This window comes from Eleutherodactylus coqui, chromosome 3 (assembly GCF_035609145.1).
Source record: "Eleutherodactylus coqui strain aEleCoq1 chromosome 3, aEleCoq1.hap1, whole genome shotgun sequence".
Lineage (NCBI taxonomy): Eukaryota > Metazoa > Chordata > Amphibia > Anura > Eleutherodactylidae > Eleutherodactylus > Eleutherodactylus coqui.
In genome coordinates, this window is record NC_089839.1 from 77,451,111 (window position 1) to 77,595,289 (window position 144,179).

General features: G+C 42.0%; 1 protein-coding gene across 1 annotated transcript; it reads right to left on the minus strand.

The window, feature by feature from the left end:
• Nucleotides 1–27,539: 27,539 nt before the first annotated feature.
• On the minus strand, nt 27,540–113,734 carry LOC136619766 (bifunctional protein GlmU-like). Its single transcript, XM_066594533.1, has 4 exons — nt 113,729–113,734; nt 111,301–111,360; nt 32,270–32,452; nt 27,540–28,402 (listed from the first exon to the last, which is right to left on the minus strand). Exons 1-4 carry the CDS (start codon nt 113,729–113,731, stop codon nt 28,142–28,144), a joined length of 507 nt encoding a protein of 168 aa, XP_066450630.1. The 5' UTR covers nt 113,732–113,734; the 3' UTR covers nt 27,540–28,141.
• Nucleotides 113,735–144,179: the final 30,445 nt, after the last annotated feature.

Here is a 144,179-nt window from a genome sequence, read left to right on the forward strand (position 1 = left end):
TTGTCAATCAAGAAAGCAAATCAAATCCACAGCAACTTCCGCATGATCAATGTTGTGTAGGAGCAGAGACTGCAGAAAATAAAATGACATGCCCGCACTTGCCAGATTTCTGCGCTTTTTCTCTTCCCCTGACATCTTAATACTTAATCCTCATGTGTGGTCAAATCAGTTTACTATAGACAACCAATCAAGTAATTATTCCTAAATTATATTTGCCCATCTCACATTGATTGGTTATTCTTTTCTTATTGGCTAAGCTCATTAATTCTAAGCAGCTTGCTTATTATGCCTTTCACATCATGCTCTAATTCAGACCCTATCTACTCACAACAGCCTGCTGATGTTTCAAGATGCCATGCCGAAAAGGGGGTTCCAGTGATCTATTGCATTGTCTTCTGCCACAATTACAATTCACAGTACTGATTAACTTTGATGTGAAAACTAATGAGATAAGGCATGTTATCAAGGCAGACCTGATCGTCATCCCATTTATATAACGTTTGCCATCAACGGATGACAAAAAAAAAAACTAATGAAGACGTATCTGACAGCAAGATGAGCTAGTGTAAAATTCGGTGCCTTGTCTGTGAGTGTTTCCCATCCAGCCCATTACTTTGTGTGAAAGATGGCAAAATTAGCTTAATAATGAAAACACTTCACCTAAATGAACAAATGTTTACATTAAAATAACTTCATGATAAATGGATCTTTAAAGATTTGATGCCTCATTGAGTCTAAACAGGACACTCCTGTCTGAAAACTCCCTCTTCTTCCTTTCGTCCTTAAAGTCACCTAGAGGGTGTCATCGTTTTATAGGTTGCCATACAGAGATTCTACAAGGACATTGGTTCTCTTCTGCACTTTTTAATTTCCATATTTTCAGTTTTAGTCTTGATAGGCAAATACATTTCAAGATTGCCTTCACGTGTTCCGTATCCACTGTGGGCTTCCTGTAGCGGAAAACCCACAGCAAATATGCAGGAAAACTGCAGTGACCAAATCTGCACTTAAATGGTGTGGAATTGGTTGCTTTTTTTTGTAGCAACTCTGCTGTGGATTTTAACATTTGTATTGAAAGGGTTGAAATCCACAGTAGAAATCCACAGCTGAAATCCACAACAGAAATCCACAGCAGAAATCCACAACAGAAATCCACAGCTGAAATCCACAGCAGAAATCCATAGCAGAAATCCACAACAGAAATCCACAGCAGAAATCCACAACAGAAATCCACAGCTGAAATCCACAGCAGAAATCCATAGCAGAAATCCACAACAGAAATCCACAGCTGAAATCCACAGCAGAAACCCATAGCAGAAATCCACAACAGAAATCCACAGCTGAAATCCACAGCAGAAATCCATAGCAGAAATCCACAACAGAAATCCACAGCTGAAATTCCCAGCAGAAATCCATAGAAGAAATCAATAGCAGAAATCCACAGCAGAAATCCACAATGGAAATCCACAGCTGAAATCCACAGCAGAAATCCATAGCAGAAATCCACAGCAGAAATCTACAGAAGAAATCCGTAGCAGAAATAGGCATGCTATGGATTTAGAATCCTCAGTGTTTTTGAAAAACTCTGCAGATTTCGTTAGAAAACCTTTCCACTGCATGTTTAGGAGAATTTTTAAAAATCTCCTCTACATGGTTTGTATTGTAAATGCTGCAAAATTTCCATAGAAAACTCCACCATGCAAATTCCACAGCATTTCCACTGTGTGTGAAGACAGGCTAAGAACACAAATGCGTGCTGCTAATATGATACCAGTAGGAAGTTATTTCACATATTCAATTCATACTTGACATCCATGTATTAAGGGAGGCATTTTTTTTTTTTTGCAGCAAGCGAGTTTTATGGAGGTTCCATGACTATATAACTAAATTATCAAGGCTACAATCACATTGTTTTTGAGTATCTGGGTACTACATTCAGGCAGTAAACGTCAGTATACTTTTGCCTCAATTATATTGATAGGCATAGACGAGAGATTAAAATACAACTATATGTAAATAAATAACATGCTGCATGGTACACATTTAATTTCAATGGACGTCCATGGCAGATGTAGGCAGCTATATAGGCTATGTCTGAGGCCTATGGTGGACAGCATCATTTCAGTCATTCCTCAAAAACATAATGTATAAATACTAGACTTGGCATGCAACACTTTAGCAATATAGTTGCAGTCCAGTCTCTAAGTACTGACCATAGACGCTGAGTATATATCCCACTAAAGTCTCATTTATATGAGACGACAGTCAGGCAATCAACAGGCGTGGGGGAGAGCGAGGAGTGAAATCTCCACCAGCCGCCCCGGCTCCCTGCTGGCCGCTCTGTCAGAGCGCCAGCAATACTCGCTCCTGTGTAACAGCACAGGAGCGAGTACACACAGGGACGAGTGTCAGCCATCATTTGCCCGACATTCATCCTGTGTAAATGGGGCTTAAGGCTTCATTTACAGAAGCATGAAATTCACTTCAAAGTTACCCGCACAAAAAAAATTGTGGCTATCCTACTCGGAATTCCATCAGCCGGTAAAAATCCTTCTAATGGCTTCTAATTTGTAAACTACAGACACCTGTCTTCTTTTCCGAGTGTTGGACGCAGCTAAACTCCCCACCCCCCACCCCCCCATCCCTTGTTATCCTGCTCCCATAGGAGTCTATGGAAACTCTTGTGCATCATGCACCAAAGATAGGTCAGGTCCTATCTTTTCACGCAGCAGGAAATTTCAGTTGTGGGGTTTCAGTCACACATGTCCTTTTATTTTAGTTGCAATTTTTTTGTGCGCTTAAAATTCTTTTGTCCATTGGTTCTATTATCTATTATCAGGCAGCATGTACAGCACAGGCAGGGGAACACTCTCTAAGGCCTTTGACAGCTTTATGGCTCCCCAGCAAGACTGTGTCACCGCTCCCCAGTCAAGGCTGAGTCGGCGGGAGCACTGTAAAAGGATGGTGAGGGAGTACGTAGCCGATCGCACGACCATCCTCCGTGACGCCTCTGCCCCCTACAACTACTGGGTGTCGAAGCTGGACATGTGGCCTGAACTCGCGCTGTATGCCCTGGAGGTGCTTGCTTGTCCTGCGGCTAGCGTCTTGTCAGAGAGGGTGTTTAGTGCGGCTGGGGGAATCATCACGGATAAGCGTACCCGCCTGTCAACCGACAGTGCCGACAGGCTTACACTCATCAAGATGAACAAAGCCTGGATTTCCCCAGACTTCTCTTCTCCACCAGCGGACAGCAGCGTTACCTAAACAATACGTAGGCTGCACCCGCGGATGGAAGCATTGTTCTCTATCACCATCAAAAACGTGGACCTTTTAGCTTCATCAATCTGTGTATAATATTCCTCCTCCTCCTCCTGCTCCTCCTCCTGAAACCTGACGTAATCACGCCGAACGGGCAATTTTTCTTAGGGCCACAAGGCTCAGTCATATGATTTTTGTAAACAATTTTTATACGTTTCAATGCTCATTAAAGCGTTGAAACTTTCACCTGAACCAATTTTTATTTTAACTTGGCTGCCTCCAGGCCTAGTTACAAATTAAGCCACATTAACCAAAGCGATTAATGGGTTTCACCTGCCCTCTTGGTTGGGCATGGGCAATTTTTCTGACGTACATTAGTACTGTTGGTACACCAATTTTTTGGGGCCCTCGCCTACAGTGTAATCCAATTAATTTTTTGCCCACCTGCATTAAAGCTGACGTTACATCAGCTGTGTTGGGCACTGCAATGGGATATATTTATGTACCGCCGGTGGGTTCCAGGGAGCCACCCATGCTGTGGGTCCACAGGGAGTTGTAACTGCATGTGTCTACTTCTAAAGAACCCCAGTCTGACTGGGGCATGCAGTGTGGGCCGAAGCCCACCTGCATTTAATCAGACGTTACCTCAGCTGTGATGGGCACTGCAATGGGATACATTTATGTACAGCGGGTGGGTTCCAGGGAGCCACCCATGCTGTGGGTGCACACGGAATTCCCATTGCGGAGTTGTACCTGCCTGTGACTATTTATAAAAAACCGCGGTCTGACTGGGGCATGCAGACACCTTGACAGAATGAATAGTGTGTGGCACATAGGTTCCCCATTGCTATGCCCACGTGTGCAGCTCCTGATGGTGGTGGCACAGGATTATATTTCTCATTGCTTCTGTACAGCATTGTGGGCTATCGCCCCGCCCCTTTTAAAGAGGGTCGCTGCCTAGCCATGCCAACCCTCTGCAGTGTGTGCCTGCGGTTCCTCCTCATGGCAGACGCACTTATAAATAGACATGAGGGTGGTGTGGCATGAGTGCAGCTGAAGGCTGCGCAGGGACACTTTGGTGTGCGCTGTGGACACTGGGTCGTGCGGGGGGGTTGGGCAGCATGTAACCCAGGAGAAGTGGCAGCGGAGTGTCATGCAGGCAGTGATTGTGCTTTGTTGGAGGTAGTGTGGTGCTTAGCTAAGGTATGCATTGCTAATGAGGGCTTTTCAGAAGTAAAAGTTGTTGGGGGGGGGGCCCACTCTTGCCGCTATTGTGGTTTAATAGTGGGACCTGGGAACTTGAGATGCAGCCCAACATGTAGCCCCTCGCCTGCCCTATCCGTTGCTGTGTCGTTCCCATCACTTTCTTGAATTGCCCAGATTTTCACAAATGAAAACCTTAGTTAGCATCGGCGATATACAAAAATGCTCGAGTCGCCCATTGACTTCAATGGGGTTCGTTACTCGAAACGAACCCTCGAGCATCGCGATAATTTCGTCCCGAGTAACGAGCACTCGAGCATTTTGGTGCTCGCTCATCTCTATTAAACTTACATAATTAAATGGGTTGTCCATGACTAGATAAGGTCTGCCATTTTCCATATATGGCACCAAATCTGTCCATCGGCTGTGTCTGGTGATCCAGCTGAACCCAATCTTAAAACACTTTTGTCATTACCCTTTGTATATATCTGGCAGACTTAATTTTTTGGGGACATGGAAAACCACTACATTGTCATTCCTAGGATTGAACCTTACTTTATGGGTCATACAGGTATTCTCATGTCTCAGCTTCAGTGACCACATTTTTGAAGAAGTCCTGTTCCTCAACTTCAAAAGCATCCAGAAGCTCTTGATGGACCTCAATTCACTTCCTTCGATTACCAACTATCAATTGCTTAGGAACCCACTTTGAACAAACATTGTCATACCCTAAGTAATTAATCAACACTCGTGCAGAACCAAATGACACATCCAATGCATGAGCAACATCCTGATCTGTGCAACATCTGTTGCCTTGAATTAACTCATCAGCATGTTGATGATTGGTGACTGATGTTTTAGGCTGGTCTTAGACTCGTTTTTTTAGTCACTAGATAGGTTAGGAAGAGAGCTGGACTAACCTGCGTCCATTCAGCTCTTCCAGTGACTGATGTTGATCAACGACCGCTCCTCTGTTTATCTGCAATTTTGGTTTCTTCTGCTTGAAACTTAATTACCCACATCGCACATTCCTAATGTCTATTACAGCATCCCCATATAAATGTGTGTATAAATATGCATGCCTCTTTGGGTCTATTTCATTTTAGCCTGAAGCAGAACCCTGAGAGGTTCGAAAGCTCGCAATAACATCATGTATTTTTGTTAGCCATTAAAAGCTATCATATCTACAAGATTACTGAGTTTCTCTTGCTGGGAACAATCACATTCATCATCCCTTATAAACATTCTTCAGCCGATTATGTATTTCCTTAGGTGCACACCCCCTTTTTAAGGACTGCTCTATATTATAGCCTCAGATCCACGGTTGTAATTACTCTGTCTGAAAAAGAAAAGTATACATTAGTAGAGTATGGACACCTATAGAACATTGTTCATAGCCATTCACAGTCACTTGAATAGATAAAATGTTAGATATGGAAGCATTACTTTTTGATTCACCCTCGTACAATACCAGACACAACCCATGGACAGACATGGCTCTGTTTTTGGAAAAACAGCAGACCCTTTTTTCTAATTTTGGACAAACCCCTTAATGCATAGTGTTACTGTATCTGAGCATTAGCCGGTATAAGAGGATAAATTAAAGACCTTTTCTAAGACGTCAGTAGGTTACATGCAGTGACATACCCTATTTGGAGTGTTACCCATACTGCAGAAGAGACAGCACATAAAATATATGGAAGCATGTATAATCATAAATATATCATTTATCCTATGCATTATACTGTTTTATATTTCTATTAAGTGAGATGTATTCTGCGTAGTTTTGAATGTACAATATTAATAAGAAAATGAGCAACCCAAGTACTGACAGGATCATGTTTAATACATCCCAGAGGAGCATCCTTTGCCATCATCAGTCAGGAGTGAACACACAGTGAAATAACTTACAGATATTACATAACCTCATTGTCCAGGAATATCTCCCTGCACCAGCAGACAATGAATTGCACAATTTATTAGCTATGTCTCCCTAGTATGTGTTCATATTTGTATGCTGGAAAAAGAATTATACCTTGTACAAAAGGCCAGTTGAAGGTCCCTAGTCGCGTCTGGATAAATATTACGAGGAGGAAAATAGCTGAAACACCCAGTCTACAGGCAAAATCTAAGTACTGGACCGTTACAATATTGGGGAGATTACAAAAACTCCATCATAATAATGATCCAACAAACGCTTTCACACAGCATGCAGATAAAGGCGCCTTCACATGGAATAATTATTGGAAGGGTATTAACATAGGGTAAGGGTAGTTTCATAGACAAGTTTTATGCAGTTTTTTTAAGCTAAAGCCAGAAGTATATTCAAAAGACATCAGAAAAACAATGGAAGGACACCTACGTCCCCTTTCTGCTAAATCCACTTCTGGCTCTGGCTTAAAAAACTGGCACAAAAACGGCAGCTTGAAAGAAAAAAAAAAGGCCATGAGACTATTCTAAGGTTAGTTTCACACGAACGAGGGCAATATCAGGCTGTGAATCACGGCCCGATATTGCATTTTGCCCCATGTGAAGGCCCCATGGATGCCAGGCGTTTTCTTGTGAAAACAGGAGGGAGAGACGGAATTCTTCTGCAGGGGAACCTCTCTCTCACTGCAGTGGGGAGAGAAAGGTGACAGAAAGCCCTGGGGCAACCCCCTTCTCTGCGGGGCTTCCTTTCATCTCAGCCAGGCTTGAGGGATATCCCTGCTGTGGCAAGACTGAGGTTCGCCTGAAGGGGGGAATAAGGAAATCCCTGTAGCAGGGAGAGAGAGGGGTGGGGCTACAGGGCTTCCCCAAGAGCAGAGACAAAGGGAGTAGGGCTAGAGGGAACAATCTACTAGCCCCACCTCCTCTTCTTGCTCTAGGGAATCCCTGGGAGAAGCTCTGCCCTCTCTCTAGCCACACCCTCTCTCTAGCCACTCCCCCAATATCTCCTTGCTATGGGAGAATCCCGAAGAGCCAGGGTTCGCCTGCAGGGGAAAATATAGTAATTCCCAGCTGCTGGGGATTTCTTTATTCTCCCCTGCAGGCGAACCCGAACATTGCCCAGCCTGGCTGAAATGAAGAGAAGCATGGCAGAGAAGGGGGTTCCTCCAGGGCTTTTCGTCATCTCTCTCTCCCCTCTCAGAGCAGCAGCACCCATTTCCTGTGTTTTGCGCTGCTATGTATTTTTAGTCGCACAAATTCTCTCATGTGAATGAACGAATTTTACGCCAATGAACCTCGTGGATGATCGGCCATTCATGCTATTTTTTCATAGTTAGCAGCTATCTTCAGCATGCTTTTCACACTCTTGTGAAACAGCCCTTAGATTGTTCAAGTTAGAAATAATTACGTAATCTGCAGAGTCATTATCCACTAAATTCGCTATGGCTTAATCTTATTCTCTCCCTCTATTTCTCTCTAGATGGGTCATAAAAGTAGAAAAAGACAATTAAACAATGAATTCCAGTAAAGTTTTACCTGCACTGTCCTTCATAACATTCTACTGAGGACATTGCATTGCCACATACACAGAGCCATAATGAAGATTTATAAGCATTCCTTGTGTTGCCACATAGTTTCTCCATGAAGCACTATAGTCACCTCCAAGAAGCAACATTTTCAATTTTAAGTGGTACCATATACGTCAGGTTATGGGTGCCTTGTTACTACAACACAGATTGTTAGTACAGCCTCATAGATTAGTAATTAAAGGGGTTGTCTGGTTACCAGACAACATTCCCTATACAGCTCTAACAGCGTTTAAAAAAACCCAAAAGAATCAGTACTTACCTGTCCTCAGCCTCCCCCTTCCTGTTTTGTCCTCACCTCATCCTCCATTGTTTGTTGTGGAGGATGACTTTTCTAGATGTCACCTGACCATTTGCTGCAGCCAATCAGAGGCTGTCTTGTCATTGTTTTGAACTCCTGGCATCAGTGATGCCAGGAGTTCAGAACGATGACACTGCAGCCTCTGACTGGCTGCAGCAAGCAGTCAGGTGACATCTAGTGACGTCAATCTTCACAACAAACATCGGGAGATCAATGGGGCCACAGAACTGGATCGCGGGGCAGAGGATGGGTAAGTATAGCTTCTTTTATTATTTTAGCACAATTGGACTGGGAAACTAGAAAACCCCTTTAAACTGCTTCTCAAGGTTGACTGTGCTTCCATCTGGTTACCAGAAAGGTTACCAGTAATGATGGATGGAAATTAAAATATTGTCCATAACGTAAACAAAAACAAAATGTAAATTAATGACTTTATTATTGCTGCAAAGTTAGAAGCGATTAAGTTGAATATTCTTTCAAGACAATTGAGGTCATTTAGGGACATTCAGAAGTAGGAACAAAAAGTAGTTACCTTCAAGCCACATTAGCAATTTACTTCTCATATTCTGAATCAACCTACAATTCATTTTAACACGGTAAGTGCTCATTAAAATCAGTTATTTGCAGGCACTTGGGTGTGGAATATATTATTTAGTCAGTAAATTGAGCACAAATAACTTTTTAAGAACAAAATAACCTTCTTCTGATTGCATATATAGCTTAAACTGTTTCTTCATTTTTTGAGTTGTTATAGTAAAAAAAAAAGGTGTTGTTTTTGTGGAATTAAAAATAAATATCCAAATGATTAAATTTCTATTACTCCATTTATTTCTGTGAAATGGCAGTACAAAACCATTTAAATTGGTCAAAAATGTAATTTCTTGTAGATTTTTCATTTCTTAGGTTTTTTTTAAATATCACCAGCAAATATGAATCCTTTAGTTGTCCTCTTCTGTCATATTGATAAAAATTCTATTAATCCATTTCTAGCTGAAACCTGGTGGGTTGCTCCTGTCCTCAGCTTCACGCTTCTAAATGGCAAATATGTGCACTTAAAGGGGTTGTCGTAGATCCGGTGTAAAATACATTCACCGTGCAGTAACATGAAATAAACTTATACTCACCTTTCCCTACTCCTGTTGTGTCCTGCAGTGCTGCTTCAGGCCTTCCCTCTGACGTCATGTTTGCAGGCTGCTCCAGCCTGTGTTTGGGATGTCACAGGCGCTGCAGCCAATAACAGAGCTTAGCCAGCGATCACAGAGCTCTGTCATTGGCTGCAGGGCCTGTGACATACCATAAACTGGGTGGGACTGTAACCAGTAAAAAAAACACCGGAGCAGAGGGGAGGGCAGTGCCAAGGGACACAGTGGGGATGGAGAGAGGTGAGTATAAGCTTATGTTATGTTACTGCATGATGAAAGTATTTTATACAGTATCTATAACTAAGACAAACAACCCCTTTAAGCAGTGATGCAAGTGTAAGGAATGTGCGACTGCAAGAGTTTACCTTAAGGACTCATATTGGGGTCAGGAAGAAATTATAAACCCTTAGGCACATTGCCTCCTGCTTTTTTGGGGGTGGGTGGGGATGGGGTGGTTGTTTATTTTGCCTTCCCCTGAATAAATAGGGAAAAAAGTTCAGAACTTCATGGACATATATCTTTTTTCAACTATACTAACTATAGAAAGTAAGTGGAATACACATCATGTGCCTAATGTTGCATTATGATTGAAGAAGGTTTTAGGTTTCAGGCTGAAATGAAAGAATGAAAATACAGGATATCCAAAAAATGTATACACACTTCAATAGTTATCTATGGCTTTATTTAACCCTTTGCAATCCAATTTTGGATTCAGGGTTTCCTAGGGGGCTATCTCTTTCTGCCAATATACAATGGTGCCATCTGCTGGCTAGAGCCAGTACTGTGGTATGTGACATGCTAGAGAGGCCCCCAACAACAGAGCAGCCAGTAATATGCAGTAAGTATACCCTGCCGGGCGTCTTCCGATATCAGAGCTGTACAGCCTTCAATCAGAATGTCTTCAGACGTCAGACAGTGGATTTGAAAGGGTTAAAATCTGAGTAGCAACAGTATGTAGTATTATGTTGTTACTAAATGTGTTGGTAACGGGATGATTGCTAAAGCCACCATGTGACCATCAAGAGAGTCGGGAAGAAACCGAAATGTTGTGCGGAACAATCCCCGTGGAAATGGAATGTTGTTTCTGCAGTAGTTCACCAAAATCAGACGTTTTTGGATGTTGCTAGTGACCACTTTGAGCCTCAAATGTGATTGCCAAAGTCAAAGATGACAATGTTATCCTTTGATGTCTATATAAATGCAGTAATAAAGCTTTTATGAAGATATTTTTCATGTTGAAGTGTGTATACATTATTTTGGGGGACACCCTTTAGAATAACAGCCTCAGGGTGGTTTCACACACAGCAATTTCAAAAAATTGCAGAGCTACAGAGGGCATTACTCATTGTGTAGGCATAGTGGACATTATATATTGGGAGGACATGGGGAGCATTATTAATTGTGGGGGCACAGGGGGCATTATTTATTGTGGAGCACACAGGGGTATTATTCATTGTGTGGGCATAGGAGGCTTTGTTCACTGCAGATTCACAAAGGAGGTATCTATTGGGGGGAGTAAGGGGAAGTTATTCATTTTTGGGACACAGAAGGGCATTATTGAGGAGCATAGGGGCATTGTTCATTGTGGGCACACAGAGGGGCATTATTTATTGAGGGGGCAAAAGGAGGCATTATTATGGGAGTATAACAGGGTTATTGTTATTTTGTGGTTGGCATAATGGGAAAATTATTACTGCTTGGGGCACTAATACTTTGTGGGGCACAAAGGGGAAAGCATTAGTATTGTATATTTTCAGATATCCATTGATCAGTAACTGATGGTGCAGCCTAGCTATCACTTACCTTTGTATTAAACCTATCTAAAGAAAATTTTTCACCACCGTTATGCCTTCCTCTTTGAGGGCAGAATACAGTAGTGAAAGGTAGGCTGATTACAGTAGTATGTCTGTTTTATGTAAGCTTAATAGAGAGGACTACTGGATACAGTTCTTGATATTCATGAGATGCAGGCCAGCCCTGCCCACCTATGGGACTAAAGGCCTATTTAGACATAACGATTATCACTCAAAAATCACTCAAAGCCGTCTTTTGAGCTATAATTGTTGTGTGTAAATTCACTGACATCGTGCAGTTTTCATTAAACCATAGCTCATCATTGTCTTTTAGCGTGCTGAAAGACAACGATGAGTCTTATCAGGGATTCACAGCGGGATACAGCTGAAACTATTGTTTCAGCTGTATCCCACTAGCTGATGACAGGTGGGGTATGAATAATGCTGCTGTCCAGCTGCGTTCTCCATACCCCGCATGGAGCGCTCGGCTGTATAACATCTGGATGCAGAAGACAAGTCCGGCCATCCCATTTGTCTACTGCATCCTCCGCTCAGAGCGCTCGGCTGTATAACAGCCGGGCACTCCGAGCAGGGAACAGCTGGATGAAGAGGACAAGTGGGGACACCCTGCTTGTCTTCTGCATCCTCCGCTCAGAGCGCTCGTCTGTATGACCGCCGGGTGCTCCCAGTGGGGAACAGCTGGATGCAGAGAACAACCGCCTCCCCCCCCCCCCCACTTGTCCTCTGCATCTTCTGCTGGGAACGCTCTGCTGTATGACAGCCGGGCGCTCCCAGCGGGGAACAGCTGGATGCAGGCAACAAGCGGCCCCCTTGTTCTATACAACCTCCGGAGCGCAAGGTGATCGCTTAACGTTTGAGCGATTATCTTGCGATATAAATGACACAACGATTATCGCTCAAAAGTCGTTGTGTCTAAACGGGCCTTAACACTACCTACTCTGTCTTTCAACCACTGATTGATAGCTGTCCCTTTATGCAGAGTCATAGCTGTCAATCAGCATCCGGAGGGTGGGGCAGGAAGGCAGGCTCTTCCCACAGATGGCCGCTCATTAATATCGAGGACTATTGTATTCTTCTCTGTTCTGTGTGTACTGCTACTGAGGAAATTGTAAACTTATGACAAACTACTCCACAGATACATAAAACAGACATATCTCTGTAATCAGCCTGCCTGTCACTACCCTATTCTGACCCTTTAATAGTTTTATATTGCCACAATTCTCCACAAGATCCACTTTTACTAGGCTTTTTTTCTTTCATTACACCATTCTCAATATTCTTGAGTAAGAAAACTACACAAGGCTGGCAAAATTTTGAAATACTGTCCCCAGCAAGTCTAGCACCGATGATCATGCCTCATTCAAAGATACTTAGATCACTCAGTTGCCCAATTTTCCCATTCTAATGTGGACTCATACTGAAACTGATCCACGGTAATGAGCATTGCTGGTGGAGGTGGAGCAGGTAGGAGATCATTCCGGCCGACCCGCCTATATTCATAATTAACAGGCAATCATTCATAAGTGACTGACAGTCTGTTTACATTGACCAATTATCGTTCAGTTTTCTGAATGCAGAAACTGAGTGACAAACAAGAAGCGAATGAGTTCTCATTGGTCGTTCAGTCAGATGCATTTAAACTGAATGATAAACTCCGATTCTTGCTGGATTGCGGGAATCTGAACGATAATGAATCAGTATCAAAGCACCTTAAAGTAATGCCCTAACATATGGTACATGTATATATCCTTACCTTCACCAGACATGGTAAAGACAGTCAAATGATACAAAAATTACCCTTTACTCACAAAAAATTGCAATACCTCTTTTCATGAATCTTGTTTTAGCCCTTCTTTTAAAATAAATATTTGTAATGAATTCCAAATAGTTTCCTTAATTATAATGGGTATTTTTGATACTTTATCAATTGGCAAAGTGCAGCGAAAGAAGAAATTAATTTTTAAAACATAAAAGTAATCAATGGATATAAAAAGTCAATCCAAACAGCATAGTAAACTTAACAACAAGCAATAAATGCACAAACTAAGTGTAAAGAGTAAACACATACTCCTACTGCCTCATGTTTCATATACAATAATTACATTAACTTTTGATTTAGAGTTTAAAGTAAATAATATTTAGACATCTAAAACATACTCCAGACAAATGAGAAGGCTCTAGATGCGTTTGTATAAAGATGCTCAAGAGCTCTACAAACATGAAAGCGCCACCTCAATTAGGCCCATCTTCATCTGGGAAAAGAAGCAGCGAGTGAGGGCTGAATATATTAGATAATGCATACTCACAGAGGAGCATTCTTTCACTGAAAGAGAAAATTCTAGATAAGAAACCCAAAGCTGGCCTCAGAGTTTCTCACTGCTAATTTTATTTGAAAATGTTTAACTAACTGAGAGTAGATATCCATATTTAACAAAGACATAATTAATGCAAGCCGTTCCTGCTATGGTTTTTTTTTTCCCTCCTCACTTGGAAGACATTAAAACAAGCCACTGAAGTACAGGAAAATGTATTTTTTTTAGAGGAACACATTTAGGGACAAAGGGTTGACCTCTAACATTTCATTAAATAAGCCATCCGAATGAAAAAAAAGAAAATGGACTGATGGCGGTAAAAGTCGCTCCATTTAATCAGCGCGTTTCAGAATGCAAATTCTAATCTACAGATATGGAAGCTGATATATGTATATGTATAGGCTTTGTTCTCTTGGAGGACGCCGTACAGTTGAAATGTAAATTTTAAGAGAAGAAATTGCTTCGCAAATACCATATATAAATGGAGGAAGGCAGGAAATTTCCATTTTCTTGAAGTAGAAATAAACAGTTTTTTTCCATCGTTATGGTTACTTATTAATTCTGGGCTCTTTTAAAAATTAATTAAGGTAAAAAGCGGGAAAAAAACACTTTGCAATATTTTTTACGTATGTTGGTTAGGCAACATAAAAGTGGACTTATGAAGTGTTGGAATATGAACTGCAGAGTTCTGTGTAAATGAGAGAAAACAGTAGTGTTCTGTGTGATAATGATGTAAATGTTGTATGGGGATGATGAAGGTAATGTGTATTTAAAGGAACTGATTGAAGGGAAACTCTGCAAAAATTAATGGAGTTTCCCGTAGTATTTATTCATTAGGATGTCCTTCTGACTTTTTATTAATATCATTCTGTGCGGTCTCGTTTGCTAAGAGTTTGGAGAGAAAGTGTGATGTGACGGAGCTCCATACTTCTGTGAAGATCGGCCCATGTCAGTAGAAAATCTCATTATGGTGGCACACAATGTAATAAGTGCTGCAGCATCAGAGAGAAGGCTGCAGTCCTCCAAACGCTGGTGCAAGGTTTTATAGGAATTTTTACAGAGTTTTATTGATTTATCAACATATTACAACAGTTGCTAGAAGTGGTCTATGTTCATTTCTTTGCACCTATGGGTATGCCACAATATGTTGGCTGATACTGCCTGCAGCTCTTCAACAGTGATGCTGTGGATAGTGTTCATGATGTTTCCCTTGAGTTCATCCAGGCTATACAGATTATTGGCATACACTTTCTGCTTTAAATTTCCCACAGATAGAAATCGCATGTGATCAAGTACAGGGAACGTGATGGCCATAACCTTGTGCCAGTGAGTCATGGCAGTGTAGCATGTTCCTCCATCTTGTTGGAAAAAGTGATACATTCTTTCTTCTGGTGTTAGTTTGTCTTAAAACTGTTCAAACATGTCCAGATAAACTGCAATATTCACAGTTAATTTAAAGAAAATTGGGCCAAGTATTTGTGTCTCTGCACACCGAATGCCGATTTTGTACCTCAGTATTAATCGTCGAAAGTCTCTAGCATTTCCTTAATTGATCTGCTTCATACATAGCATTCCATAATAACTATATGTTGTTGCACCATGGGGCAGATTTATAAAAGAAGATCTGTCTTTGTTGCCCTTAGCTACGAATCACAGCTCAGCTTTAATTTCTTATACTGCTGAGGTAAAATGAAAGGGCTACAGCCTCTTCCAAAGAGTGTGGTGTCAGGATCAGGGACGGGCTACTTTTCCATGGCCCACACTGTAGTACAACTATTGACTAGTTGTAGGAATGCTGAATTGCAGACAATAATAGGACAAAGTTTATATCCAAATGGCAGAGCCTCTCCACCACAGATTTAAGATCCATTTGTCTGTCTACCTATATCAATATAACTGGTCATATTAATCCACACATTGTAAAAAAATATCAAGCATCTAGAAGGAGTTGTTTTTGGAATTAAATGAAATTTTATATGTGTGATGGCTGACCTTTTGGAAATTTCTCCCATCTATACACAGGACCTTTGGAACTCAGCCAGAGTAACCATTGAGTTCTGGGTCACCTCTCTTACCAAGGCCCTTCTACCCCAATTAGTTTGGTGATTTTGCCAGCTTTAGGAAGAGTTCTTTTTGATCCAAACTCCTCCATTCAAGAATTAAGGAGGCCCCTATGCTCTTGGGAGCTTTTAGTGCAGCCAATTTTTTGTAGCCTTTTCCAGATCTGTGCCTACACATAATTCAGTCTCTGAACTCTACAGACAATTCTTTGCTACTCATGGCTCTGATATGCATTGTGAGCTGTGAGAACTTATATAAACAGCTGTGTGTTTCTTAATATAATGTACAATCAGCTGAATTTATTACAGGTGACTCCAATCAAGGTATAGCAACATCTCAAAGATGATCAAGATAACTGGGAGGCCCCAGGGCTAAATTTCAAGTGTCAAGGATGTCTAACATTCTGTTTTGATTTTGTCATCATGGGCTATTGACTGCAGAATTATGGGGAAAACATTTTTTTTTATTCATGCAAAGCCATAACATAACAAAATGTTTAAAAAATGTGAAGACTTTCCGAATGCATTATACTACCTCCCTATCTATTTGGGTGAGTCAAAAATTATCCGCATTCGAGTTGTATTAAAACTTCTGTTGGCTGCACTGTCTTATCAATGCTTTCTATGGCAGTTCGCTATCTCTCCAGTCACTGCATGGATGTGTGAAGGCTATGAGCATAAAACTTATATATATATACAGTTAGGGCCAGAAATATTTGGACAGTGACACAAGTTTTGTTATTTTAGCTGTTTACAAAAACATGTTCAGAAATACAATTATATATATAATATGGGCTGAAAGTGCACACTCCCAGCTGCAATATAAGAGTTTCCACATGCAAATCGGAGAAAGGGTTTAGGAATCATAGCTCTGTAATGCATAGCCTCCTCTTTTTCAAGGGACCAAAAGTAATTGGACAATGGACTCTAAGGGCTGCAATTAACTCAGAAGGTGTCTCCCTCGTTAACCTGTAATCAATTAAGTAGTTAAAAGGTCTGGGGTTGATTCCAGGTGTGTGGTTTTGGATTTGGAAGCTGTTGCTGTGACCAGACAACATGCGGTCAAAGGAACTCTCAATTGAGGTGAAGCAGAACATCCTGAGGCTGAAAAAAAAGAAAAAATCCATCAGAGAGATAGCAGACATGCTTGGAGTAGCAAAATCAACAGTCGGGTACATTCTGAGAAAAAAGGAATTCACTGGTGAGCTTGGGAACTCAAAAAGGCCTGGGCGTCCACGGAAGACAACGGTGGTGGATGATCGCCGCATACTTTCTTTGGTGAAGAAGAACCCGTTCACAACATCAACTGAAGTCCAGAACACTCTCAGGGAAGTAGGTGTATCTGTCTCTAAGTCAACAGTAAAGAGAAGACTCCATGAAAGTAAATACAAAGGGTTCACATCTGGATGCAAACCATTCATCAATTCCAAAAATAGACAGGCCAGAGTTAAATTTGCCGAAAAACACCTCAAGAAGCCAGCCCAGTTCTGGAAAAGTATTCTATGGACAGATGAGACAAAGATCAACCTGTACCAGAATGATGGGAAGAAAAAAGTTTGGAGAAGAAAGGGAACGGCACATGATCCAAGGCACACCACATCCTCTGTAAAACATGGTGGAGGCAATGTGATGGCATGGGCATGCATGGCTTTCAATGGCACTGGGTCACTTGTGTTTATTGATGACATAACAGCAGACAAGAGTAGCCGGATGAATTCTGAAGTGTATCGGGATATACTTTCAGCCCAGATTCAGCCAAATGCTGCAAAGTTGATCGGACGGCGCTTCACAGTACAGATGGACAATGACCCCAAGCATACAGCCAAAGCTACCCAGGAGTTCATGAGTGCAAAAAAGTGGAACATTCTGCAATGGCCAAGTCAATCACCAGATCTTAACCCAATTGAGCATGCATTTCACTTGCTCAAATCCAGACTTCAGACGGAAAGACCCACAAACAAGCAAGACCTGAAGGCTGCGGCTGTAAAGGCCTGGCAAAGCATTAAGAAGGAGGAAACCCAGCGTTTGGTGATGTCCATGGGTTCCAGACTTAAGGCAGTGATTGCCTCCAAAGGATTCGCAACAAAATATTGAAAAAAAAATATTTTGTTTGGGTTATGTTTATGTGTCCAATTACTTTTGAGCTCCTTAAATGTGGAGTGTTTGTAAAGAAATGTGTACAATTCCTACATTTTCTATCAGATATTTTTGTTCAACCCTTTAAATTAAACGTTACAATCTGCACTTGAATTCTGTTGTAGAGGCTTCATTTCAAATCCAATGCGGTGGCATGCAGAGCCCAACTCGCGAAAATTGTGTTAATGTCCAAATATTTCTGGCCCTAACTGTATATATATATATATATATATATATATATATATATATATATATGTATTTCATCCTGTCTCCTATGAACATCTTTAATATACGCTTCCGGAGGCTATTGGCCTAAATTATATACATATATATTTTATTCTGTTTCCTATGAACATCTTTGATACACGCTTGTACACTCATGTGTTGTTTGCATGGCAAGATTGCATTGTTACAGGAATTAGAAATAGAGAATAGTACTTAGCAAACGTATATATAACTTACATACTTATTTATCTTCTGTTACACTGATCAAAGGTCAGTGTGCAATAGTGTCCAGTAAAGACAAAGCCTTAATGGTTAACTGCTATCTATGTAAAAGCATATGACTGACTAAAATGTACACATATTGACAATAGACCATTCTGCTTTAAAATACTATATAAAGAAAGATGTTTTGTAATAAAGGTAGATTGCTTTAAGACATGGTCATGATGTCTGTGTCCATTGCTTTCTCACGGCGGCTGCCATAACCACCTCTGATTTGGAGCCTCACAGCATATTGACGGAACATCGAATTTCCCTAACAGATGTGAACTGATTTTTTTTGATAGTTTTGACGTGTTAAAGCATCCTCCCTATTATCCTGATCTTGCCCCATCAGACTATCACCTGTTTGGTCCCCTGAAAGAAGCCCTAAGAGAACGAAGATCAGTGTCGGATGAAGAGGTGAAGGCAATAGCGATCATAGGCACTGGCAATACAGGATGTCCTGTTGCCATGGTTACCCGTCGGGCTCTCCGCGATTATATCACGAGAAACCGATGACGTCACAGAGGGAGTGCACTCCCTCTGTGTACCCTCCTCATGCCACGATCAACATAGATCATGGCAGGAAATGGGTTAACAGCGGGGGTTGCTGCTCTGATGCACCCCCGCTGTTGCAGGGGGGGCCCGGCTATCAGTAACAGCCAGCTCCTACTCCTGGATAGCGCAAGATCTCTTATGATCTTGTGCTATCCCCAGGGAGTAACTGTATGCCCTGTTGCGCTAAGTACCTCCCTGCCAGGACGTGCAGTTACTCCCTGTGGCAGGAAGGGGTTAAGTACTAAGCCCTCTTCTTAGGCCGGATTCACACAAGCACTTATCTATTTGCATACGCACTTGCGTTGCATTTTTGTGCATCTGGCGTTGCATATTTCTGCATGCAACTGTGTTTTTACCGTACGTTTTGCGCAAGCAAATCATTCACATTTGAGTGCAATAAATATACAACAATCCTCTCATCCATTGAAATGGCCAACTAGTTTGATGACTGCAAAATGTCTTTTCCTGTGCAAATGCGCGGGAGAATAGAATATGCTTTGTATTTTTTTGTGCAAGGGAATAGCACACACAAAACATGTGCTATTGTATTGTATTTGTATGCGCAAATACTGGCCGTAATACTGGCCTTACTGTGTATTCAGAATTTCTCTTTAAAGGGGTTGTGCAAAGATATAAAGTTAATCTTTATCCACAGGGCTGGTGATAACTGTATGATTGGTGAAAGTTTGACCGCTGGGATCCCTTTGATACCAAGAATAGGGATTCCAAAGGTGCAGGGAACTGAAACATAGGGAACAGCAGCACCCATGCTTCAAGCTTCGTAACCCCCATACTCTGGATCACTGGGGTCTTCAGTGATTCGAACTCCACCGATCATAAAGTTTACCCCCAGCCAGTGAATAGGGGATAACTTTAAATCTTGGCACGACCCCTTTAAGTATACAAGATTCTGTGAACGTCTTAGAACTTTCCCATGTATCTATCATTCATTTTCATATGTTTCAATTATATTTCATTGCGTCATCTGATAAAAACCATCTGGATTTGCATAGATAAATATTCTAGTTTCTGATTCTAAGGTAACAAATTAACAGTGAAATATTCTACATAACAACAACATTTTATCCGGGTTGTAACAATGTTAATTTGTTCAGTTCTCTATCCTTATTTTTAAATACAGATAAAGCACAGCATACAAGTGGCTATTTATAATGTCTATTAACGGGCTCTAAATTATGTTGCAAAATTAAAAACTGCATGTTACATGGACATGCATACTAAACAATTCTCTTGGCTGGTGTGGGATAATAAATCCGAAATTAATTCATCATGTTAAGTGGACACTTAAGCAAACACTAAAAAGAATTGTATTATTTTAGAGATGGAGAGGAGCTGTAATGTAAAAAGATGGAAGGGCATTCTTTTAGGATTTTGCATTTGTGATTTGTATTTCTAGATCAGTAAATAAACAACGGATGATATACTAATGAGTTCTAGATAAATGATACAAAGTAATCTGATGGCCAGTCCTGATGCCCTTGGTTGCAGATTAGCAATGACATCCCGTACATCGTAACCCCCACTGTGTTACCACAGGTTGATGGCACTGTCCTAGGAAAACAATGCAGCCTGTTTGTTTAGTAATAACCAACAAGGTTTACAGCATTTTCATTCTACCCGAGTGCCCTGAAAGCATTATAAACAATCAAGCTTCGCAGATGTCAGAAGGACAAAATAGATGACTACCGGACGTGTGTAAAATAACAGAAAGCATTCATGCAAACGTGAAGGGGCCATTGTTTTTGCCCTGTACAGCACTGTTTCTTAAAAGCTTTCAGGGTACAACAAGTCATTCTGCCCAAGAGCTAAGAAAAGACACACACAACAGTTTCTTATTTTCTTGTGTAGTAGAGAAACAATTTAGTTTATTATGGCCATGTTACTATGTATGGAAAGAAGAAAGTGAAAGCACAGCTCTACCAGTTAACATCATTTAACTGTTGAAATGTCAAGAAAAAGTTGAGTAACTTTGTAAATACTTTATTTATTTCATATTGTGTTCTTCATTTATATACGAAGCTGTTTTACGGATTGGGTCCAAATTTTTCTAAATTGCTTGAACCGGAGGGTGGTTTGATATGTGACCCAAGTACACTATCCTACTAAAACTAATTGGATATTTGAGCAAGAATGAAACATAGTATTTATTTACATGTGTTAATGCTTAGGCCCTAATGACATCAGATACTCTCTGTGGCATACGTTTTACTAATGTCTAATACACTTTAGCTGTTATTTCTCTCCATGCATTCTGCAAACATCTGGCAAGCTCTCACAAAGAAAATGTATCGGCCAGTCTACAATGGTTCAAGGAGCGTTGTCATTGGACAGTTGAGTAATACATAGTAACATAGTTCGTAAGGCTGAATGAAGACAATGTCCATCTAGTCCAGCCTGTTTAGCCTCCTGTTTTGTTGATCCAGAGAAAGGCAAAAAACCCCAAGAGCAGAAGCCAATTAGCTCTTTTGGGGAAAAAATTCCTTCCCAACGCCCTAATGGCAATCAGACTTTTCCCTGGATCAACCCCTAATAGTTCCTACCTGCCTGTGTACCCGGATTAACAAATAACCTTAGATTTATAGCCTATAATATCCTTCCTCTCCAGAAAGACATCAAGTCCCCTTTTAAACTCCTCTATGGATTTTGCCATCACCACGTCCTCTGGCAGAGAGTTCCACAGTCTAACTGCTCTAACAGTAAAGAACCCTTTTCTATGTTGGTGATGAAACCTGCATTCTTCTAATCGTAGCGGATGCCCTCTTGTTACCGTCATAGTCCTGGGTATAAACAGATCCTGGGAGAGATCCTTGTATTGTCCCCTCATGTACTTATACATGGTTATTTGGTCGCCCCTTAACCTTCTTTTTTCTAAAGTAAATAGTCCCAATTTTGGAAGAATGGAAGAATGTTCTACGGAGTGATGAATCACGCTACTCCATCTTCACATCAGATAGATGTACCTGGGTGTGGAGGATGATTGGGGAACTCCTTTTGCTTGAGGGTATTGTGCCAAAGGTTAAGTACAGCAGAGGTTCTGTTATGGTCTGGGGATGTTTCACTTGGCATGGTCTTGGTCAGTTGGTTGTATTGACAAGAAGCATGACCACAAAGGTGTACCATGACATTATAGACAATAATGTGCTGCTGACAATGTGACAATACTCTGGGAATGGTCAATGATACTTCCAACAAGACAACACACCTTGTCACAAATCCAGTGCTGTTCTGCATTGGTTTGAGGATATGGATGTTCCACGATTGGACCGGCTGCACAGAATTCCAACCGGAACCCTACTGAACATCTTTAGGATGAACTGGAACATCGGGTCAGGAAATGTGAATCTATCTTCCTTGGTAGAACTAACCATATGTTTGCAAGATGAATAGAGGGAAATACCAGCTGAAGTGTATCAGACGTTAGTAGAAAGTATGCCACAGACAGTATCTGATGTCATTAGGGCCAAAGAAGCCCCACTAATTATTAACCACTCTATGAGGTCTATTTACATCGATGCTGATATTTCTGGCTTCCTTTTTTTGTCTCTTGTTGAGGCAGTTTCTCTACTTCTTTGTTATCACAATGAAAAAAAAAGTGCAATTAAGGTATCAAAAGGAAACAAATGCTTCACACCATAATGCTAACATAGAATTCCACTACCAGTAAGACAAGTTATTGCTTAGTAACTTTAATTCTTTAACAAGTGATTAATCAGAGATAAATGCCTACTGTATTCTTCAAAGCAAACATTATGAATGGATGAGATATACGTAAAATGTAGTGTTGAGTGAACTGTAGCAATTGAACTCCGTTTTGGGGTGAACTTTCCTAAAAGATTTTTCAAAAGTTCGCTTAACACTACTGTCAATGAACTCTGCTTATTTCTATGGGACTTACAGAGGGAAAGAGTCCCATAGTAAATGCCATTCTGAATTTTTGTATTAGTTTTGCATTCTGGGACCTATCTTTATTACCTTTTTTCTCCAAAATATAATGCCACTACAAGACTTATATGATACTTATTATACCTCTGCCTCCAATCATTAAAATGTTGATCTAAGTCTTCATATATGCTCATATATACGTAATCTTGTTATATTTCTCAATAGAGGTATTGGATTTTTAATGTATATATGTTTTCATATTAAAGGGGTTTCCCGGAAGTGAAAGCTTAAGTGGTCCCATGCCATTCATTGTACACATGACCACTCAGCCAATCGCAAACCTCAGGGGTCATGTGCTGTTTATAACAATATCAGTGAAGTCTGTGATTGGCTGAGTGGTTGCGCAATGAACGGCATGTGACCACTGAAGCTTCTTCCGAGATCACAGTGGCAGGGACTGCGGCTGCTGCACTGAACCAGAGGGGGGCCATATAAGAAGCAAGTATGTCTCATCCTTCTATTTTCAACCATTCCCTGCCCATAGATTTGGTTTCACTCTCGGAAAACCCCTTTAGGGTATAATTGATGCAGTACAACGTGCATTTCCTGCTTTCCTCTATGGAAACCTCTCTTTTTTTTTAGACTGAAAATATGGGGATGTAAATGTGCCCTAAGTCATTTCACTTTATAAGCCATCCTTTGTTAACATGTCTGGAGGTTAACTTCATTGCATCTAAATATATATCTAGCATAACATTCTCCCAATAGCTCTATGGATATTTTCTAATCTAATGCTGATTAATGGACTCGAGGTATCCAAGTCAAAGCACAATAATACAATACGGTATTATACTAGTGCCAGTGCTGACATTCTCGCCATGTCATGGTGCAGTAAATACATACAACACTCCTCAATAGGAAAAGCAAGGAAGAAACAAGAACAGCATTTAATTCATTCAACCACAGGGAGTTACTGTCCCCGAGACTTTACCATCCTCATTTTATGGCTTCCGAACCAATTGGCTTTTGTGCCACTTTCGTTACCTTCTATGGATTAACATAAGACTGCATTGCTGTGTAAAGAGGAATGAACTCTGTGAACTTGCGCCTTTTTTTTTTTTCAGATATATTAACTATGATCGTTTGTCACTAAAATGAGTTTCTTGACATTCAGTTCCATAGCAGCCGGAGTGGAATGCATTCTCCACAACTGTGCACTACAGTAGAAAAAAAGGCTACTTTATGATGTAGTGTCACTTTTATTTTAATGGGTAAAACACTGTAAATTGTGCTGAAATCTGGATTGTCCAGCGGCTTTTGGAATGCATTTTTATCAGATCTCTACATTTCGATGCAGAAATTCATTCAAAAAATAAAATGACTTTTCAAATTTCCAGTGTCAATAAATTCTGCATATTAAGTCCGTATCCTGTCACATATATGATACAGGGCTGAAGTGTTCCACGAAAGGACACTGGTTTAGTTAAGTAATTTAGAGGAAATGCGTAATGCAATTGAAAAATATCCTCTTAAGCCAGGTTCTCATATATATGGTCATCCGGCATTTTTTCCCCTATGGCAATGTAGAAAAATTCCAGAAGGAAACTAATTCCACAACCAATTCCATAGATTTCTATGGGACAGTTTTGATGCCGAATGCCTCCCTGTGCCAGACACAAAAATATTTCCTACAGCACTTTTTTTTGAGCTATGGATACCAGAACGGTGCAAAAAGTGTACCAAAATAGTATCAGTTGTGTCCGAATCCAATGTAAAATCAAAAGCCAGACACAACTTATATATGGAATCAATGGCATGACTAAAGGCTTTGAGGCTCGGATGCAAAAGTTCAACATTAGGGGCCCCCCTACAACTTTCCTCTGCATTATTGGGTCTCTTTAGGAGCCCATTGATGCAACACTTGCAGCTAGAATCTTAAAATATTAGACAGAGGAAGCCCTAATATAAAATCTATACCATGGCCCCCCAACCATGCATATGCCATGGTGTTTTCTTATATCATAGAGGGGCCTTTGGGACCCCTAAGGTTCCAGGGCCCAGCAGAGACTGTTACCTCTGCAGCCCCTATAGCTACACCCTTGTATGGAACCCTATCCTTCCATTAACAAAAGCTTGTATATTCCTCTATTTTAACTATGCTTACAGCAGATAGATCTGAAAATAATGTTACTTATTAAGGCAACAGATTTCTGTTTGCTCTGTACCCTATTAGAACATATTAAGGACACCATCGAGAGAGTTCACTACATTGGACCAACTTACATTAACCAGAAAGCAGAGCCACTCTGGCAGACCTGGTATGTCCATGCATCTCATGGATGGCTTTTCACGTAAATGGCCTGCATGTACAGTAATACTCCATTTCCCTTGGGGTGACCAGTTTCTGAAGCCTGACATGTACTGATCAGTTAATTTTCACGCTGCCTTCAATATAAAAATGTTAGCACTCAACACTATGCTAATACTATATGCTATACTTATAATAATGATAGTAATACCTCAAAGAAAGAGAGATTAATCTGTGGGATGCTCCATCATAACAGCTTGTAATGTCAAAATCAAAAATGGAATTTATGCCCATGATACTAGCCGATGCCGGTTAGAAAGGAGTTTTCTACCCCTAAAATTGCTTTATTTATGCACAAAATTTTGCAAGAAAAAGTAAAGTATTTACCTTTCAAATATTGTGTCTCCCCTGTCTGCTGATCTTTAGGTTTCATTTAATTTTTGTGTTTGCGGACCCTGGCATCTGTCCCATGGGTGACAGGGAATATACAGGAGTGTGTTATGTGCACTTCAGAGAGGAAGTAGGAAGTGGTGGGATGTGAACTCCTGTCCAGTTGTAGATTATGCATAGGCTATACAAAAGTTTGGAGAAGTTGAAAGAAGTTATCGATCCTGCCCCAACTGGGGTCTGCCTGCACAGCTTTGCTGTAAGAACACACAGAAGACCAACACCATAAGTATACCGTTGAACCAGTGCCGTGTCACCTACCCACTTAACGAAGAAAGACGGCTGTGTGAGTAAAAGGTTCTGTTCGCATCTGCATCTTGGAGTCACTGGTCAGTATGTGGTCGCAGTCTGTTTGCCCAATCACAACACTGTTGGTGATGCCCTAATTGGTTGGTGACCACCCTACGCTATTGGGTTCTCCCAAGATGAGCCACCGTGCAGAGACCTACCCTTGCAATAGTCTCCTAGCTGCCCGCCCATTTCTGTATCCCTCTTTATAACTGTGCCAATCAATTACTGCGGTGATGATATTATTAAGGCTCTGTTCAGATCCTTCAGTGCAAATTCAGCATAAAAACCTGGAAAAAATGGCATTAAATAAATGCCAAATCCAGGTGAACCCCATTTAGTCAATGGTATCTGTTGAACATCGTTTGTGCCTATCATCTGCCAGATCCAGTCCCTACAGTGATGGAGGTGAGCAATAGAAGCACACATCTCTCTGCAAAGTTCATTAGCCAGCCGCTGAAAGACAACCGATTACCTGTGTACACCAGACGATAATTAATCAATTAGCGACTATTTTTAGGTGAACAGAAACAAAAAGACTAGTGACCAGTGAACGAATGATTTCTTCTCACCCTGTTGGTGTCCGTGTTTACAATATCGCTTGCAATATTTGATCAATTGAGCAATTTTTCGAATAATAGATGCTCACACTCAAAGCCCCCATAGAAGTCAATGGGGATGCGCAAATGCGTGCAAAATACGTTAGAAGATGCATGAAGCACTGTGTAATTACGCAGAAAAGAGAACACCTCTAAGACTCATTAGGGCCGGCTCACACAAGCGTATGCGTATAATATAGCATTTCACCACTGTGAGCCGGCGATGAGCAGATATATCGCTGCGCAGGGCAGCAATTTTGCACTGCGTATGACAGCTTATCTCTTGCATGCCGTCATGCATAGTCTGACATTTCTTTTTTTTTCAATTTTGCACTCTGTCTAGCCACATTGCATATAAACATCGCACATGTGCAATATAATTGCATATGTACAGCGTCTATTACGTGCCCATAAAACGCTGTAAAATAGAACATGCTGCATTCTTTTTTATGTGCGTATCATACGTACTAAAAAACAGCTAGTTTAAGTGGGTCAATGAAAATCAATGTACTTTCATTGACTCCGTTCACCACGTGAATTACGCTCATGTCAACCTGCCCTTAGACTAATTAGCCATTTCAATCAGTGTGTTTTTTGTTTGCTACGCGTAAATGAGCATGCACAAAAAGTACAGTAAAATATGCTGATGCGCATGCAAAAAAAGCATGGTTCATTCCGTAAATACGCAGCGTTCAGGCGTGACCAAAAATGCTTATGCTCATGTGAAAGGGTCCTAAAGGTGAGACTTCACTGCAGTGAGCAGCAACTGGCTGCTGTGGTCTCATGTGGCATGAACCTTCCCAGACAATATGCCATCATGCAGAGATGACCTCAGGGTGGACAAGTGCTCAGGGTGATCAGTGAGTGGAACAGGTTACCACGGGAGGTGGTGAGTTCGCCTTCAATGGAAGTGTGCAAACAAAGGCTGGACAAATATCTGTCTGGGATGATTTAGTGATCCTGCACTGAGCAGGGGGTTGGACCCGATGACCCAGGAGGTCCCTTCCAACTCTACCATTCTATGATTTTATAAACTCCACATTGGAATAGCATAAGTCTATTGTTTGCATATGAAACATTTATAAGGGGTATTAAAACAGAAGTTATAGAGACCAACTGATGTACTGAATCTATACGTTTGCCGTTTTGAGGTGAGAAAATGCGTAACCCCATGATGAACAATAAAAAAACATGGATATTACATCTATAAAAAGTGTTTAGAATTGTTTTATTATTTTGTAAGAAAATGAAATGTCCTCCATGTCCACTATAACATCAATATAGCATCACTCGGAAATAATTAACGTACAGAGTATATGTGAGAATAGTATACACAGTAGCTGGGACCTAACTGCTACTCTACATCCATGTCACGGAAAACACATCAGCGGCCTCTGTGCTTGCTTGAGCTGTCCCTCCCAATTAGTGTTACAGGAACCGTCTATAGATGAGCAAACAGTACATTCATTAGCCCTTGGAAGCTATTGTCACTGTCCTATACCCTCTCCGGACCAATCAGTCTCGTAAAATCCCCGTAGAACATATTAGCCAAAGCTGACGAGAGAGAAGAAAAATCCCCGAACATTAAATGCAACTCATGCTGATAAACAGCAGAAATTAATGACTAGACATTTAAAGAATTTACTGAGATGATGCTGCCGTGTGTATTTCATACATGACTGATTATGTTGTGCGTGATCAAATGGCTGCAATCAATACAATAATGCAAAGAGCAACGTAAAAGACATGCTCCGCGGCAAATTTATCTCATTCTCTTCTTTGCAACAAAAAAATGGCACATAATTTAGAAGCTAGGCAGAGGTAGTATTCTCCGAACGAGGCCTAATGACGAGTTCTGGGAAGCCTGTGCGTTCATCCATCTCCCGAGTGAATTGAAGGTCATGGAGCTCTCCAATCACTATTTCAGCAGTAGTGAAGACTTCCAGATTCCCCATAGCATGTCCACCGATGGTCTTCCCGTCCTTGTCCGACAGGGAGATGTGGAGATGCGCGACTTCATTTAATGTACCTACCAAAGAAACTATTTCCAATCTCTCTTTTAAATGTATTATCTGAAAGACAAAAGTAATGGATGCAGTTATATATGTGATATGTACGATGCCAGGGGGAAAAATGGTGGTCTGGATTTATGGAAATGTCAAAAGCGTCAATTATTCAGGAATGGCAATCTAGTCAATTTGCAATCTAGTCAAATCCGCTACCTGCGGATTTTGATGCAGAATTGAAAATTACTTAAGACCTGCCTGCAATTCGGCATCAAAATCCACAGTAATGGCTCCGGCAAACAAGAAGGAAGTTTAAAGATTCGTGAGAGCGTGACATAGGTGCACTCTGAATGGAGCGCTATCACATCCTCTCACGAGCTGATCCAGACTCCTTGCCGGGCCTGTTCACATCGCCGTGGGACACACCAGCTCATGTTTGAACAGGCGGGGCAGCCTAATTAATAGGCTGGCCAGCCTACATAGTCCCAGGTGTAATCGATCTTCCTCAAGAAATTGCACTGTTCAGTGCGTGATTTTGTGCAGACAGGGAGCCTTGGGTGCACAAAAATGAGCAAGTGGGTATTTTGTCGCCCAATGGAAATGCGGGCGCAAAAACACTCCATGGGAGGGAACCCATTGAAATCAATAGGTTCTTTTTGTTTGCACAAGCGAAAATCACCCAAGTGAAGTAGCCCTTAAATCTGTGGATTCTGCAGCTGCAGATTCGGCTGCATCCTGCGTCGTAATTCCATCTCACGTGAAAACTCCGTAAGGGAATTCTGCCATAGCACACAAAATTGGTAATGGCTTAATTCTGCCGGCAATTCTGCATCAAAATCCGCATTTAGATATGTGGATTTTGGTGCAGATTCCTGCAGTCGCAAATCCTGCTGCATGCTGCAAACAATTACGTTCCGTGTGAAAAGTCCCTAAATGTTCAAACAGTGTGGGGGGTTTAGGCCAGAGAAACATGACTTTTTGGAAAACTGCATTTAATGCTGCTGACTGTACCTCAGACACAGGGGCCTATAGTATGTAATAGTCCCACTTTACACAGCAGGATACATTGTAGGATAAAGGAATTTGATATATATGACTTTAAAAGCTAATACGACAGGGTAGTATTCTTACAATCGAACAAAAGAAGGCCCCACAATTACATATTATATTTCCCTGTTAAAGAACAGAAAAAGACAAAAATAATAAAAGAATTGTAAGAAAATGCTCCTACATCTAGATATTGCTGTTACACTATTGTTATGGTGCCACCATGTGTTCAGCACTGGTGACAGTTTGCTTCTAGAGCATTGACTCCTATTGGCTGGGTTGCACAGTAGCAGGGATCACTCTGGTGTCTGTGCAAAAGGATCCGGACCTGCGGATGAGCTGCTGGGTGTAGTATATATGCGCACTTGCACTGAGCACGGTACCTGGGCCTTAGGAGAATGACATAAAAAATAGCTTCAAGCAGTATAACAAATAAGTAATGGAAATATCTACACAGAGGAGCATCTGCAAAGAGACTGCAACTGAAAAAGTATCCATGATCAAACAGAAAAGTCATATGTAAAGGGAGCTATCCCAGAAAAAAAGGTCCCAAGAGCTATAAACTACAGTACTATTTTTAACTATTGTGTACTGCTACCACCCAAAAGCATACCTTCTTCAAGTTTTTATTCCTTCTTCTCTCTCCCCATAAGCGCCACAGCTAATCTGTGCTATTGCGGGTGCACTAGTGGGCTGCTGGTCAATGTCATATGACCAATTTCTCTGTCTTTGCCTACACCTCCCAAAACCCATCTGACAGCTGTATATGTATGTATATATATATATATATATATATATATATATATATATATACATATATATATATATATATACACAGCTGTCAGAGGGGTTTTGGGACCCTTCTCCCCATTTAAGGAAAAAAAATGACTTCTTGACTCTGGCAGTCTGAATAATTCCTGGATCACCGACCCTTCTGAAGTAATCAGTGCCATCACCCCATCTGCAGTCAGAGAGTTCCAAAGTCTCACTGCTCTTACAGTAAAAAAAACACCTTTTATGTCGGTGTAGTAGCCTTCTCTCCTCCTTCAGTTGTAGAGGGCGCCCCCTTGTTACAGTCACAGGCCTGGGTATAAATAGATGATGGGAGACATCTCTGTATTGTCCCCTGATATATTTATACATAGTTATGATGTCATAAGTCACCCCTCGGCCATCTTTTTTATAAAGTGAATAACCCCAGTTTTGATAACTTCTCTAGGTATTGTAGTCTGCCCATTAATTTTATTACTTTAGTTGCGCACCTTTGTACCCGCTCAAGCTCTGATATATCCTTCTTGATTACCAATGCCCAAAACTGTCCACAATGTTCCATGTGTGGTCTGACCAGTGACTTGAAAAGAGGAAGAACAATGTTTTCTCCATGTGCCCCTTGACCTCTTTTGATGCACCTGATGATCCTATTTGCCTTGGCAGCAGCTGCCTGACATTGGTTGCTCCAGTTAAGTTTACAGTTAACTAAAACTCCCAAGTACTTTACCATGTCAGTTTTGCCCAGTGGTTTCCCATTCAGTGTATAATAGTGATATATATTTCCTCTGCCCATGTGCATAACCTTACATTTACCGGTGTTAAACCTCCTTTGCAACTTTTCTGCCCAAGTCCCCAACTGAACCAGATCCATTTTCAGCTATGTACTGTCCTCTCTTCTGTTAATTTGCATAATATTGTATAATCTCCAAATATTAATATTTTACAGTTACCAGATATTAAGATATCTAAGCACCAATCCAGTGGGACAGACCCTGTCACTATTAAGTCCTTAAATCTAAGAAACAACAGTCTGTCTATCACATTACTTAATTCCCTCAGAATCTGGGGGGGGGGGGGTATTATCAGAACCCAGCAATTTGTCTATTTTAATCTTTTTAAGACAGGTCTGTACTTCTTCCTTGTTTAAACTGGTCACATTTAGTGGGGAGTTTACTTTATTACTCTGCATCTCATCTGACAATTTCTACTCCTCTGAGTATTTAATAGATTTGCTTTCTTCTCATCACCTTCTACAATTTTTCCTCAACTATTTCTTAAAGGGCCAACACTTTCAGTATTATTTTTTTACTATTGGAGGTGTTTGGAATATATATACTACAATTAAGGTTCATTGACCAGCTGGGGAAAGCATCTTTCTGCCAACCCATCAAACCCCACACTGCAGAAAGATGTTTACATGTCAGTACCTAGTGCCAAATAATAGGGCGCATATGCTGGCACACCGATCATATGTGAGATGACAGTACAGACCTGCTTCCTTATCATGGCTGCTACAATAAGATTCACCTTCTTTTCTATTATCAATAATTGGCAGTTGTGGTACTTAAAACGGTGCTCAGGAATGAATAGAAACAAATTATGCCATAACTATAAATCTATAGGTCGCTCATCTTCTCTGTATGACACCCCCACACAAAACATGGCCCTTCTTCCAAGGAAATAATAGAGAAATTAGAGACATGAAGGTAGCTCTCTTATCTTCCAGTGCTGTGCTATTGTTATTCTATACAGCAGTCGGAGCTTAGAAGGCAAATGTATGCCTGGTAATTGTTACTGTGCTAGGAGAGGTAACTCCTCTGTGACATAAGAAATACCCTACATATTTTACCATTTTAGCATTGCCAATGTGTTTAATTAAAGATTATATCAAATTAAAGATGACAGGATACCTTCAGGGGAAAATGCATCTCAGCCTCTGCATTTCTTGAGAAAGCTAGAACGAACAGATTTTAGCAACAGCTTGTAGTTTGGCACCTAAGTCTTATAATTACATAATTAGGAACAGTACACTTCTCTTGAAACACTCCACGGCCATCTTGCTATATCTATGCATGACTTAAACTGAGCCCGTACATCATTGGACCTGTCAGATACCTCATTGGTATTCTGCGCATCTGAATTAGCCAGTCTAAGTGTTGCTTTGGTGACGCTGCCCACACAAGTAATAACAAACGGCGCTCTTAGATTCTTCTCCTGCACAAATTTAAACAATGATGTGACTATTTCTTCTCCTGGTCCCAACCGCAGGGCATAAACTGAAAGAGAGCTTGGTCCTTCCTGCGAGAGAGAGGGGGAAAAAAACAGATAATTGTTTGTGTTTCACAGAAGATGGGTATGACACGGGCATATCACAGCAGCTAATTAGATTTCTTCCAACAGCACAATGTGATTCTGGCACAATGATGCAGATTTTCTCACACATTTTGCTTTTCCCTACATTAAAAATATTATATAAGGAATCATATAACAGAATATTTTACATGTTACTAAACCTTTGTTCGGTCCACATAAGTATATTAGAAGATAACTTAAAGGGGTGGTACCAGAATTAACTTTAATTATCTATCAGTAGGATAAGTGGAAGTATGATCAGTGGTAGGACCGCCACCTATCCCAAGAATGGGCATCCTGTTTCCCCCATCCTCCTCATTTTGGGCTCATTACACTGCCACTAGTGAAGAGGAGATAGGTTGGAGTGAAGGTCATGAATGTGATGTGCCACTTCATTCATTTTTAATGGGACCACCAGAGATTGCCAGTGCTCTGCAATTTCCTTCAGCCCTATTAAAATGAATGGAGTGGCAGCCGTACTTGTGGAGACATTGCTCCTTCCAATGTGACGTCACGGCAGTTGGTAGAAGCATCAACTCAGTGACGAGAAGAGGGAGCCATAAGTCCCCCGTTGCTGAGGATCTCAGTGATGAGACCTCCACCAATCAGAATTTCTCACCTATCCACAGTGGGCCAGCATATCTTAAAAGTTGGACAAACGTGAAATTTACGAATTTAATGGTGAAAATTGGTAGTTTTACAAATTCGGGGATGCTGAATAAAAATCCGATTAGTTTGTTATAATCTTACAGATCTAGTTATGTTATAATCTTATGGAAATATACTACGAAAAATTACACAATGCTTAATGTTCAGTACTGACAAATAAGTATTTGGTGCATTGTTTGGTACATTTGAACATTCGTCATTATCGGAGAAAGTATATTATAACTCGGTATTATGCAAGCATCAGCAGAAATAAGTTACAGTATCATTTTCTATACATATGAAGGGTTATTATAATAAAAGATATAAAGCTGGACTAGGCCAGACTAATTCTGTAGGTCCAGTGCAAAAACAAGTATCCATATTTAGAGAGCTCTTATTTTTAGGGCCACTTACCCCTCTTTTTAAAAACTGATCATTTGAATAGCAAACTAATAAGCAGAATTCTGAAATCCATCCCTTAATTAACTATTTTTAGTAATCACTTCTTATATAAAACATAAATAACCGTATTATGCAGAGATCGTGCAAAACGAAGAATAAAAACAGCGAATTCACAATCCAAAATATAATAACAAGATGCGACTTCAAACGATTCCATCAGACGAGTGACGATCGGGAAAAAAAACCTGACTCTACCCATCGGAACCGACTATTCCCTCATCTTTATTAACACGCAGTTATGAGCGCCATTTATGAAACTTGATTTTTTTTTTTGACTTTTGACCACTGTTATAGGAATTCTGGCACACAGTGCTATCCTATGGATAGGTGATAAAAGTTAATTCTGGTACAACCCTTATAACCCTTATAACCCTTGTGTGATACCAGTTTTAAAGTGCGGGACTGTAATGAACAAGGCTGGGGTCAAATAGACCCTATTGTACCACACGGGGGTTAAATGGGATAACGCCTGCCCATATGCCCTATTAAAGCATATTGTGTTGAATGAGGGTGTCTGCTTCTTGGGACACTCCTTCATGAGCCAGAATGGAGAGACACTAACAAGCAGTTGCTCTCGCTGTAGCCAACCATTTATTCATTATATGGGCCACCATTTATTATAAGGACCACTATGTAATATTACCATTTAAGTGTAGTGACTAGAGACGAGCAAACATACTCGGTAAGGCCGATTTCGCAATCGAGCACCGCGATTTTCGAGTACGTCTCTACTCGGGTGAAAAGTAGTCGGGGGCGCTGTGGGTGAGCGGGGGGTTGCAGAGGGGAGTGGGGGGAGAGGGAGAGAGAGAGAGATCCTCCCTGTTCCGCACTGCTACCCCCCGCTCCACCACGCCACGCCCCGCCCCACAGCGCCCCCGAGTACTTTTCACCCGAGTAGTGAAGTACTCGAAAATCGCGGTGCTCGATTGCGAAATCGGCCTTACCGAGTATGTTCGCTCATCTCTAGTAGTGACCATTATAGGGTGAATGAATAATAAAGCCTGCCTATTGTCACTGCGGCTCTCTTATCAAAGAGGTTATTTTTAATAAGACAGCCCCTTTAAAGGAGTGATTTGAACAAGCTAATCCCTGCCCATATGATCCACAAATAGTAATCAGAGCTGAGGGATGCTAAGAAAGACCAACTCCTGGCACGTATAACAACTCCAATTCTAAAAACGTTGTGCAAAATGTAAATTAATAGAGATAAAAAAGAAGGTAATGATTTGGAAACTATATTTTATTCACAACAGAACATAGAACACATATCAGGAGGTGAAAGTGAGACATTTTTCCATTTCATTTTAAAGAACTAACTAATTTAGAAATTGATGGCAGCAACACATCTCACAAAATATTCAGACAGGGTTAACAATAGCCTGGAAACGTAAGTGGGACTATTGAAAAACATTTGGAGGGTCAATTTTCTACTAAGTCACATAGATGTGTATAAAAAGAGTATGTTAGAGAGGCAGGGTTTCTCAGAATATCCCACCATCCACAGTACATAATATCATAAAAGATTCAGAGAATCTGGAGAAATTAATGTACACAAGGGACAAGGTCGTCAGTCAATATTGGATGCTCGACATCTACAGGTCCTCAGGTGTTACCATATTAAAAACAGGCATGATTCTGTAATGTAAGGTTCGGCTGCCGGCGCGGGTGACAGGTGAGTTGCGGCAGTGAGCAGGGGGAGCAGAGGGGGAGAGAGGGAGAGATAGATCTCCCTTTCGTTCCTCCCTGCTCTCCCCCACGGCTCCTCGCCCGCCACCGGCAGCTGAACTTTTCTCTCGAGCGGGCAGGTACTCTCTAAGGGCAATGCTCGCTCGCTCGGTTTCTCAGAATATCCCACCATCCACAGTACATAATATCATAAAAGATTCAGAGAATCTGGAGAAATTAATGTACACAAGGGACAAGGTCGTCAGTCAATATTGGATGCTCGAGATCTACAGGTCCTCAGGTGTTACCATATTAAAATCAGGCATGATTCTGTAATGCAAGGTTCGGCTGCTGGCGCGGGTGACAGGTGAGTTGCGACAGTGAGCAGGGGGAGCAGAGGGGGAGAGAGGGAGAGATAGATCTCCCTTTCGTTCCTCCCTGCTCTCCCCCACGGCTCCCCGCCCGCCGCCGGCAGCTGAACTTTTCTCTCGAGCGGGCAGGTACTCTCTAAGGGCAATGCTCGCTCGAGCAATTACCCTTAGCGAGTATGCTTGCTCATCACTAGTCCAGACCTTTCACTAGTAGAAAATATTTGGCACATTATGAAATCAAAATCCAGCAAAGATAACCGAGGACTGTTGAGTGGCGAGAATCCTACATCAGACAGGAATGGGACAACATTCCTCTCCCAAAACTCCAGCAATTGGACTCCTGGGAAAAGGAGAGAGGTAACTACTGCATATTTTGTTATTTTATCACATTCACAGTCATGTAACATTTTTTTTTACTTGGACAACTCCTTTAAGTCAGAATGAGAATTAACCCTTTTCAATCCCCTGTCTGACGTCTGAAGACATTATGATTTAAGGCTGTATAGCTCCGATGTTGGAAGACGCCCGTCAGGGTTCTCTTACTGCATATTGCCAGCCTCTCTGCTGTCGGAGCCTATCCAACATGTCACCTCATTCAGTACTGGCTTTAGCCAGCATATAGCACTGTTGTATAATGGCAGAAAAAGAGTAAGCCTCCTAGGAAAACCAGGATACAAATTAGATTGGAAAGGGTTAAGTTTCCAGAAGATATTACTGTCAGCATAGGAAACATACTTTTAACAAAAGAACACAACTGATGGGCATGTTGCATAAAAAATACACTTTTTATCTACACTGCAATAACAGAAAGATTTACTAATACTGTCTAAGGCCTTAGTCACACGGGCGTTTTTTCGCGCGATTTGCGGATCGCATGACGGATGCGCATCCGCAAATCGTGTGACCGTGGCCAAAAAAATCGCCCGAAAAATCTGCTCCTAGCCGCGTTTCATTAGAAACGGGCTGGAGCTGTCCAGCGCATTGAATTCAATGGAGCCGGCAATACAGCCAGCTCCATTGAAAGCAATGGGCTGCCGGCGAGCGCAGGATGAATTGTCGGGAAGGGCTTAAATATATAAGCCCTTCCCTGCAATTCATCCAGAAAAGTGTATTGCCGGCTCCATTGAATTCAATGGGCAAACATCGTTCTTCTCTGCCACAGCTGTTACAGCTGTGGCAGAGAAGAATGATTTGTCTTCTATATGTTCTCAATGGGGTCGGCGCTGCTGCCGCCGGCCCCATTGAGCGCATATAGAGAAGAGAACAGGAATCGCAGATCGCAGATAGGTGCGATCTGCGATTTCTGTTCTATAATTTATTGGACGAGCGCATAAAAAGCGCTCATGTGTCCGATACCATTGCAAAGCAATGGTTTTAAAAAATCGCCGGACGCATGCGCATGCGCAAATCGCGCGAAAAAACGCCCGTCTGACTAAGGCCTAATAGTTAGCCAGTGCAAACATAGACTAGACAGTCTTGAAATGTGCCAGATTTATCACAGTAGCTTTGCTGTATGATACATTTGTTCAATCTTTAGTGTCTAGTCTAGCTATGTAGCAGCTATTAGTTAGCTTTATTTACACCAAAAATTGTGCCAAAATGTGGCGCAAATTTTAGTGCACAATGGTGCATTTAAGCCACACCTTCTTTTATGTAAAACTACCAGTTTCTTAGGTGTGATGTAAAATATATCCAAAAGTGCCTAAAGCACTTTGTAAATGTAGTACAAAGCATGTTTGACAGATTTCCGGGGCAATTTGAGCAAGAAAACTGTTGATTATTTTGGTAGTAAGTCTGCCCCAGTATACTTTGTTAAGAAAATACTTTTGTTTTAATTATTCAATCAAATATTCTTTACGTATATTGAACACTTTAAAAAACATTATGCACATAAAAAGTTGTAATTCGTATGCGCCTTTATACATTAAGTTATTACTAATATCCAAGTTTAACATCTGGAAACAAGCTGACCTTAGAAACAGCAGTATACTAATCCAACTGTAGAACAGTAAAATCCATTCCACCAGATAAAAAAACAAGCAAAATTATAAAAAAAAATAAAAAAAAGATTTCTGAGGCTGAGCAGGCTGCATCTGCCAGATAACTCTAATATCTTATAAGAAATAGCAACCAGGGAAACGAGCTGTTTAGGATGTAATTAGATATGCGATAAGAATCAAAATAAATCTATATGAACAGTTTGAAAAACGCTATGCAGATAAGATAAGCTTTCAGCATTAAGTTTTACAACTGTAGTGTTAGCGCTGGGCTATACTACCGACTCTGCCGATGAGTTGCCCCCCAGGGAGATGGGGAATAAGTGTTGACTCATCTTTTCCCTACTGAGACTTTAAATTCTACCAACTTAATTTCTCTGGATGTTGCTACTTTTTGTCGCCTGAAGAATCCCATTTTTCTCTTCAGTTGCTAACCGTGGTCCTGAAAATTAAAATTTGATAGGAAAAAATGATTCCTCAAGGAAATATTAATAGCGTTTGAGGGAGATTATCGTAATAACCTATTAAATGCGGGATTTCATGATGAGGTCACCTCCTCATAAATCTATTAAAACGTCCACACTGCGTTATACAAGTAATGTTATATTTTAATGGTGTTTAGACATCAGAGTTGCAAAACCTCTAGTATTGTAGAAATGGGACAAGTTCCCTTCAGATTAAAGAGAATCTGTCCACATCTTTTTGCAGCTCTCTATGAGGATAGCATAAGGTAGTGATAGTCACCCCCATTGCAGTGATATGTCTTTTATATGTAGCTGTGCTGAAAGATTGGAGAGACTTGCATTTTTTTTGTTTCATTGTTGTTTTCTTGATGGTAAAGAGCAAAATACACTTTTTCTTTCAAAACTGTTAGAAACAAAACAATAAAGGAGATCTATTTCTCCGAAAAACATTTTTAGTATACAACTATAGCACAACTTAGAACAATTCAGATAAATTTACATGTAGGGCTCAGTCAGACAAGCGTGTTTGCTATGGTTGGTATGGAAGTGCTCTAAAAAGGAACGGACAGCAAGTGCTGACTCCCCTGTTCGCTCCGTGGTGCGCGCTGTCCAGGGTGCTTACCATAGGCTCCTATGGCAGCCGTGGAAGCATGCAGCCCACACCACGGACATGTGAACAGTCTGTTCCGTGGAGCTAGGAGCAGTCCATTCACGCACAGAATTCCTCGCATGTCTCAGCGTGGTTTACACGTTGCTTAACAGCGTGTAAACCATGCTCGTCTGACCGAGCCCTTAGTCTGTAAATTCTGTTTATCTTGCAAATAAAAACTTCGTTTTTTTGGCATTGGATCTACAGTTTCCTGTTGATTTGGTTGCTACTACCTTTTTAGTGTTTTTAAGGGGTTGGGGAAGGGTATTATTGGAGGATAGAGGGTATTGGGGAAGAGGGGAAGGAGAGTAGGGGGGGAGGGTTTACCACACTTCTAATCTTGCCTCACTTCACCTTCACTTTCTGTATGATTTTTCAGAACTATTTTCTTTTCCTGTCTCTGGTCGGTAGTCTTATTGCTCAATATTTGTATTTTATTTTCTTCTAATTATCCATGTATTTAAGCCACCCGTCCTATGTTTCCTGAAAAGCAGGTAGCCTGTTATCTCTCACTACTAAGGCTTTCTCAGAAACGCAGTGTTCACTAATTAATTCAATGACCTGATGCATGGAAGGTACCTTGTGTGCTCTCCAGCTTCTGGCGATCATTAATTTCACCGTGAGTAGGATATGAGCCATGATAATCCTAGTTTTAATTACATAGAAGGACTGGTCCTCAATATTTATGGGCTGCAGCTAGCTACGCCCATTCCATCCTTTGGCCACAGCTATCTCCCTATGTTTGGTAATGGGAAGACAGCTATCAATCAGTGGGTGGGGCTAGTTGCAGCTCATGAATATCAAGGACTACTTCTTGTAGTCCTCTATGTGTGGCTACTACTAATAAAATGCACATTTCTCCAAAACTACAGCACAACTACATACAACAGACATATCACTGTAATCAGGGTGACTGTCACTATTTTATGCTGCTCTCAGAAAGGGCTTCAAAAAATGGTGACAGATTCCCTTTAACCCTTTAAGGACCAAGCGTCGTAAATTAACAGCGCTTGGTCCTGGGATTTAATCCCGGCTGATTGCAGAAGTATGGCGTAGGCTTAAAGTGCCTGCTCCTGTAGTCAAAGAGGTCAGGTCCTCAGCTGTCAGACAAAGCCAGGGACCTGGGGTAGGAGCAGTTTTTAACAGCTTCTGCCTTCTCCTTTTCAGGCTACGTAGCGCTCAATAAGTGCTATATACTAAAACAAGAAAAACTATTCGACCTGACAAGCACATGACCCCTGGCACAGCAGAGCTGCAGGTTCCTAGCAGTCCCTGATCAGCTCTGTTAGTGATTACTGTCACTACAGAGGGAGGTTTTTTCCCTGCAACTGGGGTTCTTGTGGATACCCCAGTGGGAATAAGTAAGGAAAAGGAGAACGTGAATGACCCCCAGAGGTCTTATAGGTCACATTATGAGTGATTTGGATGTTAAAAAAATAGTTTAAAGAATAAATGTAAAAAAAATTAAAGAATAAAATAAAAATATATAAAGTAAAAAAGAAAATGAGCAACCGCCGACGCCAATCAAAACCATGGCCATATGCACTCTGTAATGCAAATTATATATCAAAACATCTGAAACAAAATGGGAAACCCATTCCCATACTTTATTTTAGCGTGAATATACAAATTTTAAAAAAGCTGTGAATTAAAAAAATATATATTTTTTAGCTTTTTATCCTAATAAAACAGGGGGGGAAAAACATTAAAAATAGCCGTATATATGAGGTAGCTGAAGAAAAAAATATGCAGTATAACCCCCACACAGTTAAAATCCCTAAAAGGTGTCTGGTCTTCAAGAGGTTAATCTATCTTTAGCTGTAGCATATTACTTATATTTTTCTTTTTACTAATTAAAACCAAATAGTGAAACAATTTTCTAATCTGTTTTTCTTTCTCAATTATAGATTTTTTAAATTCTATTGTACATACCTATGGCGACGGCCATCCTGGATGAAGTGTTTTTAACAGCATTTAGAGAAGCTTTAAAGCAGAACTCATAGCTCATTCACACAATGAACCGAAAGTGGCCCATTGACCTCTATTGGTGAATGTTCTAGGCATGCTCTGTTAGCTGTACAGAGGTAATTATGCAGGGAGGGGGAGGAGGTTATCTGTGACCATCACCTATTGCGAATAGTGGATCTTGTGTTATCCATATATAGGTGTCTTTTTTCATTGTAATCCTACCTGTGGTGATAATGAGTTGATTGCTGAAAGTTTTTCTCCAGAGAACAGGAAGTGTGAGCCTATTATTAGGATTATGAATAGAGATGAGCGAGCACCAAAATGCTTGGGTGCTCGTTACTCGGGACGAAATTATCGCGATGCTCGAGGGTTCGTTTCGAGTAATGAACCCCATTGAAGTCAATGGGCGACTCGAGCATTTTTGTATATCGCCAATGCTCGCTAAGGTTTCCATTTGTGAAAATCTGGGCAATTCAAGAAAGTGATGCGAACAACACAGCAACGGATAGGGCAAGCGAGGGGCTACATGTTGGGCTGCATCTCAAGTTCCCAGGTCCCACTATTAAGCCACAATAGCGGCAAGAGTGCCCCCCCCTCCCAACAACTTTTACTTCTGAAAAGCCCTCATTAGCATGGCATACCTTAGCTAAGCACCACACTACCTCCAACAAAGCACAATCACTGCCTGCATGACACTCCGCTGTCACTTCTCCTGGGTTACATGCTGCCAACCCCCCCCCCCCCGCACAACGCAGTGTCCACAGCGCACACCAAAGTGTCCCTGCGCAGCCTTCAGCTGCTCTCATGCCACACCACCCTCATGTCTATTTATAAGTGCGTCTGCCATGAGGAGGAACCGCAGGCACACACTGCAGAGGGTTGGCATGGCTAGGCAGCGACCCTCTTTAAAAGGGGCGGGGCGAAAGCCCACAATGCTGTACAGAAGCAATGAGAAATATAATCCTGTGCCACCGCCATCAGGAGCTGCACACGTGGGCATAGCAATGGGGAACCTATGTGCCACGCACTATTCATTCTGTCAAGGTGTCTGCATGCCCCAGTCAGACTGCGGTTTTTTATAAATAGTCACAGGCAGGTACAACTCCGCAATGGGAATTCCGTGTGCACCCACAGCATGGGTGGCTCCCTGGAACCCACCGCCGGTACATAAATATATCCCATTGCATTGCCCATCACAGCTGAGGTAATGTCATGTTAAATGCAGGTGGGCTTCGGCCCACACTGCATGCCCCAGTCAGACTGGGGTTCTTTAGAAGTGGACACATGCAGTTACAACTCCGTGTGGACCGACAGCATGGGTGGGTGCCAGGAAGCCACCGGCGGTACATAAATATATCCCATTGCAGTGCCCATCACAGCTGAGGTAACGTCCGATTAAATGCAGGTGGGCTTCGGCCCACACTGCATGCCCCAGTCAGATTGGGGTTCTTTAGAAGTAGACACATGCAGTTACAACTCCCTGTGGACCCACAGCATGGGTGGCTCCCTGGAACCCACCGGCGGTACATAAATATATCCCATTGCAGTGCCCAGCACAGCTGATGTAACGTCAGCTTTAATGCAGGTGGGCAAAAAATTAATTGAATTACACTGTAGGCGAGGGCCCCAAAAAATTGGTGTACCAACAGTACTAATGTACGTCAGAAAAATTGCCCATGCCCAACCAAGAGGGCAGGTGAAACCCATTAATCGCTTTGGTTAATGTGGCTTAATTTGTAACTAGGCCTGGAGGCAGCCCAGTTAAAATAAAAATTGGTTCAGGTGAAAGTTTCAACGCTTTAATGAGCATTGAAACGTATAAAAATTGCTTACAAAAATTATATGACTGAGCCTTGTGGGTCTAAGAAAAATTGCCCGTTCGGCGTGATTACGTCAGGTTTCAGGAGGAGGAGCAGGAGGAGGAGGATGAATATTATACACAGATTGATGAAGCTAAAAGGTCCACGTTTTTGGTAGTGATAGAGAACAATGCTTCCATCCGTGGGTGCAGCCTACGTATTGTTTAGGTATCGCTGCTGTCCGCTGGTGGAGAAGAGAAGTCTGGGGAAATCCAGGCTTTGTTCATCTTGATGAGTGTAAGCCTGTCGGCACTGTCGGTTGACAGGCGGGTACGCTTATCTGTGATGATTCCCCCAGCCGCACTAAACACCCTCTCTGACAAGACGCTAGCCGCAGGACAATCAAGCACCTCCAGGGCATACAGCGCGAGTTCAGGCCACGTGTCCAGCTTCGACACCCAGTAGTTGTAGGGGCAGAGGCGTCACGGAGGACGGTCGTGCGATCGGCTACGTACTCCCTCACCATCCTTTTACAGTGCTCCCGCCGACTCAGCCTTGACTGGGGAGTGGTGACACAGTCTTGCTGGGGAGCCAGAAAGCTGGCAAAGGCCTTAGAGAGTGTTCCCCTGCCTGTGCTGTACATGCTGCCTGATCTCTGCGCCTCCCCTGCTACCTGGCCCTCGGAACTGCGCCTTCTGCCACTAGCGCTGTCGGATGGGAATTTTACCATCAGTTTGTCCGCCAGGGTCCTGTGGTATAGCATCACTCTCGAACCCCTTTCCTCTTCGGGTATGAGAGTGGAAAGGTTCTCCTTATACCGTAGGTCGAGCAGTGTGTACACCCAGTAATCCGTAGTGGCCAGAATGCGTGTAACACGAGGGTCACGAGAAAGGCATCCTAACATGAAGTCAGCCATGTGTGCCAGGGTACCTGTACACAACACATGGCTGTCCGCACTAGGAAGATCACTTTCAGGATCCTCCTCCTCCTCCTCCTCAGGCCATACACGCTGAAAGGATGACAGGCAAGCAGCATGGGTACCCTCAGCATTGGGCCAAGCTGTCTCTTCCCCCTCCTCCTCATCCTCCTCATGCTCCTCCTCCTCAACGCGCTGAGATATAGACAGGAGGGTGCTCTGACTATCCAGCGACATACTGTCTTCCCCCGCCTCTGTTTCCGAGCGCAAAGCGTCTGCCTTTATGCTTTGCAGGGAACTTCTCAAGAGGCATAGCAGAGGAATGGTGACGCTAATGATTGCAGCATCGCCGCTCACCATCTGGGTAGACTCCTCAAAGTTTCCAAGGACCTGGCAGATGTCTGCCAACCAGGCCCACTCTTCTGTAAAGAATTGAGGAGGCTGACTCCCACTGCGCCGCCCATGTTGGAGTTGGTATTCCACCATAGCTCTACGCTGCTCATAGAGCCTGGCCAACATGTGGAGCGTAGAGTTCCACCGTGTGAGCACGTCACACAGCGGTCGGTGCACTGGCAGATGAAACCGATGTTGCAGGGTGCGCAGGGTGGCAGCATCCATGTGGGACTTGCGGAAATGTGCGCAGAGCCGGCGCACCTTTCCGAGCAGGTCTGACAAGCGTGGGTAGCTTTTCAGAAAGCGCTGAACCACCAAATTAAAGACGTGGGCCAGGCATGGCACGTGCGTGAGGCTGCCGAGCTGCAGAGCCGCAACCAGGTTACGGCCGTTGTCACACACGACCATGCCCCGTTGGAGGCTAAGTGGCGCAAGCCAGCGGTCGGTCTGCTCTGTCAGACCCTGCAGCAGTTCGTGGGCCGTGTGCCTCTTCTCTCCTAAGCTGAGTAGTTTCAGCACGGCCTGCTGATGCTTGCCCACCGCTGTGCTGCCACGCCGCGCGACACTGACTGCTGGCGACGTGCTGCTGCTGACACATCTTGATTGCGAGACAGAGGTTGCGTAGGAGGAGGAGGGTGGTTTAGTGGAGGAAGCATACACCTCCGCAGATACCACCACCGAGCTGGGGCCCGCAATTCTGGGGGTGGGTAGGACGTGAGCGGTCCCAGGCTCTGACTCTGTCCCAGCCTCCACTAAATTCACCCAATGTGCCATCAGGGAGATATAGTGGCCCTGCCCGCCTGTGCTTGTCCACGTGTCCGTTGTTAAGTGGACCTTGGCAGTAACCGCGTTGGTGAGGGCGTGTACAATGTTGCGGGAGACGTGGTCATGCAGGGCTGGGACGGCACATCGGGAAAAGTAGTGGCGACTGGGAACTGAGTAGCGCGGGGCCGCCGCCACCATCATACCTTTGAAAGCCTCCGTTGCCACAACTCTATACGGCAGCATCTCCAGGCTGATAAATTTGGCTATGTGCACGTTTAAGCTTGAACGTGCGGGTGCGTGGCGGCGTACTTGCACTTGCGCTCCAACACTTGCGCTAGCGACGGCTGGACGGTGCGCTGAGAGACATTGGTGGATGGGGCCGAGCACAGCGGAGGTGAGGGTGTGGGTGCAGGCCAGGAGACAGTAGTGCCTGTGTCCTGAGAGAAGGGTTGGATCTCAGTGGCAGGTTGGGGCACAGGGGGAGAGGCAGTGGTGCAAACCGGAGGCGGTGAACGGCCTTCGTCCCACCTTGTGGGGTGCTTGGCCATCATATGTCTGGCCATCATATGCTGGTGGTGGTGAGTCTGGTGGTGGTGGCTCCCTGGCTGATCTTGGCGCGACAAAGGTTGCACACCACTGTTCGTCGGTCGTCTGCACTCTGTGAAAAACTGCCAGACCTTTGAGCACCTCAGCCTCTGCAGGGTGGCATGGCGCGAGGGGGCGCTTTGGGAAACAGTTGGTGGATTATTCGGTCTGGCCCTGCCTCTAACCCTGGCCACCGCACTGCCTCTCCCAACCTGCCCTGCTGTTGCACTTGTCTCCCCCTCTGAAGACCTGTCCTCAGTAGGCGTAGCAAACCAGGTGGGGTCAGTCACCTCATCGTCCTGCTGCTCTTCCTCCGAATGCTCTGTGCGCTCCTCCCTCGGACTTACTCCAATTACTACTACCTCACTGATAGACAACTGTGTCTCATCGTCATCGTCCTCCTCACCCACTGAAAGGTCTTGAGACAGTTGCCGGAAGTCCCCAGCCTCATCCCCCGGACCCCGGGAACTTTCCAAAGGCTGGGCATCGGTCACGACAAACTCCTCCGGTGGGAGAGGAACCATTGCTGGCCATTCTGGGCAGGGGCCCGGGAACAGTTCCTGGGAGTCTGCCTGCTCCTCAGAATGTGTCATTGTAATGGAGTGAGGAGGCTGGGAGGAAGGAGGAGCAGCAGCCAGAGGATTCAGAGTTGCAGCAGTGGACGGCACAGAACTCTGGGTGGTCGATAGATTGCTGGATGCACTTTCTGCCATCCACAACAGGACCTGCTCACACTGCTCATTTTCTAATAAAGGTCTACCGCGTGGACCCATTAATTGTGAGATGAATGTGGGGACGCCAGAAACGTGCCTCTCTCCTAATCCCGCAGCAGTCGGCTGCGATACACCTGGATCAGGAGCTCGGCCTGTGCCCACACCCTGACTTGGGCCTCCGCGTCCTCGCCCGCGTCCACGTCCTCTAGGCCTACCCCTACCCCTCAGCATGCTGTATTACCAGTAGTGCAGAAACAGAACGCTGTAATTAAATGTGCCGCTTATTGACCTGTGGTTGGAGGCTGACTTCCCTTAAGGAACGCACAGCAGAGCCAGGAAACAATTTTGCGCACGCCTGTAGTGAGACGTAGGTGCGTATGACTGAGCTAGTGGAATTCACAGTGCAGAAGCAGTCAAGTGGCCAAAGGCCAGTAGTAGGCCTTAAGTATTTTGCTTCTATTTTTTTTAAATGCTGAGCTGATACAGCAGACAGATACTGTAGGCAGCGTATAATATTATGTATACTCTTTCCCTCTGGCGGGATGACGGCGATCATGTAAAAGAGACAGCAGATCCAGGAAACAATTTTGCGCAAGCCTGCTGTAACGCTTAACTGCGTATTAATTAGGACTACAACCCCCAGCAGATAGATACTGTAGGCAGCGTATAATATTATGTATACTGTTACCCTCTGGCGGGATGACGGCGCTGATGTAACAGAGACAGCAGATCCAGGAAACAATTTTGCGCAAGCCTGCTGTAACGCTTAGCTGCGTATTAATTAGGACTACTACCCCCAGCAGATAGATACTGTAGGCAGCGTATAATATTATGTATACTCTTTCCCTCTGGCGGGATGACGGCGATCATGTAACAGAGACAGCAGATCCAGGAAACAATTTTTTCGCAAGCCTGCTGTAACGCTTAGCTGCATATTAATTACGACTACTACCCCCAGCAGATAGATACTGTAGGCAGCGTATAATATTATGTATACTCTTTCCCTCTGGCGGGATGACGGTACTGGCCTCACCAGTACTGGCCCTATACTCTGTACAATGACTGCAGACTGCGGACGCAATGCTCTGCACGGCCGATATCCAAAAAAAAAAAAATTGTGCAACACTGCTAAAAGCAGCCTCAACAGTACTGCACATGGTCAGATGTGGCCCTAAGAAGGACCGTTGGGGTTCTTGAAGCCTAAAATAACTCCTAACGCTCTCCCTATAGCAGCTCCGGCACCAGCAGCACTTTCCCTGATCTCTGTCAGAATGCATCTGTGGCGAGCCGCGGGAGGGGCCGATTTATATACTCGGGTGACACCTGATCTCGCCAGCCACTTACTGCAGGGGGGTGGTATAGGGCTTGAACGTCACAGGGGAAGTTGTAATGCCTTCCATGTCTTTCTATTGGCCAGAAAAGCGCGCTAACGTCTCAGAGATGAAAGTGAAAGTAACTCGAACATCGCGTGGTGCTCGCCTCTAGTAACGAGCATCTCAAACACGCTAATGCTTGAACGAGTATCAAGCTCGGACGAGTACGTTCGCTCTAGTTATGAATAGAGATGAGCGAACGTACTCGGTAAGGCCGATTTCGCAATCGAGCACCGCGATTTTCGAGTATTTTACTACTCGGGTGAAAAGTACTCGGGGGCGCTGTGGGGCGGGGCGTGGTGTGGCTGAGTGGGGGGTAGCAGCGCGGAACAGGTGGGAGCTCTCTCTCTCTCCCTCTCCCCCTCACTCCCCTCTGCAACCCCCCCCCCCCCCCCCGCTCACCCACAGCGCCCCCGAGTACTTTTCACCCGAGTAGTGAAGTACTCGAAAATCGCGGTGCTCGATTGCGAAATCGGCCTTACCGAGTACGTTCGCTCACCTTTAGTTATGAACCTTTTACAAACAATGATTACCACTCAAAATTCTCTCAAAAGCCATCTTTTGAGCGATAATCGTTGTGTGTAAATGAGCACCCATCGTGCCCTTACCATGCACTTTTCGTCCATCGCTGACTTCAGGTCCACATGAAATCCTTGTCCCCCAGAATTATAAAATAAGAGGAACCGCATGCTGTGTTCTTGACGGGCAGCACTGATAACAGCTGATGACATTCTTTAACAGCTGATAACAGCCACTGTCCCTCTGGAGAACAATAGCAATGTATTTAGAGAAAAGACCACCTGCTGTTCTCTAAATACATGCAAAATGATCGTTCAAAACTGTACATTTCTGACAAATTTTAAGTGATTATCTGTGTGTGTGTAAATGCACCTTAAGTGTTCAGTGTGAAAACTAAAGGATTTTAGGATTTTAGAAAATGTAACATGAAAAATTTTAAAACACACCAAAAACTATTTAAAAATATGTTTAACGTAAAAACTTGATTGATGCAATAGGTCATTTTCTTAGGACGCATTCCTTTTTAAGGCTGAACTAGGGAGCACCATTACATCCACTACATGTTCTTCCAAAAGTATATAGGATAAAGCGGCATATTTTTTTTTTAGTATGCTTTTCTCTCCAAAAGGCAATGTAATGAGTGCACATCTGGCTTGGATTTTAAAAGGCACCATCCATGCACCGTAATCTAAATGCAGCTTGTTCTGGTGACAGGCTTAAACCGGTGCTGGGAAATGGAGCTTGGGCTACATTTACACAATGTCTATGCGTTAGATTAGCTACATGGCCTTCAATGTTACATACGTCTGTCATCGTGTCTTATTAGCAGAACCCTAAACTATTGGGTATAATTGTGTTGCGAAGTATAGTCAACCACACTAATAAATTGGACTGAAATAGTGGTATAGTGCATAGGCAAGGGCATCCCAGCCAAATGTTTACCAAAACGTGATTCTTCTGGCATGTCATCAGGAGCTTTTCTAGCATAGAAACCAAATGTTGACCCCAAATTCATTGTGAACCAAGCCTTATGCCCAACTACATATGGCCTGTCACAACAATGCAAAAGGTACTAACATACTATAACAGGAAGGCAACTGGTAGCCCTATGAAAACTGTATGGATAAAGTAAACCTAAAGATACCTTTACACAGGACAATTGTCGGGTGCATAAGACCCGGACAGCCTTCCTAGTGACTATCGCTCTTGTGCTTTCATGCAGGAGCAATAGTCTGTCATAGAAGAGAGGTGGAGCGAGCTGGAGATCTCTTCCGGCTGTCCACCTTCATTCATAATAAACAGTGAGTCGATCAAAGACTGAACAACTGCTGTTTACACTGACCGAGAAGTTGCTCACTAGTCCTTCTGTTTTAGTGAGCTGAAGGTACTCTTATATACTAGCCACCCAAATAATCGTTCAAATGAGTGATTATGGGCAACTGTCGGCCTGTGTCCTCAGAAGTAATGAGTCATTTTGTTTAAGCTCACTGAAATAGAACAACCACTGAACAACTTCTTACTCAGTGTAAACAGAAGTCATTCAATCATGCGCCCAACAGTGTAAAGGGACCTTGAAACGCAACGGCTCATGAATTAGGAGCAACTTCTTGCTCAGAGCCTTTTCAGGGGCCGTGTGTGGATGGGCCAACAATCACCCATAATCGCTTACTTGCACGATTATTTTGTTAATTATGAAGTTCATGTAAAGGTATAGGTCACAGATTGTCTTTTTCCCCATATATATATATATATATATATATATATATATATATATATATATATATATATATATATATATACAGTACTGTGTAAATGTTTTCAGCAGGTGGAAAAATACTGCAAAGTAGGAATGCCTTTCAAAAACAGAAGACATCTGAGTGACTCCAAATGTATTTTACAGTCAGTCGGACAACGACCCCAAATATCCAGCCAATGTCATTAAGAACCACCTTCAATGTTAAAAAAGACAAGTGGTCCTGGAAGTGATGATATGGCCTCCACAGAGCCCTGATTTCAACATCATCCAGTCTGTCTGAGATAACTTGAAAAGACAGAAGGATTCAATCAAGTCTATATCCACAGTAGATATATGCTTAGTTGTCCAAGATGTTTGGAACCTCCCTGCCGAATTCCTTCAAAAACTGTGTGCAAGTGTACCTAGAAGAATGGATGCTCTTTTGAAGACAAAGGTTGGTCACACCAAAGATTGATTTCATCTAGATTCACATTTACTTTGCATTTTGTTAATTGACAAAAAAATATATATATTAACACTTCTGGTTTTGAAAGCATTCTTAGGCCGGCCGGTGACCCTGCGTACTGAGCCATCAAACATGTGCCGTACATATTTCCCCACGCCATCACTAGGCGATGACGTGGAATCTGCAGCCTGTCCGTGATTTTAATTGCAGACAAACCACAGGTCGAACGGCTTCTATTGATTTCAATGGAAGCTGTCTGTGCAGAAACCGCACTAAAATAGAGCATGCTGCAATTTTTTCCCCCGTGACTGGAAAATCGCAATTGATTTCAGCTCGTGTGCAGCAAAAAGCGCTTTTCCATAGCATGCTATGGGCGGTATGTGCTGCGGAATCCGTAATGCGAATATGCCCGTATGCAGCCGGCCTTATTTTTTGCAGCATTTTTTCAACACCTGCCTAAAACCTTTGCACAGTACTGTATACATACATACATACATATAATTACACACATTCTTCATCAACGCTGTACATTCATTATTGATGGACTATTAATCCATTAATGTCGGCTTGTCACTGACTTCTAAATGTAACACATTTAATAAATATCCCCATGCATAGTGATTTCATTTCCATGCACCTGCCTCACAGACAGTGTCAAGTTGCTTGTCTAAATCCTCAGGCGCTAGGAAGGAAATAAAATCGGTTCTATGTAACACTGTCCTTTACACCGGGCTTGTTAATGCATTACTCTGTAATTCAACAAATGCTTAATATGGAGGAGAACATTTACCAAGGGATAGATATGAATATTTGAGAGACAGCTATACAGATCACTCATTTTGGCATTCACGTAAAATAAATCTCAGTATAACCTCACTGCTGGGATGCCGGATAGGAATATGTACATATAAAGTAGAATTTTCCATATAAATAATGCAGATTAAATAATAGAACTATGATTCCAATCACTGGATGAATAATAGATGGTTAATGCAGTCACACAAAATGGGCAGTAAAGTGAGATTGCACTGAAAGCTACTAATATCCCTTCTTGACAATTATGGTATATCTTTAAAACATGTACACAGCAAATCATAAAAATCGTCACCAACACATTAAGCAGCCAGCGTCTGAACAATCGGGGTAGAAATAAATATGCACTGGATTTTTGACCCCCCTGAACTCATCTGTGGGTTGAAATAACAGGGTTAAATAAAGAACATGTCTAGTTGAAGTCCCAAAAATTATCTTCCGTCAACCATGTATGAGTAATTCCTTCCTGCCATTCATTTTCTTCATTGTCTGCTGTCTGGCTGATTATCAGTTCTGCTCCATTAGTGATGGCCAATACACCTTTTTACTCATTAAAGAGCTTTAAACCTGCACGTACCTCTTTTTAAGGCGGTGGCTTGGCTGACTACAGACAGCCAGGCTCCTGCTCTAACCGCCAAGAGTGGAGAAATCTAATATCCTGGCAGTGTAATTAGCTACATGCCATAATCAATAGCAACTGCAGCATGTAGGCAGATGACACATGGAAGATAGAGATGAGCGAGCATACTCGCTAAGGCTAACTACTCGAGCAAGTAGTGCCTTAGTCGAGTATCTGCCCGCTCGTGTCTAAAGATTTGGCTGCCGGCGCGGTGAGAGGTGAGTTGCGGCGGTGAGCGGGGGGAGAGAGGGATCTCCCCTCCGTTCCTCCCCGCTCTCCCCCGCCGCTCCACGCCCGCCGCCGGCAGCCGAATCTTTAGAGACGAGCGGGCAGGTACTCAAATAAGGCACTACTCGCTCGAGTAGTTAGCCTTAGCGAGTATGCTCGCTCATCTCTAATGGAGGAGGTTCCTCCTGTCACTCATTGTCACCCCCTGTGCGATTGTAAGGTACCAGTGGATTACCATGGCAACTGGAAGCCTGACATAGGCCTCCATATTTGCCATGTAACTCAGCCTAATAGACCCCCACCTCCAGCAGAGTCTAATAGGCTGCTGTGATAGGCTTAGTAGAATGCACTACATAGGTAATGCAGTGTACTATCCAAGCGATCGAATGACCTCATCTTTTTTCGTCCCCTTGAGGGACTGAAGATAGATCATCAGTCATCAATAGTGTAGTCTTGAATCAGTAAAAATCAGAAGAATACGTGACTTTCCATTCCTCACATGGACAGTTTTTGTTTGATTACTATTAAACACTTGATATGGTGTGACAATTACAACAACCTACTGAGTAAAATATATATATTTTAGAACTGACACAATAGGTAGAAGTGATTGCTGCTTTACTGCAGACACACAAATTATTGGTACAAAGTCTTATTGTCAATTTGATCAGCCAGTATAAATATACAGTTGAAGTGTCATTGCCTTGTATCTAGTCGAAATAATCACTGTCAATCGAACTCTGGTGGGAGCGTCCAATCTCTGATTACAATTGATTTATAATTGTATACTGTATGAAAATATCTCCATTCATCTAAAATATGGTGTTCATGTTACCTTGTATTACATCAATTCTACATTAACACTGACTGACTAAAGTGGGAATGATCGAACAAAGCTCATGTTTTACTTGCTACAGGCATTTAACCATAGGCGACGTGGCTTTTTCATGGAGATAGCAGCTCTTACAGGATACAGTACCCATAGGCTTCTATAGGCCTTTGTTTCCGTACAGAGATACAAAGAGTTATGTCTATCAGATTTGTGCCACGTTCCATCAGACAGTGTATTGCAGAGCTATTCTAGGGCAGAATATATCAATAATATGGTGCCATATGGACGGTCCATAAGGCAGCACATGAAGTGGCTCTTTACAGCCTCTGTGTATGCAAGATGGTGAAACAACCTTCATACTTGACAGTTTTTTTGTGCTTTTCGTTAATATATATATGCCTGTTTGAACTATTCTTTGTTCCATTAAAAGGCTTTATTAATAATGGTGACCATAATGTTGTGAGGTTATGTTATTATATTGTGCTGAGGACCATTGTTTTATATCTGACCTGGACATATTTGCGGCGTTCATAAAGGACAAGTATATACACACTAGTATAAATGCAGATGACACAAAAGTGTATAAGGAAACCGGGAATATGGAAGAACTGACCCTAACCCTCTGATACGGAAAGATCCTACCTACAAGCAGAGCGCTGATGAGGATGACCCCATGTCAGGAACCTGGGGGAAACCCAACCTTCCCTAGATGGTGACAGGGAACAGTGGCAAGGAAAGAAGACACACAATAAATAATGAGCCACCAAAGTACAGAGAACAAGATGTCAAACATCTCAGACAAATAAATGAATAACCAGCAGACTTATCTTAACTGAGATGAAAGTCAAGATAAAGAGCCATTGACAGGACCAGAAACACCTTCAGACAAAAGTATAACTGGCTTCCTCTGTGAGGAGGAGCTACAATAGAAATGCACAAACAAAAGGCTGATTGGCTGGCCAGGATGACCATTTCCCGGCCAACCAATCAATCTATACAGCAACAAAAAAGTGTCCTATTCAGCATCCAGTGCCCAAATTACACTGAGCATGCCAGGAACACGTGGACTGGGGCTGATGCTATGACGTCACCACCGGGAAGTCATGAAACATTCTGTTCAGGTCCTCAAGACAATGAAATACATAACATGCTGTTATTGTCAGGCTGCCTAGTGGTTCTCCTCTTTGGCATGTGGAGTTGGGCTCCAGCTCTGACTGGAATGCTGCCAAGGAAATACAGCTCCAGGCAACATGTCTGGTAGGAGGTGACTTGATGGATTAAGTCAATTTGAAGGAGCTTGGTAAAACATGTGGGAGAATACAGAGGCATGTGAACATCACACCCTGATGTTCTTATGTGGGCGGAGCAATAAGGAGATAATTGACAGTATGCTTGGCACCAAACATTGTTGGGTATTACCTGCGAGTATGATTAGAAGGGTTAACTGGTTCTAAGCATATGCTCTAGCCTGTTTGATAACTCTTTAGAGAGATAGTGCCCTTGTGTGATACAACAAAGGAGAAGCTGTAGGCCGGCTGTCCACGGGCGATGCAGTATCCCGCGGTGAAGCTACGCAGCGGGAGCCGCCACCTGGGAGCAGGAGCCGCCAGCGAATCTCCGCCTGTCATCCCTATCTAATAAATAGGCTAACCACGGAGAATTGCCTACTGCGAGCGGAGAATCGCAATGATTCTCCACTCATGGACAGATGCTGGTGTTTTCCATAGCAATGCTATAGGATGCGTCAGCCGGCGTGAATAAACTGCCATGGACAGGGGGGCATAGAGACTGAGAGAATCTAGAATGCAGGAGGCAAGTGTGACCCAGATTGGCTCCAGTGTGGAGCTCTATAGCCCAGAAAGAGATAACTGAGGAGTTAATATGTGCAATGCTATGGTCAGTGCTGACTAACATAGCATCTAAGCTGGTGGCTGGGAGGGTCTTGTCTGATGCTGCATTGACCCCCCTAATAGTAGTGGCCAATGGTTGTCTGGGCAGCCCAGAACTAATGAGAATTCTTTTAAGCCCTGCCTGTAGTTATTCATTCTTTTATATATACGACTGCAAAAAAATCTGAAAACCTTTTGTTTAACAAAAGACTAAACATAAGCCTGAACAACTAAATATTAAAACTTCTTCAGTATTGTGTGTGTTCACCATTGATATTTATTACAGCTTTTATTCTTTTCTGGAGACTTGCCTTCATTTTCCAAAAAAATCTGCAGAGATGTTTTTCCTTACTTCTTGTAAGCATTTCCAACTTTGAGTCTTAAGGTACCCATGACTTGAATGTTGAGTCTTGAAGATACACATGAGTTGAATGTTGGCTGACCCATTGATTTTGGTGGGACTGACCATCTAATGTTACAGTGGTGTCCTGACTCTCATCAGATGTCAGGGAAAGAAGGAACGGGTCTGTTGCTTTTCAACATAGCTGATCCTTTTGTTTTTAGAGAAGATAAGCCACCACTAGAGTTGTCTGGGTGCGGTTATTCCTCTCTCCCTATTGAGAATACATGTGTATATAAGGGTGGTGGGAGGAATAGCCATTGGACAAACAACTGTTTGGCCAATGGTTATGTACGGCACCTAATCAGATTTAGAAGTTGGCTGCATTTTCTGCTTCTCACGATACAAGTAATCCCCAGAACATTAAAAAGTTTTCAGGTCTGTACTCTGAGGTGGCTGGTCTATTGTTTTGAGATCAGAAACAGTTTGATAAGGATGTCTTGGTCTTCATAACATTGTGCTTGGGGTTATTATTAGAGATGAGCGAACGTACTCGGTAAGGCCGATTTCGCAATCGAGTACCACGATTTTCGAGTACTTCACTACTCGGGTGAAAAGTACTCGGGTGCACTGTGGGTGAGCGGGGGGTTGCAGAGGGGAGTGGGGGGGAGAGGGAGAGAGAGAGAGCTCCCACCTGTTCCGCGCTGCTACCCCCAGCTCCACTACGCCCCGCCCCGCCCCCCAGCAACCCCCGAATCTTTTCACCCGAGTAATAAAGTACTCGAAAATCGCGGTGCTCGATTGCGAAATCGGCCTTACCGAGTACGTTCGCTCATCTCTAGTTATTATCAAACTAAGGAGGCACTACGCTTTTTAATGAACTACTTGATGTATTAAAAAATGTTTGTACATCTCTACATCCACAAAGCTTCAATCAAACATAAATTGCAAACTCCAGAGGGTGCTATATCCTAAAACTTACAATAATCTTGCACCATTTTTGAGTGATGGCTGTAGTCAGGGTTTGAAGAGTCTAAAGACCCTTTTACATGAAACGATTATTGCTCACAATTTGTTAAAACAATGGCTTTTGAGTGATAATCGTTGTAAAATAAAATAAATCTTGGTATTTGTATAGCGCCAACGTATTATGTAGCGCTTTCAGGTAATTTTTATTTATTACCCCCCACCCAGCTGGGTACTCATTTTACTGACCTAGGAAGGATGGAAGGCTGAGTCAACCTTGAGCCGGCTACCTGAACCATTCGGTTCGTTTGAACTTGCAACCTTCAGGTTGTGAGCGAGAGCTTACACTCTGCACCACACGAGGCTCAATGTGTGTAAATGCTACCATTGTGCACTTTTCGTTTGATTGATGATTTTTAGTTCAGCATAAAAACCATTGTTAAGACGCTGGGAGCAGGTTTGAGTCTAAACTTAAGGCCATTGATGTGTGATTGTTAGAACAAAGGGGCATCTCATTGGAGTTCAGTGACCCCTTCACTGCAGTACCTGACACAGTAACAATGTAACAATATGATAGTTCATCTACAGAGGTTCCTGGCATCCAGTTATTGCTTTACTCCCCCATTGTGCTGCTATGGCTACAGGTGGTCGGCATGCATTGGACCCCAGCCTCTTAAAAGGTCAAGCCGTGCTAAATGCCCCTGATCTCAGTAAATGCCAATGTTCCCCAGGTCCTTTTCATTCCAATCATTTTTGGTGTCATGTCCACTTGTACGCACAGATTCCACTGCCTAATCCTGCAGTGGTATCCGTGCGTGCCCGCAGCCATGACATGAGAAAGGCAGCTTCTTACCTCTCCGGATCCTGCGCCAGTCCCCTCCGTGCCAGCCAGATATTCTTCCTTCAGCACGGCGGATGTTTCCGGGCACGCCGGCAACACATCCGGCTCATGCGCAGTGACATTTTTTCTATTTTGAATCTCCTGCTTTCCCGCGGATCCGCGGCACCTCCACAGTGGCAGCTGTGGATGTGTCGTGGCGGGGATGGCTTCCATTGACTTCAATGAAAGCAGTCGCTGCGGGACCCGCAGGAAAATGGAGCATGCTGTGATCTCTTCTCGTGCGTGCGATCCGCACACCAGGTGGGAAAAAAATCACATTCGCATGCTTTTACTTGCCATGCAGATGCTAATGCATTCCTATGGGTGGCAAGAGGTGCAGATCTCCCACACAGGAGATAATTTTATAATTAAAATCCGCACGTGGACATTGGGCATGAGTGGGTCCGTTTCCTTATTGTGCCAAGATTTAGTTGGCTTGTTGATTTTTTTTTAACTATAGTGAGGCCTTGGTCCCATGACTCCAAGCCTTATTCCGAGTGGCTTTGAAAAGTGTGTTTTTTCTGAAACAGTGCAGCTTTTCAGAATATAACATATATCTCCAATGTGTGTACCCATTCCGAGTTTTTGCTGCCTGTGGTTTGGGCGGCATAAACCGGGTGACAGGTAGTCTTAAAGTTTTACTTTTATACTTCTGTTATCCCTGCTATAAGTGTTAAATTGTTGATCTATATTTTTTTAATTATTTTTCGTGGCATAAAGACTTTCTTTGCTATAAAGTTCATTTACATTTAAATGAAAATGTCTACATTGGTATTCCACCTAGAATGCAGAACCTGATGGACTGTTGGCATTTGTCATTTGTTACAAATGGTAAAAGGCTATAAACTGCATCTAAAGCATCCCCTCATTTACAATCTATTTAGCCATTCCACGTACAAGTGCCATTTGTTTCAAAATATTTAAACAAATAGATTGTTGCTGTCCCCTCCATCTCCTGTCCTGTCTCTCACAGCTTCACGTCTCACCCATGCAGTTAGCAATCCATAACTAAATTAGATACACTGAATATGTTTTTAATGGGATTTGTTCTAATTGGAAGCTCAAAGTCTATAGCCTTTTGTGACATTTAGTAGCATACATGGAGCCTCATGAGGGAGCCTTAATTGTTCTTCCGACAACGTGCACAAGCAGAATGAACAGACTTTTATTCATATGACTTTTGAAGAGAGTAGTCAACTAAATGAGGATATTGTATTAGTATTTATAGTGCAATTCCATACTAAACACCTTAGTGCATTAGTTCTGGTACTCTTTTCTAAGTATGTCTATATTCATAAAACAAAAAGATATTTGACTATTAAGAGACAATCAGTTGTGTCCCCTGCGTTGTTTGTTAGCACCAGAGAAGGGGTATTCATTGCATATTAATTTCTCTTGTAGGACATTGGGTAACCTAAGCTGGAGCAGGAGTTGCCTCTGAGGTACATACACTCTGATTATTGACATTTCAAGGTCTTTATAAAGGATTCATCATAATAATTAGACTCTTGGGCATTAACTTAGAGTAGCTACTTATAGCTGACACTAGAGAGACAGTTTTCTTCGTTCTGGGGAGTGCGGCTTTGCATTATAATGATTAATATCTATTTACTTTATTACAAACATCCAATAACATTTTACATCTAGAGATGAGCGAGCACCCAAATGCTCGAGTCCGTGTTATTCGAGTCGAGCTTTTTGTAAAATGTGAGAGCTCTACTCGAGTAATGAACCCCACTGACTACAATGGGAGATTCGAGCATTTTTGTATGTGGGACGCCGGGTGCTGAGCTTTTTTTTTTTTCCTAGGTTCATCTCGACTCTCTCTCTTTCTCTCTCTCTCTCTCTCTCGCTGGCAAACCAGCCAAAAAATTTGCCCTTGACGCGCGCTGCGTCGCGGCGGGGAGGGGCCAAAACAAGCACGTCACAGTGGGGAGGAGCCAAAAACTGGGGCGGGGTCAAACACGGCTTGATGCTCTTTCGAGTGAGAAGCACCATTGAGTACGCTAATACTCAAACGAGCATCAAGCTTGACAGAGTATGTTTGCTCAACTCTATTTACATCTTTCTTCAGGCATTCGGAGGGACAATTAGCCTTTAAAGTTGGGGCGCTGTTTAAAATGTAAATAGATGTATAGAAAAAAAAGAATGCAATGATTTGGAAATCTCATCGAACCATATTTGATTCACAGTAGAACATAGAACACATATGAGAAGGTGAAAGGCAGACATTTTTCCATTTCATGTTAAAAACTTAACTAATTTAGAAATTGATGGCAGCAACACATCTCACAAAAGTTGACACAGGTGTAACAAAATGCTGAAAAAGTAAGTGGAACTAGTGAAAAATAGCTGCAGGGTCAATTTTCTATTACGTTACATGACTTTTTAACAAAAGAGCATGTTAGAGAGGCAGTCTCTAAGAAGCAAAGGTGGTATACCAATCTGTGAAAAACTATGTCAAAAAGTTGTAAAACATTTTCAGAAAAATGTTCCTCAACATAAAATTACAGAGCTTTGAATATCCCAGTATCTATAGTACATAATATCATCAAAAAATTCAAAGAATCTGGAGAAATTCATGTGCACAAAGGACAAGGCCGACTGTCCATATTGGGTGTTTGAGATCTATAGGAACATAGGTCTTAAATCACTGCACAGTTTCAGGAATACTTCCAGAAATCACTGTCTGTGAACACAGTTCACAGTGAAATCCACAAATGTAAGTTAAAGCTGCATCATGCAAAGAAGAAGCCATATATCAGCACAATCCAGAATCACCAGTGTCTTTTCTGGACCAAGGCTGATTTAAAATGGACTTAGCAGAATGAAAAACTGTTCTGTAGCCAGATGAATCAAACTTTGAATTTTTTAGAAACCACAGATGCCATGCTCTGCAGACTCAAGAGGTCCTCAATAGGAGCGGGACTATCCAACTTGTTATTAGCGCACAGTTAAAAATAACAGTAATTTGTGATGCTGTGGGGCTGCATTAGTGCCTATGGCATGGGCAGCTTACACATCTTGAAAGGCACTATCAATGCTGAGCAGTATATAGAGGTTTTTGGAACAGCATATGCTCCCATCTAAACAACGCTTCTATCAGGGGAGGCCCTGCATATTTCAGCAAGACAATGCTAAACCATATAGTGCATCCATCACAACAGCAGGACTTCCTAAACCAGCCACCTGCAGTCCAGACCTTTCACTAATAGAAAACATTTGGTGCATTATGAAACGCAAAATCCAGCAAAGACAACCCAGGATTGTTGAGCAACTGGAATCCCACATCAGACAATAATGGGATAACATTCCTCTCCCAAAATTCCAGCAATTGGTCTCCTCACTTACTAAACATTTATAGACTGTTGTAAAAAGAAGAGGGGATGTTACACAATGGTAGACATGGCCCTGCCCCAATATTTTTTGAGATGTGTTGCTGCCATCAATTTCTAAAGGAGTTATTTTTTTATGAAATGGAAAAATATCTATTTCACCTTCTGATATGTCTTCTATGTTCTATTGTAAATAAAATATGCTTTCATAAGATTTCTTTACATTTATTCACATGTTACACAGAGCCCCAACCTTTTTTAGAATTGGGATTGTACAACAATCCTGTCCCTATGCCCTATAAGGTTGCATATACATCATAGATGAGGTCCTCAGCTCGGGATCCCTCTCTATGAGCCAGAAAGGAAAGTCATTCTCACTGTGTCAAACACAACACATTCATGCATTACATTTCAAATTAATAACCATTATTTCATGTTACATTTCCCTTCCAGAAGTACCAAATGAGGAGAAATACACTATCCCACTAAAAGTAATTGGACATTTGAGCAAGAATTAAAAGTAGCATTTATTTTCATATGTTAATACTCAGTGGGGCTCCTTTGGCCTTAATCACATCAGATACATGGCATACTTTCTACTAACTTCTGATACACTTCAGCTAGTATTTTCCTCTAATAATCCTGCAAATATCTGTCATGTTCTCTCAAAAAAGATGAATGCTGTTCATACTTCCTGATTGAACATTCCAGTTTGTCCCAAAGATATTCAGTATGGTACAGGTCAGGACTCAGTGCAGCCAGTCCAATCATGGAACATCCAAATCCTCGAACCAACATAAAACAGCATTAGATTTGTGTGAAGGCACTCTCTCTTGTCAGAAGTATTGCTGACCATTCCCAGAGTATTGTCACATTGTCGGCAGCGCATTATTGTCTAGAATGTCAAGGTACACCTTCATGTTCATGGTTCTTGTCCCTGCAACCAAAACTGTGTCATGTAAAACATCCCCAGACCATAACGGAACTTAACTGTTGGCACAACACTCTCAGACTAAAGGTGTTCCCCAGGTGTCCTCTACAACCGGGTACAGCCATCTGAACTGAAGATGGAGTAGCACGATTCATCACTCCATAGAATGTTCTTCCATGGCTCAACTGTCCAATGAAAACACTCCTTACACCATTATAGAGAGGCCAATACATCTTCTTTGAGAGAACTCGCCAAACATTTGCAGGATAAATGGAGAGTATGTGATGTCATTAGGGCCAAAGGAGGCCCCACTAAGTATTAACCCATGGAAATAAATACTACTTTTGATTCTTGCTCAGGTGTCCAATTACCTCTAGTAGGTTAGTGTATATTGCCAAATATGGCTTCCACAAGTAATGACAGCTGATGGCTGAGGTTTTGAGAAGTTGGACCAGCCGGCCACATTGAAAAAGTAGAAATTGCAGTCTTCAACAAACCAAATGAAAGGGTTACGAAAATGTAGTCATTTGAACCAGCAATTTATATTATTAAACTGTTCTCAACTAGGTCTTGTAGAGGAACCAGATAGCATCACACAGACAGTGAACACAGTTGAACAATTGGATTTGGATATTAAAAGTTCAACAATGAAAGTATCTAACAAAAAACTTTTGTACTTTGTTAAGAGTGATGCAATCATCCCATAGAAACATATTGGAAAAGTTCTTTAGTGTGTGCCTTGTCACTCAAACTGTCCCTTTGATGTGTTACATTGTTTGGAAAATTAGATATCACTTTTTCTTCTACTTAACCAGTATATTTCACTCAAATCTCTCTACCTATTATCCTCAAACACACACTGTTAAAGAAAGATATAGATATGACAGAGGGAAGTCTAATATCATCAAGTACTCAATGGCAGCAGACTTCAACCTATTTTCTTTTCAGTGTTCAGGCATCAAACTTGTGACAAGCAATTAATCTCAGAGCAACCCTGCGACCCGCTCTGTACATCAAGGCTGTATCACATCCAAGACTTTAGACCAACGGACAATGTATGGCTCTTAGCACATAGTAGGCTGTCTTTTACAATTTGTAATACACATTCTATTTTTCGTGCTTCACCTTCTAGGGAACATTGGTAATAACAAGGTAAAGTTTAATTAATTATATTAGTAGCTGCTATAGTATTAATGGTATTTTATATGAACATGGGCAGTACATGTGGTTAGCCGCGTAGCCTTGAACCACTGGGGTCCTACAGTAGGTTGCAGTCTGGCTCGGGGCATCATCTGTATGGAGCTTGTATTTTCTCTCATACTTTATATGCTTATTTGTTAATTTGCTTTCTATGACATTGACATTAGTAAGTATTTAGCTGATAAAAAGTATAGAATGTTGAGCCCTACTGGAGACAGAAAATCTCAGTAAAACGATGCAGAACATGTTGCTTCTACAGCAAATGGAAATAAATCTATACCTTACAGAAAAAAGTAAATTATTAGAGATGAGCGAGCATGCTCGTCCGAGCTTGATAGTACTTGTTACTTGAGCCGAGCACCACGCGGTGCTTGAGAAAATTTGGACCCTCTCCTCCCCACCTGTTTTCAATGGAGCAGCGGCTGCTGCTGCCGGTGGCTCCATTGAAAACAATGGTCTGCCGGCACCCCTAATTGTTTTTCATGGAAGGGCTTTATATATAAGCCCTTCCCTGAAAAACAATAATTTTAGTGTAAAAAAATAAATAAAAAATGTACCCTCCGCCGCTGCCGTGTCCCCCGCGGGGATGAAGAGCACATCTGCTGCATGCGGTAGATTTTCCTTCATCCCTGCTAGTAAAAATTCCATGCTGCTACATCTGCCACATCTGAAAAACCATGAAAAATGGTGTAAAAAAAAAAAAACGATACTCACCTCCCTTCAGCTGCCGGGGCTCAGCCGCGTCTTGTCCGCGCTGTCCCTGGCTCTGTAGTCCTGCTGAAAGAGCTGATTGTGATTATTGTTTTTCAGGGAAGGGCTTATATGTAAAGGGGTGCCGACAGACCATTGTTTTCAATTGAGCCGCCGGCAGCAGCCGCGGCTGCAATGAAAACAATGCAGAGCATGGGGCACCTTGAAAAATGCTCAAGTCTCCCATTGACTTCAATGGGGTTCATTACTCGAGCCGAGATCTCGAGCATTAGAAAAAGCTCGGCTCAAGTAACGAGCACCTGAGCATTTTGGTGTTCGCTCATCTCTATAAATTATCACTTTCATCAATAAGTGGGAGCTACCTTTTTCGTTTCACCCATTGCTTACAAGTGCATGAAATAAAGCAACTAGCCATGCTATCTCCATGGACAAGAATTGGCAAGTACGATAGGTTGCATGGAAGAACTATTCAGCTTTCAAAAGGCAACTCTAGTGAACAAGTGAAACTAAAACTGGATAACTGAAGACATAGGGTATGGCAAAACACAAAAGGTACATTGTGGATTTTCCAAGATTTATTACAAAGTGAGATCTGCAGCATACACTGATATTCTGTAGGTTTAAAATCTGTACCATTTGTCAATTTCCACATAGATTTCATGCAGACTTTGTTCCACATGACTAGAATGTTTAAATCTCATCTACTTTCACTTTTCTACATGGAAACTTCACATGGAAAATCTGTATTGGACCTGCCTCTTGTGGACAAACCCTTAAGGCACACGTGTCAATGGCTCATGGCCAGAATCCAACCTGCCATCTCATTTTATGTGGCCTGCCAACTGTGCAACATTCCACTTACCTAGCCTGTAGGTCTGTTCCAGCAGTGCATTCTGACCGCTGACTTCTTCCCCCCGGCATCTGTGTGCGCCATCCTGTTTGCTGAACAGATGCTGAGGGAAGTAGAATTCAGTGGACAGACTGCACAGGACCTACAGGGTGGGTGAGTGGAATGCTTGTTGGAATGCTGCCCAGCAACAAGCTAATAGGTCACTATTACTACTGTGTCTGCTATGGCGGTCACTAATTACCACTGGGGCCAATATGGAGGGCACTATTACTACTGGAGCCACTATGGAGGGCACTATTACTACTGGGGCTACCAATATAGTGTACACTTACTACTGGGGTCATTATGGGGATCACTATTACTACTGGGGCCACTAAGGGAGGCACTATTACTACTGAGGCCAGCAATATAGTGGACACTAACTACTGGGGTCATTATGGGGATTGCTATTACTACTGGGGCTACTATGTGGGGCCCCATTACTACTGGGATAACTATGGGGGGGTCACTATTATTACTTGGGCTACTATGGGGGTCACTATTATTGCTAAGGTCACTATTACTGGGGTCACTAGAGGGAACACTATTACTAGTGTGGCCAACTATACAAGGGACACTTACTTCTAGGGCCACTATGGGGAGGGTCACTATTACTACTGGAGCCACTATGGGTGTTACTAATAGGGCTCATTCACACCAGCATTGTGGTTGTGCAAATACACAGCATATTTTCCCTAACCGAATATCACTTACGCTCATGTTTTTCAGCCACTCTGGCGTATTTTTGTGTGCACAAAATACACTGCGTATTTTCACAAACAAAAAAAGACTGCAGACGCGCCAATTGAAATGGTGCAGAAATATGCTGGTTTGTGCCAGGCCATTCTCTTTAATGGCCTATTGCGGTGTGTAATTCACACCATGTCTTTTTTCACATGACTGCACATCACGTGAACAAATTAATAGGATCTATTTACTGTGTATAATGTGTGCAAAAACTGCATGCGTAATATGCTGTGCAAATATGCTCGTGTAAACAAGCCCTTACTATACAGTCTTACAATTCCAATCAGCCCTTTGAAAGCAGCTATAAGGCTGATGTGGCCCTTGATCAAAATGAATTTGACACCACTGCCCTAAGATCTCAGTGGCTATAATATTTCAAGCCAGTAATGGTTGTGGAATATTTTTGGGACTGCCATCCTGGCACTCATTAATTCCTTTGCCAAATTAGGATCTGTTCACATGGCGTTTTCTTCTCCACTGTGTACCATCACAGATTTCCCCTCTTGATGCTCTTTTTGACCATGTTATGGGCCACATTATTCTTTCCAGCTCAAAATATCAGAAAGGAAGAAACAAAACAGAAAACTGCTGAAATCGAGACCTACTAGTCTCCATTACAGCAGTTTCCATCAATGGAAGCTTAGAGTTCTGTTCAGGTTTCTGTCTGGATGCCATTTCTGGTAACCCAGAAGGAACCCCGGAAAGTAACTCAGCAGTGGAGAAGATAAGGATGCTTAATAGAGATGAGCGAGCACCCAAATGCTCGGGTCTGCGTTATTCGAGTTAAGCTTTTCGTAAAATTCGAGAGCCCTACTCGAATAACGAACCTCATTTCGGGTCTCAAGCTTATTTTTTTTCTTGGTTCGTGTGTTCTCTCTCTCTCTCTCTCTCTCTCCATTGCAGCGGGAGGGACCAAAACAGGCACATCACAGTGGGGAGGAGCCAAAAACTGGGGCAGGGTCGAACACAGCTTGATGCTCGTTCGAGTAACGAGCACCATCGAGTACGCTAATACTCGAACGAGCATCAAGCTCAGCAGAGTACGTTCGCTCAACTCTAATGCTTAATATGTTCATTTCTTGTATCTCTACTTAGGAGGAATCTAGTGGTTAAAATACAACTTATAACACAAGAACCTTGATGTGTTGGAAAAGTTATTGGTCTCCTTTGTTTAATTGACCTATACAGGTCTCCATTCTACAGTCAATTAAATGGAGTCGAAGCAGCCAAGTATACAACAGCAGAGAGTTGACATATCAACATGGTACATCATCTTTACTTCAGTTTTCAGAAATCAATACAATCTGGTAACAATCTGCTGCAAAATAGGTCTAATACATGTACCCTTCCTTAACTCCCCTTAATTTCAACACCAGTTTTATCCTATGTATATAAAATTACTTTGAATTACTAATTTCACCACAAACGATTGAGTAAAAGCCAAAATTATATTGAAATTGAAAACTCAGAGAGGCCGAAATAGACGAAAACCACTTTGCAACATTATACATAATAAGCCTTTGTAGCTTTTCACAAACCTATGCCTCTAAATCGTATTCTTCACATTTCATAGCTCCTCTCCAACTTTTCACTGAGAATGATGAGAAGTCTGCGCCCAATGTATAAGACACAGTAGGATCCATTCACTAACAATACATTTTGCTCCGACATTTATACTATACTACTCCATCCAATCATCCACCTGCTTCAGTTCATGCCTTTAGAAGTTCATACATGGTGCAACATTCAAGAGTTCAGAAGACTAAAATGTCACCCCTAGTTGGTTTGTGCGTGTGCATGTCTGTGATCTTCTGCGCAGAAATAGCTTGAGATGGAGCCTGCAATGATCTGTATGATCTCTAAGATTCTAGACAATTAAATCATCCAAAAAGTCAAACTGTTTCCTCAAATTTAGATCTACTTATAAATCATGAATATGCTACTAAGAATCCCGAACATCTTAATAAAAGACGGCATGTTCTGAAGCGCGGTTCGATGCATATTGGTAAAATTTTGAATTATTTAGGTAAAATCTTTAAATTCTAAAGGACAATATTTCTGTTTTCTTTGGTTTCCTCTAAGTTTCTACCAAATTCCAAAAAACACACTGTTAAAGGGGTTATATGAGACTTTTTCTATTTTTCAAAAACATGTTCTCCATGCACAACACAACAGGCAGCAGCAGCCTGTCTATGGGACATTACAGGCTGCTGCAGCCAATGACAGGGTGAGCTATTGAGCAGCCTGTAAATAAACACTGGGCATGGAGGACTGATCAGTGGAATGGGAGATGCAGGGAGCCAGGAGAGATGTATATATATCTGTTATGTAATGATATGTTGTTAAACAGGGAATGTGTTTTTTAAAAACTTGGACAACCCCTTTAATCACTTTGCCATAAAACTGCCAATGTGTGTCTGAAACAGAGAAGTTAGTTTGTTAGCACTATAAGGGGTTGATGTGAATGGTGACTACCTCTATACAGCATTGTGAGACATGTTGTTGCTATATAGACAATGGGAAAGAATTAGTAATGAGTTGCCATATATGCAATTTCCGAGTATGCAGTAAATAGCTCGATTGAACTTTTTCTGAACTTCTGCTTTAATTTTTCTGCATTGCAGAATAAATTTCCTAGAATGCAGGGATGGTATAGAAGCTTTCTTGTCTCAGAATGTGCCCTCCTGCTCTTAGCAGCACTTTCTTTAAACAGAGAACACATGTAGATTTCTTTAAAACAAAGCACAACTCAGTCCGTAAATCACGTTGGCAGCCAGACACATCTAACAAAAAGCACACACAAGACCGGGGCACTTGTGCTGCTCTTGTTTACTTGTTTGTTTGTGTTGGCTGGTCTATGGCGGCTACTTGGCCGGGTCACTACCATGAACTTGAAACTTTTTTTCTTTTTCACCCTAGTCATCATTGCACCAACGTAAAACATCTACTCTTATTTCACCACTGAAGTGAAAGTTCATCTAAATTCTAGAAGAAAGTGTTCATATTTCTGCCTGTATGTCAAGGATTACTACTATTGAACGTGTTTTCTATTATCAGCTTGTCACTTTCTTTGCTTCATAATCTCTTTCATTCTTGTGCTCAATGGCTTCCCATTGTGTTTTTTTCCCACTGCAAGTGTAGTCTTTTTCCCCCTTGCCATTTTTGTTTTAAGACGTGCAAAGTTAAAAGGCCCAGCTCAGTCTGACCACCTGGACACAGCAATGGGGCTTTATCCCAGAACTGGCTCCCTGCCAGCGGCCAGCTGTGCCATTGTTTGCATCCATCTTAGTTAATTCCATGCACTGGGATTGTACTGGTTCTGTTTACAACAACCTCCTGCCCCTCCTGTGTCCAATTCCAATTGTCCTCAACTCTCCTTGTTTAATACTGTTTTGCAAATTATTAAGCACTGGAAGTCCATTAATCACAGTTCATGTCCTGTGTAAGCCCACACAAGGTAGGGAAAGAAGGGGGAAGGGGAGGCACGTTCATATCCCTGAAAGAGCTTGGACGGTGGTCCATTCAGATCCCTAACGAGATCATTACAGCTAACTAAATACAAACCTGACCTTGTGACCCTCTGGGAAATTATGTGGGCCCACTGCAAGACATTAATATGTATCCCATCTCTTCTAGTCCCTTGATAGGATGAACACTAACCCTGCGATCAAAAGAAATCTAATCACTACTCTGATTGTAGTAAACCAAGCCTGACACAGAATTCCCTGGGATCTCAATAGCTACATCAGTGCCACCCCCACAGCATGCAACATTTGCCGGGCTCTACAGCAGCCAGTGAACTGCAAAGAGCTCCAGCCTTTCAGTTTACTTGACACAGTGTGTCTACTTTCAGAGACCACCTGGTAGGCTCATTTTAACACAGTATCAACTCAACTCTCCCACAGCCAAAAAGATGAAAATCGATCAATAAATACATAAATAATTTACTTAACATTGAACCCTTCAAAATGTAGCAATTGGGAAAATAGGACTTAAACAAAGATTCGGATATAAAATTAAGTATGAAGATTAAAAAAAACTGCAAAATTATGAAGAGTAAAAAAGTCTAAAAGTTCTGGAACTGATGCAGTATATAATATCATGTCAGTCGGTTTTCACAGCTGGACAAAAACTATTACCTTTATTGTTGTACAAATGCTCATAACCATTCTATCAAATGAGTCAAATATAATTGAAGGTTACTTTCATTAAGCTACAAACTTCTATTACTTTTAACCCCTTAAAGACCAGAGTGTTTTGGTCCTAAAGAACTTTTTTATATGTTTTTATACATGTGGTGGTTTTATGGCTCTATTTTATTTTCTTGGGCTGCCAAAAGTATTTTTGCAGTGTTTTTCTTTTCTCGTGACATTTAGGTTTACTTTTTAAGACCCTATTTCACAGAATTTTTTTCAGCTTTTATTGCTTTATTACGAATAAATGTTAAAAAAATGTAGAGCTCTTCAGTTTTAAAACTGTTACATGAAGTACAGTAATGGGTCGGTGTTTTTTATACTTGTATATTTTATTATGCATTTTTTCAAAACTTATTTTTGTAACTTTTGTTTAACATCCTGCTCCTCTGTGACATCATATTAGACGTTCACAATGTCCTATTTTTTATTCATGTCATAGTTTTCCACTGTAGCAGGGGTATCCATAGGAGCGGATTTCATAGGAGCCCCAGTTATAGGGGAAAACATCCTCTCATAGTGACATTAGTCACGGTGAGAGCTGGTCTGGTGACTGCTAAGAGCCTGCAGCTCTGACATGCCAAGGGTTATGGGTGATCACTAGAGATGAGCGAGCGTACTCGCTAAGGCAAACTACTCGAGCGAGTAGTGCCTTATGCGAGTACCTGCCCACTCATCTCAAAATATTCGGGTGCCAGCGGGGAGCGGCGGGGGAGAGCGGGGAGGAACGCTCTTTCTCACTCTCTCCACCCAGCTCCTCCCTGCTCACTCCCGCAACCCACCGCTCTTCCCCACCGGCACCCGAATCTTTTGAGACGAGCGGGCAGGTACTCGCATAAGGCACTACTCGCTCAAGTAGTTTGCCTTAGGGAGTACGCTCGCTCATCTCTAGTAATCACGTGATCACTGGGTTCTGTACAGGAAACATTACTGCTGCTACCTGTATTTTCTACATAGCACTCATTGAGCGTAATGTAGCCTGTAAAAGAGAAGGCTGGAGTGGTTCAAAACCTCTTCTGCCTTCTCCTTCAGGTTTTTGACAGTCGAGAACACAATCTGTTCCTGCGAGATTGCAGGTGCAGGAGCTTTAATCTCGTGCTGTATTTTTACTATGGCGTAGGATTAAAGCCCGGAACCAAGTGTATATCTATGGCATTTAGTCCTTAATTTATTGTTTTTAATAATACTTATTTTCATACTTTTTACTAAATTAGTAGAGATAGTTTTTTTCATTTAGCAGCTATTAAAAAGTAAATAGAATTTTAAATAATCTTACATTGATTTTTAATAGAGATGAGCGAACGTACTCGTTTCGAGTAATTACTTGATCGAGTACCGCCATTTTCGAGTACTTCAGTACTCGAGTAAAAAGTACTCCGGGTCGCCGGGGGGCAGGGGGCGCCGTGGGTGAGTGGGGGGTAGCAGCGGGGAACAGGGGGGAGCCCTCTCTCTCTCCCTCTCCCCCCCACTCCCCACTGCAACCCTCCACTCACCCACGGCGCCCCCCGAATTTTTTTGCCCGAGTACGGAAGTACTCGAAAATCGCGGTATTCGGGCGAAAAAGGGGCGTGGCCGAGCACGTTCGCTCATCTCTAATTTTTAATATTTTTCCATAAAACAAAAAAAAAAAAAAGGAAATAGAACAGACAAAAAGATATGTGTTAAAAGTTACGGATTTAATATTAAAAAAATGGATGCATCAAACAAAAGTCATCATGATATTTTGTTTTAGTAAATTCAGGATTTCTAACACAATAAATATTGTGCATTACATTTTCATCCAACTAATAAAATAGTATTAAAATATTTGACATAAAATATCTCTGCGATTATATTAATTTTGGCAGCTATATTTCTGACAGATGTAGACAATTCACCAATCTCCACAGAAGTACAATGTAGTTAAAGAACATTTTGTAAAGCAAATTAGAGGGATAAATTTTAATGCCGAACATGAATAGAGATTTAGAAGAGACAGATTTGCATATGCAATTGCCTATATTTTAGTCTAATAGGATTGTTCATATGCAGATCTGAGGCATCATGAGTGAACATTTGTATGGAATAAGCTGACCAATTGGTTGAAGGGTTTGGGACCCAGGCAGATTCACTGATCTCTTATCTAACATTAATAAGAAGTTAAGGAGCTACAATAGAGAAAGGCAACATTAAATAATAATTATTTTTTGCAATCATTGTGTGCTAGTCATTTGTGTGTAATGTATAATCTTATAATAGTAATTCCTTCATAGTCACAGCGCCCCATATCTTAGATGATCAGTCAGTTGAGAGTTACTGTAATATATGCTAAGTAGACAAGAACTTACTTTATTAAAAAGAATTAGAATTAAAGAATTGTGGTTTTTGCATGTAAAATATGAAATTTTTTTTTTTAAGAAGTCAATGAGCACAATTTACAGAATGGAGAAGAAAAACAGAAAAAAATATATTTTCTGCTCCCTCCATAAAATTTAAAATTGTAAAAATATAACAAAGCAAATGTTAGAAAACAAAATATAAAGAACATTATAATTAATTGTAAATGTCACTAAAAAACTGCAAACACTTTCTTATATGAAGCTAAAGCATTAAAAAAATTAGGGTGGCTACTTTATTAGAGACATTGGCCCTTTTACCATTGCAGCTTCCCTGTATGGAAATTAGACTAGTGACCCAAAAGTGCAGCATAAAATCAAGTAAGCAAGTTTTCAATGGATGACTTTGAGTGTGAATTCAAATTGTTGCTGTTGTTAGCCATTTAGTTGTTCACAACGCTCGGCGACCCTAAAGGCGAGCTCCCTCCATGTTTTTTAATTTGGCACTGCTTCTTTCAGGTGAATGATATCCATGCCGGTATCAGCTCTGACAGTATCAGCCATTGTGTCCTTGGGCAACCAGGTCTTCTTTTGCCACTGATCTGTCCAAGCATTATAGATTTTTCTAGCGACCCTGCTCGCATTATATGGCCAAAATATGTGAGCCTGAGCCAGGCCATCTTCCCCTCCAGTGATACATCGGGTCTTATATGATGTGGGACTTCTCTCTTTGTTACTCTCGCCGTCCAGGGTATATGCAGCAACTTTCGCCAGTTCTACAGCTCAATTGCATCGATCCTTCTTCTATCAGCTTTCACATCCATACATGGCTATGGTGAAAATAATGATTTGCCCAAGCCTGCGTTTAGTTGCAATATTGATATCCCTACGTGTCCAGATTTTGTCCTTGTTTACCATCGCGCTTCGCCCCAATGCTATCCTAAGTTTTATCTCTGGCATAGATTTTCCATCGTGGTCAGTTTTTGAACTAAGGAAGATGAAGTCTCGCACAAATTCTACGGCTTCGTTGTCGATTTTAATCTGAATTTGGACATTTTTTGCAGTTGTCGTAATTTTCGTTTTCTTTAAATTCAGGTATAGGCCCATTTTTTCACTTTGAGTTTTATTCTTACATATCAGCTGCTTCTGACCTGCTTCTGTTTCTGCAATCTGCGTAACATAGATTGTTGATGTTTCTGCCGCCTGTTCTAACCACATAACTTCCAAATCATCTAGGTCCTTTTTCCGCATATTCACTTCCGCATATAGGTTAAACAAGAAGGGTGAGGGGATGCAGCCCTGTCGGACACCTTTGCTGATCCCAAAGCAATCTGTGTCCCCATACTGTGTTCTCATAGTGGATTTTTGATTGGTATGAAGTGACTTTATCAGCTTGACAAGTTGTGCCGATACGCCCAGCTCTTGTAGGGCGTGCCACAGCTTGTCATGGTCAATGCAATCCAAGGCCTTGATGTAGTCGATGAAGCACATGTAGATATTCTTTTGGTATTCTCAAGTTTTTTCCATGGTCAATTGCAGGTTTGCAATATGTCCTTGGGCACTCATTGTACATTGATGCATATGGGAAGCAAAAGCAAGCCCAACTTGGTCTGATCTGACAAAAGATCTACTGTAGCACAAATTGTTGAAAGAGTAAATACTGGCTATAATAGATAGATGTCAGAATACACAGAGCTTCATATCTTGCTACACATGGATTTTTGTCTGCTTAGGCTGCGTTCACACGAGCGTGTTTTTGTGCGTACTTAGGTGCTTACATACGTCCGCACCTAGGTACAAGCAAAAAGACGCATGAGCGAAGCTGTGTGCTTGTTGTCAATGGAGCAACGGCTGCTGCCCGCGGCTCCATTGAGAACAATGCTCTGCCGTCCCCTGCATTCTTTTTCAGGGAAGGGCTTTAAATATAAGTCCTTCCCTGAAAAAGAAACATTTTAGTGCAAAAAAAAACAACTTACCTCTCCGCCTCTGACGTGACCCTCGAAAGCATGAAGAACATATCTGCCGCATGCGGCAGATGTTTCCTTCACACCCACTAGTTAAAAGAATTCCCTGACAGCTGCGGTAGAGAATCCTGCTGCCGGCATCCCTGTCAATGGCTTTTCAGGGAAGGGCTTCATAAAATCCCCGCCTGCTGGTAGCTCTGATTGTGATTGGCTGAGCAGTTCAGCCAATCACAATCAGAGCTACCAGCAGGCGGGGATTTTAAATTTGCGACTGCTGATAGCTCAGCAGTGCTACAGAGCCGGGGACAGCGGCAGAAGTCACCGCTGAGCTGCGGCAGCTGTCAATGGCTTTTCAGGGAAGCCCTTCCCTAAAAAGCCCTTTAAAATAGTGTACAAAAAAAAATTATACTCACCTGCCGGGGCTCAGCCACAGCTTCTGCAGCTTTCCCCGACTCTGTTGTACTGAACTATCAGCAGCCGGGGATTTAAAATCCCCGCCTGCTGGTAGCTCTAATTGTGATTGGATGAGTGCTTCAGCCAATCACAATCAGGGCTACCACCAGGCGGGGATTTTAAATCCCCGGCTGCTGATAGTTCAGTACTACAGAGTCGGGGACAGCTGCAGAATCTGCGAGTATAATTTTTTTTCCTCATATTTTAAAGGGCTTTTCAGGAAAGGGCTTATAAAGCCCTTTCCTGAAAAGCCATTGTCAGCTGCTGGGGCTCAGCAGCGACTTCTGCCGCTGTCCCAGGCTCCGTAGCACTGCTGAGCTATCAGCAGCTGGGCATTTAAAATCCCGGCCTGCTGGTAGCTCTGATTGTGATTGGCTGAAGCGCTTAGCCAATCACAATTGGAGCTACCAGGAGGCGGGGATTTTAAAATCCCTGGCTGCTGATAGTTCAGTACTACAGAGCCAGGGACAGCTGCAGAAGCCACGACTGAGCCCCGACAGGTGAGTATAATTTTTTTTTCCCCACTATTTTAAAAGGCTTTTCAGGGAAGGGCTTATGAAGCCCGTCCCTGAAAAGTCATTAACAGCTGCCGGGGCTCAGCGGAGACTTCTGCCGCTGTCCCCGGCTCTATAGTCCTCAGCTAGCAGCATGCGGCAGCTGTCAATGGCTTTTCAGGGAAGGCTTCATAAGCCCTTCCCTGAAAAGCCTTTCAAAATAGTGTGAAAAACAAAAAAAAAACTCACCTGGCTCTGTAGCTCTCAGCTATCAGCAACCGGGGATTTAAAATCCCCGCCTGCTGGTAGCTCTGATTGTGATTGGCTGAGCACTTCAGCTAATCAGAATCAGAGCTACCAGCAGGCGGGGATTTTAAATCCCTGGCTGCTGATAGCTCAGAACTACAGAGCCGGGGACAGCGCCAGAAGTCGTGGCTGAGCCCTGGCAGCAGAAGGGAGGTGAGTATTGTTTTTTTTAATACACTTTTTTAAATGGCTTTTCAGGGAAGGGCTTATGAAGGAAGGGCTCATGTGTGACAGCTGCAGTTTAGAATTGAAGAATTCCTCTGCTGCATCTGCCACAGATGTGGCAGATGTAGCAGCATGGAATTCTTTTAACTAGCGGGGGTGAAGGAAACATCTGCGGCAGATGTGTTCTTCATGCCCGTGGGGGTCACGGCAGCGGCGGAGAGGTAAGTTGTTTTTTTTTTGCACTGAAATGTTTCTTTTTCAGGGAAGGGCTTTTTCAGGGAAGGGCTTATCTGATTGTGATTGGCTGAAGTGCTCAGCCAATCACAATCAGAGCTACCAGCAGGCGGGGATTTTAAATCCCCGGCTGCTGATAGCTCAGAACTACAGAGCCGGGGACAGCGCCAGAAGTCGTGGCTGAGCCCTGGCAGCAGAAGGGAGGTGAGTATTGTTTTTTTTAATTTTTTTAATACACTTTTTTAAATGGCTTTTCAGGGAAGGGCTTATGAAGGAAGGGCTCATGTGTGACAGCTGCAGTTTAGAATTGAAGAATTCCTCTGCTGCATCTGCCACAGATGTGGCAGATGTAGCAGCATGGAATTCTTTTAACTAGCGGGGGTGAAGGAAACATCTGCGGCAGATGTGTTCTTCATGCCCGTGGGGGTCACGGCAGCGGCGGAGAGGTAAGTTGTTTTTTTTTTGCACTGAAATGTTTCTTTTTCAGGGAAGGGCTTTTTCAGGGAAGGGCTTATCTGATTGTGATTGGCTGAAGTGCTCAGCCAATCAGAATCAGAGCTACCAGCAGGCGGGGATTTTAAATCCCCGGCTGCTGATAGCTCAGAACTACAGAGCCGGGGACAGCGCCAGAAGTCGTGGCTGAGCCCTGGCAGCAGAAGGGAGGTGAGTATTGATTTTTTTAATACACTTTTTTAAATGGCTTTTCAGGGAAGGGCTTATGAAGGAAGGGCTCATGTGTGACAGCTGCAGTTTAGAATTGAAGAATTCCTCTGCTGCATCTGCCACAGATGTGGCAGATGTAGCAGCATGGAATTCTTTTAACTAGCGGGGGTGAAGGAAACATCTGCGGCAGATGTGTTCTTCATGCCCATGGGGGTCACGGCAGCGGCGGAGAGGTAAGTTGGTTTTTTTTTGCACTGAAATGTTTCTTTTTCAGGGAAGGGCTTATATGTAAAGCCCTTCCCTGAAAAAGAATGCAGAGGGGCGGAAAAGCCACAGCTCCATTGAAAACAATGCATGCATTCCCAATGGTGCACGCATGTCCTATCTTTGCAGGCACGCACCTGCAAAGTACGGACATGTGAACACACCATAGGGAATGCATTGTTGTAAATACAAGCGTGTTTTTAAACACACTCGTTTGAACGCACCCTTATTCATCAATTTCAGGGACTTTATTCCAGCACTTTGGGCCCACCTTATATTGTATTCCTTTTTCTTTTCTTTCACTTTACTTTCACCCTTTTCCTTCACTTTTCACAGCGTAATGGACACTTGCCCTTGATTCCTGCCCACCACTGAATGTGCTTAAAATGGGCATGGGAGCATTAGAACTGGACTATGCTGCAGGCGGCTCCATTGAAGGCAATGGTCTGCCGGCACCCCGTAATTGTTTTTCAGAGGGGAGCTTTAAATATAAGCTCTTCCCTGAAAAACAAACATTCTAGTGGAAAAAAAATAAAAAAATTAAAATATACTTACCTGTCCACCGCTGCCGTGTCCCCTGCATTTATTTTATTTTGATATTTTGTACATATCAAAATAAAATAAATTGAAATGATTTATAATCAAGTAAAGCTACTAGACTTCCAAAACTTGTATATATATTCAAAGTCCCCACACTGCAGCCCATTACACAGCATAAACACCAAAGAATAAGGTCAAGCTTGATAAAGACCTGTTCAGGTCGAAACGTCGCCAGCTGTTTTATCATGGAGGAATAAAGATATGCTTTTTTTATAAATGTCATCTGATGCTGCCGTGACCTTATTCTTTGGTGGATATCTTTGTTTGTCTTGATCCGGACCTGGTCTGACTGTGCATCTCCCTCCCTGCCTACTGAAGGCTAGAATACCAGTGAAAGATTCCTGGATCCACTTATGCTGCTGATTACCTACTTATACCCTTACACAGCATAAGAGAGCATTTAGGATTTGCTTGATAAAGGAGTGTTCCCAGATTCGAAACGCATTTCATGCCATACTCTTGGACTCCTCTCCCTCCTTTGCTGCATCTGCTTCATTTGAAAAGTTAAAATTTTTTTCGCATTACTAAGACAAAGACTATTCTTTTGCCTGAGTACGGCCTTTTAGGGGGGGTCTCCATGAGACAGACCTCCCACAGCTGTAAATACACCTTTCTAAAATTGTCTGCACTTTACCCTATGAGCAACAGATCATCTTTGCATAAGATTTCTTACTTCTTCCTGGAGTGCCTATTTTTTTGCCATCTGCTATACACTGATCTGTCCCGTGCTCTCTCCCTCTTCATTCGTGGTGGATTTGCCTTAACATACACTGAATTTTGTGTAGATAAAACTTCACACATATATATATATATATATATATACATATTTATATATATATGTATATATATATATATACACATATATATATATATGCACTTTCCCGTGTAAACAGTCAGAGCACTGCCCCTAAAACTTTTTTTAATTTACCACTATCATAGGATAGATGATAACTTGCTGATTGGTGGGGTTCTCACCGCTGAGACCCCCACCAATTTCAAGAATGGAGGTCCTATTACTCTTTCTACCTGTCACTGTGGGATCACTTCTCACCTTGCAGGGATGTCATAATGAAGGGAATTATGAATGACAGAGAGCTGCCCTTGATTGGTCCCTGCACTGAGCCAATCAGAGGCAGCACTCACTCACCCATTCATGAATTCATGAATGGTTGAGTGAGAGCTGCCTCTGATTGGTGAGGGCTGTGACCAATCAGAGGCAGCTCATTCAGCAGGCGGGGATTTTAAATCCCCGACTGCTGAATACTACTCACAGCAGTTCAGGAGAACTGCAGGTCGGCCGCGGCTGAACTCCGTCTGCCGGGACAAGGTGAGTATATATTTTTTTTAACTTTTTACACAGTTTTGGCTGATTTTCAGGGAAGGACTTATATTTTTAAGCCCTTCCCGAAAATTCATCCTGAGATCGCCCGCAGCCCATTGCTTTCAATGGAGCCGGCTGTATTGCCGGCTCCATTGAATTCAATGCGCTGGACAGCGCTGCACTGCTCTGGCCCATTTCTAATGAAACGCGGCTAGGAGCAGATTTTTCGGGCGATTTTTTGGCCCTGGTCACGCGATTTGCGGATGCGCATCCGTCATGCGATCCGCAAATCGTGGGAAAAAACGTCCGTGTGACCGAGGCCTAATAGAGCAAACCAAAGAGGGCTCCTAGTCTTGGTGTTCAAAAATAACAGGAAGAAAAGAAAAAAGGGGAAAAAGGACTGAGAATAGAGAGAACCCCACCCCACCACCAAAACCCTAACTCCCCTCCCCTTCCCAAACTATCCTATGTAACCAAATGGGAATGGGATATAGGTAATAACCTAGATGAAGACGAGTGGCCTCAAATCTAGAGGTATACCAATTGTGGTATCCGTAACACACTAATGTTGGAAACAACCCTCCAATAATCTCGCAGGACACTGCAGTCCCAGAACATGTGCATAATGGTCCCATCAACAATTGAGCATTGTGGGCAAGCCACTGAGGGGAGCAGACCCATAACATGTAGTCTGGAGGGGGTGTTGTATACACAGTGCAGGTTCTTCACCTAGATAAGCTTGTCCCTAGCACTAATCAAAGGAGGATCAGAGTCTGCCAGTATGTCTTCATTTTCTCCCTGTTAACTGATCAGGAATATCAATATAGGTCAGAAGCGGCGCTCCAATGGTGCGTAGGAAAGAATAGACAAGAAACTAGTATACAGGGGGACTCACCGCAACTGAACCGGTCCCAAGGTTTTGGGAACCGGTCAGTTTTATAGATCCATGTGAGCCTCTTGTACCAATAAAATAGATGCAGGTCCGTGGTCCTAGGACATCCCAGAGGGAGAGCGACAGAAAGTAACTCCAAACAAATGCATTTGAGGATTAAAGAATATGTGATCAAAATAAGGAAAAAACGTTCGCGCTCCGTTAAACTGTATCGGTGCACATCAGGATCTTACCTGTTAGGGGGTGCCCGATCTCCTGGCACCCCTCACATCCAGAGAAGCAGAAAAGAAGCATGAAAATTAATATGTTTAAAACGAATTGACAAAATTGTCAATTCGTTTTAAACATATTAAATTTCATCTACAAGAACACGTTCTTCTCAGCTGGGCTTTTCTGCTTCTCTGGATGTGAGGGGTGCCAGGAGATCGGGCACCCCCTAACAGGTAAGATCCTGATGTACACCGATACAGTTTAACGGAGCGCGAAAGTTTTTTTCCTTATTTTGATCACATGATCAGGAATATCAGTGACCCACTTCTGGGTGTTCCTCTCCCTCCATGGGGCAAGAGACTGCACTAAGTCGGCATAGAAACTGGACAGTGGCTTTACTAGGTTAGACATTTGTGCCAAGCCTTCCAACCGAGTCAAGGATAGCGGTATGGACAGACCCTGAAACTGAGCTCTGATCACATGTCATAGCTGGTGATATCTGAAATAAGAGTGCTCAGGCAGGTCATGGGCTATCTGCAGCTGCAGGAAAGTGCAGAAAGTGCCCTAACTGACTGTCAAAGAGGACATTAACACCATGATCTCTCCATGACGCAAACGCTGTAAAGCACTGCATGTGCAGCCAGTGTGGATTATCCTACAAGGGAGTATGCGGGGACCACGTGACTTCCTCTACAGGGAACAGCTGCAAGGTCTTGTGCCATATCTTAAGTGTTACCAGCCTGCGGGGTAGGTAAGGGGGCAATAGAAGAGGAGGGGCCACGCATCAACAGACGCCTTAGATCCAGGGTTGGGCCCACCACCCTGTGCTTTAGGCACACCACCGGATTATAATCCAATAAAGACAGCCACCACCCAGCCAGCTGTAGAATTGGGGTAAAGCTAATCCTCCCCAGCTCACTGAGAGGCACAAGGCCTCCAATTTAATCCTGGGGGGGAGCCTCTTCACAGGATATGCAATACAATCCCGCGAAGCATCTGGTTGGAACCAGAACAGGGGAATTATGCAGGACATACAAAAATTTCTGTAGCAACTTCATTTTTAACAAATTGATTCTGCCAACTGGAGTAAGCAGGAGAGAGGTCCAGCACGTAACCATTTCTTTTAGACCTCTTTCCATAATATATTTGCACTTTCAAGTTTCATTATGAAGTACTAGTACATATTCATTTTTTATTTTTTTTTGTTTAATCTAATTTGGATTTCCAAATACAACTGTGATAGTATACGGAGATCCTCTGACTCTGCACTTGTTCTACAAGTGTATTATGTGCTATTATACTGTTCTAGGAATACCAACCATAATCTCTATTTGCTTGTTATATGTATAATGCTGTAGATATGAATGTAATTGGCAGTTTCATCTTTTTATGCTGTTACCCCATTTACAGTACTAGTGTTCATTTAATGTTTGCCTATCCCCAACCGCCAATAAAACGAAAGTAAAAAAGCAAAAAGAAAAGTGAGATAAACTGTAAGGCTATTGTAATGCACTTGACCTTGAAATAGAAAACAATTGTGTCTGAGGATCTAGATATATGCAATATAACGAGAGAATGGAAGGTTGAAAGGCATAGAATTAAAGCCCCAAGAGGTCACATACAAGCTATTTAATTGAATCGCGGCTATTATTATCATTTTTCTTTCATGAATCAGTAGTATGTGTGAATACAGTATATATTTTGTGATAATAGAGTGAACTGACATTTTTCGCACCTTCCAGCAGTCTGTAGTGTCTCTTTTCATGTCTGCAGGGTGTCTGTAGATGTATTGAAACCTCCCCAGTCCATCCCCAAAGATTAATAATAAATAGTCTGGGACTATAATACTGATGACCTATTCTTAGGATAGGCCATTGATGATCAATTAGAGGCGATCTTACCTCAGACCCTAGCTTATCAGAACAACTGTGTGGGACATACTGCAGTACCAGACATAGCTGTTCATATGTATGAACCACAGTGTCTAAGTAATCAGAGAAGGCCCCTTCAATGTTATAGAGAGCAGGGTCCCATGATTGGATCCCTATTAGAGATGAGCGAGCACCGAAATGCTCGGGTGCTCGTTACTCGGGACGAAATTTTCGCGATGCTCGAGGGTTCGTTTCGAGTAACGAACCCCATTGAAGTCAATGGGCGACCCGAGCATTTTTGTATATCGCCGATGCTCGCTAAGGTTTTCATTTGTGAAAATCGGGGCAATTCAAGAAAGTGATGGTAACGACACAGAAACGGATAGGGCAGGCGAGGGGCTACATGTTGGGCTGCATCTCAAGTTCCCAGGTCCCACTATTAAGCCACAATAGCGGCAAGAGTGGCCCCCCCCCAACAATTTTTACTTCTGAAAAGCCCTCATTAGCAATGCATACCTTAGCTAAGCACCACACTACCTCCAACAAAGCACAATCACTGCCTGCATGACACTCCGCTGCCACTTCTCCTGGGTTACATGTTGCCCAACCCCCCCCCCCGCACGACCCAGTGTCCACAGCGCACACTAAAGTGTCCCTGCGCAGCCTTCAGCTGCCCTCATGCCACACCACCCTCATGTCTATTTATAAGTGCATCTGCCATGAGGAGGAACCCCAGGCACACACTGCAGAGGGTTGGCATGGCTAGGCAGCGACTCTCTTTAAAAGGGGCGGGGCGATAGCCCTCAATGCTGTACAGAAGCAATGAGAAATATAATCCTGTGCCACCGCCATCAGGAGCTGCACACGTGGGCATAGCAATGGGGAACCTATGTGCCACACACTATTCATTCTGTCAAGGTGTCTGCATGCCCCAGTCAGACCGCGGTTTATTATAAATAGTCACAGGCAGGTACAACTCCGCAATGGGAATTCCGTTTGCACCCACAGCATGGGTGGCTCCCTGGAACCCACCGGCTGTACATAAATGTATCCCATTGCAGTGTCCTGGACAGCAGAGCTAAAGTCAGATTAAATGCAGGTGGGCTTCGGCCCACACTGCATGCCCCAACCTGACCGGGCTTTTTAATTCATAGACACAGGCAGGTACAACTCCCTATTGTGAAGTCCCTGTGGACCGACAGCATGGGTGGGTGCCAGGAAGCCACCGGCGGTACATAAATATATCCCATTGCATTGCCCATCACAGCTGAGGTAATGTCATGTTTAATGCAGGTGGGCTTCGGCCCACACTGCATGCCCCAGTTAGACTGGGGTTCTTTAGAAGTGGACACATGCAGTTACAACTCCGTGTGGACCGACAGCATGGGTGGGTGCCAGGAAGCCACCGGCGGTACATAAATATATCCCATTGCAGTGCCCAGCACAGCTGATGTAACGTCAGCTTTAATGCAGGTGGGCAAAAAATTAATTGGATTACACTGTAGGCGAGGGCCCCAAAAAATTGGTGTACCAACAGTACTAATGTACGTCAGAAAAATTGCCCATGCCCAACCAAGAGGGCAGGTGAAACCCATTAATCGCTTTGGTTAATGTGGCTTAATTTGTAACTAGGCCTGGAGGCAGCCCAGTTAAAATAAAAATTGGTTCAGGTGAAAGTTTCAACGCTTTAATGAGCATTGAAACGTATAAAAATTGTTTACAAAAATTATATGACTGAGCCTTGTGGGCCTAAGAAAAATTGCCCGTTCGGCGTGATTACGTGAGGTTTCAGGAGGAGGAGCAGGAGGAGGAGGATGAATATTATACACAGATTGATGAAGCTAAAAGGTCCACGTTTTTGATGGTGATAGAGAACAATGCTTCCATCCGCGGGTGCAGCCTACGTATTGTTTAGGTATCGCTGCTGTCCGCTGGTGGAGAAGAGAAGTCTGGGGAAATCCAGGCTTTGTTCATCTTGATGAGTGTAAGCCTGTCGGCACTGTTGGTTGACAGGCGGGTACGCTTATCCGTGATGATTCCCCCAGCCGCACTAAACACCCTCTCTGACAAGACGCTAGCCGCAGGACAAGCAAGCACCTCCAGGGCATACAGCGCGAGTTCAGGCCACGTGTCCAGCTTCGACACCCAGTAGTTGTAGGGGGCAGAGGCATCACGGAGGATGGTCATGCGATCGGCTACGTATTCCCTCACCATCCTTTTACAGTGCTCCCGCCGACTCAGCCTTGACTGGGGAGCGGTGACACAGTCTTGCTGGGGAGCCAGAAAGCTGTCAAAGGCCTTAGAGAGTGTTCCCCTGCCTGTGCTGTACATGCTGCCTGATCTCTGCGCCTCCCGTGCTACCTGGCCCTCGGAACTGCGCCTTCTGCCACTAGCGCTGTCGGATTGGGAATTTTACCATCAGCTTGTCCGCCAGGGTCCTATGGTATAGCATCACTCTCGAACCCCTTTCCTCTTCGGGTATGACAATGGAAAGGTTCTCCTTATACCGTGGGTTGAGCAGTGTGTACACCCAGTAATCCGTAGTGGCCAGAATGCGTGTAACGCGAGGGTCACGAGAAAGGCATCCTAACATGAAGTCAGCCATGTGTGCCAGGTACCTGTACGCAACACATGGCTGTCCTCACTAGGAAGATCACTTTCAGGATCCTCCTCCTCCTCCTCAGGCCATACACGCTGAAAGGATGACAGGCAAGCAGCATGGGTACCCTCAGCAGTGGGCCAAGCTGTCTCTTCCCCCTCCTCCTCATCCTCCTCATGCTCCTCCTCCTCCTCCTCAACGCGCTGAGATATAGACAGGAGGGTGCTCTGACTATCCAGCGACATACTGTCTTCCCCCGCCTCTGTTTCCGAGCGCAAAGCGTCTGCCTTTATGCTTTGCAGGGAACTTCTCAAGAGGCATAGCAGAGGAATGGTGACGCTAATGATTGCAGCATCGCCGCTCACCATCTGGGTAGACTCCTCAAAGTTTCCAAAGACCTGCCAACCAGGCCCACTCTTCTGTAAAGAATTGAGGAGGCTGACTCCCACTGCGCCGCCCATGTTGGAGTTGGTATTCCACTATAGCTCTACGCTGCTCATAGAGCCTGGCCAACATGTGGAGCGTAGAGTTCCACCGTGTGGGCACGTCGCACAGCGGTCGGTGCACTGGCAGATGAAACCGATGTTGCAGGGTGCGCAGGGTGGCAGCGTCCGTGTGGGACTTGCGGAAATGTGCGCAGAGCCAGCGCACCTTTCCGAGCAGGTCTGACAAGCGTGGGTAGCTTTTCAGAAAGCACTGAACCACCAAATTAAAGACGTGGGCCAGGCATGGCACGTGCGTGAAGCTGCCGAGCTGCAGAGCCGCCACCAGGTTACGGCCGTTGTCACACACGACCATGCCCGGTTGGAGGCTCAGCGGCGCAAGCCAGCGGTCGGTCTGCTCTGTCAGACCCTGCAGCAGTTTGTGGGCCGTGTGCCTCTTCTCTCCTAAGCTGAGTAGTTTCAGCACGGCCTGCTGACGCTTTCCCACCGCTGTGCTGCCGTGCCGCGCGACACCGACTGCTGGCGACGTGCTGCTGCTGACACATCTTGATTGCGAGACAGAGGTTGCGTAGGAGGAGGAGGAGGGTGGTTTAATGGAGGAAGCATACACCGCCGCAGATACCAACACCGAGCTGGGGCCCGCAATTCTGGGGGTGGGTAGGACGTGAGCGGTCCCAGGCTCTGACTCTGTCCCAGCCTCCACTAAATTCACCCAATGTGCCGTCAGGGAGATATAGTGGCCCTGCCCGCCTGTGCTTGTCCACGTGTCCGTTGTTAAGTGGACCTTGGCAGTAACCGCGTTGGTGAGGGCGCGTACAATGTTGCGGGAGACGTGGTCGTGCAGGGCTGGGACGGCACATCGGGAAAAGTAGTGGCGACTGGGAACTGAGTAGCACGGGGCCGCCGCTGCCATCATACCTTTGAAAGCCTCCGTTTCCACAACCCTATACGCAGCATCTCCAGGCTGATAAATTTGGCTATGTACACATTTAACGCTTCAGCGTGCGGGTGCGTGGCGGCGTACTTGCGCTTGCACTCCAACACTTGTGCTAGCGACGGCTGAACGCTGCGCTGAGAGACATTGGTGGATGGGGCCGAGGACAGCGGAGGTGAGGGTGTGGGTGCAGGCCCGGAGACGGTAGTGCCTGTGTCCTGAGAGGGGGGTTGGATCTCAGTGGCAGGTTGGGGCACATGGGGAGAGGCAGCGGTGCAAACCGGAGGCGGTGAACGGCCTTCGTCCCACCTTGTGGGGTGCTTGGCCATCATATGTCTGCGCATGCTGGTGGTGGTGAGGCTGGTGGTGGTGGCTCCCCAGCTGATCTTGGCGCGACAAAGGTTGCACACCACTGTTCGTCGGTCGTCTGCACTCTCAGTGAAAAACTGCCAGACCTTTGAGCACCTCGGCCTCTGCAGGGTGGCATGGCGTGAGGGAGCGCTTTGGGAAACAGTTGGTGGATTATTCGGTCTGGCCCTGCCTCTACCCCTGGCCACCGTACTGCCTCTTCCAACCTGCCCTGCTGCTGCACTTGCCTCCCCCTCTGAAGACCTGTCCTCAGTAGGCGTAGCAAATCAGGTGGGGTCAGTCACCTCATTGTCCTGCTGCTCTTCCTCCGAATCCTCTGTGCGCTCCTCCCTCGGACTTACTCCAATTACTACTACCTCACTGATAGACAACTGTGTCTCATCGTCATCGTCCTCCTCACCCACTGAAAGCTCTTGAGACAGTTGCCGGAAGTCCCCAGCCTCATCCCCCGGACCCCGGGAACTTTCCAAAGGTTGGGCATCGGTCACGACAAACTCCTCCAGTGGGAGAGGATTCGGAACCATTGCTGCCCATTCTGGGCAGGGGCCCGAGAACAGTTCCTGGGAGTCTGCCTGCTCCTCAGAATGTGTCATTGTAATGGAGTGAGGAGGCTGGGAGGAAGGAGGAGCAGCAGCCAGAGGATTCAGAGTTGCAATAGTGGACGGCGCAGAACTCTGGGTGGTCGATAGATTGCTGGATGCACTTTCTGCCATCCACGACAGGACCTGCTCAAACTGCTCATTTTCTAATAAAGGTCTACCGCGTAGACCCATTAATTGTGAGATGAATGTGGGGACGCCAGAAACGTGCCTCTCTCCTAATCCCGCAGCAGTCGGCTGCGATACACCTGGATCAGGAGCTCGGCCTGTGCCCACACCCTGACTTGGACCTCCGCATCCTCGCCCGCGTCCACGTCCTCTAGGCCTACCCCTACTCCTCAGCATGCTCTATTACCAGTAGTGCAGAAACAGAGCGCTGTAATTAAATGTGCCGCTTATTGGCCTGTGGTTGGAGGCTGGCTTCGCTTACGGAACGCACAGCAGAGGCAGGAAAGAATTTTGCGCAAGCCTGCTGTAACACTTAGCTGGCTGCGTATGAATTAGGACAACTACCACCAGCAGAGACGCAGTACAGTCAGGACGGTCACAGGCAGCCCAAATAGATTTTTTTTCCCAAATTTTTTGGAAAAGCCCACTGCCTATATAGACTGTATATGTCTTTCACTGTCCCTGCCTCACCACCACTACTGGCCCTGGACTATGTAAAATTACTGCAGACTGTTTCACTCTGGACAGGATGACAGCGGTGATGTAAGAGGCAACGCAGAGCCAGGAAAGAATTTTGCGCAAGCCTGCTGTAACACTTAGCTGGCTGCGTATGAATTAGGACAACTACCCCCAGCAGAGACGCAGTACAGTCAGGACGGTCACAGGCAGCCCAAATAGATTTTTTTTCCCAAATTCTTTTGGAAAAGCCCACTGCCTATATAGACTGTATATGTCTTTCACTGTCCCTGCCTCACCACCACTACTGGCCCTGGACTATGTAAAATTACTGCAGGACACAATGCTCTGCACGGCCGATATCCAAAAAAAAATAAAAATGTGCAACACTGCAAAAAGCAGCCTCAACAGTACTGCACACGGTCAGATGTGGCCCTAAGAAGGACCGTTGGGGTTCTTGAAGCCTAAAATCAATCCTAACACTCTCCCTATAGCAGCTCCGGCATCAGCAGCACTTTCCCTGATCTCTGTCAGAATGCATCTGTGGCGAGCCGCGGGAGGGGCCGATTTATATACTCGGGTGACACCTGATCTCGCCAGCCACTCACTGCAGGGGGGTGGTATAGGGCTTGAACGTCGCAGGGGGAAGTTGTAATGCCTTCCCTGTCTTTCTATTGGCCAGAAAAGCGCGCTAACGTCTCAGAGATGAAAGTGAAAGTAACTCGAACATCGCGTGGTGCTCGCCTCTAGTAACGAGCATCTCGAACACCCTAATACTCGAACGAGCATCAGGCTCGGACAAGTACATTCGCTCATCTCTAATCCCTATGGATCAAGCATCAATGTTACACTCCAATAAAACTCCTTTAACTATTTACTATTACTCTTTAGGAGAAAGGAAAGAAGGGAGATTAGCAGTTTCAGCTTCTCTCTCTGCTTCTTTGAAACCACAACCTCCTATACAGTCATATGAAAAATAAGTAGACCTTCTTTGAATTCTATGGTTTTATGCTTCAGGACATTAAAAAAAATCTGATCATTAGAAAGTCTTAAGATTAGATAAATACAACCTGAAATGAAATGCAGCAAGTTACACCAAATCATTATTTATATGACATAAAATAGGCCAAAGTGCAGAACAGTGTGTGAAAAATTAAATACACCCTCACTACTACCACAGGAATTAAAAGAGTAAGAAGCAATCAGATGCTGGTAATCAAATGCCCTGGATAAACTGATCATCAGCAATTGCAACGACCTCCATGAAAGAAGTTGCATTAGTTTGCTGGTCTCGAGAATTCAGGGATATGTTAACACAATGCCAGGGAAAAAATACATCAGTGATATTAGAAATGTAATTTTTGCTGCCCATCAATCTGGGAAGTTCATCATTCTACAGTGGAAAACATTCAAGATAGGTGACAATCTTCCTATGAGTGGACGGTCCTAGCAATTACAGACCATACAGTGCTTAAAGAAACTGCAAGAACCCAAGAGCTACATCTCAGACTCCAAAGGCCTCAGTTAGCATGTTAGCTGTTCAAGTTCATGATAGTACAATTAGAAAAAGACTGAACAAGTATGGCTTGTTTGAATGGTTGCTAGGAGAGAGCTTCTTTTTTCTAAAGAGAACATGGCAGCATGGATAAAGTTTGCAAAGTTGCATCTAAACAAATCACAAAACTTCTATAGCAATGATCTTTAGACAGATGAGACCAGATTGGAGATGTTTGACCATACTGCCCAGTGCCACATCTGACAAACACTAAACACAACATAGCAGCACAAAACCTCATACCAACTGTCAAGCACAGTGGTGGAGGGGTGATGATTTGAGCTTCTTTTGTAGTCACAGGACCTGGATACCTTGAAGTCCTTGAAGTCATTGGGTCCACCATGACCTGCTCTGTATAACAAAGTATTATATAGTGAGGCCATCTATTCAAAAGCTAAAGCTTGGCCAAAACTGGGTCATGCAATGAGACAATGACAAGCACACCAGCAAATCTACATCAGAGTGGCTGAAAAATAAAAGAATCCAGGTATTGCAATGTCCCAGTCTAAGTCCAGACCTCAACCCAATTAAAATGCCGGGGCAGGACCTTAAGAGGGCTGTGCATAAACAAATGCCTACAAACTTCATCAATGAACTGAATCAATGTTGTAAAGAAGAGTGGGCCAAAATTCCTCCATAACAACGTGAAAGACTGAAAGTCATACGGAGAATGATTACTTTAGTTATTATTGCTAAAGTTGGTTCTATAAGCTATTGATTTACAGGCTGTACTTAAGTTAATAAGTACATGGTGTAATTTGTCATGTGTTGTTGTTCATCTGAGGTTGTATTTACCTAATTTTAGGTCCAACTGTTTTTATTGGGTTCTGATATGTAAAGGCATGACTGTACAAAATTTACAGCTGCTTATGGAGTGAATATGATCATTTTCTTTGTAATGGAAGGTACACTTTAAGTTAAAGGTGAAGAAAAGATGCAGAAGATTACCATTGAAGCACAGTGGAAATAACTAGGAACTATGATTGCTACAGGTTGGTGCAAGACAATTTGTTACATACTATTTGTCTGAAAGATACCGGAACATCTTGAAGAATGGATTAGTTTAACAAATCTATCTTCTTATTGAGAAGATATAATAGTTTCCTATTCAGCTGTAATAAGCTTATGTTATTATTAGCAGAGGCAAGCAGAGATGTTTTACAGATAGGATTCCAACATTAAACTGTACCAGAAATGTTATGTATAGAGTATATACTTGTAATCATTTATTGCCTAAATATGCAATTATATGCAGTAATAAATCAATCAAAATAGCACAAAAAGAATATAGGTGATTCAGCTTAAATAAGCTGCTGTGACCGTGAAGGTCTAGCTGGCATCAAGTGTTCAATATCCCTGCAGTGCCTCCACAGGACAATTAGAGCATTACATAGTGGCCATTTACAATCAATCGACTCACTGTGAGATACCTGCTGGTCAAATGTCCTTTGGTTGACAGCTACCTCTTTTGAATCACTTATATACACGCATGCTGGCTTGGCTAATCGTGCATGTATTCTCAGTAAGGGAAGGAAGAAGCTAGACAGCTCTGGCAGCAGCTTATCTCTGCAAGAACAAAAACATTGGGCATATTGAAATCCAACCACAGTCTTTATCTCTCCTGACTTCTGCTTCAATACACAGATGGATTTTAATCTAATGTGTATAGCCAGCTGATAGCTCCCTGTGTATTTGATTCCTTCTCTGGCCAATACAAGGCCCATTCGTGTTCTAAGGTCTCCTAATATTTTTCTACAGAGATCCTGACTTTGCTGGCAATCTCTTCCACAGTCAATTGTTTTTCCTCCATAACTACTTACTCCACTCGTGCAATCATGCTATCATGGATGGTCTGGAGTGTGACTGAGGCTCTTTTGGGTCATTCTCACATGACACTTGGCCTTCTTGTGTTGTTTCACCCATGAATGCACATTTTTCACAACTATGTCTACACTGCTTGTCTCACTCAACTGAAGATGAGTGTTGATGAGTGTCATTCCCTTCAAAAGAAGAAAATAAATCATTACACAGTTTTCTTTGAATGTGAACATCACCATTTTAAGTATTAAAAATACTTCTAACTCTACCCACTGTCACGTGGGTTCTATGCACTGGACGTTCCTGCCACATGTCTCACTCATCCGGTATTAGTGTAGTATGTCTCCACCAAAAACATGAGTTGGTCGGACTGACCTACAGGTAACGTCCAGGTCATGCCCAAAAGCTGACAAAATTGCTTCCTGAGTTGAGACATGCTAGTCTAATACCCGGTTCATCTCATGTAAAGGCCCATTTACACTGGAAGAATATCGGGCAGATGATACCCAACACTCATTCCTGTGTGTACTTGCTCCTGTGCTGCTGCTGCACAGGAGCAAGTATTGCTGGTTCGCTCAGCAGAGAGGCGTGGGGTGGCTGAAGTAAATTTCACTCCTCACTCTTTCTCTGCCCCTCTCCATTCACTTTAACAGTGGCCATTCAGTACAGATTTTAAGCTCCATAAAATCCTGAATGATGATCATTCAGTGTAAACAGCAGCCTTTCGGTACTGAACGGTCACTGTGTTAAGGGAATGGAGAGGGACGGGGGAGAGCGAGGAGTGAAATTTCCTCCAGCCGTCCCCTGCTGGCCGCGTTTGTGCCTGGAGAAGGATAACTCAGAATATACAATAGTGTAGTATGTCTCCACTTGGGAAGCAATTTTATTAGCTTAGGGCGTGACCTTGGCATTACCTATAGGTCAGCCTGACCAACTCATACTTATGGTGCAGACATACTACACTAATACCCACTCACTCTTGAAGAATGCCCACATCTTCTAAAATGTGTCCCATGTTTCTATCTGCTCCTATTCCAATCGCTGACAACTTTATCTTCCAAAAGGTAGAATAAACAAACTATGGGATCTGCTATCATGGACCTAATTCTTACCAACAGGGAGGAAATGGTTGAGAAAATAAGGGTGGCTGGGACCTTAGGAGGCAGTGCTCATGCTATCCTTGAATTTTGGATAACAAGAGGAGGAAGACCTGAGAAAACTCAGAGCTCAAGGTTGGATTTCAGAAAAGAAGATATTAATAGACTCAGAAAGAGGGTAGGAAGAATCCAATGGATAGATGTTCTTTAGGACAGAAATGTCCAAGAAGGATAGGAAAGTTTGTGAAATGAGATTCACAATCCCTAAAAAAAGGAAGAGTGGGAAGCATTTAAAGAAAGCAGGATAGATGAACATAGAACTTAAATAGATTTTAAAAAGAAATGTTTCTCAAATGAAAAGAGGGGGGCATATCTAAAGAAGAATATAATGAATGCGGTCTGCAGACACTTTAGGGCAGATGTTAGAATAGCTAATACTAATAATGAATTGAGCCATGCAAGAGAGGCCAAAAGCAATAAAGAGGATTTGGAGAGTATGTCAAAAGAAAAGTCAGAAATCCTATATGATTTTTGCAGCATGAAAATGGTGAATTGGTCAAAAATGATGTTGAAAAGGCCAAACTTTTAAATTCCTATTTTTTTTTTCAATCAGAAAGTATATACAACATCAACTGATGTTCCCTGTGCTGTTGAATAAAAGAATGTGGGCTATCTATAAACAGAGATGATGAGGGAACACTTAGCTAACTTAAATGAATTTAAGTCTCACGGTCCAGGTGAATTACATCCTAGGATACTAAAGGAAGCATCAGAGATAATTGCTGAACCACTTGCTGTAATCTTTGAAAATTCCTGGAGAACAGAAGTCCCAGAAGATTGGAAAAGGATAAATGTTGTCCCTATCTTCAAAATAGAGAATAAGATGGATTCAGGAAATTACAGACCTGTGAGCCAGAATTCCATAGCGGACAAGATCTTTGAAAAATTAGTAAACAACAATGTAAGTACTTGGATAAAAATGGAGTAATTAAACAGAGCCAGCATGGGTTTGTAACAAATAAGTCATGCCTGACAAGTCCAATTATTTTGTATGACAGAATCATGGACTTGGGTGATCAGAGAAATGCAGTAGATATAGTATTTCTTGACTTTAGAAAAGCTTTTGACAAAGTATCTTATAGCATCCCTATTGAAAAAATGACCAAATATTGGATCAACAAGGCAACTGTTAGGTGGATTCACAACTGGCTGAGTAATCGTACTCAAAGAGTGGTTATAAATGGCTGCATATCAATTGGAAGAATTTCTCAAGTGGGGTACGACAAGATTCTGTCCTGGGCCCAATGGTGTTAAACATTTTTATTAATGATCTATATAAGGGAATTGAGGGGAAACTGATCAAATTCGCTGATGACGCAAAGCTAGGAGGGATAGCAAAGACTAGAGAAGAAAGAGACTTCAAAAATATCTAGACAAGCTTGAACAGTGAGCGGCAACTAACAGAATGGTATTTAACAGGGACAAATACAAAGTCCTGCAACTGGGCAAGAAAAAATGAAAAAAGCACATGTGAAAAAGACTTGGGTATACTCACTGAACATGAGTCAACAGTGTGATGCAACAGCAGTATTAAGAGAAGCATAGGGTCTAGATCACATCAGGTAATTATCCTCCTATATTCTTCCTCGGTCAGACCTTATATGGAATATTGTGTCCAGTTATGGGAACTCCAATTTTAAAAAAAGGCAAACTGCAGCAAGTTTAGAAAAGAACTATCAGGATTGTGAGCGGTCTGCAAACCATGTCCTATGAGGAATGGATAAAGGATCTGGGAATGTTTAGCTTGCAAAAAAGAAGGCTGAGAGGAGATTTAATAGCTGTCTACAAATATCTGAAGGGCTGTCACATTGCAGAGGGATAATGAAAAAAGTTTGGCACCATGTTAGCCAGTAGATCAAAATGTGATTGTTCCCAGCAAGAGAAACCAAGTAATCTTGTAGATCTGATACCTTTTAATGGCTAACAAAAATATATTATGTTAATGTGAACTTTCAAACCAACATAGGGTTCTGCTTCAGGCTTAAATGAAATAGATCCAAAGATGCATACATATTTATACACACATATTTATGACAACGCACAGACATGGATATTGGTCCCTTCCAACTCTAAGATTCTATGATTCTTCGGATTTCAGGCAAGAATTCAATTGGGATATTTTGGTTACCACTAGATTTTTCCTTTAAAGGGGTATTGCAGGCATTTAACCCCTTTCAATGTTGATGACCTATCCTTAGGGTAGGTCATCAACAGTTGATGGAGGGGGGCTCACTGCTTGGTACTCCTGTCTATCAGCTGATCTCAGCCCTGCAGCCACGTCTGGCACCCCTGGCCAGATGTTCACATTGCGGTCAGAGACGGAAGTGCAATAGAAGGTATAACTCCCATTGGTTTCAAGCCTTCTATAACACTTCTGGCTCCAACACAAATGGGACCTATACCTTCTAATGCAATATTGTACTTTTGACTCTGACCACAATGTAGATGTAGCTGACAACATCCAGCCAACTGTTGTGAGTGCAGGGGCTGAGATCAGCTGATTGCCAGAAGTCCCTAACAGTAGACACCTGACAATCAACGATCAATGACCTATCTGCCAGATAGGTTATCAATACTGCAAGGGGTTAAATGCCTAATTGATCAACTCAATCATTACAAATATAAAAATGTGTGTTAGAGCCAATTTCATAGGCAGCTAAAGAATCAGACCATGCTTATAGAGTAAACCCAACAATTACGCAGTTATTGGAGAACAATCTCAATTAGTTATGTACCGAACATATGTTGTGTGGCCCAGGAAGGAAAAAAACTCCAAAGTCTATAGAACTTCCTCTATACTGGATTGAACAGTGTGATCTAGTCAATATGTATAATTGCTCATTGCCTCTCCTGTATAGAAAACCCTCAGTTCTGAAGAAGAGAGAACTCGTTTAATGAAAAGCGGAGACATCTGTCATCATTATTTACCTTACAAGAAAAGAAACTTCTCTTCTCTTGTCTAGTCAGTTTATCCAAATCAGAGACCCTTATTAAGATGACAACACATTTCCTTCTACTGGCGATTAAAATTAACAATCTTTAAGACCTTCCGGTTTCCCTGGCAACCGATTAGAGTGTGACTCCTTGCCTTGGTTACTGCAACGAGCCCTTTTAAATATTCCACAGAGTACTTATTATCTATTTGCTTGCTCTCACCTCAATCTCACCTTTCCGTTAAACACAGAATGCAACTCAATCCACTACAACTAAAGACCAGTCTGAGAGTCTGATTAAAATTATCCCTGTCTGCCCTGACCTCTTTTCTCTGCAGGTGAGAGTGTCCCCATTCACAAGCTAAATGAAGCAGAAATGATGGAGTGTTTGTTTTCCTTGACTTTCCTTCAGCCTGCCAGTAAATTTACAGCCACGAATATGAAGTGTTAATTTAATGTTCCCACTGAGCATCTCATTGCCAACAAAGGCTTCAAACCTTAAGAGAGGAAAAGGTTAGTTCATGCAGAAAATGACCCTTATGGGTTGATTGTCTTCTGGCATAGACAAGCAGCAAGCAGAAAGCAGAGGGCTTTGACTTCCAGCTTAATGCATTTGATAGGGCCTAATGGAAGTCCTATGCCTTATTGCCAAGAAAGGAATCACCTGTATGCTCACTTATTTATCTTTACAGTAATCTGCACAAAAACAAACAACAAATGGGGTCTCGGTTCTTCACACCCATGACTTATTTGACAGGAATCAAAACTTAAACCTTCCATTATCCTAAACTTAAACAAAGGTGTCTAGTGCCTCGAAGAATACAAGGGAGAATTAATGACAGAATGAAGCATGAAATTGCTTTTTTTTCACTTGGCGCTTCATCATAGTTTGTAGAAAATTGGCACAGACTCAACGCCTCAAGCCTGGTAATTAGTGTATGCCGAGCCCATCATGTGCAGGCACAGGATTTTGCCTGTATCTATACTCCCATCATTCAGTTTTGGATTGTGGCTATTATTCTGGACTGTTATGTTGTCCCGACTTTGATTGTAAACTTCCTGTTAACTTTAAAGTTTTCTTACATAACCATAATAGTTGTAATACCAATACGTAATACCAACAGCAAAAATACAGCTGACATGAACTTAAAACTAACTTGAGTTCTCTGGGATGAAAAGGTTTATTTTCTAGTTTTCATAAAACTAAGTCCCCTGAACAGATAACTGTAATCAGTCATACTAAGGTCCTGTATCTTTTTTCTCAAGAGCTGATATAATAAATATCAACTAAAATATACACTAAGTAAAATGAATAAACTGAAAGGGCCAAAAACATTTATAAATATTACATTTGTATGGGTCCGACCAGTGGAACCTTCACTGATTGCTAGAATGAGAGACCTTGAACATCTGTCCCTCCGCTCCCAACCGAGATAAGAAGGCGTTTAAAAGAAGAAGCAGTCAAGCATGCACACTGTCACTCCATTTCAAGTTCGTGAGACTGTCAGAAACAGCCAGATGATGAGCTAGTCTGTTTCAGTCCGTCCCTATACTTTGAATGAAGCGGCACTGTGCATGGTTGCTTGCCACTCCATTTATACTCTTCCTCACCACCTCATGCAATAAGGTGGAATGAAGACTCAGGATTCCCATTCTAATAAGCCTCGACTGATTTAACATTTATCATCTATCCTGTGGATAGATCTTGGGGCGTAACTATAGGGAATGTAGAGGATGCGGTTGCACCCAGGGGTCTTAGGGGGCCCATCAGGCCTCTCTTCTTCATATAGGGAGCCCAGTACTATGCACAAAGCATTATACTTGGGGATCCTGTTACAGATTTTGTAACGGGGCCCAGAAGTTTCAAGTTACACCTCTGGAGAGGTCCCTAATGTTTTTGTCAAGAATACCCGTTTAAACTATATCTTTATTAATAATCATACTACTAAAAGAGAACTGTCAAAAATCAATATCCATTGGTCAACTAAAAGAGAAGGCATGTCTTATTCCATGACACAAACAAAAACAGCATGAGGTAATCACACCGGAAAATGTTATTAGTAATTTTCCCCAATATACCCATGGATTAAATATTCTTTAAAATGTTTTAATGTATAATAAAAGTAAAGAATATATATATATAAACAAAAAATATATATTGTCAATTCAAACTAAACATTTTTATTGTTACTTTTACCTTTTTATGATCTCGCTCAAGGGATATCTGCTTTTGTACTTTAGATTTTATGGAGCTGAAAAATTGCTGCCTAATAAAAACTAATGATGTGGATGCCTTATCTTGTGTGTACGCACTCTGATTATTAAGTCCGGATGTGTTTAGAAACTATGTGTGTTTTAATGTGTTAGGTCTCAGAAAGCACATTCAGAATAGAGATTATAATTAGAGATGAGCGAGCGTACTCGGCCACGCCCCTTTTTCGCCTGAGTACCGCGATTTTCGAGTACTTCCTTACTCGGGCGAAAAGATTCGGGGGGGCGCCGTGGGTGAGTGGGGGGTTGCAGCGGGGAGTGGGGGGGAGAGGGAGAGAGAGAGGGCTCCCCCCCTGTTCCCCGCTGCTACCCCCCGCGCCGCCACGCCTCCCCCCGCCCCCGGCGCCCCCCGAATCTTTTCACCCGAGTACTGAAGTACTCAAAAATCGCGGTGCTCAATCGAGTAATTACTCGAAACGAGTACGTTCGCTCATCTCTAATTATAATATATTGTTACATTTAGTTTCCAAAAGTCCACCATACTATCTATATACTAATGTCCTAAGAATCTTAATGGAGTTTTTTAAACAAAATACTATTGACAAGTCATCAGTAGTTGATCAGCTGGGGTCCACCACTTGGGATTCCAATTGATCAGCTACGTGGGCTCCTGCTGTAACCCCTACCGCACACTGGGTTGTGGAATGAAAACTGCTGCTCCAACCCCTTGTTAGTGGCCAGCGCTTGTAACTGCAGGCCCAGCACCCATTGATTTAAATGAGAGCTGTGACTGCATTTACAAGCACTATTGACTATACAGGGATCAGACCAGCAGCTTCCACTCCAAGCTCAGCTGAGATCCTGAGCGGCGGACTTCTAAGAAGAAAAGCAGATCCAGGAATACCACCTTTGTCTCCACTTGGAGCATTTCAATTAGTGCAGATGTCTTTCGAGAGCCGTGTCCAGTTGATTCCATCCACATTGCAAACAGCTGAGTGGATCTGTGAAGCATGCTGGAGGCGTTTTCTGCAAGTGGAGATGAGATGATATTCTTGAATCTGCTATTCCCCTTTAAATTTTTACCTGGGTTTCACTAACAAGCTAGTTCTTCTTTAGAGGGGAGTTCCACATAGATGCTTGTCATATAATAGAAAAGAGAATGGGATCAACGAAGACTGGACCTCTTCTTTCCAAAGGTCCCATAGCAGCCAAATGATCTGCCTGAATGGTACATGTGGCCTTCTAAATACTTATCATTGATGCCAAATATTCGGGAAAACTATTGTACCAACTACTAAGTCTAATCTGCTAAAATAGTGTATTATTTATACCACATGGTGAATGTCGGCAGAAAAAAATACACAACACCAAAATTGCACTTTTTTGGTCACCCTGTCTTCAAGGAAAAATGTAATATGCAGCAATCAAAAAGTAATATATACCCAAAATGGCACTAATAATAGCAACATGTCGTCACACTACAAGCAAACCTCACACAGCTGCACCGATGGAAAAATTAAAAAGTTATGTTGGATGGAATATGGTGACAGAAAGTAATTAAAAATATACATATATACTGAAAAAATTCTGGCAGTCTCATTCATTTGGGGATACTTGGAAAAGTCATTCTTACGAATGATGTGGTCTCAGAGGTTAGACCCCATAAATCAGATCACAGAATCATACAATCATAGAGTCCAACCATCTGCTCAATGCGGATCACTAAATCATCCCAGACAGATGTCTGTCCAGCCTATATTTGAAGACTTGCATTGGAGTAGAATTCACCACCTACTGTGGTAACCTGTTCCATTCATTGATCACTCTCACTGTCTAATATCTAATCTGTGTCTCCTCCCTTGCAATTTCATCCCATTGCTTCTAGTCTTTCCTTGTGCAAATGAGAATAGGGCTGATCCCTCTGCACTGTGCCAGCCCTTCAGATATTTGTAGACAGCTATTAAGTCTCCTCCCAGCCTTCTCTTCTGCAAGCTAAACATTCCCAGATCCTTTAACCGTTCCTCATAGGACATGATTTGCAGACCGCTCACCATCTTGGTAACTCTTCGCTGAACTTGCTCCAGTTTGTCGATGTCTCTTTTAAATTGGGTGACCTGAACTGGGCACAGTTTTCCAAATGAGGTCTGACTAAGGAGTAGTTGTGGATTAGGCATAAATTATTTTTTAGGACAATCCTTAAACATGTTCCGAATGACTGGTGTATGCAAATAGATGGAAAAATACTAATCAAATGTTGCTCTTTGTAAGATTCAAACTCAGTGGTGCAAGACAACAGTACTAACCACTGAGCCACATGTGTAAGGGTGGCTTCACATCTGCCTTAGGGGTTCCATTTGGGGAGCAGGAAAGGGGAATCTTCTGTCCGAGGGGCTTCATCTTGTGACACATTTTTTCACTGAGCAACCCAGCATTTTACCGTAAGAAAAAGCACTGCATGCAGCACTTTTTATTCTGGTATTTTGTGCCTGATCTGCGACTGAACCTCCGAGCTTCTTAAGATACTGCAATTTACTCTATTCCATTACAATTTCATAATTCTATGAAATATTTCATAAAATCTATGAAAACTATCCGTATTCTGAGCACCGCTGATGCATTCCTTTACACAAGTATACATAGTAAACTACCATGCAAAGGTCACTGACTAGTGATTAGGTAAATATACAGTAAAGATAAAGTTATGACCCCACACTGAATTTACCTTACACTAAACCAATGAAATTGCCATTTAGATCTGTTAGTCTGAAAGCATTTCTACACTTGCTAACTGACTTTCCTTTAGCAGATGATTTACCCTACAATTTACATGATAAGAAAATTGCAACCTTGACACACTAAGTAACAAAATATTATTACAATTAAATAGAGCAAAATCCGTCATTGGGCCTAGACGCCACATTAAGGTTATTAAACCAACAAAAAACAAATTTCTAAAGTAATGGTTAGGAAGACTACAGTTAGAGAAATTAATTTTAAAAATTCTCTTTTTTTGCCAGTGGAGAGTCTTACGAACTCACATCAGTATTAAAATGTAGACAGACCATTTATGAACAGTGTAATTATGAGAATTAAATATCCTCCATTTTTCCTCTGCATGAAATCAGAGGCGTACAGAGTTACAGTACAGCCCGACAGAAGTCTATGGCTGCTGAATTACAACTCAGTGGTTGCATGGAGCCAAAAGACCCCCATGTGCATGGGCAAAAGGCATTTTTTGGGTTATTTTTATTGATGACCTAGCTTCAGGTTAGGTCATCAATAGTTGATAGGCTGGCGTCTGCTACTCGGGGTCCACGCTTATCAGCTGTTTGGACATCTGCTTTAGTTTCCAGTGCAAGTAATTGTAGGTGCAGCTCCTATTAAAATCAATGAACACTGCGCCTGCAATTACCAGTGCCAGACACTGCAAAGGGGTTGGAGCAATCTGCTTTCATTCCATATCCTGTCTTTTGCTGGTGACAGCAGGTGCCTGAACAACTCATCAACGGGAATTCGAAGTGGCGGACCCAAGTCTATATACTATTGATGACCTTTCCTGAGGCTGGGTGATCAATAAAAATAGCACAGAAAAACCCTTTGACCCCATAACGCCACATTCTGTAACTGTATGTCCTGGCAGGGAGGTACTTAGCGAAATAGGACGTACAGCTACGCCCTGAGGATTGGGCGAGATCAAAAGAGATCCCCCCCTGTCACTGATAGCCGGCCTCCTGCTGCAACAGCAGGGGTGCCTCGGGACAGCAACCGAGGCACCCTTGTGTTAACCCCTTACACACTGCAATCTATTTGGATTGCGGCATGTAAAGGGTTCACAGAGGGAGCACGATCCCTCTGTGAAGTCATTGGACTCTCGCGATGTAATCGCGGAGAGCCCAACAGGTTGCCATGGCAACAGAATGCCAGTTACAGGCGACCTGCATTCTCAGTGCCTATGATCGCTATAACAAGCGATAAGGCATTGCAGGACAGAAGTCATAGGGGCTATGGTGCATGTCCCCCACAGGGACACAAATAGTGTAAAAAAAAGATAAAAACAGTGTCAAAATAAAAAAAATGTTTAAAAAAGTATAAAAATTAATAAAAAAAATTTAAATCCCACATATTTGGTATTGTCGTATCCGTAACAACTCACACAACCGATTGAACACATTTTTTAACCTGCACGGCAAAAAGCATTAAAAAAAAACTGGAAAAAACAGAGGCAAAATGCTTATTTTTTCCATTTTGCCTCCCAAAAAAGCAATAAAAGTAATCAAAAAGTATGTCAATATATTTGTTGCAGAACTCATTCGCCTGAAGTGCATTTTTAACCCTTCAGTGACATAACTCATTTTAGTCTTAAGGGCTTATTTACACAAACGTATATCAGCCAGCGTTTTCACGGGTCGGCCGATATACGCTTCCATCTGAGCAGTTCCCCCCTTTCCTCCCTCTCTCCTCCACTCGGGCTGTTGGCAATAGTAGGGGGTGGGATGGGGTGGAGCTAAGCTCCACTCTGTCCCGCCCACTCCCATTGCTGGCTGACCTATGGACAACATAGAGGGTAGAGGCGCCAAGAAGTAGCGTCTCCACCTCAGGCGAACTGGACAATGCCTGGCCATATATTACATGGCTGCCTTTTCTACTCAATAGGCACCATATAATATTATGTTTCATTAGTAAAAAGCAGCATTGAAAAAAATCACTTTGTTAAGGTCAGGACACACCTCATCAGACTTCAGCCACAGTCTTCTTACCATAAAATGAAGGAGATATAGGCAGCTGTCGAATATGAAGATCCTTTATTGACACCCATGCAACGTTCTTTGCTACAATATAAATTTGGATTGCGAACTACAAAAAAACCCTAGTACGAGTGGACATTCCTTACCTGTATACCTAGTAAGATTATAGTTAGTCATCATAACATATGATAGAAAATATGAACTTGGGATGATTGCAGTTATAGTGAGCTCTAAGAATTACATAATTATTCTAACAATCCTGTTACTATGAAGACTCAGATTTAGAGCATTAATGCTGATTATTGATTTTATTGACCAAAATAGCAGTATATCTATGGCCCAGTGGGTACATGCCATATCTCTTGGAGCTGTTGGCACTATGTTCATGTTGTGCTTTAATAGGTATACAGTGTTTAGTTATAGTCTTTGAGTACATGGATGACATTTGTTTGAGAAGGGGGTTAAAATGGTTGTCCAGTTGTAAACCATTCATGGTTTATCCTTAGGATAAGTCATCAAGAGTAGATCAGCAAAGGTCTGCTGGAACCTGCAGTGATCAGCTGTTTGCTGGGCAAAGTGCTCATATACTGAACATATTTTTGCGGGAAGCTGACAGTTCCGTTCCCACTGCGGTGGCCTGGCTTGGTATTGCATTCACTTCAATGTAACACCAAGCCTCCCCACTGCAGTGGGAAAAGAGCTGCCTGTGTCCTGCAGAAATCAGCTGAGTGCACAAACACATTGGACTGGCAATCTGCTGATCGGCAGGCATCCTGGATGGCAGACCCTGCTGATCTGCTACTGTGACAAAGTAATAGTTATAAAAATGTGTAAAGACGGTCAGCCATATTTGTCAAAATGAAGCATAGGCTTTGGATATATTTTGTTGTAGTTTTGCCCAATTTATATATATATATATTTTTTTAATAATAGTACAATAATTTACTGCAATTTTAAAAGTAAAACCTGCAACAAAAATGACATAGAGCTAAAATTCATCAGGGTATAGATCGAATAAGAATATTCTTGTATTATAACAAAACTGATTCCTTATACAAAAAATGTGACCAATCTCCCATGTATGAGCAGAAGTTTATCATTCCACTTATTAGAAGTAAATAGTAGTCTGCAGCAATATCCAGAGTAGTGCCCCTTACTAACTGGTGATCGCTGTATATAAACAGGACTTGAAAATTGGTAGCAAATTGCTTGTCGAAGCCGAGTACATGTCTCTATTTGTCTGGGCTAGTGAAATTAGATTATACGGTAATCTGTAACAAGCCAAGGGCTAAATTGGACAAGAAGATATTTTGACTATGAATAGGATACTACTAACTTCCAGTTCTACATGAATAATGTTTTACCACCATATCCCATACTTGCTGAGCTTCAGTTTGCTACAAATTGGATGTTCTACCAATATGATGTTGTCCCAAAGGAAAGTCTAACAACCAAATGTTTTTCCTAGGAATACTTGATTGACAAGACAAATACTTAATACATAGGATGCTTTTCCAGGCAATATGGAAATCATACACCTTCCTCTCCCTCTAATTGCTGCATATCCTCCCTTCTCTGTGTATGCTACTAATGAACACCCGCACACAACAATATTCCGCATAATTACGCCATTAATTGGCTTGCTAGGTCATCTCACCAAGCTGTGCCAAGGGTACTGAGTTCTTCACCTCCAAGTCAAAGGGCACAATAGAACAAAAGTGATTAACACTCGAAAGCCAGGATGTGACCTTTGACTACTGAATTTAATATAGATGGTCACAGACATGTGTAATCACACCAAGTCATTATCACAGGGGATTATTATTAAATTATCTGAAACTGCTGTACTGGGATAAGGGGTAGGCCGGACAGACAGCTGCATAAGAATTGGGCTTCAGGTCATGTACTGAATTCCTCATGTGTTAGATGACTACAAAGAAATAATGTTCATGTCAAGTCTTTGGTTGTTAACAGGAAGATGGAACAATGCCTCTACAGCACCACCTATTGGAAGGCAGCATTCCTGCAAGTCAATGTTAGACTTTTTAACAAGCCTTATAACAATGACTGCAAATATAAGCCAAAGCCAGAGTCTTCTCTAGAAGGAAAAGATAGCCATGCACAGACAAATTGTTTGGGGGGTTTTGCCCCTCATCAGTGTGCAGTAAATTGCTGGCTTGACTGGGTGAGAAGACTCTGGCTTGGCTTATATGTCGAGTCATTGTTATAAGGCTTGTTAAAAGATCTGACATTGACTTGAAGGAATGTTGCCTTCCTATAGGTGGCACTGTAGAGGCATTGTTCCATCTTCCTATTTGTATATTTCTCAAAAGGACCATGCATGGCTTTATAAGTCTCCTTACACCTTAAGGAGAAACCATGCCCTTCCTGACCCACATTTTTCATGCTTTCCATGTCAATTACTAAATAAATAAATTATATATATACACTACCATTCAAAAGTTTGGGGTCACCCAAACAATTTTGTGTTTTCCATGAAAAGTCACACTTATTCACCACCATGCGTTGTGAAATGAATAGAAAATAGAGTCAAGACATTGACAAGGTTAGAAATAATGATTTGTATTTGAAATAACATTGTTTTTACATCAAACTTTGCTTTCGTCAAAGAATCCTCCTTTTGCAGCAATTACAGCATTGCACACCTTTGACATTCTAGCTGTTAATTTGTTGAGGTAAGCTTGAGAAATTGCACCCCACGCTTCTAGAAGCATCTCCCACAAGTTGGATTGGTTGGATGGGCACTTCTGGCGTACCATACGGTCAAGCTGCTCCCACAACAGCTCAATGGGGTTCAGATCTGGTGACTGCGCTGGCCACTCCATTACCGATAGAATACCAGCTGCCTGCTTCTGCTGTAAATAGTTCTTGCACAATTTGAAGGTGTGTTTAGGGTCATTGTCCTGTTGTAGGATGAAATTGGTTCCAATCAAGCGCTGTCCACTGGGTATGGCATGGCGTTGCAAAATGGAGTGATAGCCTTCCTTATTCAGAATCCCTTTTACCCTGTACAAATCTCCCACCTTACCAGCACCAAAGCAACCCCAGACCATCACATTACCTCCACCATGCTTAACAGATGGCGTCAGGCATTCTTCCAGCATCTTTTCATTTGTTCTGCGTCTCACAAACGTTCTTCTTTGTGATCCAAACACCTCAAACTTGGATTCATCCGTCCACAACACTTTTTTCCAGTCTTCCTCTGTCCAATGTCTGTGTTCTTTTGCCCATCTTAATCTTTTTCTTTTATTGGCCAGTCTCAGATATGGCTTTTTCTTTGCCACTCTGCCCTGAAGCCCAAAATCCCGCAGCCGCCTCTTCACTGTAGATGTTGACACTGGTGTTTTGCGGGTACTATTTAATGAAGATGCCAGTTGGGTACCTGTGAGGCGTCTGTTTCTCAAACTAGAGACTCTAATGTGCTTATCTTCTTGCTTAGTTGTGCAACGCGGCCTCCCACTTCTTTTTCTACTCTGGTTAGAGCCTGTTTGTGCTGTCCTCTGAAGGGAGTAGTACACACCGTTGTAGGAAATCTTCAATTTCTTAGCAATTTCTCGCATGGAATAGCCTTCATTTCTAAGAACAAGAATAGACTGTCGAGTTTCAGATGAAAGTTCTCTTTTTCTGGCCATTTTGAGCGTTTAATTGACCCCACAAATGTGATGCTCCAGAAACTCAATCTGCTCACAGGAAGGTCAGTTTTGTAGCTTCTGTAATGAGCTAGACTGTTTTCAGATGTGTGAACATGATTGCACAAGGGTTTTCTAATCATCAATTAGCCTTCTGAGCCAAGGAGCAAACACATTGTACCATTAGAACACTGGAGTGGTAGTTGCTGGAAATGGGCCTCTATTCACCTTTGTAGATTTTGCACAAAAAAACAGGCATTTGCAGCTAGAATAGTCATTTACCACATTAGCAATGTATAGAGTGCATTTGTTTAAAGTTAGGACTAGTTTAAAGTTATCTTCATTGAAAAGTACAGTGCTTTTCCTTCAAAAATAAGGACATTTCAATGTGACCCCAAACTTTTGAACGGTAGTGTATATATATATATAATGTGTGAAGCTTAGCAGACCAAAAACACAGTAATACAGAGACTCCACCTCATATGCACTATATTGGAGAATTTGGAATTTACCATGTCTTATGGAGCTTAAAAGGAATCTGTCACCTGCTTTTAGCCCTATTCGCTAAGTTTATGGGCTGAAAGTAGGTGACACTCACCTTCCCAGTTGTTCCTCCGGTGTGAGCTCTGAAAGCCACCGCTGAATGCATTGGGCAGCGCTGCTAAGTAGTCTAATTTTATAATGGGTGGACTACTTAGCAGGGTCACTCAATGCCTTCAGTGATGGTTTTCAAACCAGGGGGTAACAATGGGGGTGGTAAGTATAAAACTTATATTCCTGGACTCCATGGGTCTTTCACTTTTAGCCCATAAGCTTAGTCATAGGGTTAAAACTAGGTGATGGAATCTCTTTAACTAACCCTTCAATGATATTATGGAGCACATCTCTGCAACAGAACATCCTTAGTTGGTCAAGTTTTCTGCCAAGATGGGATTATACAATATGAAATAAAGAATACTTGAATGTATGTAAAATGATTATTTTTTAAAAAACATTCATATTGCTTGATAATTAAAGTTTAAAATGTCAGCTCAATGTTAAATCGGGATGATAGCAGAATCCATAAAAGCCAACATCAGTGGGATCCCCTGTGAATATAATCACGTCACTAAACGCATTTTACTCCAAGACATCCTACCGGGGGGTTCATGCTCATTTTACAAGATCTATTGTGCTTTACTTTTCATGTGCTTTTTTAATGGAAATGTGTATTTGAAGAATCAATTTATTTTAGCTAGGCATGCTGGACACACAGCGTGTAATAATTGCTCTGCTCGAAGCTGTAACCAAAATTCACAGATGTAGAGAAATCAGGATAACAGCAAAAATCTGTTAATGATCAAAAGTGCTGGAACTGAAGGTTCAGTGACTCAGTCCACATGTATACCAACACTATACAAAAAAGTGATTATTCAGCTATTCACAGGAACAGAACTATTGATTCAAATAACAAAGAAAGCTATATAAATCTCTCGGGCTGGGAAAATTGATTTTCCTTCTTCCAATTTTTGCCTTGAAGTTCCTTCAGGCATTTAATCTTTGTTCAATTCAACTTTTCAATTCTCCCCATGAATGTAAAAATAATTATAAGTTCTTCAAAAAATATACATAAATCATTCCGTGGCCTGAAAACACTTCCATGTCTATAATTGATCTCCAGGTAGTAATGTGTGAAGTTTGTGTACAAACATGTGAGAAGATTGTGCTTAGAAGTACAAAATGTTGGGGGATACATATCACATTTCCACAGGTTAAAAGTACTGTTAACAGAAAAATCAGGAGCAGAGGCTGCTGGGAATTCAGAATATGATTTTTCCTTAAGTTCCACAGACTATTACAGTGGATTCCAGGAATCCTGATTTTTGTAATTGACATAATTTTGTAATTTAAAGTGAATGTCAACCTTTAACACCAATTTCATTTTTAAGTCCAACATTCTGTTCTCATTACAGGAGTTGTCTAACAGATGAAAATTATGTCACCGCAGTGAGAAACTTGTCCCACAATGTAACTAGGATGCGTTGATGAGAGGAGGAAGGAAGGGCAGAGCCACAGGAGGGAGAGGAGAATAAAGCCACACTATTTTTGTCAGGCTGAGGGAACAAACTGTCCCTCTTAGGTCTTCCAAGATGGCCACATCGGTCTCTGACTATACACTGTGCATCGGTAGTGCATTGGTAGTCTAAGACTTAGAGCCCCATATGGTGGAGAGTGTTAAGGCAACAGAAATGCAGTCGTAAGCTCTCGCTCACAACCTGAAGGTTGCAGGTTCAGTCCCCATGTGGTTCAGGTAGCCAGCTCAAGGTTGACTCAGCCTTCCATCCTTCCGAGTATGGTAAAATGAGTACACAGGGGGTAATAAATAAATTACCTGAAAGCGCTGCAAAATAAGTTGGCGCTATTTCCGCTTTTTGCAGAACAAATTTTGCCCCTAGTGTTGGAGGTAATATATGTTCTCATATTTCAAAGCTCTATTGCTTCTGATACAGAGCTCCAAACCCCCTGCATAGACATAGAGTAAAGTGATAAACTTCTCGCAGTTTAAAGCCTCCTTTAAGCAGGAGTTAAGAAGTTTATACTGTACTGTTTATACATTGAACTCAATAATAATCCATAATTCATCAACGAGTTTTTCCAGGAATGTATTATTGATATATGACCTATCCTCAGGATAAATCAATAGTTGATCAGTGGGAGTCAGTTGCTCGGGATCCCCGCCAATCAGCTGATCCTCCGGCCCACTGTCAGTGCAACCAAGCCAGTCATCTGCATTAGGGTCAGAGCCAGAAACATAATGGAAGGCTAGACTCCCATTTAAATCAATTGGAGCAATTCCTTCTATTAGTTCTGGCTCCAATTCCAATGCAGATGTCCAGCTCGGCTGCATGGACAGTGGGCTGGAGGATCAGCTGATCGACGGGGATCCCAAGCAGTGGACTCCCCACCAATCAACCATTGATGGCCTATCCTGAGGAATAATAAATTCCTAAAAGAAAAAACCTTTAATCCTCTAAGATCCCCCAAGTGGCAAGGAGCTTAGAGTACTATAAAGGGAGCTTAGAAAGATACATTAAGAAACTAATGAGCACAAGATTTTTGAACCATTTAGATAGAAAAATACTAACAAGAGTGTACATTCACTCGTCTGAATTTTAGTGATGCTCGATGTACACTAGATACTTTTGCTTAGGATTGAATGGCTAAAGCTGAATGTCAAATACACAACGCTCAAAGCTTTCTGTCAGGACAGTCCAAGTACAGTACATTGCTGGAGACTGAGGAACTGAGTAAATCAACAAACAACCATATAGTAGTGGGCCTAGATTACCAGGGAACAAAGTAGGAACATTATGATATACACCAGACTGCTACAAAATAAAAAAATAAAGACAGGCCAGCACATACCACCTTCTACCCAGAGGCGTAACTTGTAACTGCTGGGCCCCAGTGCAAAATCTGGAACTGGGGCTCCAACTATAAAGCTTCATGGATAGTATTGGTTTGCAATATGAGGAAGATAGACTGTATGGGCCCCCTAGGGCTTTTAAGCCCAGGTGCGACCGCACCCTCTGCACCCCTATACTTACGCCCATGCTTCTACCTATAGCACCAAGAAACAGGGCATTACCGTGGACCAGCAGATCTAGACCAAACCTTTCTTAGATCAAGCAGTATGAGATATATTTTTTTATGTTCTGGTGTCTCAAGTCAGGTACATCCAATATTTCTTTAGTTTGTTTCATCTCTGGGCACAGTACATTTACGGTGGTAAGGTTAGATATAATTTTTAAAGAGAACAGAGGAGATGTTACATTTCTGACCACATCCCACCTACCTTAGTTGTATTTTCCAGTAATATCAAACTATATAGTTTTATGCAGTCATTTATTTTAGCTTGTGGTAGGCTGCTTTTACATCTGCGTTCTAGAGGTTACAATGCAGATGTGAAACCACCCCCAGAATTATCATACATGCTAAAATATGGTTAATAGGACATTAAGATGTGGTTTACATCTAGACAAGAGTATTTTTATCCATATTCTGCCCTCAATTAAAGGGAATGTGTCATCAGAAAATGACCTATAAATCAAGTTTTTATAGTAAACATATTTAAAAACATTTTTGAGGGTTTTTTTAGCTTTCAATGTCTTGATCTATATTAAAATACAATGTGTTTCACTATCTGGTTTTCATTAGTAAAAATATAGGTGCTACATTCCCTTTAAGTAAGAATTCTTTCTTAAACTGAGCATTTTGAGAAATACTGGTCTATGGACTATTGTAATTAGGAAATGAATCCTTTAGTAACAATATTGTACTACAAGACTCAGCTGCATTAGCACCATGCTGACAGCATTAAAGGTGAGAAGGAGCCCGGTAGAAAATGATGTCATGCCTTCACATTGCATAACACTCACAAGGGTCTGGTGCCTGCTACGATAATAGTCCTGAACTATAGTCTGCGGCTTGAAGGGGGGCAACTATATGCAGGATGCACAGGCCATGATAGTCTCTTACCACCCATTTTTCAGATGAATTAGTCACTGCAAGGAAAGAGCCTTAATTGCCTCTCATGTCTGGTTACTTTACTGCCATGGACTGCATGTGTTGTTCATGGCCTGGTCCTTTCTTCGATGCCCGTTGCTCAGAATTTGGAAGAAACTAGTTGGCGGTCATTAGCCATACATTGTACATGTGACCACTCAGCCAACCACAGGCTTTAGCAGCCAAGAAAGAAGCATTTCTGAAGCCTGTAATTGGCTCAACAGTAACACGCACAATGAACTGCACATAACCGCCAACCTGATTCTCTGGAAGGGGAGCCTCTGAAGTAGATGAGTTTCTTTATTTTCTTTATTTTACACAGTTTTATGCCTGTAAATTTTTAAAGCTTAAACAGTGATTCTTCCAACTTCAAGCTTCTGCTGAAGCCTTTGATTGGTTGAGCACATGCACAATGTACAGCATGTGACTGCCTACTAGCTTCTTCCAGGTTCTGCGTAGGCGGATACCAGGGCTCCAGCACTGTATGCAAAGCCTCTGAAGTAGGTAAGTATGCATTTTCCCTTATTTTGCACAATGTTAAGCCTGTGATTTTTTTTTTAAGTCACAAAAAGCTCCTTTAATCGTTTTTTGGGGATTCACGTGTGGTATAAATGACATGTTAACTTTATTCTGCGTGTTAGTATAATTACGGTGATTATGCAGAAATGTTCTTTAGTGCATGTGACAACCATCTCCCATATTCTTCATATGTCTAGGCTGTGGGAGGCATGACGGAAGCCTTTTCTAACAAAGAACAACACCCAAGCCTGGCTATGTTTTTCCAAAACCTCCATCAATTCTGCCAAAAGTATGTGGGAGAATGTGTTATGATCTGATGAGACCAAGGGGGAACTTTTTGGCCATAATTCCATAAGTTACGTTTGGCTAATAGGCAACAATGCGTATCACCAAAAGACCTCCAGACCCGTAGTGAAGATGGTGGGGGCAGCATTATGCCTTGGGACTGTTTTTCTGCTGCTGGAACTGGGGCTTTAGTCAAGGTGGAGGGAATTATGAACAGTTCCAAATATCAATCCATGTTGGCACAAACCCTTCCAAAGCATACCACCAAATCAACAAGAGAATGGCTTTGCCAAAAGCAGATCAAAGTCGTGGAATGCATCAGCCAGAGCCCAGACTTGAATCCCATTGAAAATGTATGGGTTGATCTGAAGAGGGCGCTACACATGAGATGCACTCACAATTGGACAGACATGGAGAAGAAAGATTCAAAAGTCAAGATGTGCCATACGGAGACACACCTACCCAAAAAGATTGAATACTGTCATAAAGTCAAAGGAGACATCAACAAAGTATTAGTTTTAGGATGTACATCCACATTATTTTAGTTTTGTTATTTTTATTTTTCCACCCTAAATGATTTCATTTTTTTTCAATGGGATTGTACAGATAACGGGTCACATTGAAGACGGAAATAAATCCAAAATGATTCCTCTTTGTCCGATTTTTAACATGACAAAAACCTGGCATTTTAGTAGGGGTGTGTAGACTGTTTATATCCACTGTATATCGATATTGAATCAATACCTCAGCTAAGTGCACAGATACATAGAGACATTGCCAATATCTGTACAAGTATGCAAAAGGCACCAGCAGACAAGCAAGTAGGAAATACACAATGAGTGTCAGTCACTTGTAAAACTAGATAAAGTGCACAATGAAAACATTTCTAAACCAATAGCAGCAAATCAGCATATAAGAGTAGAAATCTACTAGGAAATATACATATTAAACACTCACAAGATTCAGGCTGGTAGCCCCAATGAACGTCACACTTTGCTCTTTCTCAAGGGATTTTTTAAATACATTTTTCTAGTCCCATTAGGAGACTTTAGAATGTGATCACTTGATCACTTTTATGATACACTGCAATACTTTTGTACTGCAATTTATTTTGCCAGAGTAACACTGACATGCATGTTATTAGGCCCTATTTTTGGTGTCCTAAGACGATAGACCTTGTAGAAAACGTTCAGGACACCAAAGGTATCCAGGAAAATAAAATCAATCTCACTGCTCACCGCCGATCAAGCCTGATATCACCCATTGACAGTAGGCAGTAGGGATCGCTCACTTGACACATTCATAGCTCTGGGAACTGAAACTAAGAAGACCCTTTTTGGGAATGGGAGGTAGTAGAGGGAAATGAGAGACATTGTTGGACTCAGTAGGGCTATGCTAACATTAGAATATGACAGGTCCTTTTTAATGCTAAACTTTCAAAAGATGGGCACAAGAAATACCTCCTGTAATATCATGATTATCTATGTGTTCAGGTGGCTGGAGGCTACTAGAAAGACATCCATAAAATCTATTAAAGGTCTTACCCCACAATCTAAAGTTATCCCGTGGATAGGGGATAACTTTATGATCAATGGGGGTCTTACCTCTGAGACCCCATTGATTCTGAGAATGGGGGTCCCATGTCCTCCTCTTCTCATCACTGAGGGGATGCTTCTCCCCGACCCATAGTGATATCAGACTGAATGGATTGCTGACTACGCACACATGGTCTCCACTCCAATTGATAAGTGCTTTGTACTTGGCTATCTCTAGCAGTCCCATTGAAAGTGAATGGAGCGGCAACACGCATGACCAGTGCAGCTCCTTTTAATCACTTTCTAACTGCAGGGAGTACAGTGCAGATGAGGGGAACACAGAATCCCCATTCTCAGAATCGCAGGGGGTCTCAGTGGTGAGACCCCACGATCATAAAGTTATCCCCTTTAACAACTGCCCAAAGCTGCTTGACTTGCTGTAAGTATAATTCAAACTTACCTGAATATAGGCAAAAGCGGCTGAAGCACATAGTAACAACCCAAGGTATAGTATTGGATTCTATCAAGACAAAGTGAAAATAATTCACTGACTTGAGGAAAGCGATAGATGATAAGATAGATAGATAGATAGATAGACAGATTGATATGTGATAGATAGATAGATAGAGAGATACCATGTTTACCCGAAAATAAAACAGTGTCTTATATTAATTTTTGTTCAAAAACGTTTAACTTTTTTACATGTATAGCTGCCTGGAGACTATTTAAATTGACTTTTTTTAATTAACTGTTAGCAGGGCTTAATTTTGGAGTAGGGGTTATATTTAAAGCATCCTCAAAAAGCCTGAAAAATCATTTTGCATCCTCAAAAATTCTGGAAACTGATATGAGGTAAATAGATATGAGATAGATAGATAGATAGATAGATATGAGATAGATAGATAGATAGATAGATAGATAGATAGATATGAGATAGATAGATGGATATGAGATAGATAGATAGATAGATAGATAGATAGATAGATAGATAGATAGATAGATAGATAGATAGATAGATAGATAGAGGATAGATATGAGATAGATAGATATGAGATAGATAGATAGATAGATAGATAGATAGATAGATAGATAGATAGATAGATAGATAGATAGATAGATAGATAGATATGAGATAGATAGATATGAGATAGATAGATAGATAGATATGAGATAGATATGAGATAGATAGATAGATAGATAGATAGATAGATAGATAGATAGATAGATAGATAAATATGAGATAGATAGATAGAAAATTATAGGATAGATAGATATTAGATAGATAGATATGAGATAGATAGATAGATATGAGATAGATAGATAATTATAGGATAGATAGATATGAGATAGATAGATATGAGATAGATAGATAGATATGAGAGAGAGAGATAGATAGATAGATAGATAGATAGATAGATAGATAGATAGATAGATAGGAGATAGATAGATAGGTAGAGATGAGATAGATAGATAGATAGATAGATAGATAGATAGATATTAGATAGAGATGAGATAGATATGAGATAGATAGATAGATAGATATGAGATAGATAGATAATTATAGGATAGATAGATATGAGATAGATAGATATGAGATAGATAGATATGAGATAGATAGATATGAGAGAGATAGATAGATAGATAGATATGAGATAGATAGATAGATAGATAGATAGATAGATAGATAGATAGATAGATAGATATGAGATAGATAGATATGAGATAGATAGATAGATAGAGGATAGATATGAGATAGATAGATACATAGATAGATACATAGATAGATGGATAGATAGATATGAGATAGATAGATAGATAGATAGATAGATAGATATGAGATAGATAGATAGATAGATAGATAGATAGATAGATAGATAGATAGATAGATAGATAGATAGAGGATAGATATGAGATAGATAGATAGATAGATAGATAACTATTTTTATAAAATTGATAACTAATAAAACCTGCTAAGTAAGTTTATTATAAGTGACTCTAGGAATACATATTATGTTCTGTCAATTTAAAAAACCAAAAGTAAAAAAATACATAATTGGTCTTCATTTCTCATTTGTTAGCGTACTTGTAAGTGAAAATGTTAGAGACAAAAAATGCTATCAATAGTTTAAATAAAAATTGAGCCTGGGCAGGAATGATGGATGAGTTAATGCATTATGCATCTCCACTGCAATCAACTATAATCTCTTACACACATTGGCCAGAAATATTGTAGCATTTGGTCACTTCAGAACAGAATATCTTACAAAACCGCTGATAGATTTGTAAATGCAGCCCATCAAGATTATATCCAGTCACAGGGATAAAGCGTTCATGAATTGGTGAATACATAAACTCTCATTTTTAATCTTAGCTGACCTCCAGAACATTATGAGTCTCTTCATACCTAAAGTATAACTGCCTGGATTCAACCAACGCAGATGTAGCAGTGCTGAGTTCTTCATTCAACGCTTTGTCATTGCATCCTCTTTGGAAGCTAGATAACTCTCTGCATTAAAACAATTTAGTAGATTTATTTGCTGCCCTATGCAACAACCGGCAGCATATCCCAACATCACAGAGAGTTGTACAAAGTCAGCTCTACTGCATTTGTATAGGACTTTGGGAGAAATTAAATGTCAGCCTAATTTATCAGACAGTTTTAGAATCTTAGTTCATACTGTATCTTCATTCCATTTTTGGAAACGTGTTGCATGGTTTGCAGCGTTGCTTTGGTCAATGAAAGTACAATAAACGCTAAAAAGGAGAGATATATTCATGAGAATGTCGCAGTAATCTGCAAATCGTTCAGATCATATTACACAAAACTTTCGCCTTCCAAATTATAAGATTAATTCCACTTAGAGGAGACAGACAACAGTTAAACTCACCATGACTAAAAGGACAGAACCAGTGTTTGCTTTAGGGTGACACACACTTTTGGCTGAGCTGTTATCTTTTAAAAGACCATTAGTCGTGGTCCAAAGGTCATATGTGACACTGTATCCTGCGGGTTACAAACGGTGAGGAATCCATGCGCCATCTGCTGGATTAAAAAGGATTGTAATGGTGGATGATAAGATAAAGGATACGATTAACTTTACATATTGTCCTTTTTATATAGCAATGAGCCTGTTTCCATTTATACAGAATTTTTTTTTACTATTTCTTCACTAATTAAATCATAATTCACCAATATAAAATGAATAAACACCATACAGGAATATGGAATGTTGGCTTTTCAAGTGCACCATTGCTACTCTTCATATAGTCTTACAATTATCATTAGATAAGTTATTTTTCCAGAAACAGCACCACTTTTGTCCGTTGGCTGTGTCCGGTATTGCTGCTCACCACAATTCAAGTAAATGAGGCTAAGGTCGACTTCACACGGGTCAGGTGTATTTGCACATGCAATACGCAGAGAATAGAACCCATTGATTTCAATGGTTTCATTCACCTATCCGTATTTTGCACACACATTTTTGGAGTGGGGTGTATGTAGACTAGATATAGGGATATCCTCACTGAGACACCTGCTCCAAGCGGGGTCTCAGTGAGGATCTGTATCAAGACATTTGTGCGGAAATGCTGACAACCAGAGTTACGTCTGTATGGATCGGGCGTGAAACTGATATAGAGACATAGATAGAACTGCTGGAATATGGCACAACCCTCCAATAAAAACTTATTGAAGAACCGGTTAGGTAGAAGGGAGTTTTTAGTGGATGAATTTAAAAACTTATAACAGGTTCTTCAATAAGTTCTATCTACATTTCTTTAGACTATCCTGTTAGATTCTGGTATAAATGCAATGTAATTAGTATTTCTTATAAGAAACAATATGACTTTTCCTTATTGCTTTTTTGAGCTGCTAATTACTTTGAAGTGGGTAGTAACTGCGGTAATGTTTTTATTTTCACATACCAAAGGAGCATTTACAAAAAGGCCATTTTCAGATGAGTGCGTTGTAACATGTCGGTGACACGGATCTGTATTATAGACGTGTTACAGATGACATGACAACTGTACATCATCAGTATTTGATCTGTTTTTGCCTCCGTATGTTTTACTTTCTACCACGCAAATACTCATCTGTATTTATCCAATAGAAAATAATAGCAATACGGAGGCAAATATGGGAAAAATAGGTCAGGTTTAGAGATGAGCGAGCATACTCGCTAAGGACAGTTGCTCGATCGAGCATTGTCCTTAGCGAGTACCTGCCCGCTCGGAAGAAAAGGTTCGGCTGCCGATGCGGGTGAGAGGTGAGTTGCGGCGGTGAGCAGGGGGTAGCGGGGGGGAGAGAGGGAGAGAGAGATCTCTGCTCCGTTCCTTCCCGCTCTCCCCCACAGCTCCCTGCCCGCCGCCGGGAGCCGAATCTTTTCTTCCGAGCGGGCAGGTACTCGCTAAGTGCAATGCTCGATCGAGCAATTGCCCTTAGCGAGTATTTTCGCTCATCTCTAGTCATGTTGTCTTTTTTTAAAAAAACGGCTGTGAAAAATACAGCCATGTGAATAGATACTTAGATTTATATTAGCTCCATATTATGGTCCACAAGACGTGGACCAAATACAGAGCTAAAACTCGCTTGTCTGAATGTGGCTAAATGATGACTTTCTTCGTCTTGGTAGATTGGAGTATTCTATCAGAACCGAAAAAATAAGTGATTAAAAAGTATTTTTCAAATAGTGTTTTATGTATTTAATATCTTCAATGAAACTTCACTAGAATGGGAAAAAATAACATGGGCAGATGGTTAAAAAGTTTGTAGGACTGATAAAAGACGTAAGTCCATCTAATATAGCTTACAGTATGCTTCTGCATTGTTGAAGGCAAAACCTCCATTAGTTGGAAGACAATTTTCCTCATCTTGGGAAAAAAATTCCTTCCCTACTCCAAATCTGGCAATCAAAATAAATTCTCAGATCAGCAATCAATCTCTAGTAATTCAGTAACCGTAACTAGTTATGTTATTAATATTATTATGTTACCGCTGGATCATAATGAACCAAAAGAGAAAAAATAACTTGATGCATAGAATATAAATATCTGGGTGATACTTGATTGTATCCATTAATCCAGAAATTGTGACACTTGTTCCGGGCAAAGAACTAACACATAGTAAAGAATCAGACAAGATCAGAAAAAGAACAGATATAGTCCCAGCTGATTGCCACCAATCTTGTTCTGAGACATGTTATCGTTCATTGATATCAAGGGGAAGCTTCAAGACGAAACATTTCCCAGCAGCAAAGTGAATGGGCAACAATGTAAACTTGGTCATAGCGAGCCTTCTGTGGCAAATGTCCTAATTTACAAAGATTCTCTAATTTGGTTTCTTGGGGACAAGATAGATGGATAGATAGATAGATATGAGATAGATAGATATGAAATAGATAGATATGGAATAGATAGATAGATATGAGATAGATAGATAGATAGATAGGAGATAGATATGGGATAGATAGATAGATAGATAGATAGATAGATAGATAGATAGATAGATATGAGATAGATAGATAGATAGATAGATAGATAGATAGATAGATAGATAGATAGATAGATAGATAGATAGATAGATAGATATGGAATAGATAGATAGATATGAGACAAGGCCCAATTATATCTATGATATAGATAGATAGATAGATATGAGATAAGGCCCTTTTATACACAACGATTATAGCTCAAAATGCGCTCAAAAGCCATCTTTTGAGCAGTAATCGTTGTGTGTAAATGTGTGCCCATTGTGCACTTTTTGTCCATCACTGAGTTCAGCTCAGTTTAAAATCCATCAGGACTGATAAGGCGGACCGCACGCTGAGTTCTCCACAGGTAGCGCTGATAACATTCTTTCAGCAGCTGTCCAACTGGAGAACAATAGTGGCATATTTAGAGAACAGACCACCCACTGTTCTCTAAATATATGCAAATGATACTAGTTAGGTACTAATGGGCTGATTAGCCCATTAGTAGCTAATGCAAAATGATCGCTCAAAACCTCATTGACACTGTGAAACTATAAGGGACTGTTCACATTAGGATTAAACCATTCATAAAGCGTACAAGTTTTAGTACTAAAAAAGTATTAAATCGTATTGCTTGATGTACCCATTGACTAATTGGTCAGACGTAGTTCAAAGGTGCATACTTTTGACTATGTTTGACATCCCTCATGTTTGTGTAAGTTTTTTGTGCAATAGAAAAGTTTAGCATATTACGCTTTTTGTGTCCCATAAAAAACGTATGAAGATGTATACTTTTTTTTTTTTACATTACAGGTATTAGAAACCAGATGGAAATGTATGGCTGTTCATTTGCATACATTTAATGTATACATTTTTGTTATCAAATGCCTTAAAGAAAAAAAAAGTGTTCAACTACAAAACTTCATTGAGAAGAAAAGAGTTCATAATTAATGTAAAAATGGACCGAACATGTTGAAACATATGGAAATCCATTTAATGTAATGTTTTAAAAGAGTCCAGGAATTCTTACAATGGCATTTGTCTGTATACGTTTTCTTTACTCGTTTAACGTATACGTTAAATGGAAATCCTAATGTGAACAAGCTATCCCAATGGAATTAGAATGTTTAACTTTCATGACGCTTCTATAGAGTATGTAAACGTATCAACCTGTAAACCTAAGCTATTAACTTTGTAAATTATTACAGTTTATCATGTAACTAACCTATCGGTATTGTCCAATCCCAGCTCTCCATTGATAGATACAGGAAGTAAAGGATAGATATGGGAAGAGCTCCTACAGAGCCTCCTAATTACTAACCTAGAATAGCTCACAATCTTGATTTCTTTCTGGTCCTCAGCTATTACCGTTCCCAGGTCTTCTGGGAATTCATTCACATAACATGCTATAGAAATTCACTTCTTGCTATTCCTTCCTCTATCACTACAGAATATTGGAGATGATTAGAACATGAATCATGATCACTAGCGGAATCTTTACTTCAGCTCGGAAGCACTCAGTAGTACACATTGATAGTGTTATATACAATTAACTTCTGCCAGCCATAAGTAGAGCACTCCTTGTTTTCAGCAGCTCCATCAAAGTGCTCATCTGCAAGTATAAAATATAATTATATATACAGCATACTCCTAAGTGCCAATTCACAATATGAAACACAGGAGGGGGGTTTGCTTATATTAATATATTGGGCAAATATGTACAGAATAAGTGTAATACACAGGTAAAGAATTTAGTGATAGTCTAGGACAGCTATTTCAAAGATTAGTTTTTTTATAGTCATTCATTTATAGAACTTTAAAAAAATTCACAGGCTAGAAATTGTGTAAAATAAAGAAAAGGTTCCCTATCTGGCACTGGAGCCCTAGTGCCCACTGCTTGAAACTGGAAAAAAGCAGGCTAGCGATTACCTTATGCTCAGCCAATCATAGGCTTTGGCAATGATTCATCCAGGACAACCAAAGCCTGTGATTGGCTGAGAGGTCACATGCACAGTGTTTTGGGACATGAGCCCCCGCCTGCTCCTCTGGAATCTGAACAGCTGGCACTGAAGCTCCAGCGCTGCAGGGCGAGTCTCTAAAGTATGTGAGTATGCTCTTGTTTTTCTTTATTTTACATTATTTTAAGTCTGGCAATTTTTTTTATCTTGCAAAACCCCTTTTAAGGCATTTTCAGTATTTTTTTATACAATTTTTTTATTAAAATGCAGAAACAATAACGAGGCAAAAGTAACATTTTGCAATAGAAAACAGAGTGAGACAGGTGTCCTATGGGCCATTTACACGGTATCATTATCGCACAAAATTCCTTTAAAAACATGAAAATGAGCAATAATTGTTACGTCTAAATGCAAAACATCCTTTACTATTTGTTTGCTTTTCATTTGTCGCTCACTTTTAACCAGCATAAAAATCATCATTGGATCGCTGTGTGTAAACGCTCCCCACTGAGCACTTCACACAAATCAAGAAGCCAGCAAGAAGTTAATCATAGCCATCAGGGATCTGCCTGTCTAAATGCTCTGCACGAGCGCTAACTAGTGGTGATGTCATGTGTTCGTGCAACCGTTTAGCCGACAGTCGGCCCGTGTAAATGAAGCATAACAAAGCGTATATATATATATATATATATATATATATATATATATGCAGTACAATCGGTACATGAAGAAGGGTATGGCCATGGTTGAAGAACCAGTTCAATTTGTAGGTAAGTGACAGTAAATGTGTCAATGTCATCCCAATTTCCAACACATAGGGACCTACAAACAAATAGCCCCACTCATTTTAAACAAACTGAACGGGGTAACAATTAAGAAAGGGTAATCAAGGTGCACATACTATATATATTTAAAGGACCGCGGATTTAACCATGGGTAATGGAGGTGACCCTAATGCCCAGATAAAGTCGGGTGGTGATGGTTTAATTAAGTTTCTGTCAAAAGAAGAGTAAATTGGACATAAAGAAGTTAGCCTGAGCCCTTTGGAAAATACAACCAGGGTTTCCATACCTCTAAAAATCTACTTCTGCTTCTAGAAAATGCCATTGTATGTAGATAAAGGTTTATCTTCGCTCTACGTAAAAATACTGCATATTTTGCTTCCCAAATTTTTGTATTCAATCTTAAACATAAACAAACAGTTACTTAAAGGGGCTTCCGGGTGTATGGAAACTTTTAAAAAGTTTTTTTTAAAATGACTCCTTTAAATACTTGACGTCGTACATGTAGTGACTGGTCAGCATGAGCGAGTGTTGTAGTAACACGTCATCACTAGCAAACCAAGAAAGACCCGTGGAGGACCAGGAAACCAACAATAAAGGAGTAGCAGGAAATTCTAGTGAGTAACTTTTTATTTTTTTTCTTCACATATTTAGCTTTTTGGAAAAACATTTACAAGCCTGGAAAATCCTTTTACATTTATTGGAAAGATCAAAGTTTAATATTGAACAGGAAGACTTTTTTTTCTATTTGAAGCCAAATTGACAAAATCTATAAAGTTTTTTCCCCTTCCTTCTGATCCACCATGTTAATTAGCGTTCCTTTATATAGAGAATGGAGTCTGTTTTCATCCAAACTATTTTAATAAACGCCACAATGTAAGGAATTCTTCATCCCATTTTTGAGAAAGTGTGGATTCACTTGGCGCAGTTTAATCCTGTGTGTACTGAGCCAACAGCATTAGGGTATATTCACATGGGCAATTGCTAATTCAGTCTCTAAAAAAAAAAATTGGTCAAACTTTGCATGTATTTTTTACGCAAGTATAAAAAAAGTCTTCCCAATTCTAAGTTTTTTAAATTAAAAATCCCCATATTTATATGCATTAAAACAGATTGCGTAAATGCAAATGCAATCAGCTTTTTAAAATCCATACATAGACTTCAATGGCCAATATTCGTATGTGAATTGCACCAAAATAGGACATACTGCAACTTTATTTCTACTCAGACTTTTCATCAAAGTAAAAAAAAAAGTGCGTTCAAATACACCCATTGAAATGTATGGGTTCGAACTCCGTGTGACTGATTCGATCTAATATAATCCACTTTAGCAGTCACTAAGTTTAGAGCAAAACAAAATTAATGTTTTCCTTATTCCCAAAACCCTGACAAAATGAAGTGAAGTAAGATAGATAAAATCGTATTACACTACAGTACGATAGAAAGCAAAACGTGGTTCAAAAATATATACATTAAAAGATCTGAACATATCAAAGCTATAAACATATCATAATAACATGTCATATTGGTAGTAAAGATAATGGACACATATGGTATTATTGTTATTTTCCTATTGTCTTAAACTTGGCCAAGGAAGTGATGAAGGGGTTAAATCGAACATTTCTTTATATCAGTCATGAGTATATTTTACTTTAGCCCTCTCTGCTGCGCTCAGGGCCTTCCACAGTGTGGGATCAATCATCACAGCTTACCATACAATAAGTATATGTAGTTCTCAGAAGGCTAATATATATGGGAGCCTGCGTGTGTGTGTATATATATATATCACATTTCTACATTAATTTTCGTGCTTGGATTGAACTGCGCTGCTACATTGTATAAATTGCACATTTGAAAGTATCATCCGAGAATCTATTTTGCTGCTGTTTGTTAATGTTTCGCCGCCTTCTCCTGCCGCACTAGTGGCCTCTCCCAGTATGTGGTCATTCATTATAGGATGCCATAAAATAAATAAATATACGTACACTTTAGTTCTTAGATAGCATACAGCAATCATGGTGCTTTGGCAGTCAGTGATTTTGAAAATGGCTGTGAAGTTGTTGAAAGTGATGGATGTTCCACACGGATATCATTATGGTATAAATAATGTCCTAAAATTCCCACATCAAACAGCCCAAAGAGCTCAGCGAGAACAATAAGACAATGTACACCAGATAATAGGAAACGGTTATGTTTCTACATATACTGACTACTGCAGTCACATGGACAGGACAATTTAGCTTCGCACTCCGTTTTACAGCATGTTAACAACACTCTCCTCTGCAGAGACGACTTTGTAGGGGATCGCAGGCAGACAGCTATTAGATTCTGTTTATAACTATTGTGGATATTAAAACCCCTCTTTTAACAGGATGAATCATACTACTGCTTACAGCTGCGGTGATCAGTGTAGAAGCAGGATGATGATGATTACAATGTATATTGTTATGGTTTCTTATAGAAGTGGTTTCCTTTACCATTATCACACATGTTCAAAGGGGATTGTCTAAACTAGGAAATCTCTAATTCAGCTTTATTCAGAATTATTCAATAACTGACTAATGAAAGCGGATATCTAATTGGTTACTATTGACCAATAAAAATGTAACCTTCAGATTAATTATTTCATTCTTTTGTCATAGACATGCCCTGTACCATACAGTGAGCAAGTTATATAGGATATCATAGATAGATAATTATGAAGTGCACAAGATAGATATGAGATAGATAGATAGATAGATAGATATGAGATAGATAGATAGATAGATAGATAGATAGATAGATAGATATGAGATAGATAGATAGATATGAGATAGATAGATAGATAGATAGATAGATATGAGAGAGATAGAAAGATAAGAGATAGATAGATAATATGATATAGATATAATATAGGTAGATAGGAGATAGATAGATAGATAGATACATAGAACGAAAGAAAGATGATAGATAGCTGATATGATATAGATATAATATAGATAGATATAAGATACATAGATAGAAGATATGATATAGATAGATAGAAGATATGATGTAGATAGATAGATAGAAGATATGATATAGATAGAAGATAGATAGATATGAAATAGATAGATATGATATAACTAGATAGATAGAAAGACCGATGATCGATAGATAGATAGATAATATGATATAGATATAATATAGATAGATAGAAGATATGATATAGATAGATGTGAAATAGATAACTAGATATGATATAAATAGAAAGATAGCTATGAGATAGAAAAATAGATAGATAATATGATATAGATATAATATAGATAGATATAAGATACATAGATAGAAGATATGATATAGATGGATAGATAGATAGAAGATCTGATGTAGATAGATAGAAGATTTGATATAGATAGAAGATAGATAGATATGAAATAGATAGATATGATATAAATAGATAGATAGAAAGATAGATGATCGATAGATAGATAGATAGATATGAGATAGATAGATAGATAGATATGAGATAGATAGATAGATAGATATGAGATACATAGATAGAAGATATGATATAGATAGATAGATAGAAGATATGATGTAGATAGATAGAAGATATGATATAGATAGAAGATAGATAGATATGAAATAGATAGATATGATATAAATAGATAGATAGAAAGATAGATAGATAAATAGATAATAGGATATAGATATAATATAGATAGATAGGAGATAGACAGATAGATAGATAGATATGATATAGATAGATGTGAAATAGATAGCTAGATAATAGTTAATAGATAAATATATAGAAAGATAGCTATGAGATAGAAAGATAGATAGGATATATATATATATATATGTGTGGGGTACTAGGGTTATTTATATAAACATAGTACCCATTGTGGGATGTAGGAATGAATTGGATTGCTACAATCCTCTTTTGTGTTTGCCGTGGGACTTGAATAGATATCAGACAGAGGATACAGAGATATCTGCATAAGACAGACTGATAGAACATCAGGTTTGTGCTAGTTTTCAGTACTGGGTATGATATGGCTTTTAAATGTATAAAATTAATGTTTAGCAGTTTCCTAAACCAGGTAATGGAAGAAGATCCAACATTTGGTTTGCCCCTCTATTATCTAGAGCGGAGCTACAAAGAGTTCCTCTTGCTCTGGAGAAGCACTGGTGTTAGTGCATTATACCATCTCTATTCATTTCTTGCATAATCAGAAGCGGTTGTCTAAAGTAGACAAATACTATAAAGCACAAGGAAGAGTTTATAAAGACTGATGTGCCCTAAACTTAGGCTGTATTTACATGGGCGAGTGTAATATCAGTCGGTGAAACGTGGACTAATATTGTACTTGTAAACCTGCGATTGTTCTGCAATTGTGATGCGTTTTGCAAAAAAAGGCATTGCATTGCTGTACTCGTGATTTTCACGAGTGTGAAAATCACATGTTATTCCAATAGTAAAAATAGAAAATCATATTGCACTCACATGAAAACTGCATTTAGATACCAGTGCAATGCCTTTTCTGGCTTCTATAGGAAATAACGGATGATAAATGGGACATGCTGTATTTTTTTACTCTGGCATTATGGAAATTAAGACATTAAAATCCATGGGTTATTTTCCCTTGTGAGTTCCGTCCATATCACCATGGGATAGAACGCACATGGGAAACTCACCCGTGTAACTGCACCCTAAATCTAATGTGCACTGGGGTAAGATTCACCAAACTTACTAAGAGCTCTTAACAATTTGAAGTATATTATAAACAAGCATGCGTCAGAAAATCAAACCCCTGCCAGTTATTAGCTGCTGTAGATTGGCGCTGTAATTGCCAGCAGTTTCTGAAGTACATTATAATACATTTATCAGCCCACAGGCGGCTCCGCAACGGCCCACTAAGCCATGGCCATTTTTTGTGACTAATTTAGAGGTCTCTATTATAAGACTTCATATTGTAAGTTAATGGGCCTTGTATATCAAAAATTTGGCCCTGTCCGGATTAACCAATCAGCTTCTACGGCTCCACTCCCATCTACATCAGAGGTTTCGGCGCTTCCATAATTTGCATGCAGTACTATTTCCTATTAAAACAACGGACACTAAGATTGAACCCAAAGGATCCCATGATCAGGATCTATCTGAGGCTGCTTTCACACCGGTGTTAGGGTCAGTTCAAGGTTTGCCTCTCGCTGCTTCGTTTTTGGAGGTGAGAAACTGAAATCACACTTTAAAAAAATCTGATCTGTTTTTTTCCCCCCTAACCTAATGGGGTTTCAAAGAAACGATAAGACTTTTGTTTGCTTCCATTTTGTCAGGTTTCCATTTTTTGGGGGGCTAAAAAAATAATGTTGTAGACTGCACTATTTTTCTGTCCAAAAAACGAAAACCTCCCCACATGGAAGCAAATAGAAGGGATTTTTGTGTTTTTTTAAAAACCCCATTGAAATAAACAATCCAATTTTTTAATTTTTATTTCAGCTGCTCTCCTCCCAAAAAAGTGCAAAGAGATGGAAACTCTGAACTGACCCTAACACCGGTGTGAAAGAGGCCTTAGGAACCTCAGCTACACAGAGAAAGGGAGGACTGTACATTTGTATTTCATATTTAATGCATGAGAATGGATGTAGGGCGGCTTCAGACTAGAATATGCGCAAATACGCTTGCCTCAGCACAACATATGTGTGAGGTTTTGCTGAGGTAGATTTGTGCGTGTGTGTTTGCGCATAGTACTGTACTTTTTGTGAATACAGGCCCAGTTCATAAGCGTGCCACACAGCCTTTCCGTAATTTAAAGGGCTATTTAGCCTAATGAGATCCAGATGTGTTCTTTTCTTTTCACTGAACTGCGCAGCATATTGCGCATCCGGTTGCACATTGTGTGCGCAGTTGTGCAGCCCCCTTCCATAGACTTCTATGGGGACCCTTGGTGTGGAAATACGCAGGAAAATAGAGCATCTTCTATTTATTTGTGTGTGCACGAAATGAAAATGAGCCCATTGACATCAATAGGTTCTACTCTCAACGTATTACGTGTGCAAATACGTCCGTGTGAAGGAGCCCTAAGGATGCAGTGTTTCCTTGTGCATACCCACATAGGGATACCATACACACAGTGAACGTATCACATCTACTATACATAGGCTGCAACATAGAAATAAATGTTCCGCTCCTACAAGGCCTCAAATCCACAATCCAAGACTAAGTTTTAAGACGTTGCAAACTCTTATTTCATGACCCACATTTATTTTTTAAAAGTCTATAACCCCCTCAAATCTTTTCCCCCTTTGAGAGTCATCAATTATACCATTATTTACGCCCTTGACAAGCCGAATATAAACTCCTAGTATTTCTCCCCCCATGAATCCCCCTCCTCCATATTGGTAATTGTATTTCCATACTCCATTCCCAGTCATTTCCTCTTCTACTTGCAGGTGCATGAATAGTAACTGATTAGGCATCTATATTACCCTTTGATGAAGTGCATCATTTGAGTCATACAAGTGGAAAAGCAAAACATACCCCCACGTGAAAGACAGCTAAAACATTATTGTCCTTGCTAGCGCCTCGCTCTGCTAGTACCGCCAACCTTTACCTATCATTTAGTATTTGTATTGTGCCCTGGAATAAGTAGCTTTAGAAATCACAGTGGATGAATTTCAGAGGGCTCGTTGTACAAGCCGTGCACGTAATAGGCGGTTCGATCCCTCTCTCTACCCTCATAATGTGGTCTACACCGCCATCATCTGGCTGCTGAGGAGAAGCGCAAACGAGAGAGATGATAGGCTTGTGTGGTGTCAATATTGACTCAGAGACAATTAGACAGGGATACACAAGGTTCCACATTTGTGGCAGAGTCGTCATTTACCTGGTGTAAACAAAAAGTGATTCGATATAATTACAGCTCGTTAACGAATGCTACAGTCAGAATCGGGAGGCAAGCCTGTCTACAATCACTGCATTCAACTATGTCACTAGCCAGTGCAAGGCACATTAAAAAAATTAACAAATTTGGCAAGCAATTAAGATAATTAGTGGATGAAATGATGAGATGATGATTACCATGTAATTACGGCTATAGTTGTCGACAGTGGGGTTTTTTTGTTTTTTTTTGCATGTACTGTATATGAATTTTAGCAGACATGGATTTCACAGCTGGTATATAATTATCATTCCTTACACAGGGTAGGTCAACAATTATGTGCATGCTTATATGTAGCGACAGAAAGATGGATGGGTAGATATGAGATCAATAGATACTTAGGTGTGTTGGCTTCATACAGATGTAGCAAATGTTAACTTGACATTCTAATATTAAAGGGTATTTCTAATATTAAAGGGGTTTTCCGTGCAAAAACCATTGTTGACTTATCCTTGGAATTGTTAATCAATAGTTATTACTAGGGACCCACCGCTCGGGATCCCCGGCGATGTACCGATGGCCCAGTCTACAGTCAGTGCGTCGGGGCCGGACGCCATCATTGGGGACAGTAGTGGAAGTGCCACAGCCACTTTATTCCTCATTGAAATTAATGGGGGCTGAAGATGGCCATTACGTTTCCAGCACTTCCACCTCTGACACCACGGTCGGGCCGGGAGTGTATTAGCCATTTCATCGCATTGATTTCAATGGGATTAAAACCAGCTAGGACACGTCAGCTGATGATGTTCGGCCCCACTGAACTGATAGCAGGCCGGCCTATCGGCTCATCGCTGGGGATTCTGAGCGACAGGTTCCCAGTAATGAGCCCGAGGATAGGTCATCAATAGTTTTTGTCCAGAACACCCCTTTAAAATCATTGGTGGTAATGGAGGGGGTGAAGGACCGACTTCCGCTTTGGTCTTCTGTTTACTTTAGCTGCTGCGGTCATATGGCTATTTACACACATGAACACTGCAGCCAACCGGAAGCCCAACAGGGACGTCATCAGTGATGGCCTATAAACCTGCTGGGGAATCTACATTAAAAGTTCATGTGACAGGTTTACGGGACATCACAAGGCCAGAAGACCGTGTGAAGTCACCTGTTAGATAGTGTCGCACTGGAATCCTGAAATGGCACTCGTGTGCCATGGTGAGTATATTCATTCTTGTATAGTTTTGGAGATGGGGAGCTCAAACTATATAAAAGAATTAAGTCTGACAACCCGTTTAACTATAAGCTATCATGATGCACCAGTCATGTTAACGATTGCTACATCTGTACAGTATTTTTTTCCTTTGTACAAAGATCTTAGATTGGAAACCCATCATGGACTAATGATGCAGCATTGTAGGATATTTGACCCTAAATATATAGCACATGGTCAGATACCATCAGTGGCCTCTACTGAATAATGCTGCGCACAGCTTCGGAAACAGGGCTATTCGCAGTGTTTTTAGTGAAGGCTGCGGAAGGACTGGCTGGGTAATGTACCCCTCCACCAGTGGCCATGTTATGGAGCACAACAGCATGCAGTAGTGGAGAAGAACATATGAAACAATGGGCTTACTTGTGAAAATAATTTTTAAAAAGTGGCCAGCCTTCTTCACCCCTTCCCCCTGAAGCCAATTTTGGTATTCCTGACTAGGTTCCATTTTTCAAATCTAACATGTGTCAATTTAAGGTCTCGGTCACAGGAGCGTATTTTTCAAGCACGAATAGGCATGCAAAAAGATCGCCCTTCGCGTTTGAATAAGATCACATGAATGGGTGAATTCCAGCTATTTGAAGTAGCCCGTTCACACAATCGGAGGTGCATGGTGTGTGTTTTCCAGCTTCCATAGGAGTCTATGGAAAGCACTTTCCAAAGATAAGTCAGGTCCTATCTTTGCGCGAACCACGAACCTTAGGTGCAAGTATTTTGCATGTCTAAAAATCACTCATGTGAACGCTTCTATAGCAACCCATTTGTTCTTTTAGAAGCGCTCTTTTTGTGCGCCTATTCGTGCGCAAAAAAGACACTCGTGTGACCGAGGCCTAAGTGGTAAAAACTTTGAAATATTTTTACTTATGCAAGTGATTCTGAGACTATTTTTGTGACAGGAAAATCCACAGTAAAAAGACTTTGATGTGACACTTGGGAAAAAGTGTATTACTGCTTTATTGAAAAGTGCCTTTTAAAGCAGGAACAGAGAACATGTTTCGAACTACGCAGAGTTCTTGTTCACTTGAACAAGGTACTTTTTTTTTTCAATGGAGTGTACCACATGTGATGAATAACCCAGTTTTGTAGCACCAGTCGCTATTAAAATGTGTTTGTTTTTCTTTTTATTTAGCATTTTTCCAATAATTACCATTAGTTTATTGAAAAATTAAACTTTTGGGATTTTTGGAGGGAGTTTACACGTGAAAAATATATATATATTTTCTGGATTTGTTCCCCCCCACAGGAGGATATGAAGATACGATCTTTTCATCGCTTAGACTGTATATAGTAGAGTGTATTATTTTAAAATGTCATATTCTCATCACTGACGATACAGCCTGAGGCCTTGTTCACAAGAGCGTGTGTTCGCGCGTACATAGGTGAGCACAAAACTGCGCATCCACTTATGTGCAAAAACAAACATAAATTAAGCTCCGTACCCCATTGCTTTCAATGGGGCTGCCGGCGGCCCCATTGAAAGCAATGGCCTGCTGGCAACCCCTGCAATGATTTTTGGGGAAGGGCTTGAAATAGAAGCCCTTCCCTGAAAATCATCACTAGCATGTGTAAAAAAATCAAAAAAATATATACTCACCTCTCCCCCGCTTGGTCCTACTGAACTGGTCTGAAGCTCAGCCAATCATAGTCAGCACTCAGCTGTCATTCAATGAATGACTGAGCGCTACCTGTGATTGGCTGAGCGCTCAGCCAATCAGATAAAGCCCTGCCTTCTGAGTACATCTTTTTTAAATTTTTTTACACAAGCCAGAGATGATTTTCAGGGAAGGGCTTATATTTGAAACCCTTCCCCAAAAATCATTGCAGTGGTTGCCTGCAGCCCATTGCTTTCAATGGGGCTGCCGGCAGCAGCGGCGCCCCCATTGAAATGAATAGGAGAACATTGCAATCCTTTGCCACAGCTGTCACAGCTGTGGCAGGGGATTCTTTACTCCCTGTGGGGAGTCCCCTTGTCACTGAGCACTGTGACAGTACTGTCACAGTGTTCAGTAATGAGGGGACTCCCCGTTGGGGAATATTGATGCGCGGCATGGACCTATGGTGCATGCATGTCCTATCTTTTGCAGGTGTGCGCGTTTGCACACCTGTAAAACACGGACATGTGAACACATAATAGGAAGACCAATGGTTCAAATAGATGCGTGGTTTTGTGTACAACTATGTACGCTCGTGTGAACGAGGCCTGATACTGTCAGTGATGATACATGACAAGCTCGAAGATCAATATTTGACCTCTATTTGACATGGTAACCATCGGTTCCCGATTGATCAGTTTGTTGAAGTGCCAATGGCGTGAAGGAGAGAGTGCCATCTAAAGGGTTAAATCCTCGAGATCGGAGCAGCGCTCCATTCTGGTGGTTGCAACGGGGCCGCTGTAAGTTTCTGCTGTGATTCTGTTCAGGTTACTGAGCGCTCAGCTTCTGAGGCCTCTGGTATTCAGCATTGTACATGTACTGTGCACTGCAGGAGTTACTGGCCTACTGGGCTGTACATATATGGTGCATGTCGGGAAGGGGTTAAACTCATCTGTTTTAGTAAATACCTGCATTTCCCATGAAATTTGGAGCAATTTTTCTTATTGTGCTGTTTCTCTGTTATTCCTTCTAGAAATGTATGAATAAATTGCCAACTGAATACTATCTTTCCCTTTGTCAAAGAGGTGTGTCCGTACAAGGTCTGACTGTCAGCATTGATTAGACAGTGTCACAGTATGAAGAGGAAAAATCTTAACTAACAACACGTAGTTCTTTATTTGTTCATAACTTTTTTCTTACCTCTCCTCTGCCGCATGGATCCTCCGATGTTAGTTGTTGCTGATGCTGTCATCGGAAGTCACCTGAATGTTACAACCAATCAAAGACTGCAGAATCTCCGCCCGTTCTCCTGGCATGAGCACTCACATGCTGGGTGCCTCAATGCCAGCAGTTTAGAACACTAATACTGCAGCCTTTAATTGGCTGCAGAGGTCAGATGACCACTGATGATATCAGCAGCAACAGCAAACATCAGGACCATGATGGGACTACAGTGCTGGATCCAAGTAGGGACTATTTTTTTGTAATTTTAAGACAGGTGTTGTAGTGGCCCAGTACATGCTTTCCTGGCCCCCTTCAAAATGTCATACATGTATGTCTTATGTTGATGCACTGTGCAAAACTGTCTTGTCAGTCTGTTATGTGTGTTGCACAGCTGCAGCCAATGAGAGGTTAATGTCTGCAAAGTGTGAGCTGACTGTCTGTAAATGTATCCATTCTATCCTGTCACGTGGTGTGAGAGAGGTTATAAAAGTGAGTGTTTGAGAGCAGGAAGGGGCCATGTCTTCTGAGTTCCTGTCAAAGAGTACCGGCTACATGGGGGCACCTTCAGCACTCATGTAGTGAAGAATGGAGGAGGAGGATAGATTTCCCGGAGTGCGTGTTTAAAGAATGACGATGGAGAGAGCCTGCGAAGAGAGAGAGAGAGAGTGAGCAATGAGCGAGTGCAGTCTTTCAAGGCCTAGTGCAGAGGTACTCAATTATTTGTTTCACGCCCATGAGTCCTGAAGTCTGGGACCGCCCGGAGGAGGTATTATACAGTCCTTGTTCACAATCAAGCACCCTAAGGTCTGGGTCCCACTAAGTGGAGGTACTCTAGTTTCTCTAATTCCTGCACTTTTCAAGCCTGTCAATTTTGCCTTGTATTGCTATAGTTATTCCTCAAGTAAACATTATCCCAGGTCCTGACCGTTACCGGGGACCTGAGGCACTATACTATTGTTTGTAGCTCATTTATTTCCCCGCCGATGTTCATGCTGGGGGGTACCGGAATGGTGGCGTCACCTGTGACAACCACGACCCCTGTTCCCCAGTTTATTGGGCATTCCCATGCCAGGGGGGTCAGAGAGAGGCCCAGCACTGCCCTGGTCTTGGCTGCGTACGTCCCTCCGGGAGTAAGCGTGGTAAGTGCTGCTGTGACAAGTCAGCATCTTGCCCTCCCAGCTCCTCAGCGTATGCCATGTTTCCGGAGTCACCCTTCGGGACGCTGCAGTATCACTAGAGGAGCAATGCTGTCCTGTAACCAGACAACTCCTTTAATAGTTTTATGCACTGTATCAGCATCGAGAAACATATTAGTCTGAAGTAGTGGATGCTAATCTTACGGACACAATTGTATTGTATTTCCATCCACTGACCGCAGAGATACAAATAGTGAGAAGTTGTAGCAAAAAAAAGTATATTATAAAGTTCTAGTAATCTTCATTACACAATAGTTCTATTTGCATAATCCTGGAGAACCATTTTGGGTTCACACATAGTGATATGCTGTGGATTTTCAGTCTGGATTTGTATGTGGAAAATCCTCCGCCTATTTCAGTAGCATCCCTTTGGATGAAATTTTAAGAAACCTCACTCTCATGCTGCAGGAAAAAATGCACACAAAATAAAATGTGATGTGGATCTTGAATCTGCAGCATGTGAATACATGTCAAGGATTTTCACAGCAAGTTTTGCCCTTTTCAATGCATGGGGTGGAGGGGGAGCATGGCCAACTAGCGATTTCAGATGAACGTTATACATGCAGGACTCAAATTTCAAGAATATTCTGATATATAGAATGGAGTCTTCAGTGGGGGGATCACTATGACACTAATATGTCCTCCACTGCAGGATCCTTCCACCCTATATCAGCAGAGCTTGCCTTCATCAGACATGCCCTTTAAGTCCTGTTTTTGCCTTTATTTAGTTGCTATGATACAAATCAGTTCCTAGTTAGTATTTATTGGATTTAAAGGGTTTTTTCAGGCAAAACCTATTGATAACCTAGCCTTAGAATAGGTCATCATTAGTTAATCACTGGGAACTTGATGCTTGGTATCCCCAATGATAAGCTGATTACCTGGCCTGCTATCAGAGCAGCAGGGTAACAACGTCATAGGGGATGAAAGCAGAAGTGCCACAGCTGGCTTCACCTCCCATTGATTTCATATTCAACCCCACTGTTAGAACTAGCGGAAGTGCCGGAAGTGTAATAGCCAGCTTCAGCTCACATTGATTTCAATGGGAGTGAAGCTAGTATGGTACTTTCCTGTGACAGTGTCCGGCCCCGCTACACTGACTGCGGTCCGGGTGATCAGCTCATCACCGGGGATTCTGAGTGGTGGGTCTTCAGCAATTAACTATTGATGGCCTATCCTAGGATGAGGATAGGTCATCAGTTGTTTTTGCACAGACAACCCCTTTAAGGCACATCAAGTACCTTTGTTCCAGCAGATGCTAACAATACACATTCTCTCTTCTCAGTTCTAAGAGTGAGGCAATTTTGCCAGACTGATGCATAGTTATTTTCAGAGATGATAGCATGTTTGTTTTGTATAGGGAAAGGAGACGCCAATGACAGTCATTGTCATCTCCTGCAAGAGTAAAATTGTATAATTTTCTGTGATTTCAAATATGGTCCATTCAGGATCAGGTCAGGATCACAATTTACCTGTTTCCCATTGACTTCTAAGTGTATACTGTAGTTTTATAAATTACTGTCAGCAAAGAGACCATTACATTGTTACCTGTCAACTGAAGAACACAGGAAAGCTTCTTATAACTAAGTTTGCTCAAGGACATTCTATATACATCCGTTCAATCTTCCTGTTCCCCTCATCTGGATGTAAAAGATTTTACTGTGGAAACTGTTCTATAGCCGTAAATTATTTCAAGACTTATCTAAATGAAATTTGCTTATGTCGGTATTAGGTCAGTTTCACATCTGCATTGAAGGTTCCGCTGCAGATCCGGCACAAGATACCAGAAGAAAAAGTGCTGTATTAGGTCCAGCAAAAAAAGGATAAAATAGGTCAGCACTTCCCAATAGAAATCTATAGGTGCACGTTAAACCACGTCTGCAACATACGATAGTAGCAGAAACCAAAAAGCGGCAACAGCACGCAAAATACGTTTACTATCAGAAGTATACATACCTATAATAAATATTCTAACCAACCACATAAAATAATGCAAGGTTCTTGGTATATAATTTGATTAAATCATATTGGCCCAACTACCAACGTCCAGGTGACTAAGTTTTCAAATGGGTCCTAACACTAATACCAGGAGGTTTAATCTTAACCTGGGAAAGATGAGTACCTATTAGGTATTAGGTCCAGCAGACGGAGGCATTGTCCTGTCTCCTGAGTCTGCTTCCGTTTCTTCCAGCATTCATAGGGTTACTGTGTCTGGCTCCCCCACCCAGCTGGTGGGGATTTGCAATCATCCTCCTATTTATACTCCCCAGACCATTCCCCAAAATGCTTTTGTGTTGTTGATCATTTCCTGTATGACTGCATGCGAGCTGCTGGTGCAGCTTTCTTGTCTATATTCAGTTCTCTGTGTATTCTAAGCTGGATTATACTGTGTCTTTGGGTGTTCCCAGCTTTTTGTGTATTTTGCTGCTCGGTTCCTGTTTGTCTATCTATTCTCTGTATCTGTGGTCTCTGTACAGGACTGTCTCGATTCTCACCTTACATCCACTTCTCCATATCTGCACGGCTCGGTGAAATTGACTCTGGACTCTTGTCCTCACCAGGTAGGTAGGGAAGTCTAGGAGTCAGGGATTGGAAAGGCAGCCTGGATTTCTCCAACTTCAGGAGTATCTCCGGGTAAGAGATATCTCAGCCAATCTAAGTTCAGGGTAAGGCCCGTTCTCGTCCGTTGCACTGAGTCCCAGCAGTCTTCGCCTCTGTGTCAGCTGTCTACCCTGCCGGGTGGACCACTCGGTAGGATGACGCAGTGGATCCACAAACACTATGTAACACGCTGCATGAATTATCTTGCTGCACTTTTTCTACCAGCTCAAAGCCAGGCAGTTGAGCAGAAAGCGAACAGAGCTCATTATAGTCAATGGGGTCCATTCAGTGCGGTTCGGTTCTGTCCAAAGACGGAGCCGCTCAGCCAGGGGATTGCCCTTTCCTGCTTTCCAAAAAGAGCCAGAAAATGGAACCCTCGACGCAGATGTGAGACTACTCTTACCCAGAGGCGTAACTTAAAGCTCCTTGGCCCTGATGCAAAATGTGTAGCAGGGCCCCTAATTATAATGTTTTATTAATAGTATTGGGCTCCCTATATGGAGAAGAGAGGCCTTATGGGCCCCCTAAAGCTCTTGGGCCCGGGTGCGACCGCATCCCCTGCACCCACTATAGTTACGCCCCTGCTCTTACCGCTCTGTACAAACTCTGAATTGCAGAGAGGCATATAAGGACACACATAGACTTCTACTGGGTCCTCCCCTAACTTGGTATGTCTTCAATATCATACAAAGACATGCAAAGATCTGAAATGCTTTCCAAGATGCTGTTTTACAGAGAGTCTTCCTTAGAAGCATTATTTCAAGGGTAAAATGGCACCCAAAATACAGCACCACAAGGATCAACATAAGGTGACACACAGAGAGTGACCCTGTTCTCCTCAGAGCAATTTGCCTTGAGTATAGCCCCCCTCCCAAGCACAGGTAATAGTCACTACTGCAAGAATCTGCATCTGCCAAGGGATGATCGTTCACATCATTTCTGCTCAGCCTCTTACCAGGATGTAACTTCTAAACTACTTTGTTGAGGATATCACTAACTCCACTTTTGGCTGATTTTCTGTTAAATAGACAAGTGTGTTAACTCCTGTCGTTTACTAGGAGAGAGTATTCAGTAAGCTACAAAGGATACCCATTATTCCAGTTAGTTCTAACTCTCCAGGACACTGTATATTCAAGCCTTGACAAAAGCTATTCGTAGTCGAAACATTGCCTGTTTCTTAGATATGGAGTAATAAAATTATAACATTTTAATTTAAAACCCTCTACAGATGCTGCCACTTTTTCTTCTTTGGCACGTCCACAACTGTCACTGTGGATGTGCCGCAGATCCACGGGAAAGCAGGAGATTTAAAAGAAAAATAATTGCACTGCACATGCGTCCGTAACATCGTGCTGAAGGAAGAAGATCCGACTGGCACAGAGGAGACCCTCGCTGGATCTGGACAGGTAAGAAAATGAATTTTCCTGTCTATGTCTGCGGGCACGGCAGGATTCCGCTGTGGGATTCAGCAGGTGGAATCCATGCGTGAAAGTGGACAATGGGTCTTATAGTTGAAAAACTGAACACTAACAAATTCAAAGTCAATAAGCTAGAAGTGAGAGACATTAAGAAACTGTACAAACACTTTTCAGTAGACTACAGGACATGTTGGGAGGTTCTTCTGAAGTGAACACTGATTGCAGTGAGTTATTGGTCACTTCTCAGTTAACATCTTTTGTAACACTTGTGAAACAATGTATAACGTGTTTATAAACAGCGTCTGTATGCAAATGTATCCTATTCAGATTTAGGTCTTTCAGAAATGAAGGGAATGTCCTTATTGAAGTTATCATATGAAATAGCAACTAAAACCAGGAGTTAGAACAAGTTTTATTTTGCAACAATTCATGCAGATGGAAAAGTGTTCCAACTCCAAGGGAACTACTGTGTATATGCTGAAAATATCTCTTAACAATATATGGGCTTTGACAGACAAACATATGTGCAAATACGCTCCGTTGCAAACAAGTTGTGGAGATGGCAATAATCAGGCTGATACGCACAAGTCTGCGCATAGTCATGTAATTTTTGCGCTCGCAATACCAGTTCACACATGAGCGTGATACTCCCTTTCCGTGGAATAGAATGGCTAATAAGGTCCAAATGTCTTATTTTCCCTTCACTGTCTGCAGGGTCACATCCTTCCACTTGACCTTTTGACCGTGCTATAGACTTCTATAGCTGCTTAATGCATTAAACACCTGTGCTATCTTTTCTTGCACGTAGGAATTGCACGCAATAAACACGCTCATAAGAAAGCACCCATTTAAATCAATGGGTTTGTTTTGTCACGTTTTGCAGGCGAGAATTTCATGTGCGCAAAAATGTGCACACATATGTTCGTCTGTTTAAGCCCTAAGGGTGGCTTCACACAAGCGTGTTTTTGTGCGTGCGTATGCACGCACAAAAACACGCTTCTATTTGCAACGATGCATTCCCTATGGTGTGTGCACATGTCCGTGCTTTACAGACATGTGCCTGCAAAGATAGGACATGCGTACACCATAGGGAATTCATTCATTGTCTTCAATGGAGCCATGGTTGCTGCTGGCGGCTCCATTGAAAACAATGGCCTGCCGGCACCCCTGCATTCTTTTTCAGGGAAGGGCTTTACATATAAGGAAGAGGCATATGCTTTAAATTAGCAGATTAAGCGGACACCTTCGCCCTGTAGGGCTGGGTTCACACGGGGCGAATTAGCCACGGAAATTCTGTGCAGAGTTTCGCTGCTGCTAATCCACCTGCGGCCGCTAATCCCGGGGTTAGCCAGCCTTGTGGACGAGATTGGCCATCCTGCGTGGACTAGATTTTTTACAAATCTGTCACGGCAAAGCCGATTCCCGGGCGCAGCATGTCTTTTTTTTTTTCTGTTGCAGCTTTGCTTCTCTCAATGAGAGCACCGGCCACAGCAGAAGCGCATGCAGCCAAGCCGCTCCAAAACCCACAGCTAAGTGCCACGGGTTTTGAAGCTGCGCTTTTCTGTAGGAAATCTTGTGTTTTTTCGCTGCGGCAAAACCGTGAGACTTCCTCCGGGAATATAACCTGTGTAGCCCTAGCCTAAAAGTGTTCAAACATACAAGGTGCCATCATGAAAATTTAGCAAATTGGGAGTTAGAACATAACAAAACTAAGGGCGACTTCACATAAGTGTTTTAGGCACCTGCAGTATGCAGAGAATAGAACCCATTGTTTTCAATGGATTCATTCACACTTGCGTCTTTGCGTGTGCATTATGATGGTTCTCTGCAATGTCAGCATAATAGAGGACAAGTTGACTTTCTATTGTATTTTAGTGTATATAGGTGTTACAAAGAAAATTAAATATAGGGACACATTCACTTCTATAGTAATGCTGTAATGTGGGATATTACAAGCACTTTATATTATGGGATCTGTTCTCTTATCACCAATAATTCTTGCTCCTTTTTGCCTCCTGGTGGCTATGAAGAGTAGTGCAATACTACTGTACATTCCGCTTTTTTGTTTATGATTCTCTCCTGGATCCTGTGCCTTGCGCATCTTTGGGGCCAGTGATTCCAGAACCACATATTTAGGGAAACCAAACAGGGAAAGATTTAACAAGGTTCAAATCTGCGCGCACAATATGCAGGGAATAGAGGCCATTGATTTCAATGGGTTCATTCACATTCGCATATTTTTCTGTGCATTTCAGTCATGCAAAAAAAACAAAAACGCAGCACGCTCTATGTTCATGCGCCATTGTGCAGCAAAAGTCTGCACAGAAGTAAATGGGGATGCACAAATGCACTCAAAATATGCTAGGAGATGCATTAAACACTGCATGCTTGCTGCAGGCCGCCAGTTCCATGAACTATCTTGGTGTATATGCCCACATAATATGCGCCAAGATAGAACATTCTGCAATTTATCTTGCGTGCGTATTTTGCACAATATGTGTGAGTGGCACAATGAAAGTCTATGGCCATAGTGCATTACGTACGCGAAATATCTGCAGGCAACACACAATTACAATACGGTTGTGTGAGAGAGCGCTGATATACTGATACAGAGATACAAGGACACTTACCAGCAGTACCGCTTACAGTAATATTAACCAATGCCCTGCATTTATTCGTATTTTTGCAGTAAGCAGTGGCTTTACATGCTGGGGAGCCGGGGTGTCGGTACTAGTGTGGTTTACATATGGGGTGTTTGGCAACCTGCTGGCTATAATAGTATGGGGCGTTATTAATAGGCTGTAAGCCTCCATGGTTCACTACATAAGTGGAACTGACACCCTTTATATGCCTTATCTATGTGTAAGTATAATACTAAGGAGTCGCACCTGTGCTATCTCCCCCATATACCTGTTTCCCCGAAAATAAGACAGTGTCTTATATTAATTTTTGTTCAAAAAGGTTTAACTTTTTTACATGCATAGCTGACTGGACACTATTTAAATTGACTTGTTTAATTAACTGTTAGCAGGGCTTGATTTTGGAGTAGAGCTTATATTTTAAGCATCCTCAAAAAGCCTGAAAAATCATTTTGCATCCTCAAAAATTCTGGAAAATCACGCTATGTCTTATTTTCAGGGTATGTCTTATTTTCAGGGAAACAGGTAGTAATCTGCCTGTCTGCAAGCAGTGGAAACTGGTGTATACCTGCCCTTATATCTCTCTATCAGTATATCAGTACATATGGCCACCTGTTGTGATTTTTTTTTCAGAGATTTGTTTGTAATGTGTATTGAGACTGTCGACTATTTCAGGATACAACATTTTTAATAAGTGTAAATACATAAATGTTTAAAATTATAGGCGAATTTCACTATGAACAATCTTCTTCATGGGAAAACCCCTTCATCCCCTTAACCACGCGGGACGTATGGTTACATCCTGCACGTTCGGGACATGTATGGAGGGAGATCGCAGGGGTGCCGGCAGACCACTGTTTTCAATGGAATCACCGGCAGCAGCCGCGGCTTCATTGAAAACAATGCGTGTATTCCCTATGGTGCACGCATGTCTGATATTTGCAGGCACACGCCTGTAAAACACGGACATGTGCACACACCATAGGGAATGCAATGTTGCAAATAGAAGCGTGTTTTTGTGCGTGAGTGTGCACGCACAAAAACACGCTCATGTGAAGCCGGCCTTAGTCTTCTAGTAGACTAACGCATCCTGTTCTCTAGAGATCCATTTGCTATAGTCAGCTAATTATTATCACATTCAGTATTATAATGACTAGTGACATCCATATATAGATAACACAAAATCTACCATTAACAATAGGTGATGGTTAAGGCTTACCTCCTCCCCCTCCTGCACAAAAACCTCTAAACAGAGCATGTCCACAACACTCCCCCATAGAAGTCATCCAGTCATCTCTAGACTACCTATCCCTATAGACTATGTGGCTGCTGTAAAGCATGTTCTGAATGTTAACAGTAGCACAAGTACTAAAGTCATGTACAGAAAATAGAATTTTAAAAAAAACTATGAAATCAGAAAATAAAAATATATTAGGAAAAGAGAATATTTTTCATTAATTGATTTTAGTCTGGGTAATAAATTCCCTTTAACAATCTAGTAAGGGACACAGGCGGAGGGATAGTTTAGGGTGAATGCATGGGGGCGAATTTGAATTGCAGAATCCGGAGTGGGTGACCGCCTCTAGATTCCACAGCAAATACTGCCCATAGCATGCTATGCAAAAGTGATTCTTCATGCACACGAGCGGAAACCAATTGTGGTTTTTGCTTGCGGATGAAAAATCCCAGCATGCTCCATTTTCCTGCAGATTACACACGGACGACTTCCATTGAAGTCAATGTCCGACCCGCGCCCCGTTCACAATTGACATTGCGGATGGGCCGCGGATTCCGAAGGAAAAGCAGGAGTTTAAAAAAATATTCTGTACTGCGCATGTTCGACGGTGAGCCGTGTGGACCATCCGCAGTACAGAAAGAAGAAAAAGAAAGCAGGCACACGCGGATGCCGCTGCTGCCAGGGCAAGATACGCTGCGGGATTCCGAATGCGGAATTCACCCGCCACTATGTATGCAGCCTATATTCTCCAAGATTGGTTCATATATAGTAAAAAACAGACTTGTATAGGAAACATGTGATGTACTTTATAGCAATATAACTAAGTCACTTGTACAGAAAGCATTTCAAGATATTAAAAGATACAAAAGCTCAGGATATTGAAGTACATGCCATTCTCCATAAACACCAGTAGAGGGCAGTAAAACAATTCTTATTAAGTTGGCTCGTTTGCTTATGCAGCTGGTACTTAAGAAGTACAAAGTCTGTAAATCTGTTGCTTTAAGTAAGATGGTACAAGGTATGCTACATACAATCTTAACAAGAGAAGTGCAATTAGGTGACCCACAAAGTATTAAATAATAATTGAATTCAGAAAGATAAAGCAGCCCCTCAACAGTAGAGGGCCTGATAGTCTAGTTTTTAAATACCAAGACTAAATATTATATCCATACAGTGATTACATATTACCTCCATACAGTGAATATATATTGCCTCCATACAGTGATTACATATTACCTCCATACAGCGATTAAATATTACCTCTGTATAGTGAATATATATTACCACCAAACAGTAAATATATATTACCACCACACAGTGCTTAAATATTATCTGCATATAGTGATTACATATTACCTCCATACAGTGAATATATATTGAGGTCACTCTGAACTGAGCACTGGACAAGCATGCACGGTCAGTGCTCCATTTATTTCAGTGGGAGTGATAGAAATACTCAAGCAGTCCCATTGAACGTGACTGGAGTGATGGTGCGCTGGCACACCACCAAGGCTCCATTCAGTCTCTTCCTCACTATAGGGAGTGCAGTAACCCCACATGGAGGAGGATGAGGGACATGACACCCTCAGTCTTGGTTTTGGCAGGAGTCTCAGTGGTCAGACCCCTACTGATCAGCAAGTTATTTCCTATCCTATCGATAGGGAATAACTTCATTCCTTAGGGAGGTTGAGATATCAGAGGGAGCCCCTTTAAGAATACATTGCCCAGCACAAACAGTTCCCGTTACCCCTGGCAGACAGTTGATTTTGAGTGAGGGAACTGCGAGCAGCCAGACATTTCCTCTGAAATTCATGGGAATGTGTACATATATATAAACTTTTTCACACCCAATTTACATCTGATGATGAAATATGTTGGGCTGAAACCCTTTCACTGCTGGAAAGGTGACCTGTGATCCTCATACAGCAGTGAAGGCAATTTGGAGTTTAACCCCTTCATGATTGTCAATGGTAAATTTATGTTGGGCGGTCATGAAGAGTGTATAGTGTAGGCTCGGGAACCGAATTCACTCCATACCCTGTGGCTATTAGCTTTTCTGACAGCTAACAGCCACCAGAAGCTGCCGCAATCAGAGTTAGCAATCAGAGTTAACTCTTTAGATGCTGCGGTTAAAGCTGATGACGTGTCTAAACATTTAGTAGGAGGGAGGACCCCTTCCCACGCCCCATCGTCAACCTCCGTAACGTGATGGAGGGGTGGCAGTTGGCTAGCCCAAAGCTCTGCAGTGACAGGATGAAGGCAGCACATTGTGTGTCATTTGTAAGTTCATGTGAATAGTAAAGATGGAGGAAAAAAGTGAGGGTGGAGCAAAAACCCGATAGGTGGTGATATACCAAATCTGGGATTGTGGAGATTCGATAAGTGTTTGAGCTGGTAGAGGTGCTGCCTGCCAAATGACGCTCCACTATGATGGGCGTAAATGTACAGGGAGAAAGGACTAAAAAGACCGGTGAATAGGCGCAACACTCTAGAGTTGGTACAAATAGGAGGTCATGGATGGAGTAGTGAAGAACCCCTCTTTTTATTGGACAACGTGCAAAGCCAGTATATGAAAATACGTTTTGGGGTCACTTAGGCTGCCTGTTCACGGGCATTACGATATCCCGTGGCAGATCTCGCGGGGAGCAGGAGCCAGCTGATGGATCTCTGTGGTGAGCCTACCTGACAGATAGACTCACCGTGGAGAATCGCGGCAATTCGCAGCATGCTGCGATTTGCCGGCCACGAGCGGAGAATCGCTATGATTCTTCGCTCATGGACAGGGGGGTTGCGCTTTCCAAAGCACTGCTATGGAAAGCCTTCACTGCATTCCCCGCGGCTAGATTATCGCCATGGGGAATGCAGTGAAAATTTGCCCGTGGACAGGAGCCCTTAGTTTGTATGTTTAACCGGCCGAACTGATGAAGGGGCGTGATGCGTTTTCATATGCTGGCTTTGCATGTTCTCCTATAAAAAGAGAAGTTCTTCACTACTCTATCCATGACCTCCTATTTCTACCAAAAAGTAGGGTGTTGCGCCTATTCACCAGTCTTTTTAGTCCTTTCTCCCATTTGTAAGTTCATGTTAGTGGTGAGGAAGACCCTTGGGCCCCCTAGCTTATGGGCCTCACAATTGTGACCCCTATCTATCGCTACACTACTGCTCAGTCAGAACCTCAGATTGCCTGGGAGCCCCCTTAGGGATAGGGGCCCAAGGCAATTGCACATCCTAACGGCAGCCCCCGTTTGCAGGACAAGTCCTAGTTTTTATCAGAGCTAATTTCAAATATACCGTATGTATTCAATAACACATTCTCGCAGTCTGCGGCTTGCTCTGTTCTTGTCCTCCTGGCAGCTTAGCTAATGTACAGCAGAAAATTGGCCTTTTGATAATCATAGCCTCAAGCGATTGACAAGTGTCCTCTGAGCATCCTTAGTTCTATTGCGCCAAATTTGGAGCAAGCTACGATTTGTGGTGCAATATCTGTCACATCTCTCCCATTATAGCTCTATGACACTATTAGGCCTCAGTCAGACAGGCGATTTTTCGCGCGATTTGCGGATCGCATGACGGATGCGCATCCGCAAATCGCGTGACCGGGGCCCAAAAATCACCTGAAAATCTGCTCCTAGCCGCGTTTCATTAGAAACGGGCCGGAACTGTCCAGCGCATTGCATTCAATGGAGCCGGCAATACAGCGCGTTCAGTGAGTTCAGCGCGGCCGGCCTGCAGTGGGTGTGAAGGGGGTGTGACTCAAAGATGTCCCTGATTGGCTCAGCGCTGAGCCAATCAGAGGCAGGTCTCACTCACACCCATTCATGAATTCATGCCCGCAGCGCATTGCTTTCAATGGAGCCGGTTGTATTGCCGGCTCCATTGAATGCAATGCGCTGGACAGCTCCGGCCCGTTTCTAATGAAACGCGGCTAGGAGCAGATTTTCGGGCGATTTTTGGGCCCCCGGTCACGCGATTTGCGGATGCGCATCCGTCATGCGATCCGCAAATCGCGCGAAAAAACGCCCGTGTGACTAAGGCCTCACCCATTAGTGTGGTTCCTTACACATTGACAGAGCTACATAAGGCTTCTTTAATTACAGAATGACTTGTAGTTTTATTGCTATCCTTTTGAGGTATATATGACTTTTTTAGTCCCTGTTTTGGAGAAGCGAGATGAACAGAAAATGGCTATTTCGGTATTTACTTTTATTTTTTTCATTGAATTTACCACGCTGGACAAATAATACTGGTTGTTATGGATGTTGTTATACCAAGTATTGTGTTTTTTTTTCTGTTCTCTTTATTTATCAATATTTAAAACATTGTGTAAGGAGGGAAAAACTTTTACATTTTTTTTTCCTGCAAAAACTTTTAGAAGCCACATTCAGTAATAACTATGGAACCTGCAGGGTTAGGCCGGTCTCAAAAGACCGGATTTGGTTTGCAGAATCTGTGATTGTCACCTGCATGGATGATCCGCGGTATTCCGCATGCATTCAGAAAATAGAACATTCTATGTCTGCTTGTGGAAACTAAACCGCAACCCGTTTTATTCTCATTGAAGTCAATGGAAGTCGTCCGACCCGCGGCCCAATCCGCAATTAACATTGCAGATAGGTCGCGGGTACCCGCGCCATCGTCTAGCAAAGAAGCGTGAGGAAAAAAAAAAATCTGGACTGCGCATGTCTGACAGCAAGCCGTCCAGACCATCCACACTATAGATAATCCATTCGCAATACAGATACGCGCAGACGCTGGCCAGGAAAAGGGCCAGAATCCGCTGCGGGCTCTTACATGCGGAATCTGACCCCTCCATGTGAGACCAGCCTTAGGTTTCTTTCCCACGAGCGTATATCGGCAGGCTGTGCCGATATATGCTGGGATCTGATGCATTGGATTCTCATGCATCAGATCACATGGCCGTATTCCTGAGACATGAAAGCGCCTTACCAGGCCAATATAGCGCCGGGTGTTTTTTACGTCGGGCCCAAAAGATAGTCCTGGAACTATAGGCCAGAATATGTTGGCCGCTGCATGGACTCCTATGGGATCCCATGACAGCGGCTGGAGGTGGGAGGGAGTTTAGCAGCTTCGTTGCTAAACTCCCTCCCTTTGCTC

Coding starts and splice junctions, on each gene's coding strand:
- LOC136619766 (XM_066594533.1), bottom strand. Junction 32,453..111,300: donor CCGCTTTTGCCTATATTCAG/GTAAGTTTGAAT, acceptor TCTCTCTCGCAG/GAAGGACCAAGCTCTCTTTC. Junction 28,403..32,269: donor ATGCGCAGAATACCAATGAG/GTATCTGACAGG, acceptor TTTGTCTTTCAG/ATAATACATTTAAAAGAGAG.